The following is a 144,179-nucleotide window of genomic DNA, read 5'->3' as shown; positions in this document are numbered from 1 at the left end:
GCTTATCTGCCTTCATACGTAAGCTTTACTTGATAACCGATATGCATTATTTGTTCATTCAGCAAGCGTTCTTTTCTTTCTTTCTTCTTCTTCTTTATATCTGAAAATTGATTCTGTGGATTTAGTAGTCCTAAACAATTTTAAAAAAACAGTTGCTTTATCTTAAATCTTAAGCAAAAATGGCTTTACAACAGAAAAAATTATGAGAAAAAAATTAGTCCTAAACTAGAATGTTACCTTTTATCCCTGGACCATGGCCTTTATTATCATGACTGTGGATCTACCATGATTGATAAAAAGGGTTACCATTCTTAACGTGCCTGTGTCATTTTATACAAAACTATTAGATTTATGATCAGAGTAAGGATTAGATAAACACAAGACGCAAGAAATTAAAGTGGTTCGGTCACTCGACCTACATCCACTCATGAAACCCCGTAGGGATGATTGTTTATTGATCAACAGTAGTACATACTGAGATGATTTACAGATGCATTGGCACTCTAATTTATAGAGTAAATTAAACCTAGAAGATAATATCGAATCCAAATATCTTTGACTAGGTAATGCATATCTAGAAAACTAATTGCATAATATTCTCTAGATCTAGTAGCTGATTTGGTCTTCATTTGGCTGCAAGGGTAGCACGGTGACTTGGTCTTCACTTTGATCTCTTGTACACACGGTCCACAATATTCCAACACCCCCCCTCAAGTTGGACACAAAATTTTTTGAAGTGTCTAACTTGAAAAATCTTGAGTAAAAGTGCAGAATCTTGTCGCTTTAACTCCAAGTAAAATCTTATAACATGGACTTCAGCACCAAAGTCACTTAACTTTCGATCACGAACAATAGTGAAATAAAGCAACAATCAGCAAAATGATCTTCACAAAACTGTTGAGATATACGGGGTCTTGTAGTTGCAAATGGACTTGATTGGATATTAGGCTTTGGAAAAGGTTTGGAAGAGTAATATAGACTTGGTTTGTTGATTACTAACCAAGACAAGACATGGTAGACAAACCAACAACTTTGAAAAGAAGATGGTTGTCTAAGAAAATTTTCATTTATGAAAACTAGTATTTGGAAATGAGATGAAAAAAAAAAAATCATCATTTTCAGAGATATAAAAATATATGATGTAAAATAGACTACCAAAATGGCAGCAAAATTTAGAATTTGCTACCAGGAAAATATGTATGATGATGGATATAACCGCATCAAAAACGATACAAAATCATACGTGAATGAACCTTGTTAAACAGATGAACAAGATCATGAATAGAGATATGAGTACATGGGCCTACTTGACCATCCACGAATCATATATGAGAAAAGTGAATGTTATACAACCCCTTAACGAGTATCTGTGATGAACATGAAAACGATGCTGAGTAGATTGTATACAAATTGATATTATTGATTCAGGAAAGTAAACAAAGATCATGATACTCCCTGGATACAAGGTCCTAACCTCCAGATTATATTATAGAGATTTAGCTCTTCATATGATGATAAAGATCAAGAATAAAAACATTAATGATCATGATGAGATGTAAAACTAACTAACGAACTTGATGTATAACGTTCGTTGTCACCTTCACAGGCTTTAGATAGTATTCTGTTTCATGAATTCTTCATCCAACTGAGAAGGGTTAAAATAGAAAAAGGAGTATGGTCAAATAAATGACGACATCATATATTCATTTCATTAAACGAGTGCTTAATATATGGAAAGAATATATGGAATGAAAAATAATTTTGGAAATAATATCTTTAACATGAACAAAGAAAATCATGCTAAAGTTATGGAACAATGATAGCAGAAATTTTTCTTAGGCTATGAAAATCAACGGAATAAAAACATAGATGATTTAGATGTTGATTTTAAAGGACCTTGAACAATGTCAAGAAAGAAAATCTGATACAATATCACTTGATTCACTACACTGTATTCACAGACAACAGAAGAATACAAAAAGGATGTGAATATTTTGATTTTAGATAAGTTCAAAAAATAGATATGCTTAGACCGGAAACAACGAGATTATGTTGATCCAAAAATTGGTCATTAGCTTTTCAGTCTCCTCTTCCTCATGGAGAGAAGTATTTTTGAGTATGATCATAGCTCTGATCATCGTTAGGCCTAAAAGCCAAGACCTTATATTTCATCTAACGAAACCATGTCGTGTATTGATCACGAACACAAATCATAGATATAAATAGAGAGTGAACTTGACAACATAGCGACCAATATGTCATCATTAAGAAAATATTCCTTCGAAGTTACACCTTTTAACTGATCAACAAAAGCATTTAACTGATCAACAAAAGCATTTAGATAACGATAGCCAAAATATAAGGAGAAGCCGGAGTGGCTTGAGATAATATTTTGGTTTCAAAGATGGAAAAGCATTGACATGACTTAACCTGAGTTGAAGAAATCCAAGTTATGTATTGCATTAAACATGACTTAGACTCTGTTCTTGTTTGACTGTTTCATGAATTCTGCAGCTAACATGAAGAACAAGAAAAAAAACTACATAGATATTGCGAATGAAACGCGCATGGGTTGTCTGTTAAGCATTTGTATGAGGAGAGATATAAACTTTAACAAACCAATTGAGCGATTGACGACGGTATTCAAATAAGAAACTAGTTGGATCAATTAGGTGTTTAAGATGAGAAACAAACGAGAATGTGTAGTATTGAAAATCTAAAAATTCATTTGTTGAATAAATATTGTGGTAATACTGTAACCACACAAAACTAAGCGGAAGCAATTTTGATCAGGAAAAAAAAATCGATCTTTTCCTGCTCTGTACCATATTAGATTTATGATCAGAGTAAGGATTAGATAAACACAAGACGCAAGAAATTAAAGTGGTTCGGTCACTCGACCTACATCCACTCATGAAACCCCGTAGGGATGATTGTTTATTGATCAACAGTAGTACATACTGAGATGATTTTACAGATGCATTGGCACTCTAATTTATATAGTAAATTAAACCTAGAAGATAATATCGAATCCAAATATCTTTAACTAGGTAATGCATATCTAGAAAACTAATTGCATAATATTCTCTAGATTTAGTAGCTGATTTGGTCTTCATTTGGCTACAAGGGTAGCACGGTGACTTGGTCTTCACTTTGATCTCTTGTACACACGGTCTCAATATTCCAACAAGGACAAACATATTCTATCAAGACGGGTCACTCAAATCGTCTCCTGTAAATCTTGGTGCCCGCTCATAGTAAATGCTTTTTTTTTTTAATTAGTTTTTGAAAAAGCGTAAATAAATATTTATATGTTTTTCATAGAGCGTGTGCTTGTAAATTTTAAAAAATCCGATGACGTTAGAATAATTTCAGAAAACCCCAAACATTTTGGGACAAGAATAGGTTTATAATTTTCAAGCTATGACACTAAGTCCATCCAATCTATAAGCAAACGTTAACAACTTCGATGATGAGGAGAGCTCACTAGATTCATTACTAGACTAGAGGTGCAAATGCGAGACGAGAAAATTGGTCATAGGCCATGGTGAATAGTTACTGACCAAAAATATATACTTTTATAAGTCTTATAAGTTTTTCAGTGTTCTCGGCTTATTCCTCGACATATTTGGGTTAATAATATTACGAGATATATCCAGATATATTATGCATATGCATAATCTATTATGCAGATGTACCATATTTGTTATGCAGATGCATGATCTGTTATGCAGATGTACCATATTTGTTATTCTAGCATATCTGTTGTATTTGTACATTACTTGGCTTGTACACCAAGTTATTTCCTTCCTGTTTTATCTCTGGTTCTTGTATATAAGACCAGGCACATGTATATTTCGTTTGTACCTTTTACCTTAATCCAATATACCATGACAAATTCTGTCATGGTATCAGAGCTAGTCAAGATCTAAATCAAACCCTGTTTCCGCTGCAACAAACAAACGATAACCAGTAACCAGTATCAGAATCATAAAACTCAAAACCCTAGTGTCATATCTTCTTCATCACAGCCCAACATGTCACGTGAATATTATCAACCCATTACTGTGAAGTTTGATGGAACAAACTACAATCATTGGTCTTTCTTAATGAGAAGTTTCCAAGGGAAAAGCCATGTGGAAATATATTGACGGCAAAGCTAAGAAGCCTGCAAACGGAGTCGTTATCACTGACAAAGGAAAAGATACAGGAGAAGAAACTGCAGACAGCTGGGAGATCAATAATCACAAAATATTAACCTGGATAAGCAACACAGTTTTAACATCTATAAGCATGCAACTTACAAGCTTTGAGACTGACAAAGATGCATGGGAGTTTCTCTCAAAAAGGTATACCCAGATAAACTTTGCTCAACGTTATAAGTTAGAACAGGATATTCGATCTATGAAACAACAGATGGAACAATCTGTCTCAGATTTTCACTATGAGATGTCAATCATATGGAACTAGTTAGCACTAATGGAACCGAACTGGACAGCTGATATAGAGTTATGGAAAAATTACCGAGAAGAGTCTCGATTAGTTCATCTCTTAATGGCATTAAGAGATGACTTTGAAACTGTGAGAGCCTCAATCCTCCATCGATCACCTCTTCCGTCTGTCGAAGCCGCATTGTCAGAACTCATCACTGAAGAAACTCGAAAAAGAATCAAACCAGACATACCAGCAGTGTTTGTAGTCAATTCACGTGCAAACTTTAACACTCATCTCAACTCTCAGAAAACTCATCGTGATTTCTCACAAATCCAGTGCTACAACTGTAAGAAACCAGGCCACCTAGCCAAGAACTGCACCGTGCCATCAGTGCAAAGTGGATCACAAAGCTCAAACACACAAACAATCCAGCAAGGATCAAGCTTCCCAATCCAGTGCAACTACTGCAAGGAACCAGGGCATACAGTAGGAAACTGTACATCCCCTACTTCCAGAAATATGAGAGAACGAAGAAAGTTTAATGGAACTGGATACACATCTGCACCATCCAGTTATGCAGATGCATCACCATCAAGTTATGCAGCTGCATCCACACCAAACAATCTAGCTGACATACAAGAGATGCTCAAGCAAGCACTCTCAATGGGTAACAATAACTCTACATCAGCATCTGCACTGTCTACTTCCATAAGTAGCTTTTCAAATGGTTGGTTTCTTGACTCAGGTGCCTCTAACCATATGACTTTTGATTCTAGCATATTTGAGCAGAAAAGTCCTATTACTATACCTACAATCCAAACTGCAGATGGATCTGAACTGACTACCAGTCATATTGGTCAGATAAAAATCTCTGACAAGATACATATATCTGATGTGTTGCTTGTTCCAAAAATAAGAATGAACCTTATATCAATTGGACAATTATGTAATCAAGGATTTAACATTCACTTCTTCTATTCTGGCTGTGTGATACAGGATCCCAAGACAGAGAAGCTTGTTGGGATAGGCCGTAGAGTAGGAAGATTGTATCTTTTCGAAAGACTGATTTCTCCAAGGCTGTCAAAGAGTGAGCTTGCCGCAACTACAAATTCCTTTTCTCAGTCTGTGTCTCCTGTTATGTCATGGCATTCTAAGTTAGGACATGTGTCCTTCTCTCGTCTCACTCATATGATAAATAGTGCATTGTTAGTAACTATTCAGGTTGATAAAGAACCTTATTGCATCTCATGCAAATTAGGAAAACAAACTGCTATTCCTTTTAGTAATAGTATAACTCATTCTGTCAAACCTTTTGATCTCATTCACTCAGATGTATGGGGAAAATCTCCTATTATCTCTAAGGGAGGAGCACTATATTATGTTACTTTCATTGATGATTTCTCCCGTTTTACCTGTATATATCTTTTCAGTTCTAGATCAGATTTTTTAAAAATTTACACAACCTTTTCTAGAATGATCAAGACCCAATTCGGAAAAACCATCAAAACATTCAGAGCTGATCAAGGGGGAGAGTATATACCAACTCCTTTCAGAGAATTCCTTGCAACAGAAGGTACCCTTCTCCAATTATCTTGCACTGAAACTCCACAGCAAAATGGTGTTGCAGAGAGAAAACACCGCCATATCATAGAGATAGCTAGAACACAACTCTTTTCAGCGTCAGTCCCTTCTAACTTTTGGGGTGAGTCAGTCCTGACTGCAGTCTACAACATAAACCGTATTTCGTCCATAGTTACAGAAGGAATGTCTCCATATGAACGGTTATACAACAAGAAACCAGATTACTCTGAGCTTCGTGTTTTTGGGTCAACCTGCTTCGTTCTTCTTACTGAGAGAGAAAGAACCAAACTTAGCAAAAAGACTGCTATATGTGTATTCCTAGGATATGGCATAGAACAAAAAGGTTATCGGTGCTATGATCCAGAGAGTCAAAGATTACGTGTTTCCAGACATGTTACATTCTGGGAGAATATACCCTTTTGGTCTCTTCCCACTAGTAAATCTCCCAACCTAGAACAGTTCTCTTATCTAGATCCTTTTGAGGATATGCCTCAGTCCAATTCTCCATCAACATCCATTCAGCTTCCCTCCACAGATGTTACTCTTCTTGAATCTAGTGAAGCAATACAAGAGCACTCTATGGTTAGTCCTGACGTATCTTCTCCAGAAGGGGATCATATATCTGACAATGTTACTTTATCAACAAGAAATCGTCGACCACCAGTCAGGTTTGCAGACTATCATTGTTCATTATCATCGATTTTATCTGTGCATGCACCAATTTCTTACAGGGAAGCATCTGTACTACCAGTCTGGCAACACTCTATGGATGAAGAATTAGTTGCCCACAAAGAAGCTCATACTTGGGATATGGTTGTACTACCTCCAGGAAAGTCTGTAATTGGAAGTAAATGGGTATATAAAGTTAAAACTGACTCAGACGGCAAGATAGTTAGATAAAAATCCCGTCTAGTTGCTCAAGGATACACTCAGGAGTATGGTATAGACTATGAAGAAACATTTTCCCCTGTTGCCCGTATGACTACAGTTCGTACTCTTCTTGCTGTTGTTGTTGCTCGAAAATGGAATCTACATCAAATGGATGTGAAAAATGCCTTTCTTCATGGATATCTTCAAGAACAAGTGTATATGCGACCTCCACCTGGAATGTCTTACTCACCTAATCAAGTATGTAGGCTCCGTAAACCTCTCTATGGACTCAAACAAGCACCTCGTGCTTGGTTTGAAAAGTTTTCCAATGTTGTTCTACGATTTGGGTTCACTCAAAGTGCATATGATTCAGCCATGTTTACACGTTCAACAACAAGGGGTATGGTTATTCTACTTCTCTACGTAGATGATATGGTTATTACAGGTGATGACATGAAAGGCATTGATGCTCTTAAAACACATCTTAGTTCATGTTTTGAAATGAAGGATCTAGGCTCCTTCGTTACTTTCTTGGTTTAGAAGTTGATCACTCATCTGATGATTGTTTCATCTCTCAAGTAAAATATGCATCAGACATTCTTCAACGTGCAGGATTAACGGATAATAAAACTGCAGCTACACCTCTTGAATTGAACAGCAAGCTTAGTCCTTCTGATGGAAAACTTCTTTCTAATCCTACCTTGTACCGTCAGCTTGTGGGAAGTCTAAACTACTTAACTATTACTCGACCAGACATCAGTCATGCACTGCATATAGTTAGTCAGTTCATGGCAGCTCCGCGATCCACCCACTATGCAGCTGTACTCAAAATCTTACGTTATATCAAAGGGACATTGTATCAAGGAGTTACGTTTTCATCCACTTCTGATCTCTGCCTTCGTGCATATTCAGATTCAGATTGGGCAGGAGATATTACAGACAGACGCTCAACTACAGGCAATTGCATATTTTAGGCAGTTCATTAATATCTTGGCGCAGCAAGAAGCAAAACGTAGTTTCCCGCTCTAGTGCTGAAGCAGAGTATAGAGCTCTTGCACACTCAACCTCAGAAATTGTTTGGCTGCGATGGCTTCTAGAAGATATGGGAGTTACTCTGTCAGAACCAACCCCATTGTACTGTGACAACAAGGCTGCTATTCACATTGCTCATAATGATGTTTTCCATGAACGTACAAAGCACATTGAAATTGACTGTTATTTTGTACGTCATCAGTACAAGAAACGGATCATCAACTTGTCCTTTGTTTCTTCTGAGCTGCAACCTGCTGATCTTTTTACTAAGGCGCTGTCTTCTGCACGCCTTAAGCTCTTAATTTCCAAACTCAACATGTGCTCTATCCCATCCCATGTTGAGTTTGAGGGGGGGTATTACGAGATATATCCAGATATATTATGCAGATGCATAATCTGTTATGCAGATGTACCATATCTGTTATGCAGATGCATAATCTGTTATGCAGATGTACCATATTTGTTATTCTAGCATATCTGTTGTATTTGTACATTACTTGGCTTATACACCAAGTTATTTCCTTCCTGTTTTATCTCTGGTTCTTGTATATAAGACCAGGCACATGTATAATTCGTTTGTACCTTTTACCTTAATCCAATATACCATGACAAATTCTGTCAAATAACTTTCAAAAATCTCTAAATCCTCTCTTTGCAAATTATATTTTTATCATCGCAAATTAATTTTTTGAGGTTTTGTTGTATTCTGTAGAGACGGGATTAGCAGATAAAGGTGTACCGCCATTCGGAAATATATGCAGTCCTGGGGACATTTTCGAAGTGACAGGATGGGCTAGCTGCGCCAAATGTACAGAATGGTGTAAAAGTGAATGTACGAGGATGGGAAGTTCATCCATAGCTAATGAAAAGTGTACACCTTAGTCATTAGGCCAGTACACCGGAAATGAGTGTATGTGTTGCTGCAAAAACTTCCGACCACCAGGAACTCATAAAGCACCACCCTCTGTACCCCTTCCTCCAACACGACCAAATTTTGGAAAAAATATATGTACGGGTAACCAGATATATGTGGAGATTTTCCACAAAAGTTCCAATGAATGTGCTATGAAATCTCTCTGTGAAAGGAAATGTACTGAAATAGGAGGTTCGAGTGTGAGGACAGAATGCATGGGAAATGCAGATGCCACAGGTGATGGAGTTGCTAAAGAATGGTAGAGCAGTGCTGCTGCAAACCATCACCCCCACCCCCTCCACCACCTCCATCTCCACCACCGCCACCACCATCACCTCCTCCTCCATCACCACCACCGCCACCACCCTCGCCTCCTCCTCCATCCCCACCACCACCTCGCCTCCTCCTCCATCACCACCACCGCCACCACCCACACCTCCTCCTCCATCACCCCCTCCCTCACCACCTCCTCCATCACCCCCTCCACCACCACCTTCGCCTCCTCCACCATCATCCCCTCCACCACCACCACCCTCGCCTCCTCCTCCACCACTCTCACCACCGCCACCCTCACCCCCTCCTCCATCACCACCACCAAATGCCCCGAACCAAGTTGTCCAGCAGAGATGGAAACCCTAGTACCAGGTCAAGAACCATGCAGGTACACTCTAGTACCACGAGCACCACCACGTTGTCCAGCAGAGATGGAAACCCTACTACCAGGTCAAGAACCATGCAAGTATGGACTATTACCACGAGCACCAATGTCATCCCTTCCACATGTTCGCGGTTCACTATTATATGCAGCAATTTAGTGGATTAAGTAAGCAACCCAAAATAGTGGACTTTCGAGCGATATGTCTAGTAATAATTATAAGCAATTAGCAGCTTTTACGTCCTTGTAGGTTACCACCATGTATTTGTTTTCCGTGTAGGTTTTCTCTATATTGGTTGATGTATTCGTATGCTTTAATTTGTTGGTTTGTATCTTAAGGGAGTTTCTTTGATGAAATAATATGTTCTTATTAAAGTAAAGGCTTCCAACTCAAAACTAATATAGCAATTAGTGGAATGGCCCTTTTACGTTGTATAGTGTACGAGATACGTTGTAAAAGGGTGGTAAGTTTAGCATGCCTTTTTATGATGATCATCAAAATCCTGAAACAGTCAAACAGTGACTTCACAAACGGTATATGGAAATTAAAAAGTCGTGCGAGGCAAGCATGTATTGCCATGTAGTCAAAGGAAACAAGGCGCTTTCCATGCATATGCACGTAACCATGCATATGCACAACGCAATAGCTTATTCTCGACATATCTTCGCGCAATTGATCCATCTCGTACTCTAGACCTTGCGGCCATAACAAGCATTTTATGACTATCAAGTCTGTGCCGGCAATAGCTTTGAATATTACATAACCTATTTTATCCCAATGATAAGGCACTTGGATTGTTTCTTTACTCCAATTAGCACCGGTTTCAAAACCATTATTATCATTAATGTAAATCCACAAGTTGAGCAAATCATCTCCTTCTGCGACAAGTACAGTTATATGTCCATCCACTTCTACTAATACATTAGGAATTGGTCCATCTTCATTCGAACGCAAGAGGACAAGAATGAGATTAGGGATTACAATAACGCTAAGCGTTTCTCTTCCAACCTCGAATACCATTATGACCTTATCCTCATCCTTGAGCATTATCCAATATATGTATCCATTAACATGAACAGGCCATGTATTGGTACGAGTTGTGAGTGGGATGTGGTTATTATCAATCTTTCTCCAAGTATTCTCGCCCACGGTCATGACTTAGCAGATAACTATAGCATGGTCAAATACACGGGAAGAAGATGTTAGTCTGTAAAGTAGTTCATACATGCATAGCACTTTGTGTTGCTTAGTACTTGGGTCCATCCCGAACGCAAACTCACAACCGACTTGGAGGTGGGTAGTCTATTCTCTTACTTTGTGATAAATGTATTTACTTGCTTCTAGCCCGCGAAAGACGTTTTCGAGTGCTTCACTTTTCCTTCTTATTTTGATCCATGATGTCTTTTCTCTAGTGCTTGAGTTGTTGATGAGAACAGAATCACGATGTGCACGAACACCATCTAGACTAAAACATACAAACTAAGCGGAATACAGGTTCGAGCATTGATACTTCAAAACCATGAGGTACATGTATGTCACTAATGAAATAAGGACAGGATAATGAAGGAATGAGAGTTGTCTCTGATGGTGCGCCTTCATAATCATCAAAAGACAAGTCTTCTCTGAAGAACAATACCCTCGGAATATGTACGTTAGTAGTTGGAGGATTAAATGGATAGATTAATAAGGTGGCGGTGTTGGGGCCATTGTTATTCTCATTATATCCACGTTTTTCTGATGACCTAAGCTGTAAATAAATGAAGTAAGGATCTCTGGTAATCATCCATTCCCAACGTTTACTCACGCACTTGAATCTCATCAGGGATTTCACAGGAAGTCTACTTAGTATGTCACACAGAACTAAACAATCACCATTCCCATCAAAATAAGTACTCCTACTCCTCATTGGTTACTTCTATTGGGTTGAAAATTGTTGGATATTTATCTTCGTTACTAATTCCCCAATAATACAACTCGTGTATTATCCACCGATTCCTTACAACTCTTTGTAATACGGTTTTCATCTATGTATCACGTTTCGTAATACCAACAATGAAATAAAAAAAGAAGGATAGAAAAAGATGAACAATCACAAACTTAAACAAACTTATTTGGATGTATTGAGGTGAGTAATTTCTTTGCTTAAGACATTTGATGCCCGTATATAATGTTGTTACAGATTTAGCGGCATATGTCTCCAACATTCAACAATACCTCGATGTTGTTCGCAGCACTTCGATAACACCGAACAGCGAACGCGATTGGATGTAGCACAAACTCTTTTTTAACTCTTGAAGACACATGCAAACTCTTAAATTTCTAGTACTAGTTTTATGACTCTAAAAACAAACTTGCAATGGAGAATGAGTGGGGTTTATATAGGTTTAGAGGTGACTCTTGGAGAAGTCCTTTCATGAAGAGTCACAACCCTTAGTGGAGAGTCACATCCCTTGGGATAAGACACTAATGTTGAAACATTTATTTATAGAAAACCAGCCTATTAAAAAGGAACAGAGGGAATAGTAAATATGAAAGTTAACATAAAAAGTCAGAAATCTTTTCTCTCGCGAATTTTCTTTACTCGGTCACACTGATTTTTTTATAGACATATATGGCTAAGATACCTAATTAGGATATCTTTGTAACAATTTCTATTGCGGGGTTTACATCCATCCGTATATTCTACTTGGGTCAACGGCAGGAAGGAAGTGCTATATCATAATTTCTATTTTAGATTCAAAAAAGAATAATAATCTATGATTGACATATCGTATCTAATTTTTGAAGTTTTGATTTTCATTAGCACTCTTAAATTATAGTTTTAGGGAAAAAAACATTTTTAGGACAACAGAATGCATGCTCAATGTCATCAATACGTAGTACTCTCTTTCACACTACTAGTCTGTAAATCCACGCCATTGGAACAATATTGTTAACATGCGACTTGTAAACCAACCACATACATTGCTGCAGCACAAGTAGAAATATAGGGCGAGATTTAATTTACGTAAAGATGAAGCCATGGTTTGCGTCTCTTCTACTAGTGCTGGTAGTATCTGGGTGCAGCTCGGGCCATGAGGGAACCCAAGCTGAAGCTAGGGTAGTTATAAATGTTCCGGATGTCTTTGAGTGCAACTGTATTGCAGCTGTTATCCACAATTGCAGCCCTTACTTGAGAGCTAATTAATCTCCCGACTCTCTTCGTACATCCGCGTCATGTTGCAATGAAGCAGGCTGGCTCTCGAAAATGGTTTACGAGCAAGATGATAATCCTTTCTCTAAGGCACAAATATTTCAATGAAGCTGTGGAAACATTTGGCAACACAATATATGTACTACTGGCTTAAATATGGCAGAAAATGATGCTAACATGACTTATACACCACCTGGTGCTCCTGACTATAGGGGGGCAACATTTTTTGGTTTGCTTTGGGGCAGCAAAATGTCAAGGCCGACCCTGGATGACTTAAAAAGTTCTACTTCTGAAACAGTCAGAAGGGCGACTTTTCCAGCACTTAAAAAGTTGTTTGAGGACAACAGGTTGTAGAACGTTACATAACATAATATGTATAGAATATTATTGTTAAATTTGTATGGGTAGTTAAACTTGTATTCTATTGTTGATCATATAATCACCCGGTAAGATGTTAATAGCACGGTGATGAGCAGCAATCTTGCAGACGATGGCACACCAAATTTCGATCATATCTTTTATACAACTCAAAGAAACCGTCTCATAGGTTTTACACCATCCACTAAATTACGGCAGTAAAAGTTGTTAAAACATACCATCCAAAAACAAAATCAAAAAGATAAAGGGAGTTGACTGCAAAACACGTTTACAGCTAAGAAGGTTTGATGCAAATTGCACACCTCATTTTTGGGGCCATCTTCTTGTATGGCCTGGCAAAACATTGCATTCTAAATTCCTATATTGAGCAAAGTATCTTTACAGATATATAAAGCTTAAGAAAGAAGAAGGGGGAAAATATTTAATTTCTCATCCAACTCGCTATTAAAAAGAATACAACTGTACTTCAAGATTTTAATATATTTAAAAAATCAAATAATGGAACAAACGTGGTGTACATATGCAGGGGGTGGTATCCCCCACGATAAATCTAACTCTTAGAAGATGATATATAGACATGATGATCGATATTATAACTGTGGATAAACAAATTTTTACTCTTTGGCATGACAAGAATTCTAAAATTAACAAGAGCGTACCTAAGCTGTTGATCTCATATTCTGTGTCCATTTCCTTGTCATTCTTTTGCTTTTTAACTGTTTCTAAGGTTGATTTCTCTTGAAAGGGAATCCTTTCACAGATGATGAACTTTTGCATACCTCTGAGTTACTACTGCACGACTTTATAATGTTCCACACCCTTGCTGGATAGATTTAGAAGCGGGCTTTCAACAGCGGATCTGCAATAATTACATCGTACCCAGATCAAAAACAAATTCCAAAAACTGTTTTATCATTGCAGATTTACGAGCGGCTGAATTGCCGAACTTGATATGTACAGGACAATTAAATGTCAGTTTCTATTTTCCAAAACTGCAATGATGTATAAACACGAAAGAAATTGTATGAGTTGTAACGGAATTATAAAAATACGTTTATATTTTCACATTATTGAGAATTTAGACATGTCAAACCTTCCACATGAACAGTTGACCACTGTCATTATCTTATTGTTTTGATTCATATTCAAACAATCATGGCATTGATGTGCGCTGTATTCCTTTTCTTCAATCATATTTCAAATTTAAAGCCTAAGCTAGCACCAGCATTTATGCTTTATTCATCCACCTTAACAAATCAAACGAACTAAATGATGAGCACAATTTCCTTTTGTTGGATTCTTCAGTGACAGAAGAAATGGGTAAACCCATCCATAAGTTTTCTAATAGCCAAATGAAACAATTTCAAAGGGAATTTTTCTATAACATTGCCAACACAAAGACAAAGTCACATACACAACTTCTGATTAACCTTAAATATGATGTTTACAAGGTACCTAAATAGCTATTCAAGCACTATTAAAGATCACGTAGCAGATTTTCTTCAAAGTAGATGATAAGCATACATCTAAGCATGACTAGTTAGTTATTAACGGATAGACGAAAGGTATGACAGAACTACAAATTTCATCATACTTCAAGCTGAAATGTCTGCATCGTATAATCAATACAAAGAACATATCTATGACCAAGTTGCATGCTAGTCAAAAATGAGCAACCAAAACTTTTAAATAAATATGGCACCGACTATAATCAACTAAGGAGCCTAAAAATTATTTATCTTTTTAACATAAGTATGAAGGACCAGTTCCTTTATGAAAACGCGGTGAAACGGACTATTTAAATCTGTCAACTAGGGACCCTACGAGTACCTAGTTCTTTATAGGCCTTTCTAAAGTATTTCCTCATACAATTGATCAATATCCTATTGCTTAAAGAAAGATACTTTCCTCTTCTTTTATCGAAAGTATGAGAATGAAAGGAAATACAACTCAAGTGCAAAGAGAGAAAAGCAAAAAGCGGAAAACTTTTATGCACACCTACTATCTCAAACATTTCAAATACTATGTCTACCCTCTTATACGTATTTGACATTCCTTAATCAAACAAAGATAATAAAGAAAACAACTACACTAATCCGTGAAACTAGAAAAAATGAAAGGCATACGAATCAAGCAAGCAACAAAACAAGCAATTCAAGAACTCGTAAATGTGCACTAATTAGACAACAAATTGTTCATTTAAGCATTAAAGACAACAGTAACACTTCTAATGAAGCAATGTATAATAACATCGGAGCAATTATCAACCTATCATTGCTTGTTATGTTTCACGTCTTACTTTAATTCATCAAACAGAAATCAAATCATTATTTGGAATAATGAAACAGAACAAGGTTAAAATTTCCACATTATGATTCTATACACTGTAATAAGATACTAATAATATTATCCCATTCTAAAAGAAAATAAACCTTACCCATTGTGAGAATAACGGCAAAGGCCACAAGCGATTAAGTGAGAACTACTGATCCGGGCACACACACGCCATGATCCGACCGCTGCCTGTTGAAAAATCCGCTTCCAATCCAAACCTTACATTTCTCTGATTTCGAACTCCACCCTCACCAATTCAAGCAGAAGACTAATCTCACCATCATCATCATCGTAAGAAGTAGAAGTAAAACATTAAGTTACACATTACACAAACAAATCAAGAACAACCATAATTCACATCTCATCCTCGATCTCTGATCTTCGAAATTTTCCATCTCTTGAATCCCAAAAAAGAAATAACACCAATTTGGAGAGCCCCACCAACACACAGAAATAAATACCCGATTTTCTTCCCAAAATTCATCTCCTTACCTGATTTCCTCCACTCATTCCTACGTCCAGCATAATTAGGATTACGCCAAGGTGGTGGCGGTCTCCTCCAATGCTGTGGAGGCGGAGGAGAATGCTGAGGAGCTGGTGGTGGTGGTGGAGGAGATTGATCTTGAGGAGGTGGAGGTGGCACGAAAGGAGGGGGAGGTGGAAATGGTGCTGGAGGAGGCGGAGGCGGTGGTGGTGGTGTTAACGGTGGCGGTGGCGGTGGTGCTAAAATCTGAAATCCTGGGGGTGATAATTGAGAAGGAGCAAAATTGTCAGGTGGTGGCGGAGATAGTTCAGGATTGAAACTCGGAATCTGTGGCGGAAATAATTGTGAAGCAGTAAACGAAATGTTACCAAATAAACCTAACACCACTAAAATCAAAACTTTTCTTGGCTCCATTAATCAAACAATTAGAGAAAATTTCACAAAAAATTCCGTAAAATTCACAAAATTTACACTCAGAAGAAGAAATCGAAACTAGGGTTTCTGAAAATCCCTAAAATTCATCTCCATCATCATCATATTTCACAAAATAAAAATAAAAAAATCACAAAATCTACATCAAAATCTAGGGTTAGAGATTTCTAATAAAGTTCACAGGATTTACAGATTTCTGAGAAAGGGTTTACTCAAATGATTAAAATGAAACGAGGGCTTCTGTTGAAATCTTTCAATTTGGACTCTTCATCTTCAATTCCTAAAATTCACCCAAAATAAGACTAGGGCTCGAAATTTGATAAATCTGACCTCAATTTCTGAAGGTTTTCGATGTTTGGACACAGATTTGAAGAAAGGGTAGCTAGAAAATTGTTGATGGAAATGGATTGGGAGGTCTGTAACTAGGATCTGAACTTTTTTTGGTTGGAGGAGTGAAGAAAAGGGATCTTCTCTGATTTAGAGAAAAGAGAGAAAGAAAGAGAGATTTGTTTGTTTTAATGGAATTTTTGTGTATGTGAAAAACTGCGTTGCTGTAAAGCGGTAAAAAAAATAAAAAAATAAAAATTATTTACAGCCTTGAAATAAAATTATTTGTGTATATTTCTTTTCTTGAAGACACGCCTTCCGACGAATGAAACTAACACCAAGGTTGCCTTATAGGGGCTCAAAGCTTTTGGTTGTGAGGGTTCCCATAGATTCAAATGCCTTAAACGTGGATATGGCGATATTTCACCCATAATAAAAAAATAAACTAGAAAAATATCTAACCGCGAGGTGGAACTTGATGCGGCTCCAAACTAGAATCCGGGAGTTGGAACTAGAAACGGTGAATTTTTCGGCCTTGGCAAGTTTTATATCCCTGGCCGGTTGGCCCTGGCTGGCTTCATCCTAAAACATGAACAGTTTTTTTTTTTCTTTTTTCTGAGGGGACTAGGTTTGGGTCAGGCCAACTTTCATACACTTATAAGAGGGGTTTTAAAGCTATGAAAATACTTATTTAAGTAACCTAATAAACACCTAGACCTAATCATATACATCTAAGGGTTATTTTGCGTTTCCTCCCCTGCAAGATTGCTAATTAGCGTTTCCTCCCCAAATAGATTGAAATTAGTGTTTCCTCTTATCGTTACATTTTCCATTCAACTTTCAGTTAGTTGAGTTAGCAAGGATATAAGCGTGGCAAAAATGTACACTTGTCGAATAAAATTACAAAAATACCCCCATTTGTGTAAATCAAAGTCATAATCTGAATTGAATTACCAGCAACTCGTATTCTTCCCTGCATCTGAGACTCAGACACTCGCCTGCATCGTCAACGGAAACACAACATCACCAGCAACTCCTTTTAATTCAGAACACTCATTTATCGTAGCAACACATTTTCATCTCCACCAGCCTCATTTCTTTCTATGATTCAAACCGATTCAACAAACCCATTTAACAAACCCTCACTATCATCTGTAATTGACCACCAACAACAATCAAACTCAAACCCACTCTCTAAATTCATCTAATTCAACTGAAAATCACCAGATCCATCTTCAACATCATCATTTCATCGATTCAGCGAATCCAATTTCTCGATATCCAATTCGACTCAAACCTAGACAGACCCATCAAACTTATTTACCCAAATCAATCTCACCACCAAACCTAATTTTTCATATGCAACTTCATGCAAGAATCCAATCAAATTATGGTTTGAATTAGTGTTATGAATTGGGGATTTTCCACTATGTTGATGGCAATGGGTATTGATGGTAATCTGAGATGAGACAGATGGATATGTGTTCAGAGTTGTAAGAGATGAAGCTACATCAATGGAGATTGGAGATGGGGTTTACAGAGAATATGAAATTGGAAATCAACTGAAGATGGGTTTTTGGTTGAACCCGGACACCAACAGCTCGAGTTGGTAGATGGTGAAATTAATAGTTATGTGAAGGGATTGAGAAATGCAATTGAGGGTCATGTTAGAGAAGAACAATGGATTTAATGGGTTTGCTGAGTTATTGTTATACTGGTGAATATACAGTAGTGGATGAGATTATGGAGAAGATTTTTTTGTGTTGTTGACGGAGCTATTGGTGAATGAAGGTGCCGGGAATAGATTGTGCTGCAGGGGTTTGATAGAAATTAGGGATGACTCTGAAGTGATGATAGATGGAGGAATTGATGATGAATTCTAGGTTAGGGTTTTGAGCTATGAAGAAATAACAGTGAAGGTGGTGGTTGCGGCAATGGATATGGGTATGCTGGTGATGATTGTGAACTGGTTCTTAGTGGAGGGTATTTTGGGGAAGTCATAGAACATGTGTACAGTTTATGCCACGCATGCACAGGTGCTGACTCATCTCACCGAAGAATGGATGGAATTACTAACGATAGGAGGAAACAATAATTTCAATCTATTTGGGGAGGAAACAGCGATCTTGGCAGGGGAGGAAACGCAAAATAGCCCTGTATCTAATCTAAATAAAGCATTAATCAAAATCAAAAACAAAAACGCGAGAGCAAGAAAAGGCAGTGGAAATTTTTAGTCTTGGAAAATAAAAAAATTCTCTTCTTGTTCCCTTTCTTTTTTGCGACGTTCCTCATTCAATTAAAAAACCCATCACTTTCAATCCGTCTTTGATTAAAAAAATTGAGTGTAAATCATCAAAATAGAGTTTACATGGAAGTTACAGTAGCTTGTTCGGTGGGGAGTAGTTTAAAAAAACCCTAGTTTGTTAACCGGACATTCTAAAATCAAGAACACAACTAAAGCGAATTTTTTTCCATAACCCAACTCTTGTATAGAGCAACAAATGATGAGTTCGGTTGGTTCGCAAGGAAAAATTTTCTATCCGAACTCCTCTCTAAAAATCAATATGTTGTGTGCGGTTGGTTAGAAATAGAACTTTTGGCCTCAAATACAGTTGTCTTCCCTACATAACTGGGCTTAGGGATGGGCATTTGGCCCGTAATCCGCGGATTTAACCGGGTCCGACCGTTCTTTCGTGGATGGACGTCCGAACCGTTCGTTAGTGGGTTGGATGCGGATGAAAATTTTGAAATCCGTCGGATATCCATATCCGTTAAATTAAGGGAATTTATATTGTTCTAGAAAATATTATGAATCGTTTCAGGATTATTAAGGTGTTTGTTTGGGGTTATGCATGGCATTTTATATTTGTATACATATATAGAATACATAGGTTTTATAAGGAGTCATTTTTATTGGTTTTATTTTCTTTATTATAAATTTTAACTAAAACAAACTCATTGGATTATCCCTATCCAATCCGTCCATTCGTGCATCAATTGGATATAAATCCGTTAGATGTTGGATCGAATGCGGATGCTAAATCTAAAATGCGTAATGTATTGGATTGGATGCGGATAAGATAAAAACCGGTCCATACCGGCCCATACTCACCCCTAACTGGGCTATCCATCAAGACTCAACAAATGTACGAGCAAAATAATATTTTTCTGATGTTGCCTAAGATGATCGTTTAAGCTTAAGCCATATATATATATTGTTAATGACATAGCTTCTCTCTCCAAATATTGTTAGCCTCGAAAAGAGAAAAAAATGTCAGAACATCATTCATTTTTGGAAAAGAGGCCTCAAATGTATGAACTAAAACTCAAGCACCAAGTTATATGCACACAGAATTCATGCAGCCCAAAAGGGTTTTGAAATGTCTTTTGTTTACTGATTTTATTTTCACAACATGTGTATGCATAAGTAGGAAAGGATATCCATGTTGATCTTTGTTCACATCCTTTTTATCGACCAAAATTGAAAAAGTTCACTTCAATCGAAAATAGAATCCAAAAATAAGGAGTTAGTGGTAGCCTAACAACAAGGCGGGCATCAAAATTTATTTATTTCTTGCTAGTCCGTTTGTAAGGAGAAAATTTTATTTCATTTATCGGTAATTGACTAGTTTAGGTAAAGATTTTAAATCGTGAATCAAAGAAGAGCCAAAGAAGTCATGAGATATTGGAGCAAACTCGATATTTTCTACGGAAGTACTCAAGGTTTGTTCGCAGCTTGTTTTTTCTTCCTTTTCCATTTATAAGGGGAACATTTTGAATAGATTGCAAGAATGTTAATGAAAAAAGTAGCACAACAGCTAGAGAATACAAGCTAAGTAAACATCTTTCATAAGGATTGTACCACAATCATAAAAATAAAAAAAAAATGATTCTAATTTTGATTGAGAAAATTCAGACTTTCAACTTAATACGGTTAGTGTCTCTCAAACGATACATACTATGCTCATCAGTCTTTTTTTTACACTTCTACGAGGTGTTGTTTTATTTATCTTCTATAATCATATGTAAAGTAATGATTGATATTTCATCTCGAAATAATATCAAATGAAATTCGTTAAAAAAAAAAAATCTTGTGTTTTGGGTGGGTACTAATCCTGCTAAGAGCGCCCTGCCACTAATATCAAAAAGCGCCCCGCTACTAATATCAAAAATTTAGAAATACATGAAAAGTTTGCTGTAAATTCCTCAGAAATTCCTATCTTAATCGATGTGAGCTAACTGAAAGGTAAGCACACTATCCCCAGAATTAGGGCTGCACATGGTTCGGTTTTTATCGGTTTTTGGCAAAACCTAAACCGAAACCAAAGTACTCGGTTTTCCAATAATGAAAACCAATAAAACCATATAGCCTATTCGGTTTCATTGGTTTCGGTTTCTACTCGGTTTTGTTAAAAACCAGACGGTTTTTGGTTAACCGAATGATTTATAAACAATAATGTGTCAGTGCTTTATAGTTCACACAAACAGTACACCTAATACTACAAGCGGCAGAAAAGTTTGCTGGCAACATATCAGAGACATAAATGACGAGCAACTAAAATGACAACAAAAGGCTTTAACTCGAATAATCCTCTTAAGAGTCCTAACCATTCATTAACTACAATTCATCAGTGTGAAAAAATTCATTCTGCTATGAGAATAATAGAGGTTCGCAGTATCGAGCTAAGAAAACCCCCAAACATCTTTTAACTATATACTAATTAAAACAAAACTAGTTCAAAAGAGAATTAAAGACGACAAAAATATAAGAGCTTAGTGCTCCCCTCTAACATCCACGGCTAATATTAGTTCAATCCTAATCCTATGGCCAGTAACATTCGGTTAACCATATGGTTTTCGGTTCGGTTTTTTTAGGAAACCTAAACCGAAACCAATAGTGTCGGTTTTTTGGGACTGACAACCACAAATGAACCATTGGGATATGGTTTCGGTTCTGTTCGGTTTAAATTGTTCGGTTTCGGTTTTGGTTTTCGGTTCTGGTTCGGTTTTGTGCAACCCTACCCAGAACTGTATGTCCGTATATACTATGGTGTCTATTTGTAATTCCACAATAGCTAGTCTGCTAACAATTTAAAGGTAGACTTGACCCAAAAACTTCAAGAGATTTATATTTCTGAACTTTCTCCTTTAGAACAAAGGGTTATGCGCATCAAATAAAACAGCAGCAAGATGTTTGCCGAACAAGATTTCGAGGCTCCCAATAGAAGTGAGGTTTTCCTAAAATTGAAATGAAATTTAGCACAAATGTTTGGAACTATGTGGACGTAAAATATACGAAGGGCTGTCGATAGTTATATAATTATTTATTGTTTGGTTTTCGCGACATGTAAACAACATCAACATGAGCCATCGGTTATTCCACGTGTATATATAGTTGAATACTTGTATATGTTGTTATTGTGATTAGTTCAAAAATCATAATGTCATTTCATTTATCAAAATTTCAACCTATTTTGTCTCAATATTTTATATTCTTCCGGTAAAAGAAGTCTTGGGATATTGGAGTAAACTGTGTTGGAAATTTTGAATAGAAATTTGAATTAGTGTGTCCACTAATTTAAGCCTTTTCCAAATATGGTGTCTTATCCCTGAGGAATGTGACTCTCCATGAAAAGATGTGACTATTCGCGAAAGGATTTCTCCAAGAGTAATCTCTGAACCTATATAAACCTCACCCATTCTTCATGCACCAATGAGTTTTAGAATCAAAAATTAGTACTAAAAAAATTGTAGTTTTCATGTTGTCTTCAAGAGTTAAAGATGAGTTTGTGTTACATCCATTCGCGTTCGATGTTTGGTGATCCTCGAGTGCTGCAAGAACAACCAAAGGTATTGTTGAATGCTGGAAACATATACCATACACTGTAACAACATAAAGTACAGGGCATTAAACGTCTTGAGTAAAGAGATTACTCGTCTCAATATGCCCAAGTAAGTTTATTTAATTTTTGTTTAGATTGATCATCTCATTCTATTTTTCTTCTTTCCTTGTTTTGGTGTTTGGTAACCCAGTGTATTACAAAAGATGTCATACATAAGAAAACCGTTGTTACAGAGAGTTGTAACGAATCGGTGTATATACTACACGAGTCGTATTAGTGAGAAATCCATAACGAATATATTTTATCCAACAGAAAGATATCTGGATAAAAGAATTATCAAGAATTGCGAATTTGATACGCCTTGGAGTATAGGTAAAAAGTGGGTCGTGCCAGCACGGGTACAACCCAACACATCACGTTAGCTTAATGTGTTGTGCTGGGCCAAGATAATCGGCACAATGACACAACACAACACGTGGCACGGATAAGCATGTGGCACAACGCGGCACAACACGCTAACAAAGCACGTTATAACATGTATAAAAGACTGCACAATACGGTACAATTTGTATATTTCACGAAAGAGTGTTTATTCTAACCATTTTTTGACATTCTATCTTCGTTGTGTCGAATTATTTCAATAACAACACATATAATATCCAAATATCACTACACCAAAATCAGAATTTTGTAACAGTGCAACCTGCCACAGTTTATTTTTCAGTCACAGATACACCTGTGATAAGTCCTGCAACAGTTATAATTGTTATTAAATTTTGTATTCGTGATAATAAATAGGAATATCAAATTTTTTTATTAGTCACAATAATATTTGTTGACAATTTTACAGACAATCACAATTATAATTCAAAGTGATGATTCCACCCAAATATTTCACCACATCTAAAACAACCCCAAAATTATAATATTTTGAATTTTACTTGTCACTAATTTTCCCACATTTATCCAAACTAACAATTATATTTCATTTCTATAAATCAAAATACAATTTTCTTTTTCTTTTTAATTTTCTTAATATTAGAAAACAGGATCAAGACCAAGTCAACAAGTCATGACTTTATAGAAATTTGACTTTGAATATCTGCTTCTTCCGAAGACGGTGAAAATTACCAAACTACCCTTATCGGAATCAGTGCAATAAAAATTCCGAAGATTGTGAAAATGACCAGACTAGCCTTATCGGAAATCAGTAAAGTAAATATTACAGACTGTGAAATGACTATTTTACCATATTACCCTTAATGGAAAAAAAATGCAACAAAATATTATGCAGAATGTGAAAATTACCAGACTACCCTTATCAGAAATAAGTGAAGTAAGTATTACAGACTGTGAAAATAACCATATTACCCTTAATGGAAATTAGTGCAATAAATATTATGGAAACTATGAGAATGACCAGACTACCCTTATCGGAAATAAGTAAAGTAAATATTACAGACTGTGAAAATAACCATACAACCCTTGTAAGAAATAAGTAAAAAAAAATATTACAGACTGTGAAAATGACCATTTTACCCTTACTGGAAATAAGTGCAATAAATATTATGGAGACTGTCAAAATGACCAGACTACCCTTATTGGAAATAAGTAAAGGAAATATTACACATTTTGGAAACGACCATATTACCCTTACTATGAAAATGACCATATTACCCTTACTATAAATAAATGCAATAAATATCATGGAGACTATGAAAATGACTATATTACCCTTACTAGAAATAAGTGCAATAAATATCACGGAGACTATGAAAATGACCAAACTACCCTTATCAGAAATAAGTAAAATAAATATTACAAACTATGAAAATGACTATTTTACCCTTTTTCGAAACATATGCAATAAATATTATGGAGACTGTGAAAATGACCAGACTACCCTTATCAGAAATAAGTAAAGTAAATATTACAAACTGTGAAAATGACCATATTACCCTTACTGGAAATAAATGCAATAAATATCATGGAGACTATGAAAATTACCAAACTACCCTTATCAAAAATAAATAAAGTAAATATTACAGACTATGAAAATGACCACTTTACCCTTATTCGAAACATATGCAATAAATATATGGAGACTATGAAAATGACCATATTACCCTTACTGGAATTAGTGCAATGAATATTATTATGAGTGTGAAAATGACCAGACTACCCTAATTAAAAATAAGTAAAGTTAATATTTCAGACTGTGAATATGACCATATTACCCTTACTAGAAATTAATGCAATAAACGTTATGGAGACTATAAAATGACCAAACTGCCCTTATCGGAAATAAGTAAACTAAATATTTCAAACTATGACAATGACCATATTACCATTAATGGAAATTAGTGCAATAAATATTATGGAGACTGTGAAAATGACCAGACTACCCTTATTAAAAATAAGTAAAGTAAAAATTACAGAGTGTGAGAATGACCATATTACCCTTAATGGAAATTAGTGCCATACTGTGAAAATGACCAGACTACCCTTATTAAAAATAAGTAAATTTAATATTTCAGACTATGAAAATGACTATAATATTTATTGCACTTATTTCCAATAAGGGTAGTATGGTCATTTTCACTATCTGTAATATTGACTTTACTTATTTATGATAAGGATGGTCTGGTCATTTTGACAGTCTCCATAATATTTATTGCACTTACTTCAAGTAAGGGTAGTATGGTCATTTTCACCATCTGTAATATTCACTTTATTTATTTCTGATAAGAATAGTCTGGTCATTTTGACAGTCTCCATAATATTTATTGAACTTATTTCTAATAAGGGTAAAATAGTCATTTTCACAGTCTGTAATATTTACTTTACTTATTTTTAATAAGGTTAGTCTGGTCATTTTCACAGTCTCCATAATATTTATTTCACTAATTTCCAGTAAGGGTAGTATGGTCATTTTCACATTTTATGTGATATTTATTGCACTTATTTCCAATAAGGGTAGTTTGGTCATTTTGACAGTCTCCATAACATTTATTGCACTTATTTCCCTTAAGGGTAAAATGGTCATTTTAGAAGACTGTAATATTTACTTCACTCATTTTTATAAGGGTAGTTTGGTCATTTTCATTGTCTCTGTGATATGTATTGACTTATTTCTAGTAAGGGTAATATTGTCATTTTCACAATCTGTAATATTTACGTTACTTATTTCTGATAAGGGTAGTATGGTCATTGTAACTGTCTCCATGATATTTATTGCACTAATTCCTAGTAAGGGTAATATGGTCATTTTCACTGTCAGTGTGATATTTATTGCACTTATTTCTAGTAACGGTAGTATGGTCATTTTCACAATCTCCATAATATTTATTGCACTTATTTCCAGTAAGGATAGTATGGTCATTTTCACTATCTGTAATATTCACTTTACTTATTTCCGATAAGAATAGTCTGGTCATTTTAACAGTCTCCATAATATTTATTGCACTTATTTTCAGTAAGGTAAAATAGTCATTTCACAGTCTGTAATATTTACTTTACTTATTTTTAATAAGGGTAGTCTGGTCATTTTCACAGTCTCCATAATATTTATTCACGAATTTCCAGTAAGGGTAGTATGGTCATTTTCACCGTCTGTGTGATATTTATTGCACTTATTTCCAATAAGGGTAGTTTGGTCATTTTGACAGTCATATTGCACTTATTTCCCCTAAGGGTAAAATGTTCATTTTAGCAGACTGTAATATTTACTTTACTCATTTTTATAAGGGTAGTTTGGTCATGTTCACTGTCTCTGTGATATTTATTGGCTTATTTCTATTAAGGGTAATATGGTCATTTTAACTGTCTGTGTGATATTTATTGACTTATTTCTAGTAAGGGTAATATGATCATTTTGACAATCTGCAATGTTTATTTCACTTATTTCCGATAAGGATAGTATAGTCATTTTCACTATCTCCATGATATTTATTGCACTAATTTCTAGTAAGGGTAATATGGTCATTTTCATTGTTTATACGATTTACTTCACTTATTTCCGTTAAGGGTAACATGGTGATTTTATTAATCTGTAATATTTACTTTACCTATTTCCAAAATGATATATTTCGTCTTCAGTTCATCCGAACGAGAAACTCAGGTGTAAGTTGTAACTCTAGTAATCTTGAACCTGTGATGTTCAAAACTGATATATTTCGTCTTCAGTTCATCTGAATGAGAAAACTAGGTGTAACTCTAGTAATCTTTGAACCTGTGATGTTTAAAACTGATATATTTCATCTTCAATTCATCTGAACGAGAAACCCAGGTCTATAACTCTAGTAATCTTTGAACCCAACAAAATATTTTAACCCAACAAAATTGATACTCGATCATCAGTAACCTCGGATATGTCAACTTATTTTATGAAAGTGGCTTTTTTTGGTTGGACAATTTATGATTTTCTCTAAAAACACTTTTCAAAAGAACACACATACTTCTCACACACTCCTGTTAATCCGTATGAGCACTTCCAACTGTTATGAAGCACAGATACTTCAAAGTTGGTGAAGTATCCGTATCGACGCCGTATCAGTATCGGATACTTGGGGATACCTGGGGATACGTATCAGATACTCCATTTAAAGTGTCACCTTTTTTTAATTACAAAAAGGGTAGGGGATACTCTGGGATACCTCTCAGATACTTTATGAGGGGATACTTCCGATAATCTAACATTTATTTTTTTATACAAAATCTATATATTTAGAAATTTATACCTACAGTCTAATATTTATAGATATTTGTACTCATGAACATGTCGAAGAATTATATTTAAACCTAATAACTTGTTGACTATAAAGAAAAAAGACTTGGTATTCATTTTTATGGTGCTTCAAAAAAATAAAAAAAAAACAGTGTTAGAAAAATCTAGCTTTAAAGCTTTTTGGGCGCTCATGTTCTTCATGTTGTTTAGAGAGAAATCAGAGTACATATGATTTTATCCATTCAATTAACATAAGTAAGACTGAAACCCAAAATGCTGAAAGTTTGATGTTTGCTCACTTTAATATTCAAAATACTAGTATTTATCGGATTTTTTTATTTTATGATTTTTTAATCAAAACTAGTCATAAAAACCCAAGGTGACCAAACTTGTGGTACAAAAACCCCACTCAAATGTTGGGATTCATTAAAACTCCGTCTTAAACTAAATTATACAAAAACCCCAAAATTTTTAAAAATTTGATACAAAAACCCTAAATTTCAAAATTGGTTTCATCAAATTTTATGATGAAACCAAAAATTGGTTTCGTCAAATTCTATGAGGTTTCATCAAATTTTATGATGAAACCAAATTTTGGTTTCATCAAAATTTTATTTTTTGGGGTTTTTGTGTTACTTTTGTTTTGGCGGGTTTTTTTGTGGATGGATAGTGACTCCTTTGGGGTCATAACTCGCGGACCGTTTTTTAATAAAATGATTTATTATTATATTAAATATTTTTTTAATAAATACACGTACCCATCATATCCCGTATCCCTATTTTATGAAAATTGACGAATCCCAGTATCAGTGTCACCGTATCAGTATCGGTGCATCATTTCTTCCAACCAAATGTTAATCGTCCATTTTTTTGATGGACAAAGATCAGCCGTTAGATCTTACGTTCTTTTTTAGCTTTGTCATACGGATCGGTGACCTGTCCCAAATATACGCAAAAATTCATTACTTTGGCACACGTACACCATACCACACTTGAACTAACCCTAATCGATCCTTATCCTTTTTCATTTTACTCTATCGTTCCTTCCCTTATCTCTCAGCGGCGGAACTCCTGGCTTATCCTCTTCTTATTCTTCTTCTTCTTCTTCTCTCTGCAGCGGAACTAATCTGTAATTAATTTATACAACGATTCAAGAAGCCAATGATGATAACAAATAAGAAAATCTTAGATCATTTTCTTAATCTACAATATATCATGACAGAGAGGAAAGAAACGAAAGGTAAATCTTTCGGTCCATGTATCTCTAGAATTAGTATGTTTAGGGTTCTTAGATTTTTTGATATTAGTTAATCTTTTTTTTTTTCAAATCTTAATTTTGTATCTAACTGACTGGATGAACAAATAGGAGAAGTGGGTTTGTTTTGAAAATTGAATTTCAGTTAACCCACTAAAGTTTTTTTAATGGTACTTTAGTAGGGTGATAATCTTTAGTATGTTAATTAGGGTTTGTTGGATTCTATTCTTCATATGTTTAGGGTTCTTAAAGTTTAATTTTTTTTGTTTCAAATCTTAATTTTGTATCTAATCGAACTGGATGAACAAATAGGAGAAGTGGGTTTGTTTTGAAAATTGAATGCCAGTTGACCCTTGTTAATTTTTTAACGATAGTTTAGCAGGGTGATAATCGTTAGTTGTTCATTGGGTGACCTATTTAGATGTATCTTTATTTGGCCTTTCTCATGTGATGTTTGTTATTTTGTACAATACATCTCTTTTTTAATGAAATGTCAATGCGATATCTGATACAGGGAAAGGTACAATTGAAGGGTCTGTCAAGGAGAAGAACCTGGTGATATCTATACGCATATTTATTTAAGTTTGCCCCTGACTTGGCATCCAAAGCTTATTTATAGCTTTGAGCATGTTTGCTTGGGACGTAATTTTTCACTAATAAGTTTTAGTTATAGTTATTAGATAAACTTTTGTTTTTAAGTAGGCTAGTAAATATTTTCAGACATGGTTTTGTTGTCTTATGTTCGTGTGTAACACAATTCACTTCCATATTGTGTTTACTTGATTTTGTAAGATCAACAAGAATCTTTAATTTTTCTTTTACATGCGGTTTATACATTTCAATTTATACTGTCCAGCAAGAAACAAGAATTTGCACTATAAATGACTATTATACTTCCTGACTCTAATATCATCTGGCTTTGCAAATGGTTAGTAGATTTAAGTGCCTTAAAACTCCATATGCTAGTCATCACGGTATCCTTATTTTTATTTGTTAGTTCTCCAATGTGTAATTTCACCACACTTTAGTACCCTATTGGAGGTTCCTAGCTTTTGTCTTGTTGTTGTTTTATGTGAATAGAGATGAATGGATAGGTACCTTTATATTTTTTACTGTTGGATTCTGCTTGATTTTTTTCTTACAGAACACCTGGAGGTTTATCATATATGTGCTTGATATAGAGGCAGCACGCTCTGACTGTTAATTTCTTAGACTAAAGTGATATCTCTGACATGTTGGAACTGTGAATATAATGTTGGCTCGAAAATATTTTCAGACAGGCTTTTTTGTCTTATGTTCTAATGTGACACAATTCACTCCCATATTGTGTTTACTTGACTATGTAAGGTCAGCCATAATTCTTAGTTTACATGCATTTTGTTAATTTCAATTCATACTTTGTTTAGGAAGAATCACACGTTGGCACTATAAATGTCTGTTATACTTTTCTAACTCCAGGTGTCCTGCCCCTAATTACCTAACTTTGTACGATCAACATGAATAATTAGTTTAATTCCTTTTACATGCATTTTTGACATTTCAATTTATACTCTATTAGGAAAAACACACATTTGCACTATAATGGCGATTATGCTTTTCTGACTCTAATATCATTAGCTCTGCAATGGGTGGTAGATTTAATTGCTTGAATATCAATATGCTAGTTGCCTCTGTACCTTTATTTCTCTTTATTAGTTCTCCAATTTGTAATTTCATCACACCTAAGTGCCACATATTACTTGCTGGTTTAGCAGTTCTTTCACATAAACAACTTCAGGTGTCAACCATGTTGGTTTTGATACCTGAAATTGGTTCCCATATTACTGAATCTAGGTTCCCAACTTTTGTTGTTGTTGTTGTCTATGAATGGATTCTACATGATTTCGTTTAGTAAGAACAACTTGTGTTAAGCACCCTGGAGATCTGTCATTTCTAACTTCTAATTTATCTGACACGATGCAGATGAAAGGCTCAATGAAATCGTTGGAAGTGCATACTATGTTGCACCTGAGGTTCTACATAGATCTCATATTGGTGTGATATCATATATACTTTTGGAAGTCGTCCGTTCTGGGCTCGCCCAGAGTCTGGGATTTTTCGGGCCTTTAGGACGGACTCAAGTTTCGATGAACCTCCTTGGCCTTCTTTATCTTCTGAAGCCAAGCATTTTTTTCAAGCGTCTATTGAATAAAGACCCACGTAAACGAGTGATGGCTGCTGAGGCATTAAGTTAATATTCTCATGTTATTAAAAAAGACTGCTGAATTTCTTTCTTTGTGGTCCTAATTATATTTCTCTTGGCAAGTCATCCTTGGATTAATAACTACAATGATATTCAGGCTCATGAAAGCCTATATGCGCTCATCATCTCTACATAAAGCTGCGTTAAGAGTGAGTACTTTAATATTCTCAAAATTTTCTTTGTTGTTTATCATGTCTCATAATTTGTTTTGTCCACGCCCCTTGCTTTTCAGGCATTCTCCAACCTTGTGGTTTACTTTTATGGAAGCAATGATTGGTACAACAACCCTGCAGATGGAAGTATCTATGTTGCAGCAGGTTGTTCTGAGGCAGGACAACTACTCTTAAAGCCATACAGTTGCTCTTCAGAATGTGGAATCCACTATTACCGAACTAAGTGAGATATTTACACAGCTGGTGACAATGGTTGCACATCAAGGGGAACTGGCTATCAGGTATGTTATTTTTACTGTAAGGAGAACAGTTCATATCCCCCTTGTGATATTAGTATTTGCATACCAACAGCATTCCACAAAAGTAATTCCCTTATAGTCCTCTTCTTTCCCTGTTTTCTTCATTTATGTTTTCACGCTTGTTGCATGATTGTATACCCGGTACTGATGATCCAATTGCTGTTTACATGACCTAGATCTAGGTTTAATCTGTCAAATTACCTGAAACATGTGCTTCGACTTTGCGCTAATGTACTGACTTGACCTTATCTTCATACTGCTTTGTTAATTATTGACTTGACCTTATGTTAAGGAGGGAATATGAAGTATACTTTAGTAACTTATTTTGTTCTACTGTGTATTAAGAACTGAACAAAGTCATTGTAATGATATTGATTTGCTTTGCAGGAACGACGTTCTTTATCGTATGTGAACCAGAGACACAACACATGGATGCTTTACTTGATATCATTTATGAAGTATTATCCAAGTTCAACATCATCGAAATCAGAATTTCATCCTTTTTTTGTGTAGTTTTAAACCTAATGGATAAAATGAATGAATACCTTTTGGAGAACTTCCTCTATACTGCAGTAGGAGGAATCCGACCCTCTGTGGTAAGCATTGATACTCATTTACCCTAAAATCTCTTCCCTAGTCTGAATTTCGTGTTACATGGTCCCTTTATCTATTTTTTCACAGCTTCAGAAATCTATTGACATACTTTTAACTTTGTTCTGCAGTTTGAAGTCCTAACGCTTTTGAGTTTGTGTTCAATTGTGATATACAGGTAAAATACAACCTTTGTTAAGGAAGTTTAGGTCTGATCATGGTTTGTGTTGATTTGTAGAGGCAACATATGTTGTCCTTGCAGGTATTTTTCGGTATTGTTGGGACTTGAACTGACTACGCATTTTTGTTTCTTGGTTCTAAAGGTTTGTTTTGTCTAGATACGATTGAATTTAAGTTTGCGATCAAAGACATAAATGGTGAAGTTTGGCGGGTAAAATTCTATATTGTATGAATAATTTTGAACTTTCTTAGTTAGGTTTGCAAAAGAATTTCAGATTGAGCATTTAATTTAGTGCTGAAAAATGTTTGACTTATTTTGCAATTATAACTCTTGTCTGAGACTAATGAATAAGATTGAATTGTTTTTGGATAAATTACTTTCTTTGAGCTTCTACATTGAATGTATTGACTTCCTTTATGCAGTTTTGTGAATGTATGAATTGCAATTCAAAAAAGAATGTCCTGCAATTGGGTTTCAAGTTTAATTGTATTGTAGGCTTGTGCACTGGAAGTACGAGTCCAGGATGAGGACCAGTATTATAGGCCTGTAAACTGGAAGCCCCAGTCTATAATCATGACCTGGGCTGTACTTTTTTTTTAATTGTAATTAAAGAATTGGCACGGGAAAAACCGTAACACAAATTGTTAGTAAAATAAACACGTGTCTTCTAAGTAATAGTTGCAAAATAACAGTAACACTTATATCCGTTACTTTAGTCGTAAAAAGAAAATGACACGTGTCTCTTGGTGAATTGTTGTAGTTATGGTGTAACAGTTAAAATCGTTGGTTTATATGTGATAATTAAAACACGTGTCGCTATCATAAAATTAGGTCAATTCTGACAGTTCATTATTGTTACGTTTCTTTTATGTGACTGTATCTGGATTTTGTTACAGGTAAAATCGTTACAAACGCAATCACAATTATTAATAACGGGCTATTTAGTACGGTTATAACCGTTACAAATTCAATTAGTAACAGGTATAGCCTGTGACAAAATCTTGGAAATGGTCTTGTGTATGTTGCAAATATTTATTTTGAAAAATGAAAAATAAATATGCCAGACACAGCACATCACCGCATAACACGACACAACACATCACGCCTTAATTTCTGTCACGGCGAGCTCTCCTCTTCATGAGATGTGCTGGGCTGTGCCAACACGTTTTACACCTCTACCTTGAAGTGTTAAGCGTTAGGTAGTTTAGATGGTTATTGTGAAAGAAATTACGAGGGTCATCAACCGTAACTAGGGCTGAACATGGTTTCGGTTTTCCGCTGGAACCGGACCAAACCAGACCAATTAGGAAGAAATCAAACCGAACCATTTACTAATGGATTGGTTATGGTGTAGAAAGTGGGAAACCGATATTGTTGGTTTTGGTTTGACCTCTAAAACCGAACCAAAAACCATTGGAAAACTGATTAATTTTTAAACTTAGTTTCTACCGTCGATTTACAAGTATTAGATTCTACCCATTGATATAGAAGATAAATAGAAACCCTAAATATAATATTTCATTATGATACTCTCCCTCTTTCTCCTTCTCTCAGTCGCCTCCCTTCTCCACCCCCAACTACAGCTGCTGCTACTCGATTTTTTTCTTCCCGTCTTCCTTCTTTTTTATTTGTCAATAACTAAATTAAGATATATTATATATCTTCTTTTGATCTCTAGAATTAGAGTAAGTTTTAACTATTCTTGATTTTTTTTTGTCTGTAAATTTGTGTAAACCAATACTATCGGCAACTACGATTTTTTTATCTGTAAATTTGTGTATTTTTTTTTTTTGGTTTGACATAATTATTGGTTAACCAAAAACCACTGGGAAAAACCGAAACCAACTGGAACCATTTAGAAACCGAACCAATGGTTAATGGATTGGTTTGGTTTAGATTTTTAGAAACCAATAATATTGGTTTCGGTTTTGGTTAGGCTAGAAACCGAACCAAAACCGACCATGAACAGCCCTAACCGTAACTCCATAATTTCACTCATTTCCCTACTTATTATAGATGTGTCTTGAGGAATGATGTATACATGCAAACTAATTTTTTTGGTAAGGGATTATAATTGAGGAATGCTCGGTGAGACAATGACTACAGTGAAAACAATTGGAGATTTTGTTTTTCTTTAAGCAATTGAGTTTTGTTTTGATCCAAGTGCGAGCAACTCCAATGGTCCATATGACCATATCTAATCTGATTGTTTGCTTGTCCACGTGGACGTGAAAAACTTAATTTCTCACGATTGTCAGTAGGCAAATTTAACTAGCTGATCCACTATATTATACTATATACAAATATTTTTTTTTAATTAGTGGGATCCGTTTTTATATTAAAAAATATTTTTATAATATCAAATGAGACCCTTTATTTATATAATCTTATAAAAATATATATAAAACTAATTTAACTAACTTTACCTGATTTTCCCTTCTTTTTATATTTTTTGATTTATAATAGGGTATTATCTCCATTTGAGACGAGACTTGGCTCAATTTTGGCCGGCCGTCTCAATTGGATTCGACCATTTGTGTTTAATTCGATGGACTTAATTTGAGTGTGAATTGCAAGCACAAAATTCGTTTGACCCCGAGGCGTAAAAGCCTTGGCTCCGTCACTGTTGGTAAACGATACATTTATTTAAAACACGCAATTGAGGTTTATATTAACTGCTTTTGCCACTCCTTATTATCTTGTTAAGGGTGTTTTAGACCAGTTTTTATGGGTGTGGCAAACTCTACAGTTTCCCATCTATGCACCTGGTGTGAATTCTAAGATGCACACAATATACTTGCAAGTATACAAGGTCAAAATTTATAATAAAAGGGTGAGTAAGGGTTTGTCCACAGGGAGAGGAGCATATGAGAAGTTTTCCTAGGCTAACAAGAGTGGCAAGGCACTATGGCAGTGAGCTAAAGGCAAACAAGGAATGGCAAGAAAACAGCAAACAAAAGCAATAGAGAAGCAGGCTAAGAAAAGCAACAAACAACCAAGGCTTGGCAGCCAAGGGCAAGAGGCAGGATTGTGCACTGACTTCAGTGCACAGTAACTACAAGATGCAGGAAAATAAAAAGCAAGAAAATGCAGCTGAAATGCAAACACACAGGACTTGAAAATAGAAGTGACTGAAATTAAGATTGACTGAAAGAGAAGTGGTGGGTAAGCCAAAGCATATGATCCACCTTGTGTCCTAATCAAGTGATATGGTCTAGGTTATGTTCAATCCTAAGCATACAACTAGAAATGAAAGAACACCAACTTGCTCACTAGTCTACCCCTAGCATTGGCTGTCTTTTGACAGTACAGCCAATCACAGGCTCTATGAGCATTGGCCTCTCTCATTTGCACATTCAAAACATAGCAACAGGAAGTAACTATCTAGCTCATTCACACTTGACAGTGCACAAGTCTTCACTGAGCCTTGGCCTGAAGATGATTAGCTCATGCTAACCATGAAGTGACAACATGCATATACTAACATAGATAATTCATACATAACTAGCAACATATCAGATAATTCAACACATAAGCAACTTGCAACTGTTAACTGAGAAGAACACTGAAATTTGAAATTCATAAAATTTTAGCAAATTCTCTACTGGCTAGTCCAGAGAGGTAAATAGTGTCCTTCTAATACTTCCCCCAACACCCATTTATACCCCATACACATAATTTTGGTTTTCCCCAATTTTTCCCAAAGTCAGTAAAATTAGGTTTTGGTGAAAAATTAATTTACCTACTGTTGATGAAATTCTCGCTCCATCTCGTCGACCCAATCTTCTCCTGCTTCTTCTCGTTCCTCTCCAGCTCCAATTGATGCTTTAATCATCATATATATCACCAATTTCTCACCTAGGGTTTCAGGCAGAGAGATGAGAAATTGAGGTTGTAAATGATGATTAAAGAGATGGTACGTGATGGGTTTAGGTAGAATAGAGAGTTGGTGGTTTGGTGGCTGTTGCAGGAGGGGTGGTGGTGATGGTGGTGCGGCAGGGGATGGTGGTTGTTCTGCAGAGGGGGGTGGTGTAGGTGATGGCTCGACTGTTTGGGAGAAGGGGGTTGTTTGGGTAGGTGGTATAGGTTCGGTTGCTAGGGTGTGAGGCGGCTTCATCGAGTCTTGATGTTCTGTGACTCTGAGCTGCGAGATGCGAAGATGGTAGGTAGATCGGATGGTGATTCGGAGGCAAGCGAGGAGCGACCGTCAGATTATATGATACAACAAAATGAACGGTACTTGATGGAGTTAGGTACTGTAGTGTAAGGCGGAGATATCAAACTTCGATGCACAGCAAGGGAGCGACCGTTGGATTCAACTACCATCTAATCTGAAGGCTTGGAATTTCAGCGGTGTGGTGCTTGGCAGAGACTTCATATTTTGATGCTCTATGAAGGAGCGACCATCGGATGCTTCTGGGAACTGATCTGACGGCTGAGAACGGAGGCGCTTTTGTGTGTAGAAAATGAGGTTGTGCGCACCATTCTTCGCGGCTTCCTTGCGTAATTTCTCCCGGCTTTTCACTACTTTTCTGCTCTTTTCGCTCCGCGACTCATCCGAACTTTATTTATTACCTAAAAATGCAAAATTAATTAATAAAAATATTTATTCATGAAAACAATGAAAATACAGAATATGGGGTAAAATGTAGAATTACTGCACAAAAGATGAGTTAAAATGCCAACAAAAAGGGGTAAATATATACAATATTTGGCACTCATCAAATACCCCCAAACCTGAATTTTACTTGTCCTCAAGTAAAACAAAACTAAGGAAATCCTAACTATACCACTGTCGCTGGTCTCTCGAATGCGTTTAGCGTATGCACTAAGCCTTTTAAACCACTAAGTGTCCCTAGTGGACGAGTTGAAGTCTCGTGAAGGTTTGCTTAGAACGTACCTACAAAGTTCTAGGTCAAAATATAATCTCATATTCCATCAAACGTGACATGTGCAAAACAGTTAAAGCTCACAGCAAAATGGAGATGTCAATCTAGCTATCGAAGGCACAATCCTAGCACTGATAACAAATAAGGACATGTGATAAGAGTGTAAAGTGTATCTACACATGTGTAAAGAAAGATCTGAAGTCATGACTACTAATCACCAAGAGATAGTTTCTCAGGCTAAGAACTGAGGTCGAAATCTAGCTAGCTGTCCGGACTTTACGAGAATTGTGAATGAGTTGGAGGTATTTCACAATTTCTCGCGTTGTACATCAATGGCATACACCCTCCTTGCTTACAACAAAAACACAAAAGATGACTATTTACATGACTCTTATTTACATTGACTATTCTCTTTTTATTTTTGGAACAAGAGATGATGAAATTGAACGATACTTGATTTTTTTGTATTTTTCTGATATTTTTTTCTGAATATATACATCGATTTTTTTTTTTTTTTTTTTTTTTTTTTTTTTTTTTTTTTTTTTAATAAAGGAAACACTTTTGATAATACAAAAGGAAACAAAAGATTACATGACACTTTGCAAGAGGTAGCCCTTTTTGATGCACCCAGTTAAATTCGATGGTGTTTTTCTTAATGTAACCTCCTCTCTCTATCCCAACCAACCAAAGAACAAGCTAGTCCAGTTTCGTTCAGTATTCTAAAGTGATTGGCAATCGTAACTTCCTATCCAACACCTTGAAGATCGAGGCCATACATGTATTGGTAGATCGTGCGCGTGCAAATTTCTTATCACTATGTGAATTGTGCTAGAATCAGGGTGCCTAAATATCTAGTAAGACTCCTAATAAAAACATATTTGCACAAGAGTCAACATTTCAAGGTAAATGAGCTCCATTTTTATGATTTTTTATTTTTTTTAATTTTTTTGAATTTGATTTTTCAATTTTTTTCAAAAAGAAGAAGGAGTGTTTTTTAATTATGCATATTATCATGGTATCTACTCTATACCCCCAAACCTAAACTAAACATTGTCCTCAATGTTTCAAAATGGAAAGAATTATAAAACAATATATGAAGAGGAACATGCTGAGTAGAGTAAAAGGAGAGAGAATACCCGATTGTACGGTGGTAGCTCGATTAAAACTCCGTTATTTCAAGGCAAAAATCCATCATATTAGCAGTCACAATGGATGAGCACAAAATATATACAAAAGGAAATTTAACTAACACATTATCTACAAGAAAATTTTGGTTTTTAATGGGATTGGACTTTTTGGAAAAATTTGGTTTTGTTGGGAAAAGAAAATTTTGGTTTTTAGGGAAAATTTGAAAACTTTTGGTTATTTAGGGAAAGAGTGGACCAGTTTAGTCCACATAGACTGGGTCCTCCAGGTCGGTTGTTTCAATGTCGGGTGGAAATGGCTCAAGGAATGGCTTTAATCTCTGCCCGTTGACTTTGAAAACGTTCTTGTTGGAGACATCCTCCAACTCTACAGCTCCATGAGGAAAAACTGTGCGTACTAGGTACGGACCCTTCCATCTGGAACGCAGTTTTCCTGGAAAAAGATGTAATCGGGAGTCATACAGCAAGACTTTCTGACCAGGAGTGAAGGATTTGCGCAGAATACGCTTGTCATGAAACATCTTCATCTTCTGCTTGTACAGCTTGGCACTGTCATAAGCCTCATTTCTCAATTCTTCCAACTCGTTGAGTTGAAGTTTCCTTGAATTCCAGCTTCGTCCAGAGAAAAGTTCAGCTCTTTGATTGCCCAGTAGGCACGATGTTCTAATTCCACAGGTAGATGGCACGGCTTTCCATACACTAGACGATAGGGGGACATGCCAATTGGTGTCTTATAAGCTGTTCTATAGGCCCACAAAGCATCATTCAATCTCAATGACCAATCTTTCCTGGACGGGTTGACCGTCTTCTCCAGAATGTGCTTATTTCCTCCCTATTAGACACTTCCACTTGTCCACTAGTCTGAGGGTGGTACGGAGTAGCAACCTTGTGAGTTATGCCATACTTGCGTACTAAAGACTCAAAGTACTTGTTACGAAAATGTGAACCGCCGTCACTGATGATAGCTCTAGGGGTACCAAAACGTGAAATATGTTCCTTTAGAAATGAAAGTACCACCTTGTGGTCATTTGTTCTGGTTGCTATGGCTTCTACCCACTTAGAAACGTAATCAACTGCGACTAGGATGTACAACTTGCTGTCAGACATGGGAAATGGACCCATGAAGTCTATCCCCCAAACATCAAAAATCTCCACAATCAAAATGGGGTTCAATGGCATCATGTTTCTCCTCGAAATGCTTCCTAGCTTTTGACAGCGTTCACAAGCAACACAATAATCATGGCAATCCTTGAACAATGATGGCCAATAGAATCCACACTGCAAGATCTTTGCAGCAGTTTTCTTGGCACTGAAATGGCCTCCACATGCTTGGTCATGACAGAAAGATATCACATCTTTCTGTTCAGTGTTGGGGACACATCTCCTAATGATTTGGTCTGGACAGTACTTGAACAAATATGGGTCATCCCAAAGGAAATGTTTGACTTCAGCCAGGAATTTAGAGCGGTCTTGTCTCGACCAACGTGAGGGCATCCTACCTGTAGCGAGGTAGTTAACAATATCAGCAAACCAAGGAAGGTCTGAGATAGACATCAGCTGTTCATCTGGGAATGATTCTCTAATCAGCTCACATCATCAATAGACTCTAAAGTTAATCTAGACAAATGATCAGCAACCACATTCTCACAACCTTTCTTATCACGGATTTCGAGATCGAATTCCTGTAATAAGAGTATCCATCGAATAAGGCGAGCTTTAGCATCCTTCTTGGAAAGAAGATACTTCAAAGCCGCATGGTCTGTGTATATGATGATCTTAGACCCTATCAGATAAGATCTAAACTTGTCTAATGCGAAAACGACCAAGCAATTCCTTCTCGGTAGTTGAATAATTGAGTTGGGCATCATTAAGGGTTTTGCTAGCATAGTATATCACATATGGTAGTCTATCAACTCGCTGTCCTAAAACAGCACCAACAGCATAATCAGAGGCATCACACATAAGTTCGAACGGAAGATTCCAATCGGGTGGTCAGACTATAGGAGCGGTGGTGAGAAGGGTTTTTAATTCCTCCCATGCCTTCACACAAGCAGCATCGAAATTGAAGGCAACATCTTTGGAGAGAAGACTGCACAGAGGTCTGGAGATTTTGCTGAAATCTTTGATGAATCGCCGGTAAAAACCAGCATGACCTAGAAATGATCTGATCTCCTTCACAGAGCAAGGTTGTGGTAGATGTTGAATGAGGTCAACTTTAGCTTTATCCACTTCAATTCCTTTCTCTGAGATGATGTGTCCTAGAACTATTCCTGAATTCACCATAAAATGGCATTTTTCCCAATTTAGAACAAGGTTCTTTTCTTTACATCTGGATATCACGAGGGCAAGATGCTTCAAACATTCGTCAAACGAAGAACCAAAAACAGAGAAATCATCCATAAAGATCTCGAGAAAACTATCTATCATGTCAGAAAAAATGCTCATCATGCAACGCTGAAAAGTAGCAGGTGCATTACACAACCCGAAGGGCATACGTCTATAAGCAAACGTCCCAAATGGACACGTGAATGTAGTTTTTTCCTGATCTTCCGGAGCAATGTGAATTTGGTTATAACCGGAAAAGCCATCTAGAAAACAGTAGTGACTGTGTCCAGACACACGTTCTAGCATTTGGTCAATGAAAGGGAGCGGGAAGTGATCCTTCCTTGTTACTGTGTTCAACTTCCTGTAGTCGATGCATACTCGCCATCCTGTGATTGTACGAGTAGGGACTAATTCATTCTTGTCGTTCTGAACAACAGTAATGCCTGATTTCTTAGGCACAACTTGAATGGGACTAACCCATTTACTATCGGGAATTGTATATGATACCCGCATCAAGTAGTTTCAGGATTTCTCCTTTGACTACATCTCTCATGTTAGGGTTAAGTCTCCTTTGCATTTCCCTCGATGGTTTGGCATTCTCTTCAAGGTTAATGTGGTGCATGCAAATGGTGGGACTAATTCCTTTGAGATCTGAGATGGTCCATCCTAAGGCCTCTTTGTGTTCCTTGAGTACTTCTAAAAGCTTACTTTCCTGTTCCGTGTCTAAACATGATGAAATAATGACAGGTAAAGTATCAGAAGAACCTAGGAATGCGTACTTCAACGTACTTGGCAATGTTTTCAATTCTAGCTTGGGTGGCTCAACAATGGATGGAAGAGGCTCGGAATCAGAGAATAGGGGTTGTTCCACTTCATATTTCCTTTCGGTGACATCCATTTGAGGTACAGATTCGAGCAGAGATAGGACGTCACTACAGTATGCATCATCATAGAAATCAGGGTTGAAGTTCTCCATACAGGCTTGAAAGGGGTCAACGGATAGAATGTTAGTCAACGAATCTTGCATTAATCCTTCAATCATATTAACTTCGTGTACATCATCATCATCAAGATTCACAGGTTGTTGACTAACATTAAACACATTCAGCTCGACAGTCATGTTCCCAAAAGACAGTTTCAATACTCCATTACGACAATTTATGATCGCATTAGATGTCGCCAAGAAAGGACGTCCTAAAATGACAGGAATGTGACTATCCGGGTTTTGTACAGGTTGAGTGTCTAAGACAATGAAGTCTACGGGAAAATAGAATTTGTCAACCTTGATCAAAACATCTTCCACCACTCCACGAGGAATCTTGACAGATCGGTCTGCCAGTTGTAGAGTGATAGATGTTGGTTTCAACTCCCCAAGACCTAACTGCTCATAAACAGAATATGGCAGGAGGTTCACACTTGCACCTAGATCTAATAACGCTTTATTGACCGTGTGTTCTCCTATAGTGCAAGAAATTGTTGGACATCCTGGATCCCTAAACTTAGGTGGAGTTCTGTTCAGAATGATGGAACTCACCTGCTCAGCTAAGAAAGCACGTTTTTGCACATTGAGCTTGCGCTTTTGAGTGCACAAGTCTTTGAGGAATTTGGCATAAGCAGGGATTTGCTTGATTGCTTCAAGAAAAGGAATGTTGATGTTGACTCTCTTGAACAGATCTAACATCTCATTGTAATGGTTGCTTATCTGTTGGCGAACTAACCTCTGAGGATATGGAGCAACAGGAAGATGAGTTGGCAAAGGGACATTCACAGCAGTAGAGTTGTCAGATTTTCCATCTTGCTCAGATTCTTTGGTTTTCTGGGGTTGTGGAGACAACGTGGAATTTGTATCAGACTCATTAGGTTCGCCTACGTTGTTCTCGATGACTTTACCACTTCGGAGGGTGGTAATGGCATGGATTTGATCAGGTGAGGTTTCAGTGCAGGATGTTGTGCCTGTTTGAAATATCCTCTTTGGATTTTGTTGGGGTTGGCTCGGAAGTTTACCCTTTTCTCTCTCACATATTTGATCCATCTTTTGATCTAGATTTTTCTGACTTTGCATCAAACTCTGAAACATTTCCTCTAAGGTGGACAATCTCTTGTCGGTATTGTGTTGAGGATATGATTGTTGTTGAGAGTTTGACTGTTGTTGAGGGTTTCTCGGGTGTTGATAACCTTGATTGTTCTGATATCCCTGATTGTTTTGATAGCTCTGATTGGGTTGAGATGGTCCTCCTTGAGTGGGCCCTTTTGACCATGAAAAGTTAGGGTGGTTTCTCCATCCTGGATTGTAGGTCTGAGAATAAGGGTTATGCTCTGGTTTCTGAAACATGGCATGTGCCTGTTCAAGCCTAGACTCCTGGATCGCAAGCAAATCTGGACAATTTTGGAATTGATGGTTGGGGTCGTTACAAGCAGCACAAGTATATGAAGCGACATGTTCTCGGAGAGTAGTGGTGGAAGGTTTTGAATTTTTATGTAGTTCTAACTCTTCTAATCTCCTAACTATTGATGCCATGTTTGCTCTACCCTCAAAATCCGCTTCAATCCTAAAAGCCTTTGCTTCAGATGTAGTCTTTCTGGTTTCACGAATGGATTCCCACTGTTGCGTCTTTTCAGCTACTTCAATCAAGAAGTCCCAAGACGCGTCAGCAGTTTTATCTACGAATAGACCATTACACATCGACTCAACCGTTGTTCGGGTGGACACATCTAGACCTTCATACAAAATTTGCACAAGTCTCCATTTTTCAAAACCATGATGGGGACATTGGAGCAATAATTCATTGAATCTCTCCAGGTATCTAGCTAAGGTATCACCTTCTAATTGCACAAAGCTATTCAGACTTTGACGAATTGTCGCAGTCTTGTGGTTCGGGAAAAACTTTTTGAAAAACTCCTTTATGAGGTCATCCCATGTCATGATGGATTGAGGCTGTAAAGCATAAAGCCAGGCCTTTGCCTTATCTTTCAGGGAAAAAGGAAAAAGCCTTAACTTCAGGGTTTCGTCGGTCATTTGAGTGAAACGCAGAGTTCCACAAATTTCCTCGAATTCTCTCACGTGGTGGTAAGGGTTTTCATTCTCAACACCTCTAAAAATAGGAAGCATCTGTATTGTGCTAGATTTCAGCTCATAATGGCCATTAGCCTCGGGTATCAAAATACAGGACGGTTGACTGGCTCTAGTTGGGTACATATAATCCTTGAGGGTACGTGGTTCTCCCATTGTTTCTGGTTGATCTGGACTGTCTCCCTCAGAACTTAGAATTTCGATAGGTTCGTCTGGGTTAATTCTAACAAGTCTGTTTGTCTGGTCTCTGTAGGTCACAATCATGTCCTAGTAGGTACCTTAACTAACATGTTGGTCAGACAGAGCAATCGGAAACAATTTGACCCAAGGGTTATGAAGATTTGGTTTTTGAATGGGTTTTGGTTTAAAGAAGGGGTTTTGTTTTTGGTTTAAAAAATTTGGGTTTTTGAAAATTTTTGAACTAAAACCTATCATAAATTATCACAACTCATAAAAGAAAATAAAAACAATAATAATAATTTAAACAAACCCATAAAAGAAAAAAGAAAATAAAAGAAAAATAAAGAAAAACAAAAAAAAGAAAAAAAAAAATTATTACAATCCCAAAATAAAAAAAAAAAAAAGAAAAAAAATAAAAATTATTACAATCCCAAATAAATAATTAAATAAATTATTACAAGCCCAAATTTGAATTTAAATGAGGCCCAAGTGGGTTAACTCATGGGTTAGGCTTACTTGTTTTTGGAGGGAAGCCCAAAAAGATAGGCTTTTAGTCCCCTTTTAGTTGCAAGGCCCAGTTGGGCTTTAGGATCGTCCTAGCAGCTCACGTCCAAGCCCAGCAGCAGCAAGTGTAGCAGAGCCCAGCAGCAGCAGCAACGGAGCCCAGCTGAAGTTGCAAGCCCAAGAGCAGTTGAGGTTACTGAGCCCAGCTCAGTTGGTTCAAGCCCAGTTCAGAGGAAGTTGCACAAGCCCAGTTCAGAAGAAGTTGCACAAGCCCAGCAGCAGAGGTTGGCAGCAGGCCTGGCAGCAAGCTTGGCAACAAGTTGGCAGCAAGCTTGGCAACAGCAACAGCTTGGCAGCAACAGCACCAGCAGAGCAGCAGCAGCAGTTGGCAGCAACTTGGCAGCAGCAGCAGCAGCAGCAGCAGCAGCAAGCTTGGCAGCAGCTCTTCAGTTGGCAACAGCAGACTTGGCAGCAGCAGCTCTACACCAGCAGCAGCAGCAACTTGGCAGGGCCAACAACAGCAGCAGACTCTGAAAACTTCAAAAATATGGCAGCCAGCTCCCCGGCAGCGGCGCCAAAAACTTGGTGTGAATTCTAAGATGCACACAATATACTTGCAAGTATACAAGGTCAAAATTTATAATAAAAGGGTGAGTAAGGGTTTGTCCACAGGGAGAGGAGCATATGAGAAGTTTTCCTAGGCTAACAAGAGTGGCAAGGCACTATGGCAGTGAGCTAAAGGCAAACAAGGAATGGCAAGAAAACAGCAAACAAAAGCAATAGAGAAGCAGGCTAAGAAAAGCAACAAACAACCAAGGCTTGGCAGCCAAGGGCAAGAGGCAGGATTGTGCACTGACTTCAGTGCACAGTAACTACAAGATGCAGGAAAATAAAAAGCAAGAAAATGCAGCTGAAATGCAAACACACAGGACTTGAAAATAGAAGTGACTGAAATTAAGATTGACTGAAAGAGAAGTGGTGGGTAAGCCAAAGCATATGATCCACCTTGTGTCCTAATCAAGTGATATGGTCTAGGTTATGTTCAATCCTAAGCATACAACTAGAAATGAAAGAACACCAACTTGCTCACTAGTCTACCCCTAGCATTGGCTGTCTTTTGACAGTACAGCCAATCACAGGCTCTATGAGCATTGGCCTCTCTCATTTGCACATTCAAAACATAGCAACAGGAAGTAACTATCTAGCTCATTCACACTTGACAGTGCACAAGGCTTCACTGAGCCTTGGCCTGAAGATGATTAGCTCATGCTAACCATGAAGTGACAACATGCATATACTAACATAGATAATTCATACATAACTAGCAACATATCAGATAATTCAACACATAAGCAACTTGCAACTGTTAACTGAGAAGAACACTGAAATTTGAAATTCATAAAATTTTAGCAAATTCTCTACTGGCTAGTCCAGAGAGGTAAATAGTGTCCTTCTAATACTTCCCCCAACACCCATTTATACCCCATACACATAATTTTGGTTTTCCCCAATTTTTCCCAAAGTCAGTAAAATTAGGTTTTGGTGAAAAATTAATTTACCTACTGTTGATGAAATTCTCGCTCCATCTCGTCGACCCAATCTTCTCCTGCTTCTTCTCGTTCCTCTCCAGCTCCAATTGATGCTTTAATCATCATATATATCACCAATTTCTCACCTAGGGTTTCAGGCAGAGAGATGAGAAATTGAGGTTGTAAATGATGATTAAAGAGATGGTACGTGATGGGTTTAGGTAGAATAGAGAGTTGGTGGTTTGGTGGCTGTTGCAGGAGGGGTGGTGGTGATGGTGGTGCGGCAGGGGATGGTGGTTGTTCTGCAGAGGGGGGTGGTGTAGGTGATGGCTCGACTGTTTGGGAGAAGGGGGTTGTTTGGGTAGGTGGTATAGGTTCGGTTGCTAGGGTGTGAGGCGGCTTCATCGAGTCTTGATGTTCTGTGACTCTGAGCTGCGAGATGCGAAGATGGTAGGTAGATCGGATGGTGATTCGGAGGCAAGCGAGGAGCGACCGTCAGATTATATGATACAACAAAATGAACGGTACTTGATGGAGTTAGGTACTGTAGTGTAAGGCGGAGATATCAAACTTCGATGCACAGCAAGGGAGCGACCGTTGGATTCAACTACCATCTAATCTGAAGGCTTGGAATTTCAGCGGTGTGGTGCTTGGCAGAGACTTCAGATTTTGATGCTCTATGAAGGAGAGACCATCGGATGCTTCTGGGAACTGATCTGACGGCTGAGAACGGAGGCGCTTTTGTGTGTAGAAAATGAGGTTGTGCGCACCATTCTTCGCGGCTTCCTTGCGTAATTTCTCCCGGCTTTTCACTACTTTTCTGCTCTTTTCGCTCCGCGACTCATCCGAACTTTATTTATTACCTAAAAATGCAAAATTAATTAATAAAAATATTTATTCATGAAAACAATGAAAATACAGAATATGGGGTAAAATGTAGAATTACTGCACAAAAGATGAGTTAAAATGCCAACAAAAAGGGGTAAATATATACAATATTTGGCACTCATCAGCACCCACTATGAAGCTGGAAAACAGGAAAACTGGCCTGACTAAGTGACAAATTTTTCACTTAGTCAGGCCAGGTCAAGCTTCCATCGAGCGGTTGAGTCTCAACCGCTCGGTGTTTAAAAAACCGCCTACGGCCTTAATAAGACCGGCCGGTCTTGTCTACACCGTTACATACAATCTGATCCAACGACCATAAATCTTCCCCCTATAAATACTCAATTTCTCTTCCATTTTAACTCACACCTTCTCTTCTTTACTCTTCATATTTGTTAATCTAAAACAAATTTCATCATCCAACTCTTTCATTCATTCTAATTGTATAATTTCTTGAAAATGTCTCAATCTAATACTCAATCTAATAGAACTAAGAAGATTAGGGGCGCAAAATTTACCGTAGCCGAAGATGAAAGCATTTGCAGAAACTATATGTTATTTACACAAGATAGTATCGATGGTTCCCAACAACAATATACCAAGTTGTGGGATAACATTTTTTTCTTAATTTCGTGAAGAAACTATGAACATCAACGGTCGTGATGCTAATGGATTATCCGGTCGCTTCGCTGTAATCAACGCGCAAGTTGCCTTGTATGTTGCTGCTTTAATGCAAGCCGCTCGTGGTCGGCGAGCGGTCTTGTTGATGTTGATGTCGAACGAAAGTGTCGAACTGATTGGCACCACAAACATGGGAGAAAATTTGCTTATGAAAGTTGTTATCATATTTTGAAACTGTTGCCTACATATGATCCAGAAGTGTTAGCAAGCATGTAGAATATACCTGCAAGTTCATCATACACTTCTTATTCTTCGATGCCAGGTTCACAACCATCTCAAACATATCATTCCCCTCTTGAGAATCCATTTTCTTCACCATAAACCACAAAAAATAAAAATCCAACTTGAATGTCAACGCTGCGATTAAGAGTAAAATATTAGGAAGAAACCATGCAAGAGCAGCGAGAAAAGCTGCCCAAGAAGGAGAAGCAAGTGAAGGTGTTTCGGATACTTTGCTAGAGCATCAGAAGACCGTCGAAAAACAAAGAGTTGTACAAAGAGCTGTAGACCGGCAGTTCTTAACTAGGGAGATGAAAAACATTGACAAACTCAGGAGAAATTTGTTTCTGACTATGACAAGAATAAGATTCTAACAATGATTACTAGACAATTGATGGTATGGGAGATGGAGATGGACATGTTAGCAGAGGAGTTGGAAGAAAAACGCAACAAGAGAAATTTGGAAAAACAATTTGGAGTTCAAGCTGAAGATGAGATGATGAAGAAGACCTTGATGAAGTAGTGCCACTTAATTAATTAATATATCAGTTTAAATTTTAATGTAGTGTCAGTTAATTAATTAATGTATCAGCTTAAATTTTGATGAAGACGTGTAGTATTTGGTTATGGTGAATTAAATTTTTATAGTTTTTTCATTACATTAAAAAACTTAAACTTAAAACTAAACTTAAACTCCCGTACGAGTTACTAAAAAACTAAAACTAAACTTAAACTCTCATACGAGTTACTAGAAACTCTTTGAGAATTTGGTAATGAGCTTCGTATTCAAAATCTTTTCGCTTCCATCGTCGCCACTCGTCTCGAGTTCGTATTCCCAATTCAGCTTCGATGTCACCTATAAGACGATATCGAGTGACAATCCTTTTCATAGCTATAAAATCCACTAGATTTTTTTTATAGTCATGAAACGACAAAACAAAGCAGTACGATCCCGCTTATTAGGATTACCTGTCTCGGTGCATAATGCATCATGAATTTTACCCAAATAACTCATATTAGGTAAACCGTCCATCCTTCGTTCTTCACCTCTCTTCGGGTCGTATATTACATAGTTTCTACAAATAGATAAATCTTATTCTTCAGTAAATATAGGATCATCCATAATAAATTACCCAGAAAGTAGAGAATTGTTGGTAGAGAAGTGAAGGTGAGAATTTGAAGTGGAGTGGATGTTTTTGAAATGGATGAAGTGAAAGTATTTTTATATGGATTGTTGGCGATTGAGTCTACACCGCTAGCGATTGAGTATCGACCGCTACTTTTAATGACCGTTAAAAAATTTAAACTTAAACAACTTCAAAACAAAACATATGAAACCTTAACAAATAACAACAAATGAAACTTAAACAACTTTTAAAAAAAGTTATGAAATAAAAAAAATAACTAAATTCGTCCTCCATCTCTTCCGAACTCATCCCACATATTCGCCTCGAGATCTTCCCTTAACTTGTTATACAAAGTTCTGTTCTCAATGTGACTTGTCATTTGCGCATAGTCCCTTGCGGATCTTCCTCTTTCTGGTTGAACCTCAGTCCTTAAGTATTCATCTGGATGGTTAGTCCAATTCTTATCACGACGGGTTTCCTGAATTACAATGTTATGCATAATAATGCAAGTCAGCATAGTCTTATGCATTTCACGAGGACTTAGACCACGATAAGGCCCACAAACGATGGCGAATTTCCGCTTGACAATTTTTAAAAGATTGTTACACATCCTTTCTCATATCCATTTGTCTACTATTGAAATATAAATATGAACGACCCATTTTCCCGGAAGGTAGCTGACGGTAACATTGAACTAAAGTTGACCATTTTGGATAAATTCCATCTGCAAGACAATAACCATGAGTGTAGCGATTCCCGATGATAGTAAAATCTACCTGAGGTGAAATTCCATACTTTAAATATTCAAACAAAGGCGATTTGTGTAAGACATTGATATCGTTCTGAGATCCCGGGAGGCCAAAAAAAGCGTGCCCTATCCAACAATCATAAGAAGCAGCAGCCTCAAGGATAACCGCTGGTTTTGTGTAGTGACCCTTATACTGACCTTCCCAATAGGTAGGGCATCCTTCCATACCAAATGCATATAGTCAAGACTACCCAGCATTCCGGGGAACGCCCTTTCTTGATTTTGCTTTAATAGTTCTCTAACATCCGCTTCAATTGGTTTTCGTAAATAAGTTGGACCAAAATGATTAATCATTACTTTACAAAACAATGAAAGATACTTGTATGCGGTTGTTTTTCCAATGCGAAGGTACTCATCATTAGAATCTGGAGGTCTTCCATATCCTATAATCCTTAAGGCTGAAGTCACCTTTTGTTCAGGGCTATGACCTCTAATATTCAGTGCATCATAATGATAATTAAATTGAGGTTCCACCTGAAAAAGCTCACCAATAATCCTTAGCACCAAATGTCGGGGCATGAGGAACCGGACTTGGAAATGTTTATCAGAAAACACACAATCGGGTAGAAAATAATCGTGCATCAGCTTCTGGTGCCATTCATCCCGACCCTGGTACGTATATCATCTTGTGAACACTTCTATTGGCTCTGGATCTCTAGGTATTTGCCCCGATGAATATAGCTGCATCATATTGTTGCTTAGTTTTTTATATTCATCTGAGTACTCATCATCAATTTGTCGAAAATCCTGAACGAATATCCGTTGTTGTTCTTCAAATCGATCCAAATAAAAAGCACTTATCGTCAGAGGAATCATTGATTTAGAAAAAAAATTAAAAAAAAGATTAAAGGTATAAAAGAGTAAGAGGATAGAATTAATGAGAAAATGAGGTGTGATTAAGCTGTATTGAATGGGGTGAATTTATAGGGATATATGGGAGGAAATAGCCGTTACTACATTTTAAACAACCGACAGATATAAGACCGACCGGCTCTATGAAAACCCCTAGCGGTCGAGTGTACACCGCTAGCGTTCTAATCTCCACCGCTCGGTGGAGACTCGACTGGTTAATCATTTTCCCATAGTGGCTCGGCCAATTTGCCAGGCCAGCTGGCATGGAAAATGGGGGGTTTAGTCACCCCCCATAGGAACCGGCCTTGAAAGTGTAAAAGTTCAAGTTGCCTCTTTCAAATATTATTAATAATCTTAATTTCTTAATTTTTTTTAAATTTTTTTGGAAGAAGAAGAAGATCAAGGTTAAACTCTAAAAAAATTTGTTAAATTTTTTTAAATTGTTTTATTAAAATTTAATTTCTTTAAAAAATAGAAACAAGTTATTTACACAAAAATAAAAATGTGTTTAAAAATACAATGCCATTATGGAAAATAATTGTATAAGGGTTTTGAATTTTACTTCAAAATGTCCATATTCTGTCTTATTGTCACTAGTAGAAAAATGATGATCCGTAACAGTTAAAAACTGTTACTGTATTATTTCCGTAACAGTTTTAGTTTTTTCTGCGGTGTTATTAAAGCCCCTGTTACGGAAAGTTTATAAAACCTGTTACGGAAAGGCTATTGAAAAATGACTCATAAATTCTAAAACTATTACTGTTGGTAGTTTTCAGTAACACTTTATAAAATATATGTTGCTGAATAATTTCTACTGTAACTATTTTACATAAAACCGTTACCGTTAGCAGTTTATTGTAACATGTTTGGGAACAAAGTGTTGCTATTGTTTGAGTAACCGTAACAGTTTTTATTGAAACTGTCATAAAAACTGACAGTTTTTACTGACTACCATCACCTCCACCTCTAGCGCCACCACTACCGCCACCACCAGCACTGCCACAACCATCAACACTAGCATCTCCACAACCGTCACCACCATGTCCGCCTCGTCCACTACCATGAGTTGGTCTTCTTGGACATGAAATATAAATTATATAAAAGTACACTTCACAAGATTCGACCTTGAGACCTATTGCATTCATTATAACTCTTGAACCACTCTTCCATGTTTTCCTTTTGTTTAATGTTATCAAAATAAAATATTTACTCTCATTAGACAGTAAACTATACCTCCACCACCTTCGTCGTCACACCACGCAACTACAACACAATATATATATTTAATATTCTTACATATTTTTACAACTTGTTTATTATTTTGTATTATATTCGATTTTTTCTCAAACCTTAGGTACGAGCCATGGCTAGCTCTCGTGCTTAGAATTAAATCAAGATGTTAAATTAATGTCAGTCCATAACTAGTTATTTTTTTTGAACCGGATACCCAAAAACTAGGTATAAAAATAAATAATTTACAGAAATGTCACGATAATGTCAACTATGGTAACATATTAAACATGTTGCAGTAACATAGATATATAGTAACATTTAGTTTAAAAAACGTTATGATAATGCCAACTACGGTGACATATTAAATATGTTGCGGTAACATAGGTATATAGTAACAGTTGGTTTAAAGAACTGTAATGGTAATGTCGACATACGAAATATGCTATAGTAACATGGGTATATAGTAACACTTACTATAAAAACAGTTACAGTATACAACCTGTATGATATTATGTAACAGTTCTTACGAAAAGTGTTACTGTTATTTAAATATCTAACATTTAGTAACAGGCATTTTACGAACTGTTACTTTATAAAAGTTTGAACTGTTACTAAATGTCACTTTTCTACTAGTGTGTCATATCCTCCAATTAAATTGATTATACCCCAATTGCTCGTTCTTTATCTATCACATTGCTTTCACTAAATCTTTGTTCATACAGAATTAAATTTTTTATTTTGTTTTCTTTTTTGACAAAGTTAAGAAGTATAATAGTTTTCCGGGCGGTAAGTAAATTTTTTTTCAAATAGCTTATAGCACAAGGGCGAGAAAACACCTGCATACAAAAAAGAAGCTACGCTGAGATTAGATTAGGTAATATGCATGTAATAACGTTTATGAGAACTAATGTTCACCATATATGAGATGTTGATTTTGGGAACGGTGTAATAGTTACTTCTAGCTCTTAGTATCAGGGTTTCTAGCTCCTTTTATCAGGGTTAGGCAGTCATCTCCTTACAAACAAATTGGCTTACCCAGTTGGCTACGTATAATGATTCAACAGATATGAAGACTCAGATATTTGGTTTTAATTTAAAAGATTTTAATTAAAACCATATATACCATGTTAAATGTCACAAAATAAATAAACTGCCACCAGCATAAGTTCTAGTTTCAGAGTTTAATATTAATCTCATAAAACACTTCTCATCATCTCAATTGTATTTCGGGATTCACAATACATGAAGGGTTTTAAAATGACATGTGTTTTCTAATTTGTGTTCACAACATGTATATAACATGAGGCAAGCAACATTCTTCGTATCCACACATATAAAAGAAGGATGTGCCTATGGTGTATTACCATAGTCCATTTATATTTCGTTAAACTTTCTTGTTCCATTTATCGGAATTTCCATTTATCAATATTTTAACTGATTCCATTCCAAGATTTAACATTACCAGAATGAAAGAAGTTTTGAGATATTGAAGTAAACTGAATTTCTTTATAAAGAAATGGTGGAGCCGTTTCTGGTGTTTATTTTCTTCTTTCTTTTCTTGGTTGATAAAGAAAACATGTTAAAAAATGCAAGAAATCAGTATAAGAAGCCGCTCCAAAGAACATAAATTACAACTGAAAATGAGTAAAAACTCATGTGACCACGGATGTTACAGGGTTCTTCCACTTATGTGGTCAAGGTTAATGAGGTAGTTTATCGCTGATTGGTTATCAATTGTTTTTAACATTTTTCTCTCGAAATATTGTTTTATTTATTTTTCATTTGCCATATATATAAAGTATTTACTGGTAATGGTGTTCCATCTCAAAAGATAAAATGGAATTTGCTAAAACAAAGGAGCCTGTAATGGAAGTTGCATACTTGCATGACAAATCAATATAGAGAAAATTATTTGGGGAATACTACTTATTTGAGAAGACAATACTACATTGAAAAAACTTTGAAGTGTACAAACAAGAAACTAGGAATTACTAGGTAGTCCAGGAAACCCAGTACCGGTTACTCTCTAATCCACCCCTAGAATAAAATTATCCGCTGGTCCAAAAACATGTTTTTGGACCAGAATATATTTTCCCTAATCCAAAACGTGCGGGTCACACAAGACAAGTTTTTCAAAAGTACGAAAAATACCCTTTCTGCAACTCCACGAACAAATCAAATTCAATTTCTTTCTCTTTTTTTTCATCTCAGATTTTTTTCTCTTTGGTTTTCTCTGCTCCTGCGTTTTGGTTCATCACAGTATCTGGTAGCGTCTTTCAATTAGGCTCATCACAGCTGTTATCTCGTAAATCATCTGTGCTTCGAAATCAGATTCGAACAAGGTATTTATCTCGTAAATCATCTTCCTCTGCTGTTGTTCTTGGAATGTTGATGAATAATTAGGTTCATTCTGATCCGATTTCTATCAAAATAGTTGTCTATGATGTACATTGTTATCTTTCTTTTATGATTTCAGTTTTGTGATGATTTACATTGTTCAATTCAGTTTCCGTTCGATTTACATTGTGATTTTTGTGTGTTTCAATTAGGTATCTTAAAATCGAATTAGGTTAATCTCAGATTCGAACAAGGTATGTTACTATAATCACCTTTTCTCTGCTGCTGTTCTGTTTTAGTTTCTTTGTAATCTGATATAGGTTTGTTTTAATGTATTTTTTTTGATATAGGTTTGTTTTGTTAGATAGATCGTGTAGTAATTTTGTATTCTCTTTTTGATATAGCTGCAGTTCTTCTATTTATAGAAGATCAAACTCAAAACATATTGATATGTTGTAAAATATATTCTACATGTTACATACCAATACGTACTGCATATATCCTACAAATATATCTTACTAAAATACAGTAGATGCCAATACATATCAATATGTATAACGTATAGGAATTCAGAGACTTAGTTATTCTACATGTTACATACCAATACGTACTACATATAGCCTGCGCTCTTAGTATGTATCGTGCAATACAGTAGATTCCAATACATATCAATACGTATAACTTATATCCATTCAGAGACTTAGTTAATTTTTTGATCATTTACAGGGTTAACATGTCTGACGTTGCTCCCAAACCAGACTTCTCCACCTATTCTCATGTATACCATAAGCAATATCATTTTGCATATGAGGTTACATCGTTTTCAACTTTAGAGGATTTGAAATTTTGTATCTGTAATATGTGGAGCTGGTTGACAGTATGAACTTTGCATGCAATCTTATCCGACAGTATGAACTTTCTGAAGAATGATTTTGTGTCAGGTATGTATTCCAGTCAGATACATATTAATGTCTTAATTAAGTAAGTTTGATACAATACAATGTACTTTTAAGCAAGTAGTGTTCTGATTTCTCTTTTTCTTTTATCACAGGCTTTAACGTGCAGCAGAATGTTATATCGATGATGTTGCCAGATTCCTTTTCCACAATTCTTTCCTCTATCCCTTGTTCTATTCTACCGTTTTTCTTTTTGATTTTGTCAGTACCAGCTGAATTTGGTTAATAAGCATTTCATTTACAGTACATACATTACAAGTGTACTGGAAATACTGTTTTTGTTGTTTCTTAGAACATCTTTTGGTTTTTGAAACATTATAAGTCTATCAGAATGTAGTTATTGTAGTTATTTTCGAATAATGAAATATGTTGTTAAGTCTATCAAAATGTCAGTATCTATCACCAGTAGTGAAGTATTTACATACTGAAGTATTTTCTGGTTATGCATCAGTTTTTTTAGATGCATAATACATTATGCATTATTTTTGTTTTAGCTGCATAATGTCTTATGCATTACTTTTTTTCAGTTTTCTGGTTATGCGTCAGTTTTTTTAGATGCATAAGACATTATGCATTATTTTGTTTTAGCTGCATAATGTCTTATGCATTACTTTTCTCACTTTTCTGGTTATGCATCAGTTTTTTTTTAGATGCATAAGACATTATGCATTAATATTTTTTTTTGCTGCATAATGTCTTATGCATTACTTTTCTCACTTTTTCTGGTTATGCATCAGTTTTTTTTAGATGCATAAGACATTATGCATTATTTTGTTTTAGCTGCATATTGTCTTATGCATTACTTTTTTCACTTTTCTGATTTATGGATTTTTATGCACGTGCATAATGTCTTCTGCATCATTTTGTTTAGTGCATAAACATTATGCATTATTTTTGTTTAGCGGCATAATGTCTTATGCATTCCTTTTTTTTTCACTTTTCTGGGTTATGCATCAGTGATGCATAATACATTATTGCATTATTTTTGTTTTAGCGGTGCATAATGTCTTATGCATTACTTTTTTTTTCACTTTTCTGGTTATGCATTATTTGTTTTAGCTGCATAATGTCTTATGCATTATTTTCTCACTTTTCTGGTTATGCATCAGTTTTTTTTAGATGCATAAGACATCATGCATTATTTTGTTTTAGCTGCATAAGACATTATGCATTATTTTGTTTTATTTTGTTCCCCTTTGCTGGTGGTGAAGGAGTAGCAGCCTTTGTCACTTTTTTTCCTTTTGCTTTAATAGTTGCCGCTGCTGTTTTTCTTTTTCTTTTTGCTTCAGGAGCATCATCTGCTTTCTGTCCCTTGGTTTTTGCTGTTTTTGTAAACCAAAAGTTTTGTACACATTACATATCAGTATGGTACAACATATAACTTGTAAAAAATGAAGTACAAATTGCAGACATCATATTGATATGTAGTACACATATAAATTGACATACTAAATTTTAGTATGTATTAGTTAAACAACAATACATTTCAATATGTAACAGTACATATTTTAGGTTTTGGGAATATTGCATGTCAATATGAAGTACATATTAGGCTTTGTTTTTGATTTGATTTAATTTTTTCCTAAGGAACCTTACTCATATAACTTGTCAAAATGAAGTACAAATTGCAGACTACATATCAAAAAGTTTTGTACACATTACATATCAGTATGGTACAACATATAACTTGTCAAAATGAAGTACAAATTGCAGACAACATATTGATATGTAGTACACATATAAATTGACATACTAAATTTTAGTATGTATTAGTTAAACAACACTACATTTCAATATGTAACAGTACATATTTTAGGTTTTGGGAATATTGCATGTCACTATGAAGTACATATTTGGCTTTGTTTTTGATTTGATTTACCTTTTTCCTGAGGAACCTTACTCATACTTCTTGTTGTTGGAGATTTAGCAGTAGGGGAGGTTCCTATTGGTGAATCATCGGTAGACTTCCTTCTTCTTTTCACTGGTGTACGATATTTAGCAGTAGGGGAGGTTTCTGTTGCTGAATCATCGACAGATTTGCTTCTTCTTTTCAATAGTGTAGGAGATTTAGAAGCAGGGGACGCTTCTGTTGGTGAATCATCTTCAGATTTCTTTCTTCTTTTCACTGGTGATGGAGATACTTCAGTAATTTCTTCTGTAATCGTCCTCTTAATTTTTCTACTTGTACCCATTTCTTCTTCAATTGAATTTAATGAAAATTAGGTCAGATACTGAAAGAAGAAGCAGTTTCTGATAATGGTGATTTTTTGATCTTTTTCTGATAATGGTAATTAATTGAGTTAGGTTGCAGAAGAGAGACGAGAGCAGTTTTCTGAATGTGAAGAAAGACGAAGCAGTTTGCGTTTTTCAATTGAGAGTTAGGTTGCAGAAGAGATAGAGAATGCAACTGGAAAAAAAATGAAAAGAAAACTGACGTAAACTGTACACATCACGTGGTCCAGGGCATATAGGTAAAATAACATGTTTTTAAACTTTATTGGACTAGCCATTAATTGTTATATCCCGCTGGACCAGCCAGTAATCCGGGTCGGGTTTTCTGGACTAAATAGTAAAGATCTCGACAAGAAATGCTACTTGGTTTAGTCCACTTGATTTTGGGTTGGAAGTGTTTGAAATTCTGCCATTTCTAGATAATTTTGTAAACATCTTAAATACCCCTATCATTTAATGAGATTGGCGCTTTGTTTATGTTTCTATTGGTCAGGCTAATGTGTTGAATGAAATTTGGTCAGGGTAAAGTGTTGAATGAAATTTGCTGATAAATGATAGCCTATAACACAATGATGAGTTTGCAGTGGGTTTTACAAACCTTTTTTTTTTGTTGAGGAATTAATTGAGGGATGCATAGGGATTTTTTTTTTTTTATTCCGGTCAATAAAAACAACATACATGCTGATAGAATATTAAGGATTATCGGAGGATTTTAGTTTTTAGACATTTTCTTTTTTTTTTTTGAAAAAGGAAGAAGTTTTCCATGTACTAACATTTACAAGAGGTAAAAAGCGGTACATGGATAACATTTAAAGGAGAAGGAAAGAGAAAACAAAAACAAAAGAAAACTAAGGTACGAAAATGCTCGAGTTCTCAGCGGGTAGATTGTGCTCATCTTTCTTGTTGATTGTCTTACATTTTTATATTTTGAAGGCGTATTGCTATTGATTGGCTTTCACCTGGAATCAATAAAACAAAATAGCTTGTTATTCAACGGTTACTAATAGCAAAAATTCAGAGAAATATGAAAAGGTGCATACTTGCGCAATGCGCTATCACCCTAGTTTGCTGTAAATCTTAAAACCTTCTTAGCAATTAATCGACATGAACTAACAAAAACCTGAACACAACATCCCTCGGAACTGTATCAACGAGTTTTATGCTCTATAACAATTATTTGCAAGCCCACGGTATATCTGGTAATAATTTAAAGGTAGACTTTAGCTCAAAATAGATAAGAATTTCTCCTCTAGAACGTATCAAATAAAACAACAAGATGTCTGCAAAACACGATTATGAGGCTTCCAATAAAAATGAGGTTTCTCAAATTAATGTAAAACATAGTATAAGTTTTTTAAGCATGATTCATGAAACCCGAATCATCAAATAACTGAGTATAAGTTTTTAAGCATGATTCATGAAACCCGAATCATCAAATAACTGAGGGAGATGGAGTCTCCCACACGTCGAACATATTTTTTTCACTATGAAGAACAAAAAGTCGATCGCCACCAATTGAGAAGTCACGAATTTCACCTCCAGGACTTCCAAAACTAGATGTTAATTTCCAGTCAGTCCACGAAAACACAGAAATACCATCCTTCCTGGAATAAATAACCTGTCCACCATGTAATGCTAGTTTAGGTCCTTTACGTTAATAATAATAATAATAATAATCAGGTCGTACATAGTTTCGGTTTTCCTCCCTCTTTCTAAGGTTCCATCTAATGCTACCACAGGTAGTTCTCCAATCCATGGAATTACTTTTTTCGACTGCAATTGCACCATAAATAACTTCTTCTGTGCGATTGAATTCCCTGGACCAAGACCAAACCATACGTCTATCTCTAAAATCTAAAAGACTAATATGCCTATGACCGCTCAATGGGAACAAAACCGAAACCAGTAAACAATTACTTCCACCTAGCCATTCAATCTTATTAGCATCACCAAGAGGCCAATCAGAACGTGCGTTAAAAGAATCAATCTGTTAAACTTGATCCCAAACTCCAATGCCATCTTCCGAGCTTGTTCCTCCGTAGCATGCAAATATCTTATTATCAGAGTTAAAACATAAAGCTCCAGCAGTTTGGGTCTTAACCTCAAACCTGTGCCTTAGATCACCTGTTGACGAACTGAAAAGACTCATTCCTTCATATCCGCACCCAGTAACCACAATATTCTCTGAATCAACCAACGCAATATCGTTCACTATTCCACAATGAAGATTTAATGGTTGTTGTTTTTCGAGCATCCAATTATAGACATCAACATTGCTACCATGAGCAACAGCACAACCTCCATGAGGACTAGCCCGTATTGCAGTACAATTGTCGTGTGGAGCAGGACCCTTAACCGAACTCTTTAATTTTAACTTGTTAGTATCGAACCTGCCACACTTTGCAGCTCTAACGTTCTCAAGAAGACCATAATAGAGAGCTTCTTCATAAACAAAATTTTCAGGCATGTTAAGAGGGACATGAAGCTTACCTGTTCTTAGAAGATTAAGAAGAACAGAGAAACATTTGGGATCTCGATCGATGAAGTATTCATCATTAAATTCTCTTGGCCGAAGGTTCCATTGATCATCAAACATGGCTCCAAACATAGAATTTCGGCCTGCGTTTGCAAGTGTCGGCCTGCGTTTGCAAGTGTCGTCGCAGTCGTTTCAAAGATTTTTCCTCCAACATTGAACCTCACCTTGTCAGTTTGCATTCCCATATTTCCAGTTGAGATGTTCAACATTGAAACTTAACTTGACACGGCTTGTAATGTGTCCGACCTATATAACCATCTCATACAACAAGTTTAGAAGTTTCCTTAAATTTGGAGTTCTTGACCATGGGTGGGTTCTATTTCTGTTAACAAGTCCTTTTTAAGGAAACAGCCAAATCAGGAATAATCAGGAGGGCGGTCTTAAAAAGATCTTCACTATGGAAAAATCGATTTTTGGATAGTTCGTTCAGACTGTTTCTGTTATTCTTGCCACTGGTAGTGGTATGGACTGGAGTAGTAGATTAGTAATACATAGCCTCATGAACAAATGGAGGTTATTGGTTCTGGATTGTGGATTGTGGAGAGTAAAAGGTTTTTTTTTTCCTTTTTTTTTTAGGCAATAAATGGCTTCCACTGTTGTTCTTACATCATTTTCTGGGTTGATGAGTAAACAAAATTCTTCGAGTTTTGCAAATAGCATATATTTTGTGAAAGTATCTTCTTTTAGAGGACTAATAAGTCCCTCATGAGGAAGGAATTTGAGTTCTGATGGCTATGATGCTGCTCAATCTCAACCTGCGTCGAAAGGAAGTCCTCTCTCTTGTGTAATGAATTTATCTGAATGTAATATCAAGATAAAAAAAATGGCCTATTTTCGGTTTCGTGTTCTATTTGATGTGGATTTTTTTTGTGTTGCAGTGATAATTCTCTGATTTTTTGTAGATTTGTCAACTTCATGTAGCTCCCTGACAGAAATAGCGTGTATCTACATATAAGACTATATAAACAGGAAAGCAACGCTCTTCATAGTGTTCATCCGATTAGCATTCATGCTATGAGTCTCTGGCTAGCACTAAGGATGTTGCCGGCATAGTGGAACAGGTAAATATATCACCCTTCATCTTAAATTCATATTGTGATTTACATTAGTTCTTAGTGTCTGGGATTGTGATTCTGAAGCAATTGTCGGTGACAACAATTATTATTTTTTTAGAAACGATAACATTATTCATGATTGTGCTGTTTTGAGAATATTCTTCGAGGCACTTGATGAGTTAAAACTAATGTCGCTAGGTAATGAGGCAATATACCATATAAGGTCGTAGTGCTTTCCTTGATGACCTAAGCGACTTGGTGGGTATCTTTGCGATAAAGTTTTGGCTACTATAGGAATACAAAGTGAACCTTGCTAAATATTAAATTGGTTTGTGATTGAAACATTTGCCAAACATCTAATATATCATCACGGATTACCCAAGGACGAGTTACCTAAGGAGCAAAAAACCAAGAAGGAAATAGTGAAGGTTACACAACTTATGTTTTGGTTTCAATGGGTTGAGATGAGCTTGGGTGTAGCATTTGAGGTATATCTCTTCTTAAATTAAACTACAAGATGCCGACAAACAAGTATGACCTATGATATCGGCATTGGAAATAGTTAGAGCATTTTTGAATATACATTAGTAAAAAGTGTTACAAAGCCAATTTTATATAGGAGAAATCACCGTTGAGTACTCCTATACTCACAGATGAATATCTTAATATGGTGATTCCAGAAATTATTATCCCCAATAGTTGTCATTAGCAATAATTAGTTTGTGGAATGTCTTTTAAGTTCAGTTCGTTTAATATACTGGCTTCTCAATTAACTTGGGTTGCTATATTTTTGGTGATTATAAAAGCACAATATTATAGATGAAGGGTGAGGTTTCCTGGAGTCCTAGAATAGTCAGACGACCACGACTTTGTATGCAATTGCAATAATCATTATTAACAATTTCATTTTCAGGCTCAGTTTGAGAGTATGACTACTTGTAAGGCTAAGAATATTGAAATGTTGCCAAAAGTTAAAAACTTGCCGAAAGCTGATTTTTTTTTTGCACTGAAGGTTGCCGATAACATCTCGGGCCAATGATAAGTGCAAGTCCTGGCAATAGGAAGGTTCCTCTACTTTCTTTTTTTGTTAAATGAATTATGAAATGGGTATCCTTTATTGTTGTTTGTTTGTATAGGTGATTTAATTTTAACTTCACTGCTGCAATTTGGTTTTGATGTTAGATTTCAATGAATTTTGCACGTACTGATGTTACTGAATAAGGCACGAGCTATAAAAAGATTGGAATCTCAAGCCGTAATATCTGGCCCGACATTATATAGAATTGTTGGTTTTTCTATTTCCCCAAGCAAGTAAGTTATTAACTATTTGATGATTGGGATAGGTGGGATCACGTAGACCTTATTTCGATGTATTAAGGTACACACTACTGTTGTGCAATTCAAGGAAATGGGACATTTTGTGAAATATAGAGTGTTTGACAAACCTATTTTGATGCATACCCTGATGTTACGAAAGAACTGTAAAGCTATCTAAAATGTCGCGGGTAATATTAAAATGGCTTTGGTGTTGTGTGTATCCAGGTCGGAATCTTCATGGTTTGATATTGTATATATAATTTGAGTCCAATTTAGAGAGATGTGGTTGAAAGATGAACAAAGATCGAAAGCTTGAGTTCTAGAGCTTCTAGCCCCACTTGAGAGAATATAGACCAATAATAATCTCGGGTTTTGAGATTTTTTTGATGTTTTTTGCAGCGCACCCTATGGAGTGGGTGGTCAAAACCCACGCTTATATACACAAGACACAAATCGTATCTTCCTATGCTCTCATCTTTATCCCTTTGCAAAACCGAAATCATATCTTCCAATATCTCTTCTGTAACCGCAAAATGTATCTAAATATCATCTCTTTCTATGCCTCACCGCTGAAGCTATGCCTCTTTAAGTTTGTTGTTTAATATTTTGATTTAAAGAGTTTGTTGTTTAACTACTCTCCGTCTGTATCATAATCAGGTTGTGCAACGATCATAATCAGGTGTTGTAATGGTGTGCACCAGTGGAAGAGGAAGGCGTGGAACTGCAGCTACTGTGAAGTCTACGCCACTATTGACGAAAGTGGAAGCACGCCATAATCGCTATTTACGGAAAGCGGTAATTAGACGCAAAAAACCATTACAGAAGCATTTGCTTTTTATGCAACATCTCCTATATTACTATGGCAGTCAACTGACAGGTATTATTCGTTTCTTTGTATACTATTGTCAACATCTCCTATATCAGGGATTTGTCTGCATACAAATATATTAAAGGTTTAGATTAGATCAGCTACTTCATGGTATAGTATAGTAACTCTCGAAAGTGCTATTAGGGATTTGCTAACACAGTTTATTTGGTTATTTGGTTACATAAGTTCCATTTTTAAACATCAGGCCATTGTATATGCAAAGGATATATGCAATTATATATATATATATATAATAAGTATTACTATTGTCAACAGTTCATGAAAAGGAACTCGTTAGGGAGAAAGGGAAGGTTCGGAAGGAAAAGCTCGATGCTAAGAGGGCATTACAACATTGGTTGCTATTTGATGAAGCGATATCATTGGAATCAAGTTCCGACGACATATCAGATGAGGATGAGATGCCTCGGTTTACAGACGTGGAGGTCGAGCATTCTATATGTAAGATACATTTTGTTCTTTTAACCAACAAATCTAAGTTCAATTGTATTTTGTGGCCACTTATAATAGACTGCTAACTATATTTCTGTGACGTGTGAAGTTTTCACAGCATTGGGTATTAAAAGATATGATTTTGGAGGACCATAACATACTTGCAAGTATTATGGTGCTATACTGTGGCACCAAGAGAGGTCTAAAGGAAGCACTGTTAACCCCGAATTTAGCATATGTTGTTCTAAAGGGAATGTCAAACTCCCTCTTCTTAGAGATTCCCCAGAATATCTAAAGAAATTTTTAGACTTTGATGGTGGAAAAATGTAAAGGAAGTTTAGGAACTTGATCCGGGCATACAACTTTATGCTTGCATTTACCTCAACTGGAGCAAGATTTGATAACAAACATCATAGGAGAGGTAAGGGACCCTGGACGTATAGAATTCAGGGTCAAAGCTATCAAAAAATTGGTTCCCTGGTGCCTCCAAAAAACAAGGATCCAAGATACAACCAGCTCTATATATGTGATACGGAATTGGCACATGAAGCTTTGCGTCGGGAGACCGTATTTTTTAAACAGGCACAACAGGATGAATTGGGAGTAGATTGTGCGCAGAAAAAGATAGGCCATGAATCAAAATCTTCTAAGAAGAATGATAGTGAATTGGACTTGGACGTCATCACAAATTTAATCACTATGATGGACCAACATAACCCGTATGCAAAGACATTCAGGATGGCTAAGCATCGAATGCAATCCCAACCCGCAGTCGAATTGCGGTTAAGAATCATTAGTCGGCGGCAAAGGGATGTGAGGCAATATAACTTACCAACATGTTCCGAAGTGGCAGCTTTAATAGTCCAGACTCCTACAGATGATGATGTGTATAGCGATATCATAGTTGAACATAAGGAAAATGGTTATACTAGAATCAAGGAGATACACCCATGCTATATGCCTATGCAGTTTCCTATTTTATTCCCTCGCGGTGAGGATGGTTATAACGTTGATACTGCATACGGTAACGTAAAGATAGGAAAAGATGGTGTACTCAGAAAGCGTCAACAACTTATTATGAGAGAGTATTATGCATTTAGGCTACAACAGAGAATCGGAGAGGGACAAACTTTGATCAACGGTGGTCGTCTATTCCAGCAATATTGTGTTGATGCGTATGCATGTATTGAAGAGTGTCGACTTAAATGGGTCAGGAAGAACCAAGAACACATAAGAGATGATTTACACTGTGGATTGAAAGATTCACTGCTAAAGGGAGATTCATCTATAAAAAAAGGGAAGAGAATTGTGCTGCCATCATCATTTACCGGCGGACCAAGGTATATGATGCAGCACTATCAAGATGCCATTGCAATTTATCGACGTATTGGTGTTCCGGATCTGTTTATAACATTCACTTGCAATCCCAAATGGAAGGAAATTACAATGGCTCTAACACCAGGTTAGCGACCAGAGGATCGACCAGATATTGTTGCGAGGGTATTTAAGCTAAAGATAAAGCATCTGATGGAGGTTCTACGTACAAAAAACATTTTGGGAAAATGAAAGGAGGTATTTGTGTTTTTGTATTTAATATTGCAATTTTAATTAAAATCTACTTTGCATTTTTACTGAAGACCATAGCAATGAACACCATTTAAGCTGATGCGTTTTTAACGAGTTGACCACATCCAACCTTATTGTTCACGTAAGGTGGATATCCATATCCAAAACATTCCTAATATGCATTCCTAAAACTGCACAACATCATAATCAATATATAAAGTTGCCGAGACCCATGGTTGCAGACAATAGGTATAGAGTTTTAATTGTTCTTTACTTTGGTTCTAATTTAAATATTTTTTTACGCAGCCATTTACTCTATTGAATTTCAGAAAAGGGGGTTGCCGCAATGCCCATATACTATTATTTCTGGAAAAGAAGGATAAACCAGAAACTCCGTCCGATATAAACAGAATTGTCACCGCTGAAATACCTGACAAGGAGAAGGATCCTGATGGTTGTCAAGCTGTTGTGAACTACATGTTGCATGGACCATGTGGAGTATTAAAAGAGGTTTCACCATGCATGAAAGACAAAATGTGTTCAAAACAATACCCAAAAGAGTTCAGTCGCGATACTAATATTGACAAATATGGGTATCCAATTTACAGAAGACGCGATAAAGGTAGGACTGCAGTTAAGGATGGTATCGAGTTGGATAATACATGGGTGGTGCCTCACAACATAGACTTGATCGTGCAGTTTGATGCACACATAAATGTGGAGGTGTGTAATTCAATAGGGGCATTAGTTAAGTACTTATTCAAGTACATTAAAAAGGGTAAAGATCGGGTGACAATTGTAATCGAGAAAGATCCAGAACGCAGCGAAGATTCCGGGGAAGAAGAGGTATTGATTGACGAAATCAATAACTACTTGGATTGTCGTTATATATCTTGAGCAGAAGGGTGTTGGAGGATTTTCGATTTTGACATTCAGTACCGTGATCCATCCGTTGAGCGTCTTCCTTACCATTTGGAAGGTGAACACCAAGTAATATTTCGTGATACAGATGTTTTAGAAGATGTCTTAGACAACCCAAGTGCGAAATGCACAAAATTTTTGGAATGGTTTGAAGCAAATAAGAAGTATCAAGAGGCAAGGGATATAACTTATGCAGATTTTCCATCTGAATTTGTTTGGGACAACACTATTAAAGAATGGCGACCAAGGATAAGAGGGAATGCTGTGGGCAGGTTGTACAACGCTCATCCGAGTTCAGGAGAAAGATATTTCCTCCGTTCCTGTTGAATGTTTGCAAAGGTGCACGCAGCTACGAGGAACTCAAAATTGTTGGTGGGACTACTCATGCTACTTTCCGAGACACATGCGTGGCTCTTGGATTGCTCTCATATGACAGTGAATGGCATCTCAGACTAATAAAAGCATCGACATATAGCACGAGAAACTTGCTGCGCCAAATGTTTGTTGCAATGTTAATTTTTTGTGAGGTAACTGATCCAAAAAGATTATGGGAAGAAAACTGGAGTTTGTTATCTGAAGGCATGGAGAAACAAGAGAGAAATAAAAGACGCAATTTACATATGGATCTTGATGAAGCCGAGTTGAAAAATCTAACCCTAATTGACATCGAAGAGATAATGGGGAGAAATAGCAGAACTCTTAAGGATTTTCCATCGATTCCTTTCCCAAACAAAGAAAAACAATATGATTACAAAAATAAATTAATAGATGAGGAACTAGCTTATGATACAGAAAAACTACGGAATGAGCATATTAGACTGAAGAATGGTTTGAATACGGTTCAGCGAGAAATATTTGATGTTGTTAGCCAGTCAATTAAAAAAGGGGACGGTGGATTATTCTTTGTTTATGGGAGCGGTGGTACTGGAAAAACTTATCTTTGGAACACCATAATAACCGGCTTGCGTGCAAAATCCAAAGTTGTCCTGGCTTTTGCATCATCGGGTATAGCATCACTGTTGCTTCCCGGGGGAGGACTGCCCATTCTCGGTTCAAGATACCAATAACTTTGGAAGACAACTCCATATGAGATATTAGTCATGGAACTCAGTTGGCAGGGTTGATAAAAAAAGCTGAAATAGTAATCTGGGATGAAGCACCGATGATTCACAGACATGCTTTTGAAGCTCTAGAACGAACGGTGAAAGATCTCATGAATGAGAGAAAGGACAAGACAAAGGAAAAAGCGTTTGGCGAAAAAACTCTTTTGTTTGGAGGAGATTTTAGACAGATATTACCGGTAATTCGTGGTGGAAGCCGAGAAAATATTGTCGATGCTTCTATTAGTAGGTCAAGGTTATGGAAACATTTCCATGTATTTGAGTTGTCTGTGAACATGCGGTTGTTGAATGGAAATTGTAATTCTGCTGAAAAACAATCAATATCCGAATTCAGCAAGTGGATTTTGGATCTTGGGGATGGAAAACTACCAGCAAAAGCAATAAAGGGTGAGGACGATGAGCCAACTTGGATTAAGATACCCGATGACCTGTTGATTGAGAGTGGTGAAAATCCCATCGAAACTATATTTCAGGCCATTTATCCTAGACTGCTTGATAAAATTGAGGATCAGGATTATCTAAGGAAGAGGTGCATCTTAACCCCGAAGAATGACATTGTAGACCAAATAAATGACTACGTGGTTTACATGCTTCCAGGTAAAGAGCACGGCTTTCTAAGTTCTGATTCAATTAGTCCAAAGTCGTACGATTTTGAAAATGCAGAGTTGTTATACAACCAGGAATATTTGAATAGTCAGAAACTATCAGGAGTACCTAATCATGTGCTTCGATTGAAGCTTAATGTACCAGTAATGCTTACAAGAAATATAAATCCAAGTGCGGGTCTTTGCAACGGTACAAGACTTATTGTTACCAGGATCATGGAAAGAACTATTCAAGTTAAGATTATAACTGAAAGTGCTGCTGGTAAGAGTGCTGTAATTTCAAGAATAGTCATACAACCAACAGAGACGCACCTGCCTTTTATCCTGAGAAGGGCGCAGTTTCCTATTAAAGTATGTTTCTCAATGACAATTAACAAGAGCCAGGGCTAGAGCATCGACAATGTAGGGATCTATCTTCCGAACCCAATTTTCTGTCATGGATAGCTCTATGTTGCAGTCTCCAGAACAACTAGCCGAAGTGGATTGAAAATTCAAATTGATAAGACAAAGGATATCGTACCAGAAGGGTATACTCAGAATGTGGTGTACAGGGAAATATTCACAAATTTACACCAGGTCAGTAATATATTACTACTTTCTTTGTTGAGACTTATAGATAAATGATATGTTTAGTTATTTTACCTTATTTATATAACAACTTTACTTATAATTTTACCAATACAGAAGCATAAAACACACCAGATCCAGGAAATTTCATCTGATAGGAGTCACTTGGAAGGGGATCAAGAAACCGATGAAAAATGACACCATTGATCGAAGATAGTGGTGACGAATTCTCGGCATTCAACAATACAGTGATCGAAGATATTAGTGACAAATTCTCGGCATTCAACAATATAGTGATCGAAGATAGTGGTAGTGAAAAAGGAGATCAAGAGAGTGATGAAGAAATGGCATTGTTTGTCGAAGATAGTGATGACGAATATTAGGGATAAACAACACTGGAAAGTGATAATTATAAGGAACATCTGAGAATCATTACCTGTTTAATTTAATTTAATTTCATTTCCCTTTTAATTTTTTTTGTTTCGTTCGCAATGGAATTCCAAAGGCTCCAAAACTGTTTTTGTCAAGGATTTTTTTTTTTAAACCTTTATATATGCCAGATTGCTGAGAACAAATTAAATTTTGTTCAATAGAAATTTTGTGTAACAACTGCAGGTACAATCCTACGTCTAACATAAATGAAAATCAATAAATCCCTTATAAGAGACACCGATCAAAAAAAAGAAAAACTACAGAGTGAGACTGATAAATTGAACTGAATCAAGTATAGAAACATTATCATTCATAGAAACGTGCAGACTCATTTATACGTTCCCAAAAATAAGGATATGATAGATATCAATATATCTTGAAGATGACACAATATTCTTATCAAAATCTACACATTTCATAATTTGATTAACAAAAATTATATATACAATATTTATTCTTATCGAAGGCTAGCTATCTGATTTGTTACTTCTCCATCAAAAAGAAATAAATCATTAAACCATATTTCAAGTTAGTTTTACTAATCAACAAGAATAAGAACCAAAAGATGACAAAATTCAGAATTCTTCGAATATGGGATACCAAAAAATCAGACACCGACAAATTTTACAACTTTCATATGATTTTGCTCAATGAATCTGTAAGTTATTATATATTTTTTTAATGTAATTTATGATTAATTATTTTACAGAAACTAATGAAACAGTCAACAGGAAGAACAAATACATGCTTTCGTATCCAAAGATCATTACAAAAATCACGCCCAAAAACTTCAGGAGCAGAATCTGATAACTATCACCGGCTTCACAGTTTCGGAGATCAAACATAAATGGAAACCTATTTCAGGGAATCTGATATTACACTTCACCGACCATACACATGTTACCGTGGAGACCATGGACAACAAAAAAATCCCGATGTATGGATTTGTTCTAACGGATCTAAAGGAACTCAATGAAAGAAACAACGACTTTACTCATTATACAGGTGACTTATTAGACATCACCTTTTTGTAATTTCTTATATCACTTTCTTGATTAATTAGTTTCTTATACCACAATATTGTTCATGTAGATGTCATGGGAATACTGGTGGGTATATCGGAATCAACATTTGGATCCCAAACATCTAACCAGTCTGTAATTACAAGGGAAATTTTAATACATGATGGATACGGAAACTTGACTAGAGTTACTCTCTGGGGAGATGCTGCTAGACAAATCAAAGAAAAATATTTAGATGATACCGACAGATACATCGTTCTAATAATCACTTCAACCCTGGTGGAGAAATTTAATAGTAAGCCATGATAACTTATTCCAAATGATAACACATATATTTATAAGATGAAATAATTATTAATTAATTAAAATTTTCAGATATGTATTGTCTTTCCACGACAATTGCTACAAAAATATTTGTGGATTTGTCCATACCAGAAGTAGATGACATGCAAAACAGGTAACTATTAGATCTGTTTGCTAAAATGGATTGTTTTGATATGATTAGACTACATATAAAGACATTAATATTTTTCAACGAATAGATGTGGACCTTACTTGCCAGTAAAGCTTATTGATTACGAAAGGAAGCAAGAAAAACCAATAAAAGAAATGCTTTTTCAAAACAGAATGACGCTACGAGAAGGATGCAGATTAATCCACAATGAAGAGAATTTGGAAAGATTCACACATACTTATAGTTGATTGGTAACAATATAATAAGATCATTGGTTCCTAATGTAATATACAAAACAGGGAATGATCTTTACTTGCAAGGGAAAAATAGTTCGCATTGTATCGAATTCAACGTGGTATTATTTAGCATGTCCGAAGTGCAATTCAATGGAAAACACGAGCTTAACTGGAAGAGAATGGGGTGCCCCATGCGATTGCACGATCAAAACACATGTACCAAGGTAACAATATTAATGCAAACATCTTACCGTGAAACCAAATTGCATTAAGATACTAAAAAAATGACTGGTGGAATGCTTACGCAGGTACAAGTTAGAATTCCGAATACATGATGAATCTGGAACTGGGACTGGAACATTTGTTATCGTGGGATCGATTGCTGAATCTCTTTTAAATGACAATGCATGGATCTCAAAGTTTATGCGATATAATGCCATGATGAAAATGGTACATTACAACCATGGCAATACATAACATGCTTACTGATTTTGCTACCATATGATAACATCAAACTAAAAAAAAAAATTGCAGAAAAGCTTGCAGAAGATGTATCTGAAATATTATTTACTTTGGATCGCACATACATATTCGAAATCCGGATTGTAGGGGAAAACCGAACTGTCTACCGGACTGTTTTTGTGCAACGCATATATCCTATCAATCATGAATAAGAAGATAAGTATCAAAGGCTACAAGAGGTTGAAAAACAAAAAATGCAACAGTACCACAAGCCGCAGACACCATCAAAATTTGATAGGACAATTGCGCATTTTTAAGATCCATTGACCCCTTTGAAAATCACGATTATGGAAAATACTAACTTTCAAGAAGAAACACAGAATGCTGGGATGAAGAAATTACAGGAAGAAAAACAAAGCACTGAGATGGAGACATATTAGAAGACAAATTATTTATAAATTGTTGGTTCAATTATTGGTTTGAGATTATTTCATAAATTATAAACCTTATGTTTCATTTATTTATTAGTGGAAGTTCATTATTTGTTTCGCAAATATGACTATTTAACTCAGACAGACTGAGTACAATAATTTCATCCATTTACATATAAAATGATCAATAACGTTGGAAACGTGTCATTAACAGTCCATGAAGAACCACTAAACCAATCTACGAGCCCATCAACTTAGTTGAGTCACTTAGTTTTTTGTCACTTAAAAGACTAATTCCAGCCATTTCCCTACTTTTCAGAGTATTGCACATTCCTACACTGGATGTTTTTGAGAAAATATTGCACATTCCTTCCAAATCTTCAAACATATTCAAATTCCTTTAAAATCTTCTACTAAATCTATATATCTAACTAAATTTTATTCGTACAAATCTATCAAAATGAAAAATATACTATCAACAAGAAAATATATTTCAGATATTACCATTTGTAATATTTTATTCGTACCAATCTGCTCTATCAAATGACCATTTCTAAAATCCTCTGCTAAATCTATATGTAACTAACTAAATTTTATTCGTACCAATCTATCTATTATATTCGTACTAATCTACCAATACGTGATTAACAAGAAAATAACCCTAAACAAGATTCGATTTATTCGATTTTTGTAGTTATCCGAATAAATGTTCGTGTATAAAAAGAATATGAGATTGCCAACATAAACTCACATCAACGCAGCAATCGTCTCTAATTGCAAACATAAAGAATCGCCTCAGTATACCTCCTCAATATCTTATTTTCTTCCTGCACGCTGAACAACATGAATAATCAAAAGAAGGTTATTTCAAAGAATAACAAAACTGCTACTGCTGGCAAAGGTATGTATTACTCATTCAAATCAAGTCATATGTTTCCACTAATATATAAGAAATCCGTGTTTGATCTGATTTACAAATTTTGTGTAACCATATAGAAAAAGCTATTGCGAAGATAGTCTATACACCCTTCAACGACCTGAGGATGAATCAACTCCAAAACATGACAGTGAAATATAAAGTTCTGAAAGTATGGGTATCAGAAAACAGGAAAACCGGTGAAGTTTGGAGCCTGGAAGCCCACATAATGGATGAGCAAGTGAGTACTTGAATTGTGTACATCTATATCCTTCTCAAGTTTACACATCTTGAATTGAGTACTTGAATTTTAAATGTCGAAAATTCCAGGGGACTCAGATGCGGATAAAGGTGAACAAAGATAACATCCATTTGTTCCAGGGAAAATTATTGGATGGAGGTGTATACTCCATCCAACGATTTACACTCCAAGTTCCCACCTGTGGATACAGAATAGTATCCTTCAGGTATATCATGTGGGTTAACAAATTTTCCAAAGTTCAACTACTAGAAGAAAATCCATCCAATTTCCCCACAAAAATATTCACTTTCTTGCCGCTAGAGATTGTGCCTAGCATAAACGGCGACAACCGATTCTATACAGGTAAAAACATAATCAAATTCTTAATCACTTCAAAAGTTATCATTCAGATCATAACATATCATTGATATATTTTGCAGATGTGATTGGAAGATTGCATTCTGTATCCAACGTTGTTGTGAAGCAAGTTCAAGAAATCTACGAAATAAGAGATGTCCAGACGAGAGAAATTTGCATAGCATACGACGCGTAAAACACGATATTTATTTTAAAATAAATTTTGATAGTGAATGAAAAAAAAACTAACACTTAATATCTACTGTAACAGGGGGAGAAATCGTGGTCCCAAGTTTACTCAAGAAGAGGATATAACTCTATGGAAAGCATATTTATTTCTTAGGGTAATCACTGGTGTTGTTATTTCTCATGACAGATCTTTTTGGGAGAACGTTTTTTCAATGTCCATTTCATTGACGGGAAACCCAGGAAACCGAGATGCTCGTCGATTGCGTGCTCGGTTTCATTCTATTAGGCTTGCAGTCCAGCCATTTCTTACTCTGGTAATAGAAATTGATCGAGAAAAGTTCAGCGCTGTAACTGAAGATGAAGTGATCCAAACAACTCTTGATAATTGGGAGGCATCTCACGGTAATCCTTTTCATTACGAAGCATGTTTCAGAATTTTAAAAGATGGTCCATCTCAAGCACATCGTTACTGCACTCGAGTGCCGCTGTCGGAATTTACAATGGAAGAAGATGTTGTTCTTGTTCGATGTTGGTTATATCGTATGGTGAGACCAATGAACAATGACAATTTTTGGGAAAGAGTATTGGGACATTTTGTAGCATCGCTGAACGAAGCCATAAGAAACAGTAAGAGCCTAAAACTAAGAATCACATTCATCACTTATGAAGTCAAACATTATACAGAAGTATTGTGGATGGTTCATCATAGCAATTCTGGATTATCCAACAAAGAAATGGAAACCATCGCTCGGACCAAGTTTACCGAAGAAAGTGGGAGAGAGTTTAGGCATTTTGAATGCTATGAACTTTACAGAGAGAATGTCGCTGGATTTGATGTAGTTTGATGTTTTTTTTTTGTGGTTTATTAAAATGTAGTTTGATGTTATTTGCAAGTTTAATAAATTGTAATAAATTTCACTTAATCTGAAGTGGAAATATATTTTAAAATATAAACATTTTCATTCATTGATATTACTGCCAATTCTTTTACAAGATATAAACTTAGACAATAATAAAAAACTTCAATAAAAATAAAGTACAAGTTTTGGCTTCCTTTTTATCTTAATTTGACGTATTTTCCATTCAACACGCTCTTCGACAGTTTCACATTTGTTTTTGAATTTTTTGTTGTTAACTTTCAAAACTGGAGCTCTTCTTTGCCTTTAGCGGAACATTTTCTTGGAGCAACTTCTAAAACTTGCACTTCACTTTTACAATTTTCAATCTTTTAAAAACTCCCACATATCTTGGAAATAACAGCTTCAAGTTTTGCATCGCAAAAAAGTGTGATTGCCTTTTCAGCCATTTTAGAAGAGAAAATTCAAGTGAATTTGGTGTGAGTGAATTGTTTGAAGATGGTGGTAATTTACAGAGGTAAAATGTGAAATTCGAATTTTAAAAACTACCGTTTGGCGTTAAAAGCAAAAACGCCGGGGATATTACTTGTGAAGCCGCGTTTTTTCTTCTGACTCGAGCGTTTTTCTTTCTGACGCTAGAGTTCGATCTATGGACTCTAGCGTTTTTACCTAGACCGCACGCCTATTGATCTAATGCCCAGTGCTTTACCATAGTGGAAAACCTAGTTTGGCCATCCATTGGCTCAACAAACGAATGGATTTGTTCATTCCCATAGGAAATGCTCTATGCATTGTGGTTGCTTGGAAAACTCTTTGTTTAGCTGTTACAGAAGGCCGCCTCAATATAAGATTTTTAGTAAGTCCGAATAATGCGGCGTTGATGAAAACCACTTGGAAAATAATGGTTGGGGATTCAGAATGGTGCAGGTTTATAAAAGCTTGTTTTACAACTGGTGGTCGCTTCAAAAGAGATATATATGATTAGATATATATAATTATGAGGTTAGTTTTAATTTAAAGTAAAATAAAGGGTAAATGTGTATTTCCCAATTTTAAAACATCCCTTATAAATATAGGGTGGTTGGCGTAATAAGACCATGGTCCCTAAAAAAATGGTTCTTTTCTTACGCTGATCGCTCGTATGCTACGACTCTTTGGGCTTGGATTGACATTCAATTTATGCAAATACAAATAACTCAGATTACATGATTGGACGGACCGAATAATGCCACGTCATAAGTTGCTAGTTAAAATCAAAAGCAAGGGTAGTAGATAACAATAATCCTCTAGCTCCCCCTTGGTAAAATCTAATCCTCATTTCCAACGCACTCTGCTTCATCTTCTTCCCCATTTCAAAACCCTAAACCCCAAATGCTAACCTCCAATTTCACCCACCCCAATTCCTTAAACCCTAATCTCTCATCTCTCCAATGGCCGCAAAATCCACTCTTCAAATATCAAATCCCACACTACAAAAAACCCCTAAAAATCCATTCTTTCTTCACTCAAAACCCCCAAATTACACCGGCTTCCCACAAAATCAACCACCTTAGAAACCCCAGTGTCTCCGCAGGCCGCAGTAAGAAAAAACCCGGAGGCCCATCCACCGGAAGAATCGAAGGAAACGCCGATGTCCGCCGTGAAGCGAAACGAAACGCCCGTCGGAAAAACAAAATCTATGCAGAGAATTTCTTTTACAGATTGAAAAACCCTCATAGAAATCAAGCTGATAATTTCACGGAAGATGAATTGCAGATGGTTGGGTTGGGGTATGATAGAATGGTTCGATTCATGGAGAAAGACGATCCCAATCTGAAACATCCACACGATTGGTACAAATACGGGGAGTACGGTCCGTATTCGTGGCGGGGGATAGTCGTAGGCGATCCGGTTCGTGCTCATTTATGGGAAGAAGGTGTTACCATGATTCAAGAAGTGAATAGTCATGAGGAATGGGAAGAAATTGAGAAATTTGATATGGCCACGGAATTTAGTGAGCGATTGACTGTTTTGGATAAGAAAATTGGGTTTCACCATTACTGGGTGTTTGTGCGGCATCCGAAATGGCGAGTTACGGAGTTTCCCTGGCAGCAATGGACATTGGTTTGTGAAGTGGTGATTGAATCAGGTGAGAAGAGATTGGATAAATGGAATTTGATGGGGAGGTTAGGGAATAAGACGCGGTCGTTGATTACGCAATGTGCAGCGTGGATGAGGCCGGATATAATTTATGTTAAGCGGCCGGTGTATCAATGCAGGTTTGAGCCGCAGAGGGATTTCTTTAAAGGGTTAGGTCCATTGGTTGATCCGAGTACGGAGATGAATTTTATGTTTGAATTGAGGCATGATGATGGGAGAGTTGAAATGTGTACATATTTCACTGGGTTGTGTAAGATTGTGAGGGTGAATCCGAAAGCGTTTGTGGATGATGTTGTGAATGCGTATGAGAAAATGAGTGATGAGAGGAAGGATAAATGTTTGGAGTTTTTGTTGTCGAATCATCCATATGAGCTATTGCATCCTTATACGAAAGAGTGGAAGGCGAAATTGGAAGAAATGGAGCTGGGGTGTGATGCTCCTGATGAGGATGAGGATAATGTGAGGGATAAGGGCGAGAAAGAAATTGTGGATTGGTTTGAAGTTGAGGATGGAGATGATGAGAACGAGGATGATTTTGTGATCGAGGACCTTGAAGGAGGAGTGGATGGCAGTGAGGATGAGGATGAGGAGAATGAAGAGTCTGAAGATGAGAAAGAAAGCGTAGAAGAGAATGAAGAGTATTGGAAAGAGGAGTTTAATAAGGCGGTAAGAAGTTCAGATGCAATGGAAAGTTTTGTTACAAGAAGTGTTGAGAAAACTACAGCGTATTACAAGCAGCAAATGAAAGCAATGGAAGAAGAGAAGGAGGAGAAACTTGGTAGATTATCGGAAATGGCAGAGAGGAAACAAGAGACTGTGAATGAGAGTAGGAAAACAAAGATGAAGCAAGAAGAGTGGAAGATTGTGGGAAGTGGACCGAATAGGAGGAAAATAAAAAAGAGTAGAATTCCGCCCGAGTTGTTTGTAAGAGCAGCTGTTCGACCATTTACTTATAGGAATTTAGTTAAAGAGATTGTTCTTATGAGACATGGAATCATTGATGGTGACCTTTGTGTGAAAGGTTAAAAGGAAATTATCGGTTTTCTTTGTTTTTGATCTATGGTTGTGTAGAGGATGAAGAACTCCATAGCGAAATCAGTTTGTTCGTTGGTTAAGTATTGCCTTACTCATGTAATTGATTGGTCTCATTTTGCTTTAGGAAAGCAGAGCAATTCTATTGGGTTTGTTTACTAGTGATAAGATTTGCATTTCTGTTTCCGTGGTTCTTCTTTGTCAATTTTGTAAACATGGAAGTTACTGTTAAGACATTAAGGGGTAGCCAATTTCAAGTCAGGGTTCCAGCTACTGATAAGGTAATCCTTTATCTTCAGCTTTTCTTTCTATATGTGGTAAATGTGTTTTATGGTTTTATGCTTTTGAATGCTGGAAACAAGCACTTTGGACTTGTATATTAAATACCTTTTATTTGTTCATGTTTGTTATGATTTACTTTACATTTTGTGTTACTTTGGTAATCTTGTTTGTTGCGTAACAGACGCTTTTAATGCCCTTGGTTAGAAGACTGCAATGCTGTTTGCCTGAAGTGCTCAATTGGCGCCAGGATTCATTACTGCAAGTAATTTCTTCATACTGATAGACCTTGCCGGTCCTTGCCCACTCTAAAATAAGGTTGGTGCGAAATTTCAAAGAGGAGTTTGTTATCACTTTCTTAAGAGCCTGTCATTTAGAATTTAGTTATGGTCAGACATCCTTCATTTCACAATCTATTCCGTTTAGAATAAATTTTAGCTATAGGAAAAGCATGTTGGTTTATTATTTCAAATTTAGAGGTGTCTGGTAAAACTAGTTAAGGAAAAGCCTTATGGATATGAATATTTTCATGTCCCAAACAATCAACCACGAAAAACTTGGAAAAGACATTCTATGGTATTTCTAAGTTCCGTACTCTTCCATTTCCAAATCATGGAGAAAGTTGGACTGACTTTTGAACACCATAAGACTTCCTTTTCCAAGCTTTTCATGGACGGTGACTTTGGTATATGACTTGCTTTTAGGATGTTCAAATATTCAGTTCGGAATTTTCAGAAACTTCAAATTTGTAGAGGGTTCATGTTCTGTGTACTCTTTGCTGGTGGTTCAGCACGCGACTTCTTCATGTGCCACTATATATTATGTGATCTTTACCTTCGTTTCTTATGTGTATGGTAACATTATGACTAGTTACAGAGGTCTCCTGTCTCATTTCTGTGAATGTAGTACGTACAACCAAATATCATATATGAATGTCTTTAAGCTGGGTCCTGTGCCTCCTCCAGTGACCATGTACATCCATTCCAATGTATAGTCAATTCTGTTTGGAAATGAAAATGTCAGAGGATGCTTGTTGATAGCATCCTTGAGATTGTTCTTATGAGACTTGGAATTGTCGATGGTGACCTTTGTCAGAAAGGTTAAAGGAAATGGTCGGTTATTCTTGTTCTTGAGCAATGGCCAACTGGTCATGTAGAATATGAGTAACTCCACAAGGAATCGATTTCATTATTGCCTTGCTTATATAACTGATTGGTTCTCGTTTTGGTTAACATTAAAAGAAAAAATGCCATCCAGATACCAGCCTTGTATTGAAAAACAGAGCAATTCTATTGGGTTTGGTTTTCGGATACATTTTGTATTTTTCTTTCGAGCTACTTACGGATGATAAGATCTGCATTTTCTGTTTTCGTTAAACTGTAAACCTGGAAGTTTTGTTAAGATCAAAGACACTAAGACTTAGTCAAGCTGGTGAGGTAATTCTCTTCTATGTTTCATGCCCTTCTAATGACAATGAACTGAGCATATTTTGGTAGATTAATTGAGTAGTGTTAGTACGAAAAGTTTTGTGTTACTTAGGTTATCTGGTTTGCTTCATGACAGACACTTTTGTGGCCCTTGAGAAGATGCAATGCTGTCTCCTCAAGTGCTCAATTGGCGCCAGAATTTCTTGCTCCAGGTGACAGATTCCCACTGATAGACCTTGCAGGTATATTCAGTTCCTTACACACATTCAATTTTGGGTAGTAGCATGATATATATTTGTTTTGCTTACTTCGATAATTTGTCTTCGAAATCAGATACATGAAACAACTAGAGTAACACCTATTTAGCATACACACCTGAACGGAGAGACCGATCTGACTTCAAGTCACAAAAAAAGAAATCGCTTTGAATAAGTTTTAGAAATGTAGAGGCTAGTTAAGGGCAAGCCTTATGGTATTTCCATGTCCAAGCAATCAACCATAAAAAATTTGGAAATGCAAATTTTATGGTATTACGGAGTTCCATACTCTATCCTAAAAAGGGATGCTACTTCTCATTTGAGAATGTTTGAGCCCATGTTAATTCCAGTAATCCCTCAAACATGCTTTGGAAAGATATTGTACTGACTTTAGAACACCATAAGACTTGCTTTTCCAACCTTTTGATGGAAGGTGGCTCTTGACATGAAAAGTTTCTAAATTACATGACTTGCTCCTAGGATGCTTAATTATTCAATTTTCACAAACTCAAATTTGCAGTGCGCGAGTTCTACATGTGCCACTATATGTGTGATCTTCAGTATTCTTCACCTTGGTTTCTAATGTGTGTGGTAACACTATGAGTAGTTACAGAGATTTCCTGTATCATATATGACCAGGTACATATTACAGAGGCAGGAATGCCTTCAAGCTGGGATTTGTACACTACCTCCTCAAGTTACCATGTAGATCCATTACAATGTATAGTCAATGTTGTTTGTAAATGAAAAACGTCAGAGATGGCTTGTTGATAGCAGTCTTGCGACCCACTGTGACACCAAATTGCTGACAGTTGCAACAGAATAAGCTGCTGTCAGCTTCTGTGTACACTAGCACTAGGGTAGTTTCGTTCTCAGTTTTCAAGATTACAAGCTGGATCACAATCAACTTCTGCATTCACTAGCACTGTTAACTTCTGTATACACTAGCACTGTCGTCAGGTAGGTTGTTTTCTCGATGTTTAATAAGAAAAAAGTTAGAAAACAAGCTCTTGTGCAAGTGCAAGCTTGTTGCAGGCTACCTTAGGCTGGACCCTCTGGGACTCACTTCCATATCGATATGTAAAGTTGGTCTCCTCATTCACCCTTGACTCGGCCACATAGAAGGGCACCTGCCTAGTGTTCTCTCCGCTATGGCTCACTTCCAACCAGCAAGAAGAGCCGTCTATTGAAGGTTCGAAGACCTACCTGTTTAGTTTAGGTTTAAAATGTGACAGCCGATTGTCATAGTTTGACCCTAAACTGAACGGGCAGATTTTTGGGCGTTAAATAGAGTGGCTTCTGTAGCTTGCGGCGGAGAGAACCCAATTCTCATTTTTTTTTCTTCATCGGATCCCTTTAGCAGTAAGCCAACAGCATCAGATTTGTAATCTATGCCAAACCACATATACTGATGAAAATCTTATTCAGTGCACCATTTCAGTTTTCTTGTGTAGTTCCACAGGAGCATGAGCAGCAACGAGCCACACAGGTTAGGGCTTAATAGACAAGAAAAAGAAGGTCAAACAATGATAAGAGTGCCGTTTGTGGAGAATATGGAATGCAATAACAACCTAACTCATTGTTATCTCGGGTTCTTTGCTTTCAATGTCGTTACTTGGTTCATAAAGTAATACAAGGGTCGGTTTTTGAACTGAGCTTTTATCCTCATCATCGTTGGGCAGATATGGTTTATATGCAAAACCAATTCATGCCCTTCCAGTATAGTGTTAGTGAACTCCACAAATGAAATACTTGTCAGAGTTTTAGGTTGGCAGAACAAAGAGTTTATATGTGCGTCACGTGTGGTATATATGTGATACAGGTGTATCCATACTCCTCTTAAGAACTTAGTATACCTCAAGCTAATTTGAGGTAAGGATCCTATATTAGGAAGAAACCCTTATTTGGGAAGAATTCCTAGTTAGGAGGAGTTTTGTTTTAGGAAGAAAAGAATCCTATATTAGGAAGAAAACCTTATATGACCTTTGGATGTGCACCTGTAATTCAACCTAGGGATGCTGCTGCTAGATACATACTTCCTGCTAATTGACAGACACTCTGGTCTCACATCAGCATCTCTAATCGGATAGAGATTATTTTTTAACAAATCTTATTTCAGAACTTCTGCATTTCTAATTGATTGTTTGATTTTTAACAGAAATACACCACAAACGAATAAACAAAGCCAAACAAGCAAGTGAAGGTCCACCATCACCATCGTCACCACCACCGATGAAGGGATCTTTACTCTAGAGGAAGCTCGACAATGTCATACTTATAATCGTAGCCGTTGTCGCCACTAAAAAGGCCATCATTCTTTTTGTAAACTTTTGTTGTCCCATTTTTCAGGACGTCACGCTGAGTATATGAGAAGGGTATGTCATACGAACACCGTGTTGCCATCAAACTCGCTTTCACTCTACTCATAGGTGGCACAGTGATAGTGCGCACAGACCCCACTTCAACACTTTCCATCTCCGTTTCTCCCCAGTTCCAAGATTGGCTACGCTCAGCGGAAATCTCAAGCGAACCCGATTTTATGAGTGGGACACCAAGGGTACCAGTCAATTTGACGCTCCCTTTCCAGGTGGTACTGTTACTCAAATTAGTTGTTTTAATAACTGTCATCTTGAGATTTATTTGTGACGTTTGGGGATGTTGAGTTCTGTTGATCGAATCATCAGTGATAAGTGCAAGAGTTTTCTCATTGTAACGCCTTGCATCAGTAAGGTGATATCTGACGTTGGAGATCGTCCTTGTGAAAACAGGTTCCTCAATCTCCATGTAGCTGAACTCGTCCGGATAGCTGTGGTGTGTGGCGATGCAGCTGTCTTTACCATATCCTGTGTATCGCTTGCAAAACAAGCCGTTCTTCAGACATCGCATGGCGACGAATTTTCCATCAAGTGTTGTGGGTAAAAATACGGTGTTGGTGTCATGGACTTTGGGGCAAGCCTGCGTTAAGCATACCCAAGAATTAGGTTGCATATCCGTCCAGTAAGTGCCAAACTGAGTACTCTTCAGGCGTATGCCTCCATCGCGACTTGGAGACACCTCGAAGTCATAAATTGAGGAATTATCGGCTCTGGAACGCAAGTCCATATACCCATCAGCAAAGGCCTTTGCGTGGCTTTGGCTTTCTTTGAACTTGACCCTGATAAGGTCGGGCAGCGTAACGACAGATTCCCAGTCAATGAAGGTGCACACATCAACAGTCTTGTCATCTGGTTTCATTTTAGGCAATAAAGTCAAGCAACCGAGAAAATTAGCGGTATCGGAGTTACCGTTATACCTCCTAACATAGTTGCCGGTATTGACATGGCGAAGCCTAGCGACGCTGTTGCTGTTGGAATGCACGAAAACAGGCTGGAAGAGTGTGCAATGTTTTTCAGACTGATTCTCCTCAGGTTTAACGGCCATGGCAGTTATCCAGCTGTTGGGACCACCGGTTGTTGCCCAGTACTTGTTATTGAGCAAAGACCTGATATGAACGAGTCCATTTCCGGTGGTAGCTGGCACGACCTCGAATCTCGTCTCGAGCCCGAAACTGTGTTCTCCCTCGAACCTGAGGGTATTAGGTAAATTTGGATATTCTGTGTCGATTCGCAAATATCTATTGTTATCGTCTGATTGTATGATGACATACTTCGGTAGTGCTTTTGCCATGACAACAACAGGGGTCCGACTTGCTGATGGTACCAGTTATCAAGAGAAGTTGTAGACAGGAGTCTCTGCTGCTGCTGATTCAATTTCTGTGCGACTCTCAAGTAATTTCTTTCTTCTTTGTTTGTGTTTTTTTTTTTTGTTTCTTGGTTGAATGTTTCTGTGGTATTTATCTATCTTTGATTGTTCATTCGAAGATCTGAATAAGTCTGAACAAGAATTTTTACATTTAAGATCAACTTCCACCTAATTTATTGAAACGTCAAAACAAAGGAAACTTCTTTGGCATTTCTTAAGGAAAATTCAACACAAATACGGAGTCAAATAGGATGTGCAACTTGCCCACTAGCTAAATTGGGTGGCTCATCATGAATAATTGTGATTGGTTATCGTGTTACTTAAATACCTATCCACACAGATTTGGAATGCTTTTGTTCTCAAATGGAAGAAGAATTCTGGGTACTTATTTCTACTTTAAGATTTAAACCCAAGGTTTTAAAAAGCGTGAGGCGAAGCGCTCTCATACCAAAGCGTAAAGCGCTGCGAAAGCATAAAGCGAAAGCGAGTTTTTTGAAATATATAATATATATATATATACTTTGTGGGAACTAATATGTTATTTGTATTAGCCGAATTTATTTTGCTGGAACTTCTACCTGTCGCTCAAGATAGTGGGAACCTCAAAATACTTTGTCGCTCAGATAATTTTGCTAAAATACTTTGTGGGAACTAATCCTTCATTTAAATAGTTTAGATCTGCACCCGAACCTATGAGTGTCATAGTTTCAAAACGGTATTTTTTTCCTATGAATAGGGTGACTAAGGTGTACCACTTTTGAGTGATTACTTTATCTATTATATTAATGAATTGCATGTTTTCGATATCCTGGTTATTAGTAGGTGATTCTGGTTTATCTATATGTGTAGTAATATGAGCCTGATAGTTTTGTAAAATTTCATCAAAAGAGTTTTCTTCTTGTGAGTGATACTCACAGTCTACTGGTTTATGAAGTTCCAATATCTGGACTCTTTGCTTAAGACTTCTTAATTCCTCTTTAACTTGATTAACTTCTGCCCTAAGATCATTGACTGATGGTTCTTTTTTAATGTGATGATTTTTTACTCTTGCCATTATTTCCTTAAAACTATAAGGTTTGTAAGAAGTTTCGATTTTCTCTTGTTTTGGTGCTCTTTTAGCTACTTCAATATATGTTTCTAAAGCCATTCGCTTTGATTCTGGATTTTCAATTTTATCAATTAACTCTAATATAAAATTTTCTTCATTGGTGAGGACATTAATTCCTAGACTAGATATTTGTTTATGAAAACAATTTTTACAAGAACAACCATCTGTACATTCATCATCCTCCAATCCTGAAATTGTCCCTGAATCATTTTCTGAGGAGGATGATTCATCCTCTTCAGATAGATCGGAGTCCATTAAGAGGACTTGTTCTAATTGACGTTTGAGACCTTCGTCTAGATTAAGCTCATTTATTTTTTGTTTTGTACGACACTTATTACTATAATGCCCAATTTTTCCACACTTGTAACAGACCTGAAGTGACTTATTAGTCTTTTTATTTAATTATTGTGTCTTATTGTTGTTTTTCCTAAAATTGGGTCGTTTAGATTTCAATAGATACCTATTAGGATATCTAGTAGTTTTAGGATTGTTATGGGAAGGTGGTCGAGTACCTTTCTTCCTAGGTGTATTAGTATATCCAAATTGCTCACAAAAATCACCTAACTCTTGCTTGTTAGATAATTTATTCTTTTGTATTTGTCTATGTAGCTTTATGTCTGAGCATAAATCTAAACCTTCACATACAATTTCGGAAGATAGTTGGCCAAAAGTATATTCGCCATACTCAATACGTTGTTGAATATTTTTTGATTTTAGTCTATTTCTAAACCTTTCAGCAAACAGAGGGGGTAACCCTGAGACAAAATTCTCTTTCCAAAAATCAGAATTAGAGGAACAATCTTCTCTGCTAAACAATTTTGAGAAGAATACATCCTTGTACCTCTATTTCTCTTACCAAAACGTATTTTTTGTTTATGAGCCAGGTTAAAGTGCTTTGATTTTTATTAACAAATTGTTGAATCCATAGTTACTGGCTTTACTGGCCAACTTAAAGGATGGTGAGATTTCCATATGTCCGACCACGCAAAATATAGCATTTATATATATGGCAAAGAAACCAATCAAGCTAGAAGATGATACTGAATACTCTCAGGAAGATATTGTTAGTACCCTACTTTATACCATTGGCCTGCACTTTGTAGGAAGTAATAGCCAACAAATGGAAAGATCTAGGGAATTACTTATTAATCTTAAATGTCCTACCCTCTCCCATTATAGATGGTACAAGGATGTATTCTTCTCGAAATTGTTTAGCAGAGAAGATTGTTCCTCTAATTCTGATTTTTGGAAAGAGAAATTCGTCTCAGGGTTACCCTCTCTGTTTGCTGAAAGGGTTAGAAATAGACTAAAATCAAAAAATATTCAACAACGTATTGAGTATGGCGAATATACTTTTGGCCAACTATCTTCCGAAATTGTATGTGAAGGTTTAGCTTTATGCTCAGACATAAAGCTACATAGACAAATACAAAAGAATAAATTATCTAACAAGCAAGAGTTAGGTGATTTTTGTGAGCAATTTGGATACACTAATACACCATCCGCGTTATTATCTAGGAAGAAAGGTACTCGACCACCTTCCCATAACAATCCTAAAACTACTAGATATCCTAATAGGTATCCATTGAAATCTAAACGACCCAATTTTAGGAAAAACAACAATAAGACATAACAATTAAATAAAAAAGACTAATAAGTCACTTCCGGTCTGTTACAAGTGTGGAAAAATTGGGCATTATAGTAATAAGTGTCGTACAAAACAAAAAATAAATGAGCTTAATCTACCAAACAGTAGAATGTTATACAGTTAATTATAAAGGTCCAGACAGTTAATTATGTTAGTTATAATTTGGTTAAGATGAAAATCCTTAAATTTTTTTGAACTTTTTTATATCGGTACCCCTCTTTCTAGAGAATGTTATACAACTTGTCTTACTATTATCATGGATCACTATTTATTTCGCGCAGATAATTATAATAGTAATAATACACAGACGATTGAAACAGACGTATGAAGAATCTAATCGTTCAAATAGTTTTCTGTAAGGAAACGTGGGTTTCCTAGTTTAGGTTAAATTCTTAGTTTGAGTTAACTACCATAATATAGGATGAGATACCTAAATTGATCATGGTTTCCTATTATGAGTCGGTTTCCTAATCCAAGGAGGCCAAGACTTGGGAACCAAGTTTGTGACTCCTATGTAAGGAGCTCTAGGCTAAGTGTTTTAGTCATGCAATCCTCAATGTAAATCTCGTAGAGATGTGAGGGATTCAACCCACCTATTGAGGTGGTTAAGTGAGAGACCTAATGGTGGAAAGAGTACATCATTATGGTGATTATGGGATACTTATCGATGTTGGAAGATATGTCGTTATGGAGTATTCGTATGGAGATGTTGGTAAGACATATTGTTGAGGAGAAGATCATCTTGGTGGTGCTGGATTAGATTATTGGTGTTGAGCTAAAGGCGTCCATGATAATCTATATCAGGGTGTGCAGAGAAGATCGTCTCGTTGTGGTAGATAATGTGGTAAACATTATCGCGTATGAGTGAAGATGCTACTTTGGATCTTATAGGGTGCTTGTGAGAGTTCTTATGTTCGGTCACGTTGTGGTGAGTCGATGGATTGATTTAGTCAATCAGTTGTGTAATTCTCAATGATGATTCTATAATGAATAAAGAGGTCGTAGCCGTTTGGTGGATGTAGACAATATTACATACATTGTGTATATTGTTGAACCATGTTAAATCCGTGAGTACTTTACTTCTTGTTGCTTTGTTTATGGCTTGCATCTATGTGGTTCTCTTTCTCTTCTTCTTATCCTAGATCATAGTAAAGTTCATGGAGCAATCCGAGAGATCAACGGTTTCTTGTTAGCTAATATGTTTCCGAAAGATTAGCACGTAGATGGCTCTGAACCCCAACATTTTCACCCAATATCCATATCCAAACGTATTCACGAACATATCTGGCAGCCTGGTCAAAAAGGAAACAGATGGCAATAAAAAAATGAACCCAGAGATACAGTCTTGCACAATCCTCGTTAAGCTGTGGTAGCAAGCAACTTGATCTCCCTCCCAAGACAAACTGCAGTCAACCTGTTACAGCTTCCGATATCAATGTAGCAGATAAGCCAGTTATCAATTACCTCCAGAGTAATCAGATCAAAAAAAGTTCTTTGATTTGGTTCAATTACAAGAATATTAAAGTGCCGCTCATCATGTATTCAAGTTTATAAACAAAAAAAGGAAAAAAGAAAACTCAACTGTTTGTAACTAGCTTACCTTGATAAAACCAATTCGCCACGGAAGCACACCTGCAGCACATTAGTCTAACCACCAACGAAATCTAACAACATGAATAACAAGGTTTTTCTTTTGATTGAAAAATAATATTAGACTGAGAATTGGTTATCTGGATTTAAATCTAGAAGGGGTTATATTCGATGAAAAAAAAACCTAAAAAGGATTTTTGCGATGGTTTCATTTAAGGAAATTAAAGAGGGTTTTGATATTAGAGATTTAGAGTTTGATGGGTTTTAGTGAAGTTAGATTTTGTGCAGTCGACGAGATAAATCTGTCGAGTCTGATCCAAATAAGCGACGCAGTTTAGAAGATACAGGAAACAGAGCGTAATGTTTCTCGATGAGCAGACATAGGTGGTTTATCGGGGAATGCGAAATATGTGTTTTTGATGGATAGGAGGATTAGCTTAGAGGGTTAGGCAGATAAAGAGGTACCAAAAAAAAAAATGTATGTAAACAGTAATTTATTAAGCATGTCTCTTCTTTTTTTTTTTTTTTTTTTGATCAATACAACAAAAGAATATATTAATGGAGAAAGAATATTACGGAGAGAGTAAGAGAAGAGAATAAAAGAGAGAAAAGGGAAAACCAAACCATTTCTGCTACAGACAGCAAAAACAATAGCTCTATAGGTTAAAGGGAACCAAGTACCCCAACCAACAGAGTTAACCCAAAAATGAGGAAAACCCACTAATAACAAGATCACAGACTAACTATTATCTCTATCCACTACAATCCCCCAGGTATAGTGCAGATACTTGAAAGTAATGCCTTGAAAGATATGCTTGTAGAGGTCCAATACAACAAGAGAGACTTAATCTTCCTAATTAATGTTTCATGCACGTATTCGGAGCCTAGAAATATACACTTATTTCTTTGTTTCCACACTCCCCAAATAAATGCAAAAGGTAGTAATTTCCGAAGAATCTTACCCTTTTCAGTAAGTCCGCGAGTCCATTGCTCGGTAAATAGATCAGTAGCATTGTCACTAATAAAAAACATCCAAACAACATGCATCATAGGGCACTGAGTAAACATATGGTTGATAGTTTCTCCACTTGACTTGGAAAAATGCATCTATTTGCTAACTACCACCCTTTCTTGGTCAGATTATCTTGTGTTAAAATTGCTTTGTGATGTATTAACCACACAAAGAAAGAGACCTTTGTTGGAACAATTTTTTTCCGAGAACTCTTTGCGAGACCTTGTGCAAAAGGGAAAATTATACCTGAACTCTTTGCGAGACCTTGATAGCAAGATTTAACTGAAAAATCTCTGTTTGTCTCCCATCTCTTTCTTCTACTATCTTCAAGATCACTTAAAATAACTCCTTCTAACTGAGAATATAGTGATGCTGCCTCGTTAATTGCAATGTTTGTGAGTCTTCTTTTAAAATCCAAGTTCCAATTGATTCCTACTTTTGTGTTGTTAGTAACCAAATCGCTAACACAACTCCCTTTCTTTCTTGAGATTTCAAATATATTCGGACATTTATCTTTGAGCAACTCTTCCCCCAGCCATTTGTCCTCCCAGTCAAGTTTCGGTATAATAGGTTAAGATAAAGAGAAGAGAAGAAGAGAGTTTAGAAGAATTGTTCTCTATTGATCAATATATTTTTCTGTGTATTGTTTACAAAGCACGACCATGTATATATACATACAGACTCTTTAGAATCCTAAAATACTCAAAGACTTGTAATACAAGTATTTCCTAATGTTAACCTTTCCTAGAATGCAAAACATTCTATGTATAAGAAGTTCTAGAATATAACGTGATTGATATTGTCCTAACACCCTCCCGCAAGCGCAACGGGTCATCTTGAACTGTAAGCTTGAGTCTTAAAGAAGCAAACTTGTCTTTAGCAAGAGGTTTTGTAAATATATCTGCCACTTGATTTTTCGAAGAAATAAATCGAACATCCAGCTTCTTAGAAGCAACTTGATCACGAACAAAATGATAATCTATTCCAATGTGTTTTGTGCGAGCATGAAATATAATATTAACTGTAAGATATGTTGTTCAAAGATTATCACACCATAGAACAGGTAGAGATTTAGTTGATATTTGTAATTGCAAAAGAAGAGATTGAATCCACATGATTTCAGCAGTAGCAATAGCAAGACCACGATATTCATCTTCAGTGCTTGAAAGAGATACTATTTTTTGTTTACGAGCACTCCAAGAAATAAGATTTCCATCCAGAAAAATACAATAACCAATGGTAGAACGACGATCATCCAAAGAGCCATACCAATCTGAATCCGTATAAGCAGTGAAAGATAATTGCAAAGTGTTTGCAGGCTTAAGTAAAATTCGAAATGTAGAAGTATCTTTTAGATAACGTAATATACGTTTAACCAAACTCCAATGATATTCTGTTGGAGCATGCATAAACTGACAAAATTTATTAACTGCATATGCAAAATCAAGACGAGTAAATGTCAAGTATTACAATGCACCAACGATACTTCTATATTCTGTAGCATCAATTATTAAAGTGCTACGATCAGACGATATATCTCCAGTTATGCTGAGTGGAGTTTTAATTGGTTTGACACCATCCAATTTTGCTCGAATAAGAAGATCATGAACATACCTCCTTTGTGCAAGAAATAGCCCGAAAGATGTACGTTTTTCTTCGATTCCAAGAAAATATGATAAAGAACCAAGATCTTTAGTCACAAACTCAGTTTGCAAAGAGTTACGAATATATTGTAATTATGAGGAACTTGAACCAGTAAGAATAATATCATCAACGTAAACTAGTAAGAAAACAATACCAGTGTCATCACGTCGAATAAAGAGTGAAGAATCACATTTAGAAGTAACAAATCCATTCTGCAACAAGAAATTACTCAGTCGATGGTTCTATGAATCTTAATATTGGTTGTAAATGGGTTTATCGTATTAAAAGAAAAGTGGATGGTACTATTGAACGCCATAAATCTCGTTTAGTAGAAAAAGAATATAACCAACAGGAAGGAGTGGATTATGGTGAAACTTATAGTCCAGTTGTAAAGCCTTGTACTATATGAGTCATTCTTACACCGGAAATCTCTCATAATTGGTCTATTAATCAATTTGATGTTCAAAATTCCTTTTTACATGGAAATATTGAAGAGGAAGTTTACATGAAACAACCACCGGCGTATGTTAATCCTAATTTTCCTACATATGTATGTAAACTTCATCGATCTCTTTATGGGTACTAGATTCCACGTACCGTTTTGAAGTAATATATTATATTTAGTATCAGAAGCTTCACGCCAGTCTGGATTTTCCTGAGCTTGTGAATAGCAAGTTGGTTCAAGTTGAGAATCAGCTACAAGTGCATATTTAGAAGTATTTGGTTTAAAAATCCCATCTTTAGCTCGAGTAACCATGGGATGGCTAGTAAAAACCAAAGTACTTGACGTAGACTATCTAGAGTTCTCTTGTACAGATGAACTAGCATCAGAAGAAGGAGGCCATACGGAGTCCAAGTTTAACCTTTCCGATGAAGATTGTAAAGTACCAGCTGAAGAAGTAGTGGGTGATAGTGCAGCTTGAGATAAAATTTCGTCCGATAAATCAGAACCAACAATTCGTGAAGTAGGTTCTACACGATCATTAGAAGACGGTGGAGACTGCATGAAATTATGAGATGAACACACAAATACCGGAAGATCATGCATAGAGGTAGATGTTACCTGATCGTTGGTTGAGGGAGATGGTGTCGACGACGTAGCAAGGGAGAGATAGTCTCATTGAAAACGACATGACGACTGATGTAAATTCGACCAGTAGAAATGTGAAGACATTTGTATCCTTTATGCATGGGACTATATCATATGAAAACACAAGGGGACGATAATGGATCCATCTTATGTGATCTACATGGTCGAAGATGAGGATATCATAGACAACCAAAAACACGTAAAGAGTTGTAGTCTAGTAATACGCCAAGTAGAGTTTCATAAGGAGATGCTTGTGCAAGTGGTGAAGATGGTACACAGTTCATTAAGTAGCATGCTGTAAAGAACGCATCGTACCAATAAGAAGAAGGTATAGAAGCCATGGATAATAAAATAATACCAATTTCACGAATATGTAGATGTCGACGTTCAACTAAACCATTTTGTTCAGAGGTATGTGGACATGAAAATCTATGAAAAATACCATTTGTTGAAGATAGGGGGTAAGTTTACGATATTCTACAACATTGTCAGACTGAAAAATTTTGATTTTTCGATTAAAGAGATTTTCAACATGTTTTTGAAACACAAGAAAAATAGAGTAGACATCAAACTTATGAGATAAGGGAAACATCCAAGTAAAGCGACTTTGTGCATCAATAAAAATAATATAGTATCTATAACCTTCATTATACAAAATATGAGAAGGACCCCATACATCAGAAACAATCAAGTCTAAAGGATGCAAATATTGAGTCATACTAGAAGAAAAAGGTAACTTATGACTTCTATGGTCATGACAAGAAGATCAAAAGGTTATAGTTTTACTAGATACTGGAAGAGAGAATTTTGAAATAATATGACACACAGTTCGCATCATAGGATGTCCTAATCTAGAATGCCAATTAAGCAGACTTGCTATTTCACTGACACATGCTTCTGGAGAAACTGAGGAAGAATCCAGTTCATAGACACCACCTTACCTTTGGCCGCGTAAAAGAACCTTCCCTGTACACCGATCCTTTACAAGACAAAAGTCAGGATGAAACTCAAACAACACATTACTATCAATTGTAATCCGTGCAACATATAACAGATTATGAGAGATATGAGGAGTATAAAATGTGTTGGAGAGGTGTAATTTACGATCAGGTGTGCCTAGAATCGACGAACCAACATGGGAGATTGGAATGGAGTCACCATTACCGAGTTTGATTTGAACATGGCCACTATATTCGAAATGAATATGCAAGCAAGAGATATCATTGGTTATGTGGTCTTTAGCTTCTCTATCTAGAACCCATAGAGCAGTAGAACCATACCTTGGTGCTTTAGTAACATATGCACGAGGAGTAGTAGAAGTCTGAGAAGGTGAAGCCTGTGAACGTCGAGGTGTTTGAGGAAGAAAGTTTCTATCAAAACGTTTCCAGCACATGGGAGAAAGGTGACCAGCTTTGTCACATAATTGGAAAGGTATTGTTTGGCGAGTTCCACCATTCAACGTTCGTGCAGAGTTGTTATGTTGTTAATATGCAGAACTTGGCAGAGTAGACTTTGCAGAGGATGTAATATTGGCAACAGGCTGAGAATGCAACAACTTGTTTTGTTCCTCCAAACGCAACTCAAAGGTAAAAATATAGGTTATGAAATCTTCAAGTTTCATCGTGCCCATTGATGTAGTAAGGGACGTAACAATGGCATCATAAGATGTGTCCAAGCCGGCAAGAATACAGTGACGCAGTTCGGTGTTGGTAATTGTAGTATCAGCAACAGCTAAACTATCGACAATATCACGAGCACGATCAATGTATTCTCTCATAGAGAGAGAGCCATTCTTCAAAGCTCTTAGTTCATATTGTAGATGATTAATATGAGCATCAAATTTAGATGTAAATAGATATTCAAGAGACGGAAAAACTTCATGTGATGTAGTTAGACGATGAACCTTTCTTAAAACATCAAGAGTTAAAGAGGAAAAGATCCACCCAAGAAGAATTCGATCCTGTTTGATCCAGGGAGCATATTCAGGATTAGGGTCTTCGGTATTTGCAACACTCGCAGAAGGAAAGGGTTTGTCACCATTAACATAACCATCTAGGTCATATCCTTGAAGGTAGGGTAAAAACTGACTTCCCCAAAGTGAATAGTTTGTTTCATCTAGTTTGACAGTAATGATGTGATGTGGTTGGGAGAAAACGGAAGAAGACATCACAGATTGAACAGAACCTAGAACTGTAGAAACTGTAGTAGATGCGGAATACATGGAGAATCAAATAAGGATGATATCGAGTCAAGTTTAGTTATAATAGGTTAAGATAAAGATAAGAGAATAAGAGAGTTTAGAAGAATTGTTCTCTATTGATCAATATATTTTGTTGTGTATTGTTTACAAAGCATCGACCATGTATATATACATACAGACTCTTTACAATCCTAAAATATTCAAAGACTTGTAATACAAGTATTTCCTAATGTTAACCTTTCCTAGAATACATAACGTTCTACGTATAAGAAGTTCTAGAATATTACGTAACTGATGTTGTCCTAACACTCCCATAAACGAGTTTTTCTCCCATTGCCAAACTTGTGCGATATACCCAATTTAAATTTGTCGATTCAATTGCAGATACCTCTCCACAATCCTATTCCATACGGTTTCTTAGTTTTCTTAGCATCCCAGTCATCACTATCGCACCCATGCTTAACCTCAATTACCCTTCTCCATAGTGCCTCGGGCTCATTTGAGAATCTCCGCAGCCACATGCACAACAAAGCATCATTCATCACAGATATAGCTTTGATACCAAGATCTCCCTCTTGTTTTGTATGACATATTTTATTCCATGCCACCAAGGAAAATCTATTCCTCCCATCTTTTACTCCCCACAGAAAAGTTCTCATTGCTTGTAGTTGCGAGTTTCCTCACAACCACATTCCACTATAACTATAATCAATATTAGGTAATCATCATTAAACTCTTCATTGATTATCAAGACTTAAGTCGGTTTACAAGATGGATACAAGTATTACAACAATCTTAATTGCTCCTAGATTTACCTTCTCTCTCCTAATTTCTTGTCTAACATTCACTAACTAGCTCTCTCCCACAAGTAATAACCTCTCTTATTTATATAAGATCTTACATAGTGGATGACATCTAAGAGATCCTTTATTTTCGGAATCTCTATGCGATACACTTGCTCATGTACAATCACTCGTTCTCGCATAGACTACACTTCGCACAGATCTTCATACTTTACTCGTGACTTTGCTGACATCATCCGGTGCGTCATCTCAACCTTATTGTGTGCGATCTCCCTCGTTTAAGTTATATAGTCTTCACTTCGTATACTTACTAACATGTGTGATATTTCACTTCTATATTCTGCCTCTTCTCATTTTGCTTATTCTTCAGAGTGAGCGATATGAGAAACTTCCACCTTATATTATCGCATATGCTTTTCTTTTCACATTTTGCTTTGCTGACAATTTTTCGGAATTTCGTCTTCCCTTGTTTACACGTGCCTTTTTAACCATTCATTTTTGACACGTCTTTTTAACCGCTTGTTTCTATCCATTCATTTTCTCGCATTAGTGAGAAGGAATTTTGAAAAACGGGACACACTTTACATATATATCTTCCTTTATCTTCTTCTTCATTATTTTTGCTTTTTTTAATCTTCTTCGTTTTCTCTGCTACTGTTCTTCATCGTCTCTTTTATTGATTTTGATCTTCATCAAATAACCTTCATTCCCATTCTTTAATGGCTCCTGCTGGTAAAAAGATGGAGACGGAGTTTACCAAATTAAAGGACGAACTTCATTCGAAAGGTTATACACTTTCTCTTCCTCCATCAACTGATTATTCCTCCAAACTTAAGTGGTGATGCTATAAAATTCTTGCTGATGAGAGATTCGCACGGGGAATATTTCAACTAAGTGGTGATGCTATTAGAATAACATTAGAATATTCTCGTCGCGCAGCTGGATTAGAGTCCTCTTACCCTTATGAAGTCCGAAACAAATTGTATCGCGATAAGGTTATTGATTCCACCGAATATACTATTGATAATTCTTCAATCATTATTATGTTGGTCTTATGAAAAGCAACTCTACCAAATGTGCCGTTCGTTTAAGAATAAAAGACGACATTGCTGAAGATAACAAGATCATGCGAGACGTTGACTGGAATGACAAATCCAATAACAGTGCTCGCAGATCTAATGATTCAAGTTGGCTTAATTGTCCTGCCATTTTAGAAGGTCTCTACATTTCTGGTAAAGCTGAGGATGGTTCTGATATTCCGCTTCCCGATAATCTTTCTTCTTATCAACCTTGGAAGATTGCATTGTCCAAGAGTGAGACAAAGAAAGTGGCATGTAATTTTCGCATGATAGCTTTTCATTATGTTATTGAAATACTAAGAACATATAATACGATATGTACTGTTGAGTCAATTCTGAATTTTACTCTTTCTAGACTATTCTTAAAGGGAAGAAAAACAACAAGAATCCGAACACTGTTAATATCTACATAAGTATTCTTTAGAAAATTAGTTCAGGTGCTTTAATTTTGTTACATCTTGCATAGTTTAATGTTTTTTGTTCCACTCGGTTGTTGGAGTATGTGGCGTGATAAACAACATATGTATAGCTAGGGATAGTCCCTCATGGAATAAAGATGAATACGTGTGGAGCTTAATAAGCTTGGGCATCTCCATACATAGCACCGAGGCATTTCAGTTAAAAACCACACACCTCTTATCCCAAGGTGGTCAAGTGGGGTTCAGGGTTATATAGTCGGGCCCTAAGTAATATCTGATGGTCCATGAAGATCCTCAAAATTGGTATCAGAGCCCATGGTTGGGGATACTATCTGAATGTTAAAATGGTTGTGGATGTCACCCGGTTTAGGGTGCAAGTGGAATCAGACTCAAGGTGGAACAGGAAAGTCCCAAAGTTGAACTGCTCTCACGGTGGAGCTAGTGTCGCACCCATTAAATCAGGTGGAGCAGGGTTCTAGATCTTCAAGTCAATGCTCAAGGTTGAACTGGTGCTCAAGGTGGAGTTAGTGTCAAACACATTAACTTGTGGAGCGGGTTTCTAGGTGGTAAAGGAAATGCTCAAGTTGGAACTAGTGCTCGACTTCTCATTAAATCAATGTGGAGTAGGATTCTAGGGCGCAAAGTGACAATAATCATGATCGATAGGTAGCATATACAGATGGCAATCATACGGTGGAATCTGATTAGACTGTTGAAGTGGTTTCATCTCGCCAAGGTGGAGATTGTTGGAGTATGTGGCGCGATAAACCATATAAATATAGTTAGAGATAGTCCCACATAGAAGAAACAGGAGCACATGTAGAGGTTCATAAGATTGGGCATCTCTTTACGTAGCACCGAGGCATTTTAGATTAAAACCGCACACCTTCTATCCCAAGGTGGTCAAGTAAGGACATCATCGGTGATATGTGGTCGGGCCCATAGTAGGTTCCTTTGATCCATGAATGCCCTAACATTGTTTACTAAAATAATTTCGATATAACTTCATTGCTGGCTTGAGGATACAACTCAAAGAGAGGCATAGTATGGGAGGATGTCAAGGCGAAAAATGCTAGAAAGGATTTGTAAAGTGAAAAAAAAAATATTTATAGGGTTTTAATTTCCTTTACTTTTGTAATGATAAAAAAGATAAACTTGATATTAATAGATATTATATTTGATATTCATATGTGGGAAAATGCATAACTGAATAAAAATTATCCCCATGCCGCTACGGCACGGGTTAAGCCCTCGTACAAACATATGCTATCAAACCTTAAAATGAGATTCTAAATTTTTACAAATATAATTCAACAAAATAAGGAGAAAAATTAGATTCGGTGGTTTCTTCATCCCACATAAAACTGTCCCACCATTCCTTCTCTCCTTCAATCTTTCTTAAAGTCTTAGGGATCACGCTGTTGACGTCGAATGGTAACTTCTTAAGTTGTGGACAAGATGACACCTTAATCGATTCCATAGAAAGAAATTTCATGTCATGGTTACACATTCTCGCTAAACTCTTTAGCTTACAGAAATCAAACATATTCAGCTTCGCGAAAGCATTAATTAGTTTGTCTTTCCCAGCAAACCTATAAGATACTACTTCCTCTAATCCATCCAAACAACATAAACAAATTGTTTCAAGATTCTGAGCATATATAATCCATGTAACATATTTCAATCTAGGACAATGCGATAATGTTCACACAAAAAGAAGTTTATGATAAATGATATAAATCATACTTGGCCCATCAAGATGCGTCAATTAACAAGAGGCAAAAATGGAAATGCAAAGGAAATGTTAATTGCCCCATTTAATAGTCTTATATACATGCGAGAAATAATATTTTCAGCATGAACACGAAGAAAAGAAGATTTGCATTAAAAAGATGAAAGTTAATATTCTCAAGATATACAAAAAGAAAGAAGAATTTACAACAAAGGAATTTGTAACAAAAAAAAAAAAAAAAAATGAAGGATTAATCTTCATTTCCTTCATCTTCTCGCTCAGCATCAAAATCACTAACTTCTTCTTCAGAATCTTCATCTTCTCCATCACTGATTATAATATCAGGAATAGGTACATTTTCAGGAATCTATGGAAACTTATACTTCGAGATAGGGATATTATTCTCTAGACAGACTAGTTTAACAGCAGCTATACGAGCCCGATTAGCGTCATTGTTGTTGTTTGAAACCATACGGGTTCAATTTTCCTTCAATTTCTGGTACCTGAAGTTGCAAGTAGAAGATTCTTCTTCTTTAGCAGTTAAGCGAGTTTCTAAATCTCTAATTCTCTCAAGATAATCCTTCTCCTTCACTGCGAAATATGAGCAAGCAAGTTAAAACGACGTAAGATGTTATTCTTAAAGTATGAACAAGCGTTAAAGAACAACAAATGACCTTCATAATTGGAAACAATGTCTGCGACCAATGCGGAATGCTCAGTCTGAAGGCTCACATTTACACCTAAATTATTCCCAGCATCATTGAGAACTCTAGACAACTAAATTCAGCTCCACTCTCTATAAGCAGTTTAGATCGAATTGAATCTCTTTCTTCAATGAGTGTGTTCCTTTCGCTCAAAGCTGAATCACGTTCTTTCTTAACTTCAACAATGGATTCTTGGAACTTTTCTAGTGCTTTCGCACCATTAAGAGTGATCTCATCTTTTTCAGTAATAAGTTTATTCCTCTTCGCTTCCAATACTTGAACTGTTTCTCTACTTTCATAAAGACGATGTTTAAAGGTATTAAATGAGGTTAATGCATTTCTATGGCTTTGCCTAAGGGTAGCATATTTCAACCTTAATTTTTCTAAGCTAAGGTTCTCAAATCCTTGAGTAGGATAATTATTTAGGGAAGAATTGAGATGTTCTAAGAAAATTTCAGCATCAGGGAGATTAGCTGCTTCATCTGAAAGGTTATACAAGTCTGCGAACATAATAAAGTAAGAAGTGCGAATTATCGCATAAAAGAAGAAGAATGAAGAAAATGATAATTACATACCAATAAGTTCATTATTTCTTTCTCGAGCCTGGCGAATCAGTTCAGAATTAGTTGAGTTCTCCTCTGTAAGTTTGGCATTCTCATTTTTCAGCTTGAGAAGCTTCCTTTCATAATCCACAGAAATTTCATAAGACAAACGATCTCCCTGCGAGAGTATAAAAGAAGCATTATGAGTAAAGGGAAGTAATACTAAAGGAAAAGTTAAAAATAAAGTTGTGAATATTACCATAGCGTTAAGTGTAAATTGGAGATCCGGATTTATGGCAGAGGCAATTCCACAAAAAGATGAATCCTCCAAATTAGGAGTGATACATACATTTGAGACCATTTTAAAGGCACGATCCATTCCTTCATGATCAATAGTAGTCAGCATATCCCTAGAAAAAAGGTTTGATAATTCTTTTGTATACGAATCAATTGATGAATCTTCTTCAGGAGCGATAATGTCATCATTAGTGGATTCCGAACTTTAGAAAGAATCATATCTTTTGCACTTCTTAGAGAGATCATCCATGGACGAAGTCGTTTTGGATGAAGACTTAGACACGGTTTTCTTCAGAATATTCTTACCCTTGCCCAAAGTCTTATCACCCAAAGATTTCACCTACGCGAATAACCAAGATAAGAAACAGAGGCAACAATATTGTTAAAATTAAAAAGGATGTTTCTTACTTTCTTATTGTGCGAAGGTGATGCATTATGTGAAATTTTGGCCTTCTTAGCAGCCCGCAGAGAAAAATACAGGAAAATAAGAAATTAGAAGAAAGGTTACGCGAAATTGAGAATACGTATGCGAAAATTACATACAACTTTCTTTGTCTCACTGTCGGAAAATGCAATCTTCCAAGGTTGATAGGAAGAAAGATTATCGGGAAGAGGAAGATCAGAACCATCCTCAGCTTTACCAGAAATGTAGGGACCTTCTAAAATGGCAGGACAATTAATCCAACTTGAATCATTAGATCTACGAGCACTGTTATTGGATTTGTCATTCCAGTCAACGTCTCGCATGATCTTGTTATCTTCAATAATGCCGTCTTTTCTTCTTAAACGAACGTCCCATTTGGTAGAGTTGCTTTTCATAAGACCAACATAATAATGATTGAAGAAATTATCAAAAGTATATTCGGTGGAATCAATAACCTTATCGCGATACAATTTGTTTCGGACTTCATAAGGGTAAGAGGACTCTAATCCAGCTGCGCGACTAGAATATTCTAATGTTATTCTAATCGCATCACCACTTAGTTGAAATATTCCCCGTGCGAATCTCTCATCAGCAAGAATTTTATAGAAAAGAGGAGTTTCTGAATTATATAGAGGAATTGGAAGAATCAGAAGTTGCCCTAATGAAATAATGACTCTCTGATCACTCCACTGTTCAGAGTTAATCAAATCAAGATTAAGTTTGGAGGAATAATCAGTTGATGGAGGAAGAGAAAGTGTATAACCTTTCGAATGAATTTCGTCCTTTAATTTGGTAAACTCTGTCTCCATCTTTTTACCAGCAGGAGCCAGTAAAGAATGGGAATGAAGGTTATTTGATGAAGATCAAAATCAATAAAAGAGACGATGAAGAACAGTAACAGAGAAAACGAAGAAGAGTAAGAGAAGTAAAAAGAATGAAGAAGAAGATATATAAGAAAAGTGTGTCCCGTTTTTCAAAATTCCTTCTCATTAATGCGAGAAAATGAATGGATAGAAAAAACGGTTAAAAAGACGTGTCAAAAAATGAATGGTTAAAAAGACACGTGTAAACAAGGGAAAAGGGAATTTGGAAAATTGTCGACAAAGCAAAATGTGAAAAGACAAGCATATGCGATAATATAAGGTGGGAGTTTCTCATATCGTTCACTCTGAAGAATAAGAAAAATGAGAAGAGGCAGAATGTAGGAGTGAAATATCACACATGTTAGTAAGTATACAAAGTGAAGACTATATAACTTAAACGAGGGAGATCGCACACAACAAGGTTGAGATGACGCACCGGATGATGTCAGCAAAGTCACGAGTAAAGTATGAAGATCTGTGCGAAGTGTAGTCTGTGCGAGAATGAGTGATTGTACATGAGAGAGTGTATTGCATAGAGATTCCGAAAATAAAGGATCTCTTAGCTGTCATCCACTATGTAAGATCTAATATAAAAAGGAAAGGTTATTACTTGTGGGAGAGAGCTAGTTAGTGAGTGTTAGACAAGAAACTAGGAGAGAGGAAGTAAATCTAGGAGCAATTAAGATTGTTGTAATACTTGTATCCATCTTGTAAACCGACTCAAGTCTTGATAATCAATGAAGAATTTAATGAGGATTACCTAATATTAATTATAGTTATAGTGGAATGTCGTTGTGAGGAAACTTGCAACTACATTGCTCTTTCGATTCTTTTCGCTACAGGAGGAGGAATAGCAAGAGCCGACATCAAGTAGACAGCAAGTGAACTCAGAACATGCATTATGAGTACCAATCTCCTTCCATAAGAGAGAGAAATTCTCTTCCAACCCTCTAATCTTTTCTCTATGCTTTCAACCACTCGTCTGCGCTAAAAAGTAATGTATCATCCGCAAAAAGCAAGTGAGATGCGCTAAAAAATAATGTGTCATCCGCAAAAACCAAGTGAGACACAACGGGTCCGTCCATTGAGACCTTAAAACCAGCTATCCATCCATTTTCTTCCGCTTTTGCGATCATCGGGCAGAAACCCTCCATAACCATGGTGAATAAGAATGGTGACAAGGGGTCTTCTTGCCTAAGGCCACGAGAGCTTCTAAACTTAGCACCTGGCACCCCATTGACCATGACTGAGAAGTGCGCATGTGAAATACAAGGTCGAATCCAGTTGCTCCAAGTGAAACCAAACCCCACTCTCTCCATTGCCTTACGAAGAAAATTCCAATTTACCTTGTCGTACGCTTTCTCCACATCTAGCTTCATGACCTGTTTCTTTCTGCTTCACCTTTGTGTCCATACAGTCATTAGCAAGTAAGATGCTATATGTGATCTGTCTCCCTGCAGTGAAAGCGCTCTGTGTGTCCGAGATTAGAGAAGGTAGGACTTGCTTTAGTCTTGTCGCCAGTGTCCTAGCTATGATGTTATAAGTGGTATTAATCAAATAATAGGCCTAAAATCCTTAACCACCTCAACCGTTTCTTTTTTTAGGAATTAGAGAAACGAAGGTGTTGTTTATTCTCCAGTCCAAAGAGCCTGTTCCCTCGAAATGCTTCACTACTTTCATAAAGTCTTCTCCTAATATCTTCCAAAATTAGTGAACACCTCTATGGGGTACCCGTCAGGTCCTGGCGCCTTATTGCACTCCATTTCCTTTATGGTACCTAAGCATGTCTCTGTTTAGCATGTATGTTGTACCAAAAAACATGACGTACGAATAATGGATACTGCAGTGCTTTTTCAAAGATCGATTATTAGGCTTCCAAATATTTGTTGGATACTTGGATCACTGATGGCTCCTCATAATGTTTTTTGATAATTGGCAAATGGAGATTTATCTGCCTCTTCTATTGCCAATTAAATCATGGGTTATTTGGAGAATTGGCAGATGATAGTTTTTGGGGCGCGAGCCTAAGCACACTGATTGCAAACAATCAGACTCTGGATTTCCTGGATATACTTGGGATTTTTAAAATGTAGGGCATGCTTACTCTCCTTTTATGCTCAAGCAGAGGAAAGCGGGCATGCTTACTCTCCCTCGTTTTATGCACATTCAGTTCCTTGGCCAGTTAAGCGGCATGCTTTTATCTCGAGCTCTTTCTAGCTATTTCATTACTGTGACACTCGACTATTAACCAAACGATGATGTAGTGTCATGGTCAGGAATATCTGTATGTATGACTATTTCCCATATGATGCATCAATACGTACCAATTATGAAATTATTCACTTCATATTTAAATGCAATTGCAGTATTATCTACCCGGCTATAGACCGAACAATCATGGCATTATATTGGAACAGGAAAATAATACAAACTGGCATACATATGACTCATATCCTCCTATTGAATGGAGTTGTGACAGGGTGTGCCTGCTTTCGATATCCGTCTGGACGAATAGGTATCACTTGGAAAGTGGTTTGTCGAAACATACCACCACATTGGCATGTTTTCGATCACTTCTGTATTGAATTATGAAGATGACTCCGCAAACAAGAACTTCATTACAATGTCATTGAACTGCTTTGGGTTTTCAAGCTGAGGTGTATGTGATGTTTTCAACATAACTTCCATTCTTACTTTCTCTCCAAGAAGCCCGAAAACAATATTAATAGACAAAACATCATGTTCATGACCACTAAAATCTGCATTCAACCATTGATGCATGCAGCATGTTGATGAAATAAAATTTTGGAATTTATGCCGGACCTGCTGCCTAATCCGGTCCGGTGGGAATGTACACTTACTCTTTAAGCTCATAACCCTTCTCCAATGGAAATATTGCGTCATTCTCCCCCCATATTAGTAACACCTCCTGCCGTGCAACAACCAGTTTTTAACCCGAAAAGTTGAAGAAAAAAAGCAGGAAACATGAGATTGAGACGTGTAACGGCGAGACTGGAGAATCAATGTCTTACCTGTTGAAGAGGCAGAATGGATATTGTATCCTCTTTCCCAACTGTGGTTCCCTTGAGAAGCTCTAACTTTTCCTTCCTGTTTTCATTACACAAATTCTGCAACCGCATTTCAATCACCCTACTAACTGTCAAGACAGCGTAGCACACAAAAAAACAGACAAAACAAATGTTGAAAGGCATTGAATTACGAAGAACGAAAATGCTTACATCAAGAAAATCATTCAGCAAAAACTCTGGTACATAATTCGGTAACTGCTTACGAATTAATCGGATACAAGTTAGTAACTCAGCAGGCGATGACGGCAAAAACACACTTTCAACATTCTCAATATTTGCTTCCTTCAGCAACTCTTCAACATCTTTTGACGTGATATTTAAAGCGGAATTGGCTATAACGACTTTCTCGACTCTGTCAGGCCATATTCTAGACATATGATAAGCAACAAAACCACCATAACTTGTACCCATAACCGAATACGTTGTAACACCCAACAACTCAAGTAATTTTCCAACTGAAACCGCTTGAAAAATTTCCGAACGCTCTGAAGATTTTGTTACAGACTTGCCGAAAAATATAAGGTCAGGGACATACAAAGTGAAATGGGTAGAGAGATGTTGAACTTGCTTACTCCATTGCCAAAGACAGTTGCCTCCAAAACCGTGGAGCAGGACTAGTGTTGGTAGTGTTAATGGGTGTATTGGTGACCAATAATATTAGTATCAGAATCGATGTTAATGGATTTCGGAGTGAGACCAGAGGAAGTGAATGTGTTTCTGAGATGAGACTCGTACATGGATACAAGACTGAACCAAGAGGAAGATGTCGCCATGATTGCTTCTAGGCGAGGAATATTGAGTTCTAGTTTTAGAACCAAAATTATCCCTTTTCTTTTTATAAGTGGCACCAACAAAAATAGTAGTCCTTGTCAACGTTGTACCTATAAGCCTTCTTTTCACATGTTTGCTTAATAGGTAGGAAAGTTAGTTTGAAAAATTTATCTAGATGTATGTCGACAACAAATTAAGCATGTAGGTTGTACCGGAAAATGCGACGTAATGGATAATACAGTGCTTTTTAAAGATAATTACTCTCCCAAATGCTTGTTGGATCACTGACTGGGTTATCTGGAAAATTGGCTGATGATGCTAATTAAAATATAGGGCATGCTTACTCACCTTCTGCATAGGGGCACTCATGAAACAGAGTAAAGCGCGGGGAACTTTGTCTTTGCCTTCAGAGTTTGAAGCGAGCTCGTTAATATGGTTAGTTCCTGCAAGCGCAGTTAAGCAGCATGAGTTGGGAAACTTTTATCTCGAGCTCTTCCTACTTCACTACTGTCTGTGTCACTCGACTATGAACCAAACGACGATGTACGTGGTTTCGCAGTCAGGAATGTCTGTCTCTTCGTTTTTATGACATTTTGACATATGAAGAACATCCATAAAACCTATAGAATTATTCACTTCATATTTAAAAGCAATGTTTGTAGTTTTGAACTGTTGAATACAATGTTTAAATTCTCGGTTTGTATAATCAGATCTAAATTTGAATCATAAGGTGTGATTATGTTGTTAAACAAATATGTGATTATATACCGAACAACCATGACATTATATTGGAACAGGAGAATAATTAATACAAACTGGGCATATATACATGACTCGTATCCGTCCGAACGAATGCATACCGCTATAAAAAAGTGGAGAGTCGAAAACACACCACCACATTGGCGTGTTCTATATCGCTTTTGTACTCCCAAATAAGAACTTCATTACAATGCCATTGAACAGCTTTGGGTTTTCACTCTGAGGTGTATGTGATGCTTTCAACATAACTTTCATTGTTACTTTATCTCCAATAAGCCTGAATACAATATATTAATCAAAAAATTGTCATTGATCACTAAAATCAGCCATAGCAGGTCTGGTGGGAATCCTGTACTTACTCTTTAAGATCATAACCCTTCTCCAACGGAAATATTGGGTCATCCTCCCCCCAAACTATTAAGATTTCCTGCATGCAACAACCGAATTCAAACCTAAAAATCCTTTAAAGAAAAGGCAAGGAAAATATTAAGGAGACATGTCAATTGTAATGCCTGGAGCGGAGTATCGATAACTTACCTGTTGAAGAGGTAAAATGGAGACTATATCCTCTTTCCCAACTGTGGTTCCCCTGAGAAGCTCCAGTTTTTCTTTCCTGTTTTCATTACACAATTTCTGCAACCATATTTCATTATGTCATCCAACTAGTAGTCAGGATAGCTTATATGGCACACAAGAAGCAGGTGAAATGAAGAACGAGAGGCGTTGAATTAATGAAGACCGAAATACTTACGTTAAGAACATCATTCAGCAAAAACTCCGGTATGTAAATTGGAAACCTCTTATGATTTATTAATCGTAAACAAGTTCGTAGCTCAGCAGGTGAGTCCGGCATGAACAAACTCTCAATCTTCTCGATCTTTGCTTTCTTCATCAACTCTTCAGAATCTTTCCGCCTCAAATTTATAGCAGAATTTACTATAACGACTTTCTCGACTCTGTCAGGCCATAATCTAGCCATGTGATAAGCAACAAAACCACCATAACTAGTACCAAGAACCGAATACCTCGCAACACCTAACAACTCAAGCAATTTCCCCATCGAAACCGCTTGAAAAACCTCCGAACGCTCAGGAGATTTCGTTATGGACTTTCCGAAAAATATTAGGTCAGGGACATACAAAGTGAAATGGGAAGAGAGACATTGAACTTGCTTACTCCATTGCCAAACTGAGTGGCCGCCAAAACCATGGAGTAGGACAAGTGGCGGTAGTTTTGATGGTTGTTTTGGTGACCAATAATGTAAAGTGGTATCAGAATCGATATCGATGGATTTTGGAGTGAGGCCAGTGGAAGTGAATGTGTTTTTGAGATAAGATTCAAACATAGATACAAGACTGAAACAAGAGGAGGATGTTGCCATGACAGCTTCTGGTGGAGGAGTATAGAGTTCTAGTTTATTGAACGGGAGAATATATATATGTATATTAAAAGAAGAGGAGGATTTACTATGATCCTCTTCATCACACGTTTTGCTTAAGAGGTAAGAAAGTTTGCTTGAAAATTTTCTTAGTTGAACAAAAAAAAATAATTCGTTGAAATGCAACATGCAAAGTCAAAGTCAAATCAAGTGGTTTAACATGTACTGGGATGATTCGTTCCTCATTATACTTTGTGGAATAATCTTGCTGCTCACAAGGAACCCCTTAATTGACTTTGAATAATCTTGCTGCTCTCGAAGAGTCAAGAAGTCCTCAAGCTTGCCGAGTGAAGGGGTGTTCCCTGCAAGATAATATCTAAGTCGACCGTTAAAACCTGTTCATAGGAGGTTTTGAGGGTTGATAGTTCTCGGTTTCGGGCAAGATTATTCTGGCCTGTACGGCAGCCTTCCTATTTAAGCTTGAAAAGGTGGATAAGATATGCATCAGTTGCCATGAGTAAGCCCCAAGCATTCATAAACTAAACGAAAGAAAAATCCAAAAGCAAATTAGAGTTATCTCATGTCAAAGGAAGAAAAGAACTCTCTATATTAAACCAGACACAACTTATCGTCACCAATAACTCTAGAGAAAGGTAGAAATGGAAGAACAACTATTGATCTTCTTCACTGTAATTGAACTAGCTTCAATTTTCTTGCTGTTATTTTGTGTTGTAACTGTATTTCACACAATTTGGTGGAAACCGAAAAGCTTGGAAAAGCTTTTGAAACAACAAGGAATCAATGCTACTCCCTACAAGATTTTTCACGGAGACAAAAAGGAGTACGTAAAATCAATGATTGAATTTTCTTCTAAACCCATGAATCAATGCTACTGTATTGTACCACGCGCAGCGCCATTCATGTTCCAAATCCTTCAAAAATACGGTGTTTTTAATGGTTGGTATTGACTCGCAGCCTTCTTTTTGGGTGTGTCTTAGTTGATTGTTGATTGTATGTTTGGAAATGTTAACAGGAAAGATGAGTGCATTTTGGTTTGGAACAACACCCAGGGTACTCATTAGTGATCCTGATATGATGAAGGAAATTCTGTCCAACAAGTTTGGTCACTTAGAAAGCCACCACTTAACCCTCATATCAGTCTTCTAACAAAGGGTCCCACCTTCTTGGAAAATGATAAATGGGCGAAACATCGACGAGTTATGACTGCTGCTTTTCACCATGAAAAGTTGAAGGTATGAAAGTAATATTGAGGCGTCAATTAGTTTGTTTATCCACGACTCCATGAAGGTATGACCAAAATTTTCATGATTACAGGAAATGATGCCAGCATTTACGAGTTGTTGTGCAAAGTTGATTGAAAGATGGATACATTTGGTTGGTCTGTCCGGAGAATCTTGTGAAGTTGATGTCTGGCCTGAGCTACAAAATTTCACCGGAGATGTGCTCTCAAGAGCGGCATTTGGTAGTAGTTTCGAAGAAGGAGAAAGATCTTTGAACTTCAAAAGGAACAAGTTACACTAGTTGTTGAAGCTTCTCAGTCATTTTATGTTCCAGGTTTCAGGCACTCTATTTCGCCATTTTCATTGTTTCATTTAACTTGAAAAGAAACATTTACCTATTATTACCCCGTTTATAATTTAACAGATTTCTCCCAACAAAGAAGAACAAGAGAAGAATGAAACTGGACAGTAGAATTAGAGCCATGTTCAGAGAACTGATAAACAAGAAAGAGCAGGCAATAAGAAACAGAAAATCTAGTAACAACCCTGACTATCTTCAAGCTAATGCCAATAATTCAACAGGTAACGTTTGTATGACTATGGAAGAGGTGATAGAGGAATGTAAGTTGTTCTATTTCGCCGGCCAGAGAAGAGGTCATAAGAAGCTGTGGGAAACACCCACCTCAGTTTGAAAGTCTGGCCCATCTAAAGACTGTAAGTGTTTCAATTCATTCTGCATTTATAACTAAAAACAAGGCGAAGAAAAGAAAAGAACAATATTGTGATAGCCCCTAAATTTCATTCGAGTTCAAAGCAGGCTCGAACTCAAGAAATGAAGTCAAGATGACTTCAATAACAAGCCTCTGTATTTTGTACAATGTTGAAAGTTATTCTTCTTTTCCACATATGAACATGACAGGAAAGAAAGCTGAAACAAAAGAGGGGATTTACATGGTTCATACGGTGTCCTGTAACGCCGGCCACCAGATTTTCACCTCTTAGCCCCAGGCCATTGAGCAAGCATAGTTCACCACCAGTTTTCCATCAAACCCAAAATTCTGCAATTTCAAAAAACACTCGACCTTATCAAACTCCCCATCCAGAAGAACCAAAACAATGTGATCAAAACGAAAAGTACAAAGTAGTACAATCACTTACATTGTAAAGGTCATTCACTAATTCATCAGGGTTAGGCGAGAAAGCACTATTTACATACACAAACTGTCAAGTAAAACAGAACCCCAATTACTCTCCGCTAAGACCAATTCCAGTTCCAAATAGTGAATTATCAGCGGTTTCTAGAACATGAAAGACGAGAAATAAAGAAAACTTACTAGCGTATCACGGTGAAGTTGTCTACGAAGAAAAGCAATTACTTTCGCAAACTTATCAGTTCCTGCTATCTGATAACAATCCAAGAATCATACAAGTTAACAAGCAGCCCTCTATGAATAAAGGGTGACCTGGGAAGGGGACAATTGCCCCCCTCTTCCCAATTAGCATATGCTGGACCGAACCCTTTTTTATCCTAGTATAATCCAATCCAAGTTATATAACATGAACTAAGTTAACCTTGGGGTAGTGAGGGCAATTGCCCCCATAACCTAAACTGAATCAATTCGACTCCAACTTATATCAAATGTGACTCAAATCTAGGTTTTTCAAAAGAACCCAAGTTATAATCTAATCTAACTAACATAATGACCTGTGCTGCCATTGAGATTAAGGGAAATTGCCCCCCATAACCTAAATTGGATCAACTCTACTCCAAATTCTATAAAATTTTAAATCAAACTTGGGGTTTTAAAACGAACCCAATAAAGAGAAAGTGATAAAGATGATGATACCTTGAACTTCGCTTGTTTAAGTATTGGAGCATCACCAGTTGCCCTAAGATGAACTACAACTGAAGAAAAAACACAGAAAATTGACATCCAAAAATCAATCAAAACAGGAAAAGGAAAGAAACCCACGAAATATTTTTCATCGAATAGATGGAATTAGTGGAGAAATTTTACCTTTACGTGATGAATTCGGTGATTCTGAAGTCATCGATTGTTTTCTGGGAGTTATGGAAACAGAGGAGAGGAAAAAAGATACTTTTTCAATGGAGCTTTAGAGTGTTGGTGATGAATATAGCCCAAGCGTGTTTTTTTCTTTTATATTAGAAAGTGATATTTCCAACCCAAAGTTTTACTATTTCTTCCCGGTTATGGACAAGTCCATAAGTTAATGAGTCTATGATTACTAGGGTTTTGAGGAGGGATGAATTAAGAGGAGAAAATTACGTTATAATTTACAAGATTTATAAAGGGGATCCAGTATTATTGGGGCTAATACCATTTCATATATGACAAAAGGATTCTAAGCGATCATGACCGTTGGATCAATATGGTATTTCGTAGTAGTAACGGTAACAACTCATATAAATCACGATAATTTAGGAAAATGGATTGACTTTTCAATAAAGAGGAAGGATCCTTTCACACTTTTATTCTCACACTGTCTTACATTTTAATACGTCTTTTTTTTTATTAAAAATCGAATGGTATTGAACTTGAAGCTAATATTTTGGGATATCTTCCTCCTGGAAAGCCCTACATACATCTACCAAAAATGAATGCATTCCGAGAAAAGAATAGTGTGGCTACGGTGAATCAGATAGTTAAATTTATGAATAGCATTTCATCTGTTGCAACCCCGAGTTACAATATTTTTCAAACTTTATATTACAATCATATGAATGATGACAGTCTGAACATTTGTACACCTAAGAACAGAAATATAAAAACAAAAATGGCTTAAAAATTCATTATAGCATTTGCTGTAATGAATCCTACTTCTTCTTCTGGAATTGGCATAACACTTACAGATTATGCAGGTTACACAATTGAAGTCAGGGGAACTACCTTCAAATGCAACACTAGAGAGCATAAACAGCTTTGCACTGGGCAACATAATGGAGTAGTCATGAAGTAGCTTTCTGATGCAGATGAGCAGGCTATAGCCTATTTGGAGGCTAAAAATCCAAGTGTCGTAATTTAGATCCTTAGGGGTCCATTTCGATGGGAAACAAGCCAAAGAACAGGACAAGGAATCTTAGATTGCCTTGGTCTTCAGAATTTAGCCAAATTCCATCGTTTAGGGCATCAAACATACGTTTTTGCTATTTTAGGAAAGTTTTTATTTTGTTAATAACTCTTTCGTTAGGAGTCTGTTTGGGCCGCCGTTTGAGGAGAATTGTTTTATTTTATGAGTACTTTCATTATTTTAGGTCGACCAAAATTTTCCAAAAATAGCAAATTAGGGTCTGAGTCGGTTTAGGGGTTTTTTTCATCCTTTCTTGACTAGCAAGTTAGGGTTTTTCCCCAAGTCTATAAAATAGTCCATCATAAATTGTTTAGGGAAACTTTTTTTTGGAATATATATCTTCTTTATCAAACTTTGTTCAAGTTTAATCGATTTTTATCTAAAGTTGGGAAACCGAAGTCTAGATATTAATCAACGTTCATAGTCGATATTCCTAGGAATATTTGAAGTCTGAACAACACTTCTCTTTTCTCTAGTTTCTCTAATTTCCGCTGCATCAGTTGGTATCAGAGCCAGTTCGATTCCAGGGTTAGTAATATGCCAAGGTTACCAGTTGGTCGAGGTCGTGGTCGAGGTCGTGTTCGAGGCCAAGAAGTTGATCCAATTGATTATAATACGATGAAGGAAGAATTATTGAATGAAATCCGAGTGATGATGGGTCAGAATAACATTCATCATGAAGAAGGAGACGAGGAAGAAGGGGATAATACCGACGAAGAAGGGGATTATACCAACCCTTTGGTAGAGGACGCCGCGTGAGGTAGGTAGGATAATCCAACGTGACGATTCTGAGCGTTGGAAGGCCGGAAAAAAGTGGAGGTTCCAATTCTATGGAGGTTTAGAACTGGAGGAGTTTCTTTCGTGGTTGAACACAGCTGAGGAAGTATTGGAATTTAAGGATGTACTAGATAACAAACGAGTTCAGCTGGTAGCAACTATGTTCCGGGGAAGAGCTAATTCGTGGTGGCAACAACACAAACTACAACGCTCTCGTAAAGGGAAGCAGAAGAAGTTAGTCTCGTGGGAGAAGATGAAGAAACATATGAGAGAAGAATTTTTACCACACAACTCTATCAGCTTGATGTACCAGCAACTACAAAACCTACGCAAGGGAACACGTTCTATAGACGAGTACACGAAGGAATTTTATCGATTACTTTCTCTTAACGATTTGTCGGAGTCAGATGAGCAAGAGTCGCACGTTATGTAGGTGGTCTTCCTCAGCAATATCAGGATACACTTAACATGTTGACTGTTGTTCTATATCGGATGCACATAGAGCAAGGCGGTAGAGAAACAAGTGGGGCGTAGAAGTTCAAATTGGGGTAACAATGTAGCATCTTCCCCAACAAGTAATCGTAGTACATCAACAACTAGTACTGTTAACAAACCTAATTCGGTTTCGAACCCAAGTAAAACTCCAATCATCTATTTTGGAGGCAAGTGTAATAAGTGCGGTGAAACTGGGCACAAAGGAACTGATTGTCGCAAAGTAGAACGTGTGAACAAGGTTCTTTTCAATGAAGACAATCGTGAAGAAGATGATTGGGTACCTGAATATGATGAGGATCCAGAGGATGACTCTGAACCTAGTGATGAAGTAGTTACAGGAGATACAGGAGTGAACTTTGTAGCAAGAAGAAGTTTTATCACTCCACGTACAGATGAGGACGACAACTGGTTACGTAATAATATATTCCAGACGACATGTACGATCGAGGGAAAAGTTTGTCGTTTAGTTATTGATCCTGGAAGTTGCGAGAATATTATTGACGAAGAGGTTGTGAAACGGTTTATGATGGAAACCAAGGCACATCCGCATCCATATAAACTTTCTTGGCTTAAGAAAGGGAATGAGGTGAAAGTAAACAAACGTTGATTGGTTTCTTTTTCGATTGGTAACAAATATAAAGATAAAATATGGTGTGACATTACTAGTATGGATGCTTGTCACTTGTTGTTGGGTCGACCATGGGAGTTTGACAGGAAAACTAGTCATGACGGGCATAAAAATACCTACAGCTTTTTATGGAACGACGTACGTATAGTACTTGTACCTGTTGCGACTAATAAACGTAGTCCTAAAAATTCTACTGCAAGTGCACAGTGTCGGCAAGCAACACAGGGCAAGCACAGGTCAGTTCCACAGGGACAAGGGGGAGCAAGTGTGATCTTTCTTATTGTGACATTAAACAGAACTAATCATTAGCATTCAACAGAACTAATCATTAGCAGTTATTACTTCCCAATCATTACACGGAATTAGCATTTATTTTTCACTAACAACCATTAACAGAACAGGCATTAAATTCACAACCATTAACATTTATTAACTGAGCTAGCATTAACTTCTCCACTAACTTTAAACAGGATTAGTCTTAACTTCTCAATCATTAACAGTTGCTAATCATTAATCATAACTCACATTTATTTCAAACAGAAGTAACAGACCAAGCATTAAATTTCCACTAACAGTTATTATCATTCAATGCATTGAATTCAGGTTAGCATCAAATTCAACACAGTCTTTATTCCTGAAGCATTAATTACTAACTACTAATCATTACATTAAAACATTAACATTAATCATTAACCACTGACTAAACATTAATACTAGCATTTATTTCTGGAGAACTAATCATAATCATTAATACAATCATTCACATAACTGAGCACAGAATTGGAGGCAAACATTACACTAATTCAATCATTGAGATTGAAGCAAAGTTAACAGAGAACTGAAGGAACAAGCAAATGAGAGGGTAAAAATTCTGAACAGTAATAAAGATAGGGTGAATCAGATGAATGGAAACTAGGGTTGAGAATTCACCTCTCAGCCCATACTAGCATGTGAACCAATGCACTACTCAGCTTCTTTAAGTGGATAAATTACCTCCAATCACTCAATCAAGGCAAGCATTAGTTGTCTGTTTAAAGCACAACTAATCAAAACACAATAACAAGCAATTTAGAGTCAGTGAACATACATGGGGAATTCTAACTACCTAGGATGCTTGACATTCTAGGTGAAAGCAACATGTTGTTCAACACAAAAATTATATCCTACACAGTGATAATGATCATACATCAGTAGCAATAGACACACATTCTAATATTAAGGCTAAGGGTTTCATCTTAACCCTAGTTAAGATGCTTAGTTCATAATTAGAGAGCCTAACATGATACTAAGAGGTTGGTGTTCATAGAGAAATCAACAGTAACAGACACAGAACAATTTAATTGATAGAGAAATTTTACTGAAATTAAACTTGGGTCTCCTCCCTCTCTTTTTCACAATGTTACAGTGCACCATTTTATATCAGACACTCAACCTCATGGTGAATCCCAAAACAGAAAATTAGGTTTTCTAGAAATACAAAAAATTGGACTTACAGACTCCCAAAATCTGCTCGACCCATGCTGTCTTCTGCTATTTGCTGTGAATCACCCATACTTCCTTCTGCTATGAACTCAGTTACCATCACCCTACTTCTCTCATTTCAGAACCCTAACAGTGAGTAGAGTTAATGAAATGGGTGAAATAGGGGGATGGGCTTTGTTGTCTGTTGATGGAGATGGTGGTGTTGTCGGGTGTTTGTGGTGGTGGTGGAGCTCGAGGTCTGGTGGAGTTGCAGAGAGTTGCAGGTGATGGTGGTTCTGGAAGTGGTCGGGTGGAGGAAGATGAGATCGAGTTTTGGGAAGAAGGGGTGTTTGGGTGGTAGTATAGGCTTTGGTGCTAGGGTGTGAGGCGGGATTATCTGATTCGATGTTTGGCGAGCTGATCCGTAGGATGTGACGATGGTAGGTGGATCCAACGATGAGATGGGAGGCTATGGGTAGCGACCGTCGGATGGAGGAATACAACGAAAGGACGGCCCAAGATGGAGATCGGCGTTGCGATGTAAAGGGAGCTTCGGAGATTGATGTGCGATGATGGAGCGACCGTAGGATGCTGATAGGCTTCAATCTGACGGCTGAAATCCGACGGGCTTGGGTATGGAAATGGGTTTGAGAAAGGGTTTTGGGCCTTGGGTATGCCAGGCCCATAACTTCTTTAAGAACAATTCTTCCTTCTTGAGCCCATTTCTACCCTCTTGGTCTTGTGCACAACATTCTTCGCGGCTTCCTCGCGTAATTCCTCCCGGCTTTTACTACTTTTCTGCTCTTTTGCTCCGCAATTCATCCAGATTTTATTACCTAAAAATAAAAATTAAGTAAGAAAAATATTTATTCTTGAAAACAATGAAAATACAGAATATGGGATAAAATGTAGAATTAATGCAAAAGATGAGTTAAATGCCAACAAAAAATAAATATATCACTATTTAGCACTCATCAAATACCCCCAAACCTGAATTTTACTTGTCCTCAAGTAAAACAAACTAAGGAAATCCTACCTATACCACTGTCGCTGGTCTCTCGAATGCATTTAGCGTATGCACTAAGCCTTTTAAACCACTAAGTGTCCCTAGTGGACGAGTTGAAGTCTCGTGAAGGTTTGCTTAGACGTACCTACAAACCTAGGTCAAAATATAAGCTCAGATTCCATCAAATGTGACATGTGCAAAACAGTTTAAGCTCACAGCAAAATGGAGATGTCAATCTAGCTATCAAGGCACAATCCTAGCACTGATAACAAATAAGGACATGTGATAAGAGTGTAAAGTGTATCTACACATGTGTAAAGAAAGATCTGAAGTCATGACTACTAATCACCAAGAGATAGTTTCTCAGGCTAAGAACTGAGGTCGAAATCTAGCTAGCTGTCCGGACTTTACGAGAATTGTGAATGAGTTGGAGGTATTTCACAATTTCTCGCGTTGTACATCAATGGCATACACCCTTCCTTGCTTATTACAAGAAACAACAAAAATGACTATTTACATGACTCTTATTTACATTGACAAATCTCTTTTTATTTTTGGAACAAGAGATGATGGAATTGATAAATACTTGATTTTTTTGGTATTTTTCTGATATTTTTTTTTCTGAATATATACATCGTTTTTTTTTTTTTTTTTTTTTTTTTTTTTTTTTTACAGGAACACTTTTGATACATACAACAGAAAAAAAATTACATGACACTTTGCAAGAGGTAGCCCTTTTTGATGCACCCAGTTAAATTCGATGGTTGTTTTTCTTAATGTAACCTCCATCTTCTATCCCAACCAACCAAAGAACAAGCTAGTCAAGTTTCGTTCAGTATTCTAAAGTGATTGGCAATCGTGACTTCCTATCCAACACCTTGAAGATCGAGGCCATACATGTATTGGTAGATCGTGCGCGTGCAAATTTCTTATCACTATGTGAATTGTGCTAGAATCAGGGTGCCTAAATATCTAGACTAAGACTTAATAATACAATACATATTTGCACAAGAGTCAACATTTCAAGGTAAATGAGCTCCATTTTTATTTTTTCATTTTTTTAATTTTTTTTTTTTTTTTTTTTTTTTTTTTTTTTTCAAAAAGATGGAGTTCGTTTTCTATTATGGCAATTTATCATGGTATCTACTCTATACCCCCAAACCTAAACTAAACATTGTCCTCAATGTTTCAAAACATGGAAAGAATTATAAAACAATATATGAAGAGGAACATGCTGTGAGTAGAGTAAAAGGAGAGAGAATACCCGATTGTACTGGTAGCTCGATTAAAACTCCGTTATTCAAGGCAAAAATCCATCATATTAGCAGTCACAATGGATGAGCACAAAATATATACAAAAGGAAATTTAACTAACACATTATCTACAAGAAATTTGGTTTTTAATGGGATTGGACTTTTTGGAAAATTTTGGTTTTGTCGGGAGACATTTGGTTTGGATGGGAAAAAGAAAAATTTTGGTTTTTAGGGGAGAAAAACATTTGGAAAACTTTTTGGTTATTTAGGGAAAGAGTGGACCAGTTTAGTCCACATAGACCGGGTCCTCCAGGTTGGTTGTTTCAATGTCGGGTGGGAATGGCTCAAGGAATGGCTTTAATCTCTGCCCGTTGACTTTGAAAACGTTTTGTTGGAGACATCCTCCAACTCTACAGCTCCATGAGGAAAAACTGTGCGTACTAGGTACGGACCCTTCCATCTGGAACGCAGTTTTCCTGGAAAAAGATGTAATCGGGAGTCATACAGCAAGACTTTCTGACCAGGAGTGAAGGATTTGCGTAGAATACGCTTGTCATGAAACATCTTCATCTTCTGCTTGTACAGCTTGGCACTGTCATAAGCCTCATTCTCAATTCTTCCAACTCGTTGAGTTGAAGTTTCCTTTGAATTCCAGCTTCGTCCAGAGAAAAGTTCAGCTCCTTGATTGCCCAGTAGGCACGATGTTCTAATTCCACAGGTAGATGGCACGGCTTTCCATACACTAGACGATAGGGGGACATGCCAATTGGTGTCTTATAAGCTGTTCTATAGGCCCACAAAGCATCATTCAACCTTAATGACCAATCTTTCCTAGACGGGTTGACCGTCTTCTCCAGAATGTGCTTAATTTCCCTATTAGAAACTTCTACTTGTCCACTAGTCTGAGGGTGGTACGGAGTAGCAACCTTGTGAGTTATGCCATACTTGCGTACTAAAGACTCAAAGTACTTGTTACGAAAATGTGAACCGCCGTCACTGATGATAGCTCTAGGGGTACCAAAACGTGCGAATATGTTTTCCTTTAGAAATGAAAGTACCACCTTGTGGTCATTTGTTCTGGTTGCTATGGCTTCTACCCACTTAGAAACGTAATCAACTGCGACTAGGATGTACAATCTACCGTCAGAAATAGGGAATGGACCCATGAAGTCGATCCCCCAAACATCAAAAATCTCCACAATCAGAATGGGGTTCAATGGCATCATGTTTCTCCTCGAAATGCTTCCTAGCTTTTGACAGCGTTCACAAGCAACGCAATAATCATGGCAATCCTTGAACAATGATGGCCAATAGAATCCACACTGCAAGATCTTTGCAGCGGTTTTCTTGGCACTGAAATGGCCTCCACATGCCTGGTCATGGCAAAAAGATATCACATCTTTCTGTGCGGTGTTGGGGACACATCTCCTAATGATTTGGTCCCGGCAATACTTAAACAGATATGGGTCATCCCAGAGGAAGTGTTTAACTTCAGCCAAAAACTTATAGCGGTCTTGTCTCGACCAATGTGAGGGCATCCTACCTGCAGCAAGGTAGTTAACGATATCAGCAAACCAAGGAAGGTCTGAGATAGACATCAGCTGTTCATCTGGGAATGATTCTCTAATCAGCTCAGATTCATCAATAGACTCTAAAGTTAATCTAGACAAGTGATCAGCAACCACATTCTCACAACCTTCTTATCACGGATTTCGATGTCGAATTCCTGTAATAAGAGTATCCATCGAATAAGGCGAGCTTTAGCATCCTTCTTGGAAAGAAGATACTTCAAAGCCGCATGGTGTGTATATGATGATCTTAGACCCTATCAATAAGATCTAAACTTGTCTAATGAAAACCACGGCAAGTAACTCCTTCTCGGTAGTCGAATAGTTGAGTTGAGCATCATTAAGAGTTTTACTAGCATAGTATATCACATATGGTAGTCTATCAACACGTTGCCCTAGAACAGCGCCAACGGCATAATCAGAGGCATCACACATGAGCTCGAACGGCAGTTTCCAATCTGGTGGTCGGACTATAGGAGCGGTGGTGAGGAGAGTCTTGAGTTCTTCCCATGCCTTCACACAAGCAGCATCGAAGTTAAAGACAACATCTTTGGCAAGTAGGTTACACAAAGGTCTTGAGATTTGGCTAAAGTTTTTGATGAATCGCCGGTAGAACCCAGCGTGACCTAAAAATGATCGAATCCCCTTCACAGAGTGGGGTTGAGGTAATTGCTGAATGAGGTCGACTTTAGCTTTATCTACTTCAATTCCTTTTTCCGATACGATGTGTCCTAGAACTATGCCGGAGTTCACCATGAAGTGGCATTTTTCCCAGTTTAAAATCAGATTCTTTTGCTTACATCTTGATAGCACAAGGACTAGATGGTCCAAACATTCGTCAAAAGAGGAACCAAACACAGAGAAATCATCCATAAAGATCTCGAGAAAACTATCTATCATGTCTGAAAAAATGCTCATCATGCACCGCTGAAAAGTAGCGGGTGCATTACACAGCCCGAAGGGCATACGTCTAAAAGCAAATGTCCCAAATGGACACGTGAATGTAGTTTTTTCCTGATCTTCTGGTGCTAATGGATTTGGTTATAACCGGAAAAGCCATCTAGAAAACAGTAGTGACTGTGTCCAGACACACGTTCTAGCATTTGGTCTATGAAAGGGAGCGGGAAGTGATCCTTCCTTGTTACTGTGTTCAACTTCCTGTAGTCGACACATACTCGCCATCCTGTGGTTGTACGTGAGGGGACTAACTCATTCTTTTCGTTCCGAACTACAGTAATGCCTGACTTTTTAGGCACAACTTGAATGGGACTAACCCATTTACTATCTGAAATCGGATATATGATACCCGCATCAAGTAGCTTCAAGATCTCACTCTTAACGACTTCTCTCATGTTAGGGTTAAGTCTCCTTTGCATTTCCCTAGATGGTTTGGCGTTCTCTTCAAGATTAATGTGGTGCATGCAAATGGTGGGGCTTATCCCTTTGAGATCTGAGATGGTCCATCCTAAGGCTTCTTTCTGCTCCTCAAGGACTCCTAAAAGCTTGTTTTCCTGTTCTATGTTTATTGTGAAGAAATGATAACAGGTAAAGTATCAGAAGGACCTAGAAATGCATACTTCAAAGTCTCAGGTAATGGTTTCAATTCCTGGTTGGCCTTAGGCGACTCATCCGAAGATAACAAACTCCTCAGAAAGTGGGGGTTGTTCCACTGTATTCTGCCACTTAGTGATGTCCATTTGAGGTACAGATTCGAGCAAAGATTGGACTTCACTAGTGTATTCATCATCATACAACTCCAAGTTAACACCTTCCAAACATGCTTGCAGGGGATCTTTTGACATAATGCTAGTCAATGAATCTTGTATCAAACTCTCAATCATATTGACTTCATGTACCTCCTCATCATCAAGATTCACAGGTTGTTGACTAACATTAAACGCATTCAATTCTACAGTCATGTTTCCAAAAGAGAGTTTCAACACTCCATTCCGACAGTTGATGATCGCATTGGACGTCGCCAGGAATGGACGTCCTAGAATGACAGGAATGTGACAATTTGGGTTTTGGACAGGTTGGTGTCTAAGACAATGAAGTCTACAGGAAAATAGAATTTTTCAACCTTAATCAAAACGTCTTCTACCACTCCACGAGGAACTTTGACAGATCGATCTGCTAATTGGAGAGTTATAGGTGTAGGCTTCAACTCTCCAAGACCTAACTGCACATAAACAGAATATGGCAGGAGGTTCACACTTGCACCTAGATCTAATAAAGCTCTATTGACCGTGTGTTCTCCGATAGTGCAAGAGATTGTTGGACAACCTGGGTCCTTAAACTTGGGTGGAGTTTTGTTGAGAATAATGGAACTCACTTGTTCAGCTAAGAAAGCACGTTTGTGCACATTAATCTTGCGCTTTTGAGTGCACAAATCTTTGAGGAATTTGGCATATGCAGGGATTTGCTTAATTGCCTCAAGAAAAGGAATGTTGATGTTGACTCTTTTGAACAGTTCTAACATCTCATTGTAGTGGGTGCTTATCTGTTGGCGAACTAACCTCTGAGGAAAAGGAGCAATAGGAACATTAGGAGGTAGAGGGACATTCCTAGCAGTAGGTTTGTCGGCTTCACTAATGTGCTCGGATTCTTTTTCTGGACTGGAGGTTTCCTTAGGTGGTGTAGGCAATGCTAAGTTTGGCTCGGATTCACTTGTTTGTGGTATGCCTACATTGTTCTCAACAACTTTACCACTTCGGAGAGTGGTGATGGAATGGACTTGATCGGGTGAGGTTCTTTCGCAAGATGATGATGTTGTGCCTGCTTGAAATATCCTCTTTGGTTCTTGTTGGGGTTGGCTAGGAAGTTTACCCTTTTCTCTTGTATTCAATGCATCGCAAATTTGACCCATCTGTAGTTCTAGAGCGGTGACTCGCTGATCAGTTGCTTTCTCGTTTTTCATCAGATGTTGGGTCAATTGATTGATACTTTCTTCAATGTTGGACAATTTCTTGTCAGCAGTGTATTGAGGGTACGACTGCTGTTGAGGATTTCTGGGTATTGATAGCCTTGGTTGTTTTGATAGCCTTGATTTGGTTGAGATGGTCCTCCTTGGGCAGGGCCTTTGGACCATGAAAAGTTGGGGTGGTTTCTCCATCCTGGATAGGTCTGTGAATATGGGTTGTGCTCTTGTTTTTGAAACATAGCATTTGCTTGCTCAAGCTTAGATTCCTGGAATGCATGCATTTCCGGACATCATTGACTTGGTGATCAGATCCATTACATAGAGCACAGATAGCCATTTCGACATGTTCACAAAAGGTAGTGGGAGAAGGGTTTGCGTTTTTCTGTAGTTCTAACGCTTCTATTCTTCTTGCTAGCGCAGCCATCTTTGCACTTCCTTCAAAATCAGACTCAATCCTATGGACTCTAGCTACAGGTGTAGTCTTTCTAGGTTCACGAATGGATTCCCACTGTTGCGTCTTCTCAGCTACTTCAATCAGGAAGTCCCAAGACGCATCAGCAGTCTTTTACAAAAAGACCATTGCACATTGACTCAACCGTTGTTCGGGTGGACACATCTAGACCTCATACAAAATTTGCACAAGTCTCCATTTTTCAAAACCATGATGGGGACATTGGAGCAATAATTCATTGAATCTCTCCAAGTATCTAGCTAGGGTCTCACCCTCTAATTGCACAAAGCTATTCAGACTTTGACGAATTGTCGCAGTCTTGTGATTTGGGAAAAACTTTTTGAAAAACTCCTTGATGAGGTCATCCCAAGACATGATGGATTGAGGCTGTAAAGCATACAGCCAGGCCTTAGCCTTATCTTTAAGGGAGAAAGGAAAAAGCCTCAACTTTAGGATTTCGTCAGACATTTGAGTGAAACGCAGAGTTCCACAAATCTCCTCAAATTCTCTCACGTGATGGTACGGGTTTTCATTTTCTACACCTCTAAAAACTGGAAGCATTTGTATTGTGCTCGATTTCAGCTCATAATGGCCATTGGCTTCGGGTAGCACAATACAAGATGGTTGACTAGTTCTAGTTGGGTACATATAATCCTTGAGTGTACGGGGTTCTCCCATTGTTTCTGATTGATCTGGACTGTCTACCTCAGAACTAAGGATTTCGATTGGATCGTCCGGGTTAATTCTAACGAGTCTGTTGGTTTGGTCTCTGTAGGTCACAATCATGTCCTAGCAGGTACCTCAACTAACATGTTGGTCAGAGCAGTCGGAAACAATTTTTGGAACCACAAAATGCCCAATATTTTGGTTTAAAATGGTTTGTTGATAATTTGGTTTTGAGTGGGTTTTGGTTTCACAATGGATTTTGGTTTATAAAATGTAGAGCCTAAAAATTTTTTTGTTTTGTTATAAAGTTGGGAGCCTAATGGATGGGATATACACCTAAAGTCCAAATTAAAAAAACAAGCCCACAAAAGAAAGAAAAAGAATAATAACAAACAATAAATACAAGCCCATAAAAGAAAAGAAAAAGAGAAAAAAAAAGAAAATTAAAGATTATTACAGGCCCAAATAGAAAGAAAAAGAAAAATTGAAAATTATTACAAGCCCAGATTGATACTTAAATACAAGCCCAAATGAATTTAATGAGGCCCAGTTGGGTTATCTCATGGGTTAGGCCTACCTGAATAGCACAGCCCAGCTGTTCGGTTTTAGTTGCAAAAGCCCAGTTGGGCTTGGATCGTCCTACACAGCTTTGGTTTTTCTGAGGCCCAGTTGGGCTTTGATTCACTTCTGCAGCTTACGGAGCTTACAGCCCAGATGGGCTTTTGTTCAGTTTCTGCAACCTTCTGCAGCTTTCAGCCCAGTTGGGCTTTTGGTTCAGCAAAGCTGCAAGTGCACCAGCAGCAGCAACACAACAGCAGCAGCAGGACAAAGTAACAGCAGCAGGAGGAGTAGGTTGGCAGGGAAAGAAAACTGCAGCAGCACAGCAGCTTGGCAGCCCAGTTCAGCAGGCTTAGCACAACAGCAGAAAGAGGAGCAGCACCACATCACAGTTCAGTGAAGAAGCAGCAGGAGCAGTTTAGAGCAACCCACAAGAAAGAAAGATCAATGCGCCGCAACCGAGTCCCCGGCAGCGGCGCCAAAAACTTGTTGCGACTAATAAACGTAGTCCTAAAAATTCTACTGCAAGTGCACAGTGTCGGCAAGCAACACAGGGCAAGCACAGGTCAGTTCCACAGGGACAAGGGGGAGCAAGTGTGATCTTTCTTATTGTGACATTAAACAGAACTAATCATTAGCATTCAACAGAACTAATCATTAGCAGTTATTACTTCCCAATCATTACACAGAATTAGCATTTATTTTTCACTAACAACCATTAACAGAACAGGCATTAAATTCACAACCATAACATTTATTAACTGAGCTAGCATTAACTTCTCCACTAACTTTAAACAGGATTAGCTTAACTTCTCAATCATTAACAGTTGCTAATCATTAATCATAACTCACATTTATTTCAAACAGAAGTAACAGAACAAGCATTAAATTTCCACTAACAGTTATTACATTCAATGCATTGATTCAGGTTAGCATCAAATTCAACACAGTCTTTATTCCTGAAGCATTAATACTAACTACTAATCATACATTAACTAAACATTAACATTAATCATTAACCACTGACTAAACATTAATACTAGCATTTATTTCTGGAGAACTAATCATCAATCATTTACAATCATTCACATAACTGAGCAGCAGAATTGGAGGCAAACATTACACTAATTCAATCATTGAGATTGAAGCAAGTTACACAGAGAACTGAAGATGAACAAGCAAATGAGGAGGGTAAAAATTCTGAACAGTAATAAAGATAGGGTGAATCAGATGAATGGAAACTAGGGTTGAGAATTCACCTCTCAGCCCATACTAGCATGTGAACCAATGCACTACTCAGCTTCTTTAAGTGGATAAATTACCTCCAATCACTCAATCAAGGCAAGCATTAGTTGTCTGTTTAAAGCACAACTAATCAAAACACAATAACAAGCAATTTAGAGTCAGTGAACATACATAGGGGAATTCTAACTACCTAGGATGCTTGACATTCTAGGTGAAAGCAACATGTTGTTCAACACAAAAATATCCTACACAGTGATAATGATCATACATCAGTAGCAATAGACACACATTCTAATATTAAGGCTAAGGGTTTCATCTTAACCCTAGTTAAGATGCTTAGTTCATAATTAGAGAGCCTAACATGATACTAAGAGTGTTGGTGTTCATGGAGAAATCAACAGTAACAGGACACAGAACAATTAATTGATAGAGAAATTTTACTGAAATTAAACTTGGGTCCTCCCTCTCCCTTTTCACAATGTTACAGTGCACCATTTTATATCAGACACTCAACCTAATGGTGAATCCCAAAAACAGAAAATTAGGTTTTCTAGAAATACAAAAATTGGACTTACAGACTCCCAAAATCTGCTCGACCCATGCTGTCTTCTGCTATTGCTGTGAATCACCCATACTTCCTTCTGCTATGAACTCAGTTACCATCACCCTACTTCTCTCATTTCAGAACCCTAACAGTGAGTAGAGTTAATGAAATGGGTGAAATAGGGGGATGGGCTTTGTTGTCTGTTGATGGAGATGGTGGTGTTGTCGGGTGTTTGTGGTGGTGGTGGAGCTCGAGGTCTGGTGGAGTTGCAGAGAGTTGCAGGTGGTGGTTCTGGAAGTGGTCGGGTGGGTGGAGGAAGATGAGATCGAGTTTTGGGAAGAAGGGGGTGTTTGGGTGGTAGTATAGGCTTTGGTGCTAGGGTGTGAGGCGGGATTATCTGATTCGATGTTTGGCGAGCTGATCCGTAGGATGTGACGATGGTAGGTGGATCCAACGATGAGATGGGATGCTATGGGTAGCGACCGTCGGATGGAGGAATACAACGAAATGGACGGCCCAAGATGGAGATCGGCGTTGCGATGTAAAGCGGGAGCTTCGGAGATTGATGTGCGATGATGGAGCGACCGTAGGATGCTGAGAGGCTTCAATCTGACGGCTGAAATCCGAGACGGGCTTGGGTATGGAAATGGGTTTGAGAAAGGTTTTGGGCCTTGGGTTGCCAGGCCCATAACTTCTTTAAGAACAATTCTTCCTTCTTGAGCCCATTTCTACCCTCTTGGTCTTGTGCACAACATTCTTCGCGGCTTCCTCGCGTAATTCCTCCCGGCTTTTACTACTTTTCTGCTCTTTTTGCTCCGCAATTCATCCAGACTTTTTTTACCTAAAAAATAAAATTAAGTAAGAAAAATATTTATTCTTGAAAACAATGAAAATACAGAATATGGGATAAAATGTAGAATTAATGAGCACAAAAGATGAGTTAAATGCCAACAAAAATATAAAATATGCACTATTTAGCACTCATCAAATACCCCCAAACCTGAATTTTACTTGTCCTCAAGTAAAACAAACTAAGGAAATCCTACCTATACCACTGTCGCTGGTCTCTCGAATGCATTTAGCGTATGCACTAAGCCTTTTAAACCACTAAGTGTCCCTAGTGGACGAGTTGAAGTCTCGTGAAGGTTTACCAGAGTGCCTACAAACCTAAGGACAAAATATAAGCTCATATTCCGTCAAATGTGACATGTGCAAAACAGTTTAAGCTCACAGCAAAATGGAGATGTCAATCTAGCTATCAAGGCACAATCCTAGCACTGATAACAAATAAGGACATGTGATAAGAGTGTAAAGTGTATCTACACATGTGTAAAGAAAGATCTGAAGTCATGACTACTAATCACCAAGAGATAGTTTCTCAGGCTAAGAACTGAGGTCGAAATCTAGCTAGCTGTCCGGACTTTACGAGAATTGTGAATGAGTTGGAGGTATTTCACAATTTCTCGCGTTGTACATCAATGGCATACACCCTCCTTGCTTATTACAAAAAAACAACAAAAATGACTATTTACATGACTCTTATTTACATTGACAAATCTCTTTTTATTTTTGGAACAAGAGATGATGGAATTGATAAATACTTGATTTTTTTTTTTATTTTTCTGATATTTTTTTTTCTGAATATATACATCGATTTTTTTTTTTTTTTTTTTTTTTTTTTTTTTTTTATATGGTAGCACTTTTGATACATAAACAACAGAAATAAAAATTACATGACACTTTGCAAGAGGTAGCCCTTTTTGATGCACCCAGTTAAATTCGATGGTTGTTTTCTTAATGTAACCTCCATCTTCTATCCCAACCAACCAAAGAACAAGCTAGTCAAGTTTCGTTCAGTATTCTAAAGTGATTGGCAATCGTGACTTCCTATCCAACACCTTGAAGATCGAGGCCATACATGTATTGGTAGATCGTGCGCGTGCAAATTTCTTATCACTATGTGAATTGTGCTAGAATCAGGGTGCCTAAATATCTAGACTAAGACTCCTAATAAAATACATATTTGCACAAGAGTCAACATTTCAAGGTAAATGAGCTCCATTTTTTATGATTTTTCATTTTTTAATTTTTAATTTTTTTTTTTTTTTTTTTTTTTCAAAAAGATGGAGTTCGTTTTCTATTATGGCAATTTATCATGGTATCTACTCTATACCCCCAAACCTAAACTAAACATTGTCCTCAATGTTTCAAAACATGGAAAGAATTATAAAACAATATATGAAGAGGAACATGCTGAGTAGAGTAAAAGGAGAGAGAATACCCGATTGTATGGTGGTAGCTCGATTAAAACTCCGTTATTCAAGGCAAAAATCCATCATATTAGCAGTCACAATGGATGAGCACAAAATATATACAAAAGGAAATTTAACTAACACATTATCTACAAGAAATTTTGGTTTTTAATGGGATTGGACTTTTTGGAAAATTTTGGTTTTGTCGGGCGACATTTGGTTTGGATGGGAAAAAGAAAAATTTTGGTTTTTTAGGGGGAAAAACATTTCGAAAACTTTTTGGTTATTTAGGGAAAGAGTGGACCAGTTTAGTCCACATAGACCGGGTCCTCCAGGTTGGTTGTTTCAATGTCGGGTGGGAATGGCTCAAGGAATGGCTTTAATCTCTGCCCGTTGACTTTGAAAACGTTCTTGTTGGAGACATCCTCCAACTCTACAGCTCCATGAGGATAAACTGTGCGTACTAGGTACGGACCCTTCCATCTGGAACGCAGTTTTCCTGGAAAAAGATGTAATCGGGAGTCATACAGCAAGACTTTCTGACCAGGAGTGAAAGATTTGCGTAGAATACGCTTGTCGTGAAACATCTTCATCTTCTGCTTGTACAGCTTGGCACTGTCATAAGCCTCATTTCTCAATTCTTCCAACTCGTTGAGTTGAAGTTTCCGTTGAATTCCAGCTTCGTCCAGAGAAAAGTTCAGCTCCTTGATTGCCCAGTAGGCACGATGTTCTAATTCCACAGGTAGATGGCACGGCTTTCCATACACTAGACGATAGGGGGACATGCCAATTGGTGTCTTATAAGCTGTTCTATAGGCCCACAAAGCATCATTCAACCTTAATGACCAATCTTTCCTAGACGGGTTGACCGTCTTCTCCAGAATGTGCTTAATTTCCCTATTAGAAACCTCTACTTGTCCACTAGTCTGAGGGTGGTACGGAGTAGCAACCTTGTGAGTTATGCCATACTTGCGTACTAAAGACTCAAAGTACTTGTTACGAAAATGTGAACCGCCGTCACTGATGATAGCTCTAGGGGTACCAAAACGTGCGAATATGTTTTCCTTTAGAAATGAAAGTACCACCTTGTGGTCATTTGTTCTGGTTGCTATGGCTTCTACCCACTTAGAAACGTAATCAACTTCGACTAGGATGTACAATCTACCATCAGAAATAGGGAATGGACCCATGAAGTCGATCCCCCAAACATCAAAAATCTCCACAATCAGAATGGGGTTCAATGGCATCATGTTTCTCCTCGAAATGCTTCCTAGCTTTTGACAGCGTTCACAAGCAACGCAATAATCATGACAATCCTTGAACAATGATGGCCAATAGAATCCACACTGCAAGATCTTTGCAGCGGTTTTCTTGGCACTGAAATGGCCTCCACATGCCTGGTCATGGCAAAAAGATATCACATCTTTCTGTGCGGTGTTGGGGACACATCTCCTAATGATTTGGTCCCGGCAATACTTAAACAGATATGGGTCATCCCAGAGGAAGTGTTTAACTTCAGCCAAAAACTTAGAGCGGTCTTGTCTTGACCAATGTGAGGGCATCCTACCTGCAGCAAGGTAGTTAACGATATCAGCAAACCAAGGAAGGTCTGAGATAGACATCAGCTGTTCATCTGGGAATGATTCTCTAATCAGCTCAGATTCATCAATAGACTCTAAAGTTAATCTAGACAAGTGATCAGCAACCACATTCTCACAACCTTTCTTATCACGGATTTCGAGATCGAATTCCTGTAATAAGAGTATCCATCTAATAAGGCGAGCTTTAGCATCCTTCTTGGAAAGAAGATACTTCAAAGCCGCATGGTCAGTGTATATGATGATCTTAGATCCTATCAAATACGATCTAAACTTGTCTAATGCAAACACCACGGCAAGTAACTCCTTCTCGGTAGTCGAATAATTGAGTTGAGCATCATTAAGAGTTTTACTAGCATAGTATATCACATATGGTAGTCTATCAACACGTTGCCCTAGAACAGCGCCAACGGCATAATCAGAGGCGTCACACATGAGCTCGAATGGCAGTTTCCAATCTGGTGGTCGGACTATAGGAGCGGTGGTGAGGAGAGTCTTGAGTTCTTCCCATGCCTTCACACAAGCAGCATCGAAGTTAAAGACAACATCTTTGGCAAGTAGGGTACACAAAGGTCTTGAGATTTGGCTAAAGTTTTTGATGAATCGCCGGTAGAACCCAGCGTGACCTAAAAATGATCGAATCCCCTTCACAGAGTGGGGTTGAGGTAATTGCTGAATGAGGTCGACTTTAGCTTTATCTACTTCAATTCCTTTTTCCGATACGATGTGTCCTAAAACTATGCCGGAGTTCACCATGAAGTGGCATTTTTCCCAGTTTAAAATCAGATTCTTTTGCTTACATCTTGATAGCACAAGGACTAGATGGTCCAAATATTCGTCAAAAGAGGAACCAAACACAGAGAAATCATCCATAAAGATCTCGAGAAAACTATCTATCATGTCTGAAAAAATGCTCATCATGCACCGCTGAAAAGTAGCGGGTGCATTACACAGCCCGAAGGGCATACGTCTAAAAGCAAATGTCCCAAATGGACACGTGAATGTAGTTTTTTTCTGATCTTCTGGTGCAATGTGAATTTGGTTATAACCGGAAAAGCCATCTAGAAAACAGTAGTGACTGTGTCCAGACACACGTTCTAGCATTTGGTCAATGAAAGGGAGCGGGAAGTGATCCTTCCTTGTTACTGTGTTCAATTTCCTGTAGTCGACACATACTCGCCATCCTGTGGTTGTACGTGAGGGGACTAACTCATTCTTTTCGTTCCGAACTACAGTAATGCCTGACTTTTTAGGCACAACTTGAATGGGACTAACCCATTTACTATCTGAAATCGGATATATGATACCCGCATCAAGTAGCTTCAAGATCTCACTCTTAACGACTTCTCTCATGTTAGGGTTAAGTCTCCTTTGCATTTCCCTAGATGGTTTGGCGTTCTCTTCAAGATTAATGTGGTGCATGCAAATGGTGGGGCTTATCCCTTTGAGATCTGAGATGGTCCATCCTAAGGCTTCTTTCTGCTCCTCAAGGACTCCTAAAAGCTTGTTTTCCTGTTCTATGTTTAGTTGTGAAGAAATGATAACAGGTAAAGTATCAGAAGGACCCAGAAATGCATACTTCAAAGTCTCAGGTAATGGTTTCAATTCCTGGTTGGCCTTAGGCGACTCATCCGAAGATATAACAAACTCCTCAGAAAGTGGGGGTTGTTCCACTGTATTCTGCCACTTAGTGATGTCCATTTGAGGTACAGATTCGAGCAAAGATTGGACTTCACTAGTGTATTCATCATCATACAACTCCAAGTTAACACCTTCCAAACATGCTTGCAGGGGGTCCTTTTACATAATGCTAGTCAACGAATCTTGTATCAAACTCTCAATCATATTGACTTCATGTACCTCCTCATCATCTAGATTCACAGGTTGTTGACTAACATTAAACGCATTCAATTCTACAGTCATGTTTCCAAAAGAGAGTTTCAACACTCCATTCCGACAGTTGATGATTGCATTGGACGTCGCCAGGAAAGGACGTCCTAGAATGACAGGAATGTGACAATTTGGGTTTTGGACAGGTTGAGTGTCTAAGACAATGAAGTCTACAGGAAAATAGAATTTTTCAACCTTAATCAAAACGTCTTCTACCACTCCACGAGGAACTTTGACAGATCGATCTGCTAATTGGAGAGTTATAGGTGTAGGCTTCAACTCTCCAAGACCTAACTGCACATAAACAGAATATGGCAGGAGGTTCACACTTGCACCTAGATCTAATAAAGCTCTATTGACCGTGTGTTCTCCGATAGTGCAAGAGATGGTTGGACAACCTGGGTCCTTAAACTTGGGTGGAGTTTTGTTGAGAATAATGGAACTCACTTGTTCAGCTAAGAAAGCACGTTTGTGCACATTAATCTTGCGCTTTTGAGTGCACAAATCTTTGAGGAATTTGGCATATGCAGGGATTTGCTTAATTGCCTCAAGAAAAGGAATGTTGATGTTGACTCTTTTGAACAGTTCTAACATCCCATTGTAGTGGGTGCTTATCTGTTGGCGAACTAACCTCTGAGGAAAAGGAGCAATAGGAACATTAGGAGGTAGAGGGACATTCCTAGCAGTAGGTTTGTCGGCTTCACTAATGTGCTCGGATTCTTTTTCTGGACTGGAGGTTTCCTTAGGTGGTGTAGGCAATGCTAAGTTTGGCTCGGATTCACTTGTTTGTGGTATGCCTACATTGTTCTCAACAACTTTACCACTTCGGAGAGTGGTGATGGAATGGACTTGATCGGGTGAGGTTCTTTCGCAAGATGATGATGTTGTGCCTGCTTGAAATATCCTCTTTGGTTCTTGTTGGGGTTGGCTAGGAAGTTTACCCTTTTCTCTTGTATTCAATGCATCGCAAATTTGACCCATCTGTAGTTCTAGAGCGGTGACTCGCTGATCAGTTGCTTTCTCGTTTTTCATCAGATGTTGGGTCAATTGATTGATACTTTCTTCAATGTTGGACAATTTCTTGTCAGCAGTGTATTGAGGGTACGACTGCTGTTGAGGATTTCTTGGGTATTGATAGCCTTGGTTGTTTTGATAGCCTTGATTTGGTTGAGATGGTCCTCCTTGGGCAGGGCCTTTGGACCATGAAAAGTTGGGGTGGTTTCTCCATCCTGGATTATAGGTCTGTGAATATGGGTTGTGCTCTTGTTTTTGAAACATAGCATTTGCTTGCTCAAGCTTAGATTCCTGGAATGCATGCATTTCCGGACACTCATTGACTTGGTGATCAGATCCATTACATAGAGCACAGATAGCCATTTCGACATGTTCACAAAAGGTAGTGGGAGAAGGGTTTGCGTTTTTCTGTAGTTCTAACGCTTCTATTCTTCTTGCTAGCGCAGCCATCTTTGCACTTCCTTCAAAATCAGACTCAATCCTATGGACTCTAGCTACAGGTGTAGTCTTTCTAGGTTCACGAATGGATTCCCACTGTTGCGTCTTCTCAGCTACTTCAATCAGGAAGTCCCAAGACGCATCAGCAGTCTTTTACAAAAAGACCATTGCACATTGACTCAACCGTTGTTCGGGTGGACACATCTAGACCTTCATACAAAATTTGCACAAGTCTCCATTTTTCAAATCCATGATGGGGACATGGAGTAATAATTCATTGAATCTCTCCAAGTATCTAGCTAGGGTCTCACCCTCTAATTGCACAAAGCTATTCAGACTTTGAAGAATTTCGCAGTCTTGTGATTTGGGAAAAACTTTTTGAAAAACTCCTTGATGAGGTCATCCCAAGACATGATGGATTGAGGCTGTAAAGCATACAGCCAGGCCTTAGCCTTATCTTTAAGGGAGAAAGGAAAAAGCCTCAACTTTAGGATTTCGTCAGACATTTGAGTGAAACGCAGAGTTCCACAAATCTCCTCAAATTCTCTCACGTGATGGTACGGGTTTTCATTTTCTACACCTCTAAAAACTGGAAGCATTTGTATTGTGCTCGATTTCAGCTCATAATGGCCATTGGCTTCGGGTAGCACAATACAAGATGGTTGACTAGTTCTAGTTGGGTACATATAATCCTTGAGTGTACGGGGTTCTCCCATTGTTTCTGATTGATCTGGACTGTCTACCTCAGAACTAAGGATTTCGATTGGATCGTCCGGGTTAATTCTAACGAGTCTGTTGGTTTGGTCTCTGTAGGTCACAATCATGTCCTAGCAGGTACCTCAACTAACATGTTGGTCAGAGCAGTCGGAAACAATTTTTGGAACCACAAAATGCCCAATATTTTGGTTTAAAATGGGTTTGTTGATAATTTGGTTTTGAGTGGGTTTTGGTTTCACAATGGATTTTGGTTTATAAAATGTAGAGCCCTAAAAATTTTTTTTGTTTTGTTATAAAGTTGGGAGCCTAATGGATGGGATATACACCTAAAGTCCAAATTAAAAAACAAGCCCACAAAAGAAAAGAAAAAGAATAATAACAAACAATAAATACAAGCCCATAAAAGAAAAGAAAAAGAGAAAAAAAAAAGAAAATTAAAGATTATTACAGGCCCAAATAGAAAGAAAAAGAAAAATTGAAAATTATTACAAGCCCAGATTGATACTTAAATACAAGCCCAAATGAATTTAATGAGGCCCAGTTGGGTTATCTCATGGGTTAGGCCTACCTGAATAGCACAGCCCAGCTGTTCGGTTTTAGTTGCAAAAGCCCAGTTGGGCTTGGATCGTCCTACACAGCTTTGGTTTTTCTGAGGCCCAGTTGGGCTTTGATTCACTTCTGCAGCTTACGGAGCTTACAGCCCAGATGGGCTTTTGTTCAGTTTCTGCACCTTCTGCAGCTTTCAGCCCAGTTGGGCTTTTGGTTCAGCAAAGCTGCAAGTGCACCAGCAGCAGCAACACAACAGCAGCAGCAGGACAAAGTAACAGCAGCAGGAGGAGTAGGTTGGCAGGGAAAGAAAACTGCAGCAGCACAGCAGCTTGGCAGCCCAGTTCAGCAGGCTTAGCACAACAGCAGAAAGAGGAGCAGCACCACATCACAGTTCAGTGAGAAGCAGCAGGAGCAGTTTAGGAGCAACCCACAAGAAAGAAAGATCAATTGCGCCGCAACCGAGTCCCCGGCAGCGGCGCCAAAAACTTGTTGCGACTAATAAACGTAGTCCTAAAAATTCTACTGCAAGTGCACAGTGTCGGCAAGCAACACAGGGCAAGCACAGGTCAGTTCCACAGGGACAAGGGGGAGCAAGTGTGATCTTTCTTATTGTGACATTAAACAGAACTAATCATTAGCATTCAACAGAACTAATCATTAGCAGTTATTACTTCCCAATCATTACACAGAATTAGCATTTATTTTTCACTAACAACCATTAACAGAACAGGCATTAAATTCACAACCATTAACATTTATTAACTGAGCTAGCATTAACTTCTCCACTAACTTTAAACAGGATTAGTCTTAACTTCTCAATCATTAACAGTTGCTAATCATTAATCATAACTCACATTTATTTCAAACAGAAGTAACAGACCAAGCATTAAATTTCCACTAACAGTTATTATCATTCAATGCATTGAATTAAGGTTAGCATCAAATTCAACACAGTCTTTATTCCTGAAGCATTAATTACTAACTACTAATCATTTACATTAACTAAACATTAACATTAATCATTAACCACTGACTAAACATTAATACTAGCATTTATTTCTGGAGAACTAATCATCAATCATTAATACTAATCATTCACAATAACTGAGCAGCAGAATTGGAGGCAAAACATTACACTAATTCAATCATTGAGATTGAAGCAAAGTTACACAGAGAACTGAAGATGGACAAGCAAATGAGGAGGGTAAAAATTCTGAACAGTAATAAAGATAGGGTGAATCAGATGAATGGAAACTAGGGTTCAGAATTCACCTCTCAGCCCATACTAGCATGTGAACCAATGCACTACTCAGCTTCTTTAAGTGGATAAATTACCTCCAATCACTCAATCAAGGCAAGCATTAGTTGTCTGTTTAAAGCACAACTAATCAAAACACAATAACAAGCAATTTAGAGTCAGTGAACATACGTGGGGGAATTCTAACTACCTAGGATGCTTGACATTCTAGGTGAAAGCAACATGTTGTTCAACACAAAAATTATATCCTACACAGTGATAATGATCATACATCAGTAGCAATAGACACACATTCTAATATTAAGGCTAAGGGTTTCATCTTAACCCTAGTTAAGATGCTTAGTTCATAATTAGAGAGCCTAACATGATACTAAGAGTGTTGGTGTTCATGGAGAAATCAACAGTAACAGGACACAGAACAATTTTAATTGATAGAGAAATTTTTTTACTGAAATTCAACTTGGGTCTCCTCCCTCTCCCTTTTTCACAATGTTACAGTGCACCATTTTATATCAGACACTCAATCTCATGGTGAATCCCAAAAGCAGAAAATTAGGTTTTCTAGAAATACAAAAAATTGGACTTACAGACTCCCAAAATCTGCTCGACCCATGCTGTCTTCTGCTATTTGCTGTGAATCACCCATACTTCCTTCTGCTATGAACTCAGTTACCATCACCCTACTTCTCTCATTTCAGAACCCTAACAGTGAGTAGAGTTAATGAAATGGGTGAAATAGGGGGATGGGCTTTGTTGTCTGTTGATGGAGATGGTGGTGTTGTCGGGTGTTTGTGGTGGTGGTGGAGCTCGAGGTCTGGTGGAGTTGCAGAGAGTTGCAGGTGATGGTGGTTCTGGAAGTGGTCGGGTGGAGGAAGATGAGATCGAGTTTTGGGAAGAAGGGGGTGTTTGGGTGGTAGTATAGGCTTTGGTTCTAGGGTGTGAGGCGGGATTATCTGAGTCGATGTTTGGCGAGCTGATCCGTAGGATGTGACGATGGTAGGTGGATCCAACGATGAGATGGGAGGCTATGGGTAGCGACCGTCGGATGGAGGAATACGACGAAATGGACGGCCCAAGATGGAGATCGGCGTTGCGATGTAAAGCGGGAGCTTCGGAGATTGATGTGCGATGATGGAGCGACCGTAGGATGCTGATAGGCTTCAATCTGACGGCTGAAATCCGAGATGGGCTTGGGTAATGGAAATGGGTTTGGGAAAGGATTTTGGGCCTTGGGTGTGCCAGGCCCATAACTTCTTTAAGAACAATTCTTCCTTCTTGAGCCCATTTCTGCCCTCTTGGTCTTGTGCACAACATTCTTCGCGGCTTCCTCGCGTAATTCCTCCCGGCTTTTACTATTTTTCTGCTCTTTTTCGCTCCGCAATTCATCCAGACTTTGTTTATTGCCTAAAAATGCAAAATTAAGTAAGAAAAATATTTATTCTTGAAAGCAATGAAAATACAGAATATGGGATAAAATGTAGAATTAATGCGCAAAAGATGAGTTAAATGCCAACAAAAAGGGATAAATATATACAATATTTGGCACTCATCGACAAAGTAACAGCAGCAGGAGGAGTAGGTTGGCAGGGAAAGAAAACTGCAGCAGCACAGCAGCTTGGCAGCCCAGTTCAGCAGGCTTAGCACAACAGCAGAAAGAGGAGCAGCACCACATCACAGTTCAGTGAGAAGCAGCAGGAGCAGTTTAGGAGCAACCCACAAGAAAGAAAGATCAATTGCGCCGCAACCGAGTCCCCGGCAGCGGCGCCAAAAACTTGTTGCGACTAATAAACGTAGTCCTAAAAATTCTACTGCAAGTGCACAGTGTCGGCAAGCAACACAGGGCAAGCACAGGTCAGTTCCACAGGGACAAGGGGGAGCAAGTGTGATCTTTCTTATTGTGACATTAAACAGAACTAATCATTAGCATTCAACAGAACTAATCATTAGCAGTTATTACTTCCCAATCATTACACAGAATTAGCATTTATTTTTCACTAACAACCATTAACAGAACAGGCATTAAATTCACAACCATTAACATTTATTAACTGAGCTAGCATTAACTTCTCCACTAACTTTAAACAGGATTAGTCTTAACTTCTCAATCATTAACAGTTGCTAATCATTAATCATAACTCACATTTATTTCAAACAGAAGTAACAGACCAAGCATTAAATTTCCACTAACAGTTATTATCATTCAATGCATTGAATTAAGGTTAGCATCAAATTCAACACAGTCTTTATTCCTGAAGCATTAATTACTAACTACTAATCATTTACATTAACTAAACATTAACATTAATCATTAACCACTGACTAAACATTAATACTAGCATTTATTTCTGGAGAACTAATCATCAATCATTAATACTAATCATTCACAATAACTGAGCAGCAGAATTGGAGGCAAAACATTACACTAATTCAATCATTGAGATTGAAGCAAAGTTACACAGAGAACTGAAGATGGACAAGCAAATGAGGAGGGTAAAAATTCTGAACAGTAATAAAGATAGGGTGAATCAGATGAATGGAAACTAGGGTTCAGAATTCACCTCTCAGCCCATACTAGCATGTGAACCAATGCACTACTCAGCTTCTTTAAGTGGATAAATTACCTCCAATCACTCAATCAAGGCAAGCATTAGTTGTCTGTTTAAAGCACAACTAATCAAAACACAATAACAAGCAATTTAGAGTCAGTGAACATACATGGGGGAATTCTAACTACCTAGGATGCTTGACATTCTAGGTGAAAGCAACATGTTGTTCAACACAAAAATTATATCCTACACAGTGATAATGATCATACATCAGTAGCAATAGACACACATTCTAATATTAAGGCTAAGGGTTTCATCTTAACCCTAGTTAAGATGCTTAGTTCATAATTAGAGAGCCTAACATGATACTAAGAGTGTTGGTGTTCATGGAGAAATCAACAGTAACAGGACACAGAACAATTTTAATTGATAGAGAAATTTTTTTACTGAAATTCAACTTGGGTCTCCTCCCTCTCCCTTTTTCACAATGTTACAGTGCACCATTTTATATCAGACACTCAATCTCATGGTGAATCCCAAAAGCAGAAAATTAGGTTTTCTAGAAATACAAAAAATTGGACTTACAGACTCCCAAAATCTGCTCGACCCATGCTGTCTTCTGCTATTTGCTGTGAATCACCCATACTTCCTTCTGCTATGAACTCAGTTACCATCACCCTACTTCTCTCATTTCAGAACCCTAACAGTGAGTAGAGTTAATGAAATGGGTGAAATAGGCGGATGGGCTTTGTTGTCTGTTGATGGAGATGGTGGTGTTGTCGGGTGTTTGTGGTGGTGGTGGAGCTCGAGGTCTGGTGGAGTTGCAGAGAGTTGCAGGTGATGGTGGTTCTGGAAGTGGTCGGGTGGAGGAAGATGAGATCGAGTTTTGGGAAGAAGGGGGTGTTTGGGTGGTAGTATAGGCTTTGGTTCTAGGGTGTGAGGCGGGATTATCTGAGTCGATGTTTGGCGAGCTGATCCGTAGGATGTGACGATGGTAGGTGGATCCAACGATGAGATGGGAGGCTATGGGTAGCGACCGTCGGATGGAGGAATACGACGAAATGGACGGCCCAAGATGGAGATCGGCGTTGCGATGTAAAGCGGGAGCTTCGGAGATTGATGTGCGATGATGGAGCGACCGTAGGATGCTGATAGGCTTCAATCTGACGGCTGAAATCCGAGATGGGCTTGGGTAATGGAAATGGGTTTGGGAAAGGATTTTGGGCCTTGGGTGTGCCAGGCCCATAACTTCTTTAAGAACAATTCTTCCTTCTTGAGCCCATTTCTGCCCTCTTGGTCTTGTGCACAACATTCTTCGCGGCTTCCTCGCGTAATTCCTCCCGGCTTTTACTATTTTTCTGCTCTTTTTCGCTCCGCAATTCATCCAGACTTTGTTTATTGCCTAAAAATGCAAAATTAAGTAAGAAAAATATTTATTCTTGAAAGCAATGAAAATACAGAATATGGGATAAAATGTAGAATTAATGCGCAAAAGATGAGTTAAATGCCAACAAAAAGGGATAAATATATACAATATTTGGCACTCATCAGTACCCAGCAAAGAAATTGCACCTAAACCATCTACCGGACAAACTACCAATCTCTTGTCGTTTAAGCAGTTTGAAGTTGAGGAAGAAGATGCAGGAGAACTGTATGTGTTGATTAGCAAAGACCAACAGACGGATGAAAGTAGTATCCCTATTGCAGCTCAACCTTTAATTAAGGAATTTATTGATGTTTTCCCTAACGAGTTGCCAGACGAGCTACCACCTCTCAGGGATATACAACACCATATTGATCTCATCCCTGGATCAAGCTTGCCAAACAAAGCGCATTATAGAATGAGTCCTAAGGAGCATGAAGAACTTCGTCGTCAAGTGGAAGAGTTGTTACAGAAAGGTTTGATCCGACAGAGCCTAAGTCCTTGTGCTGTACCGGCCTTGTTGATTCCAAAGAAAGATGGAACGTGGAGAATGTGTGTTGACAGTCGAGCCATCAACAAAATCACAGTAAAATACCGTTTTCCAATTCCTAGATTGGATGACCTGCTAGATCAGTTGTGTGGAGCGAAGGTGTTTAGCAAACTCGACTTGAAGAGTGGGTACCATCAGATCAGAATTCGAGAAGGTGATGAGTGGAAAACAGCTTTTAAGACTCGAGAAGGGTTATATGAGTGGATGGTTATGCCGTTTGGATTGTCCAATGCGCCTAGTACATTCATGCGTATAATGAATCAAGTTCTCAGGCCCTTTATCGGTACTTTTGTGGTCGTTTATTTCGACGATATTCTTATTTATAGTGTTGATATGAACATGCATTTTCAACATCTTCGAGAAGTGCTTTCAACTCTACGTCGGGAAAAATTATTTGCAGCCATCAAGAAGTGTTCATTCATGACTGACCAAATTCTATTTCTCGGCTATGTCGTAACCAAGGATGGAATAAAGGTAGATGATTCCAAGGTTGAAGCTGTAAGAAATTGGACCACACCCACTACACTGCACGAGTTCTCATGGTCTGAGGAAGCTGACAAAGCCTTTGAAGCAGTCAAGACAAAACTAATAACCCCACCACTATTGGTGTTACCTGATTTCAGCAAGCCATTTGAATTATACTGTGATGCATCGAAGGTGGGAATTGGAGCTGTTTTGAGTCAGGAAGGACGACCTGTAGCATATTTTAGTGAGAAGTTGAATGGTGCTAAGACCAACTACAGTACTTATGATGTGGAGTTTTATGCCATAGTTCAAGCCTTGAAGCATTGGCGACACTATCTAATTCATAACGAATTCATTATGTTTTCTGACCATGATTCTTTAAGGCATATCAATAGGCAAGAGAAGCTTTCATCTAGACATGGTAAGTGGGATTCTTATTTGCAAGAGTTCACTTTTGTACTGAAGCACAAAGCTGGGTCGCAGAATCAAGTTGTTGATGCTTTAAGCCGTCGAAGTATGTTACTCAACACCATGCGAACTGAGGTAATAGATTTTGATTCGTATTCTGAACATATTCTAACTGATCCACACTTTGTGGAGATTGTGGATAATATCAGTCTAGGAAAACGAAGTGATTACCTTATGCATGAAGGATTTCTCTTTAAAGGTAACCAATTGTGTATTCCCGATTCTAGTCTTCGATTGAAGATTATTAAGGAGTTACATGACGAGGGGCACATGAGTAGAGATAAAACTTTCCAGCTTGTTTCAAAATCATATTACTGGCCAACAATGAGGCGTGAAGTTGCTAAATTCGTGGACAGATGTCGAATCTGTCAAGTTTCAAAAGGAAAAGCAACCAATGCAGGGTTATATATACCACTAAAAGTTCCAAGCCAACCATGGTCAGATTTGAGCATGGATTTCGTATTGGGTTTACCTCGAACTCAGAGGGGTCATGATTCAGTATTTGTTGTTGTCGACCGTTTTTCAAAAATGTCTCACTTTATTGCTTGCAAGAAGACTACTAATGCACTGAAGGTAGCTGAATTGTTCTTCCAAGAAGTGTATCGTATACATGGATTGCCCTGTTCAATAGTCAGTGATCGAGACACAAGATTCCTTAGTTATTTCTGGAAAACCTTGTGGAAATTGGCTAATACAAGACTTAATTTCAGTAGTGCGTATCATCCTCAAAGTGATGGCCAAACCGAAGTTGTGAATCGTTCTTTGGGTGATATACTACGGTGTATGGTTGGAGACAATCCGAAAAGTTGGGACCAGAAACTTTGCCAAGCTGAATTTGCATTTAATCGTTCAGTCAACCGTAGCCTGGGTATGAGTCCGTTCGAGGTTGTTTATGGATACAATCCACGAGCACCAATAGATTTAGCTCGTGTTCCTGATTTGAAGAGAATTGAAGTTCGTGTTGAAGAACGTATCCAACAGCTGCAGCAAGTTCACAAGTTGGCCGAAGAACAGTTGCTTCGAGCTAATGAAAGGTACAAGGAGGCGGCAGATAAGAAACGCAGAGTTGTCGAGTTTGACGTAGGGGATTTTGTCTGGGAAATATTGACAAAGGATCGTTTTCCAGTTGGCGAGTACAACAAACTGAAGGCGCGCAAGATTGGTCCCTTGGAAATTGTCGCAAAGATTAATTCCAATGCATACAAGTTGAAGCTTCCAAGTCACATCCGTACTTCTGATGTTTTTAATGTCAAACACTTAGTGCCTTTTTGTGGTGATAATTCTGATGATGCTACGACAAATTCGAGGGCGAATTTCTCCCAACCCCGAGAGAATGATGCAGATGAGCAGGCTATAACCTATTTGGAGGCTAAAAATCCAAGTGTCGTAATTTAGATCCTTAGGGGTCCATTTCGATGGGAAACAAGCCAAAGAACAGGACAAGGAAATCTTTGATTGCCTTGGTCTTCAGAATTTAGCCAAATTCCATCGTTTAGGGCATCAAACATACGTTTTTGCTATTTTAGGAAAGTTTTTATTTTGTTAATAACTCTATCGTTAGGAGTCTGTTTGGGCCGCCGTTTGAGGCGAATTGTTTTATTTTATAAGTACTTTCAATATTTTAGGTCGACCAAAATTTGCCAAAAATAGCAAATTAGGGTCTGAGTCGGTTTAGGGGGTTTTTTCATCTTTTCTTGACTAGCAAGTTAGGGTTTTTCCCCAAGTCTATAAAAGAGTCCATCATAAATTGTTTAGGGCAACTTTTTTTTGGAATATATATCTTCTTTATCAAACTTTGTTCAAGTTTAATCGATTTTTATCTAAAGTTGGGAAACCGAAGTCTAGATATTAATCAACGTTCATAGTCGATATTCCTAGGAATATTTGAAGTCTGAACAACACTTCTCTTTTCTCTAGTTTCTCTAATTTCCGCTGCATCACTTTCCAAAGTGATTCCCTGCCTACTTTGATGCTGCTTAAAGGAATATATATGTTGAAGCTAGGAAACTTAGATAGTCTATTAGTAATGATTTTCAAAGAACCGATCTGGAACTCATAATTTTAAAATTTCATAACCTATGTTATCTACTAGATTTAGTGTAATTTAGGAAGCTTATACAGCAGCTTATTGTAATATCTCCAATCTTCAAAACAGTTGGAAACGTGAGGATCTAGGACACCTCTTAAACTTTTTCAAATCTCAGAATTTCAACGATAATGTATCTTTGTCGAATCTTGTTCCGATCATGGTTAAAACCTCTAATATGTAATATTAGAGGGTATCTTCCTCTTGTTTTATGAAAAAGAAAATAGTGCATTCCTAGAAGTATAATACCATCATCTACTACTTTGAAATGAGTTGTTGAAAATCCACTGATTTTTAACCATTGATATTAATATTGTTGGATGATGAGGTTTAATATTTCGAAATACGCTCTTTTATGGTAGGAATATCGAGCTTCGTAAGAGAAATATATATCCCCAAAATATTGGCTTCAAATTCATTAGTGTTCGGTTTTAATATACAAAAAAAAGGTCCAATCTGTAAAATAGTGTGAGAATATATAAAAGTGTGAATGGATCCTTCCTAAAAAAATATGCAAATATCAATTGTATCCTTAAATATAACCTAAACCATACATGTTTCTTATGAACCCTAATTTTTTAATTTTCCATGAAAGAGAAAACAACAATAAGTAAATTGGAAAATCGACATCAAAACCAGGAACACTTTTATTTCGACCATAAAACACCTAGTAGTTGAATTGAAACGATGATGCTTTATAGTAACGGGGAAGACAACTATGCGAAATTTAACTCGCATGGTTGTTTGTGCGAAAGGCGAAGAGATCCATGAAACCTCCAAAATAACCATCGTGTTTCAAGAGCCCAATTGTTGAACTCTTAAGTTCTTAATACACAATATAAATTCCACCTTAATCATGTTAGTATTCATTGGATTACATGTTTTCTAACGTTAATCGACAACAAAACCATTCAAGTGATATGAATAATCAAAGTGAACATTAAGAGCCACCTGATTGTTGTAATTGTTATCTTTAATAAAGAGATTTCAAATGTGTCATTTGATCTTTCCTTGGAGGTTACCATCATATTCTCATTTGAGTTAACATTGCGAGCTTAGAGCAACTGCAGTGGTGCGATCAAAACCAAAGATCAAAGATCAAAAAAAAGATCAAATTTTGGGTTTAGTCTGTGTTGTCACGTAACGGTGGCGATTAAAATTTGGTCGCGCGTAATTTAAAGATCCGCCCCAAAAAAATTTCATCGGGCGTATCTCAAATGTCCGCCCAATCAATCACCAGGCGGACTTTAAGTTTACGCCTGTCAACAGGCGGACTTTAAGTTTACGCCTCATTTTTTTTTTTTTTTTTAATTTGAATTTTCATCGGGCGTAATTTAAATCTCCGCCCGTTAACAAGCGTACTTTAAATTTACGCACAGCAACAAACGTACTTTAAATTTACGCCCGACTATATTAGGATTTGGTATTTGGTCGCGACCAAATATGGTCTGGAATTTGATCTTTGGCTGGGATTTGATCTTTACTCCGTCCCACTGCGTCACGATCTCATCCCAAATTTTTGGTTATACTCGCCCACTGTGGATGCTCTTAGGAATCACGAAATAAAAAGTGGAAATCGTGATTTTAGAATTTAAAAAGGATTAGTTGATTCCTATTTGATTTTGATCACTCTTGAACCATCGTGGTTCGTGTCAATTTGGAAAACAAAGGTAAAGAAGACAAAAAACTGATTGAATCTTCTCAGAAAGCGAACATTTTTGGTATTTAAAAAAACATTTATTCCCTTTTATTTTGTTTGACTATGACTTGTTTTATATCATAATTGGACCAATTTCTTTCCCTCCACCTTGAATTGTTTGCTTTTTATTTTTATGATTTTGAACTTGAGGAATCATTTATGATTTATCGTACATCTAGCTCAAATTAAAATACTTCGTACCTTATTAGTTGATTAGGATAATTCTCACCGGATTCAAATGTTTTTTATAATCGTACTTTTCAATAATTTTTAACTCAGATATAATTATCCAAATATAGACGAGTAAGTTTAGTCAGAAAAACACAAAATAAGTTGTGCCGTAGTTGAAAGGCTTTTCTTCTTTAAACTTTGTTTTTTTTATAAAAGTTGTTAGTTGAAATCCCTATTGGGGGATTTTTGTAATTTGTTCAATTATTTTGGGTCATCTTTCTTTATAATAAGGACCCCAAATCGCCACATTTCCGTACCACATTCACTCTTGCTTTTGGTGGAGCACTTTCCCAATCAATCCCATTGGTTACCCAATAGACACTATAGTTTCAGACGCAATCTATTCGGAACCTCCAATGGTCATATATATCTTCACGCAGCATCTTAAAAGACATCTATTTGCAACTTTAAAATCCTCGAAACCGCACCAGAGAACGATATAAAACTGCTCACGAACATCCATGCAATTGTTCGAAGAATGTAGTATGAAATTGCAAAGGATAGAACGTAGTGATTCATGCTGTAAAGATGCTGTTATACGGAGATATTATATTAGTGAAAACGTTTAGCTAGACATTTTTTTAATTGAAACGCTCAAACAAGACTTCTCTTCAAATATATATAAAAAGGAAAGGTCGTTCAGTAATTGAAGAAAGTTGATGTAGGCAATCAAATTAATTAAAGAAAGATAAATCTGAAGCAGATGAAGTGAAAACTTGCAACGAAATTCATTACAATGAACCAAGTGCAGAGATAAATCTGAAGCAGATGAAATGAAAACTTGCAACGAAATTCATTATAACGAACCAAGTGCAGAGAGGTTAGTTTTTCATTCAGCATATATAATTGACTTTGTAAATGTTTTCAGACTAACAATTCTAATCTTTTCATTATTATCTATAGATTGGGAAGATGAAATCATGCAGGAGATCGGCGAATGTTGGCAGCCTTTACTAATAGTACAAGATCAACATTGTTTGAGATAAAGGTACGTAAGATAAAGGATTATCATTCCGCCATAATAGGGCAACTTACGGTATTATTGGTATCATTGTAATTTAATTTTATGATTAATTGATTTGGGTGGTTTGAATTAGGTCAGCACCATGATTTGGATTGATTGTATATTTTTACTGTTAATTTCCATTTTTTCTCATAGTTATTGCACCTTATTCATGTATAAGGAAATTCATTAATCTTGGTTCTTGTGTATTGTAGGCATGCCTCCACTCAAAAGAAAGCAATCATCAAGATGTCAAAATAGAAAAATATCTAAGAAGAAAGAAGAGTTCAAAAAATCTCTTGTTGGGTCTCTTGAGAAATATGTGGTTAGAACAAGTGAAGCCATTGTGGTAAATAATGTGAATGTTGCAATTACAGATACGGGGGAGAATGTTAATCGTACAGTTGAGAGCAATACTTGTGAAAATGTTGATCAAATTTTAAATGAGATAAACAGAGATGGTAATGATGCACATGTTGCCGGAAATGTTGATATTATGGCAGGTGGGGGAGATGTAAATGAAGCAAACGAGAATGATAATA

At 37.2% G+C, this 144,179-nt stretch overlaps 8 protein-coding genes and 2 pseudogenes across 9 annotated transcripts; 4 read left to right on the top strand and 6 right to left on the bottom strand.

The window, feature by feature from the left end:
- Window positions 1-13,464: 13,464 nt before the first annotated feature.
- On the bottom strand, window positions 13,465-16,841 carry LOC113294444 (formin-like protein 3). The gene is made up of 2 exons (XM_026542836.1): window positions 15,495-16,841; window positions 13,465-13,916 (listed from the first exon to the last, which is right to left on the bottom strand). Exon 1 carries the CDS (start codon window positions 16,287-16,289, stop codon window positions 15,753-15,755), a length of 537 nt encoding a protein of 178 aa, XP_026398621.1. The 5' UTR covers window positions 16,290-16,841; the 3' UTR covers window positions 13,465-13,916; window positions 15,495-15,752.
- A 41,507-nt stretch (window positions 16,842-58,348) lies between these two features.
- LOC113300399 lies at window positions 58,349-59,637 on the bottom strand (annotated as a pseudogene).
- A 5,032-nt stretch (window positions 59,638-64,669) lies between these two features.
- LOC113293891 lies at window positions 64,670-66,696 on the top strand. Its single transcript, XM_026542336.1, has 4 exons — window positions 64,670-64,675; window positions 65,015-65,554; window positions 65,645-65,901; window positions 65,979-66,696. Exons 1-4 carry the CDS (start codon window positions 64,670-64,672, stop codon window positions 66,694-66,696), a joined length of 1,521 nt encoding a protein of 506 aa, XP_026398121.1.
- A 95-nt stretch (window positions 66,697-66,791) lies between these two features.
- Window positions 66,792-68,120, top strand: LOC113293890. Its single transcript, XM_026542335.1, has 3 exons — window positions 66,792-67,706; window positions 67,800-67,931; window positions 68,040-68,120. Exons 1-3 carry the CDS (start codon window positions 66,792-66,794, stop codon window positions 68,118-68,120), a joined length of 1,128 nt encoding a protein of 375 aa, XP_026398120.1.
- A 6,730-nt stretch (window positions 68,121-74,850) lies between these two features.
- LOC113294436 lies at window positions 74,851-82,563 on the top strand. 2 transcript variants are annotated; one of them, XM_026542830.1, is made up of 5 exons: window positions 74,851-76,971; window positions 77,177-77,287; window positions 78,533-78,638; window positions 80,812-81,240; window positions 81,422-82,563. In XM_026542830.1, exon 1 carries the CDS (start codon window positions 74,891-74,893, stop codon window positions 76,682-76,684), a length of 1,794 nt encoding a protein of 597 aa, XP_026398615.1. In that variant the 5' UTR covers window positions 74,851-74,890; the 3' UTR covers window positions 76,685-76,971; window positions 77,177-77,287; window positions 78,533-78,638; window positions 80,812-81,240; window positions 81,422-82,563. The 2 variants fall into 2 exon arrangements, with proteins under 2 accessions (XP_026398615.1, XP_026398614.1); XM_026542829.1 differs by having other exon boundaries at window positions 77,154-77,287.
- Window positions 80,898-82,319, bottom strand: LOC113293889. The gene has a single exon (XM_026542334.1). It carries the CDS (start codon window positions 82,317-82,319, stop codon window positions 80,898-80,900), a length of 1,422 nt encoding a protein of 473 aa, XP_026398119.1.
- A 19,367-nt stretch (window positions 82,564-101,930) lies between the features above and the next one.
- Window positions 101,931-103,286, bottom strand: LOC113292932 (the record flags this gene model as incomplete). The annotated part of the gene is made up of 3 exons (XM_026541740.1): window positions 101,931-102,478; window positions 102,582-102,677; window positions 102,789-103,286. Coding segments are annotated over 3 exons (666 nt in total), but the record flags the coding sequence as incomplete, so codon positions are not given.
- An 824-nt stretch (window positions 103,287-104,110) lies between these two features.
- LOC113300470 (protein ABHD4-like) lies at window positions 104,111-105,554 on the bottom strand. The gene is made up of 4 exons (XM_026549675.1): window positions 104,920-105,554; window positions 104,706-104,801; window positions 104,528-104,595; window positions 104,111-104,445 (listed from the first exon to the last, which is right to left on the bottom strand). Exons 1-4 carry the CDS (start codon window positions 105,547-105,549, stop codon window positions 104,319-104,321), a joined length of 921 nt encoding a protein of 306 aa, XP_026405460.1. The 5' UTR covers window positions 105,550-105,554; the 3' UTR covers window positions 104,111-104,318.
- A 651-nt stretch (window positions 105,555-106,205) lies between these two features.
- On the top strand, window positions 106,206-107,479 carry LOC113293887 (annotated as a pseudogene).
- A 70-nt stretch (window positions 107,480-107,549) lies between these two features.
- LOC113300471 (ubiquitin-like protein ATG12) lies at window positions 107,550-108,944 on the bottom strand. The gene is made up of 5 exons (XM_026549676.1): window positions 108,806-108,944; window positions 108,635-108,693; window positions 108,122-108,190; window positions 107,946-108,008; window positions 107,550-107,845 (listed from the first exon to the last, which is right to left on the bottom strand). The coding sequence occupies exons 1-5, from the start codon at window positions 108,837-108,839 to the stop codon at window positions 107,786-107,788; spliced, it is 285 nt and encodes a 94-aa protein (XP_026405461.1). The 5' UTR covers window positions 108,840-108,944; the 3' UTR covers window positions 107,550-107,785.
- Between the last annotated feature and the right edge of the window lie 35,235 nt (window positions 108,945-144,179).

This window comes from Papaver somniferum, chromosome 7 (assembly GCF_003573695.1).
Source record: "Papaver somniferum cultivar HN1 chromosome 7, ASM357369v1, whole genome shotgun sequence".
Lineage (NCBI taxonomy): Eukaryota > Viridiplantae > Streptophyta > Magnoliopsida > Ranunculales > Papaveraceae > Papaver > Papaver somniferum.
This window is presented reverse-complemented; position numbering and strand designations above follow the sequence as displayed.

Coding starts and splice junctions, on each gene's coding strand:
- LOC113294444 (XM_026542836.1), bottom strand. CDS start 16,289: ATGGAGCCAAGAAAAGTTTTGATTTTAGTGGTGTTAGGTTTATTTGGT.
- LOC113293891 (XM_026542336.1), top strand. Junction 65,555..65,644: donor AAGATTCCGGGGAAGAAGAG/GTATTGATTGAC, acceptor TTTGACATTCAG/TACCGTGATCCATCCGTTGA. Junction 65,902..65,978: donor AGAGGGAATGCTGTGGGCAG/GTTGTACAACGC, acceptor AGGTGCACGCAG/CTACGAGGAACTCAAAATTG.
- LOC113293890 (XM_026542335.1), top strand. CDS start 66,792: ATGATTCACAGACATGCTTTTGAAGCTCTAGAACGAACGGTGAAAGAT. Junction 67,707..67,799: donor GGGCGCAGTTTCCTATTAAA/GTATGTTTCTCA, acceptor TGTCATGGATAG/CTCTATGTTGCAGTCTCCAG. Junction 67,932..68,039: donor TATTCACAAATTTACACCAG/GTCAGTAATATA, acceptor TTACCAATACAG/AAGCATAAAACACACCAGAT.
- LOC113294436 (XM_026542830.1), top strand. CDS start 74,891: ATGCTAACCTCCAATTTCACCCACCCCAATTCCTTAAACCCTAATCTC.
- LOC113293889 (XM_026542334.1), bottom strand. CDS start 82,319: ATGGCAAAAGCACTACCGAAGTATGTCATCATACAATCAGACGATAAC.
- LOC113300470 (XM_026549675.1), bottom strand. CDS start 105,549: ATGGCAACATCCTCCTCTTGTTTCAGTCTTGTATCTATGTTTGAATCT. Junction 104,802..104,919: donor TGCTGAATGATGTTCTTAAC/GTAAGTATTTCG, acceptor ATATGGTTGCAG/AAATTGTGTAATGAAAACAG. Junction 104,446..104,527: donor AAGGGTTATGATCTTAAAGA/GTAAGTACAGGA, acceptor TATTGTATTCAG/GCTTATTGGAGATAAAGTAA.
- LOC113300471 (XM_026549676.1), bottom strand. CDS start 108,839: ATGACTTCAGAATCACCGAATTCATCACGTAAAG. Junction 108,694..108,805: donor ACCGAATTCATCACGTAAAG/GTAAAATTTCTC, acceptor TTTTTTCTTCAG/TTGTAGTTCATCTTAGGGCA. Junction 108,009..108,121: donor AACTTCACCGTGATACGCTA/GTAAGTTTTCTT, acceptor TTTACTTGACAG/TTTGTGTATGTAAATAGTGC.